At 42.5% G+C, this 121,896-nt stretch overlaps 2 protein-coding genes across 5 annotated transcripts; one reads left to right on the top strand and one right to left on the bottom strand.

The window, feature by feature from the left end:
* The first annotated feature begins 239 nt into the window (after nucleotides 1–239).
* DENND3 (DENN domain containing 3) lies at nucleotides 240–40,242 on the top strand. 2 transcript variants are annotated; one of them, XM_082045248.1, is made up of 23 exons: nucleotides 240–388; nucleotides 5,249–5,525; nucleotides 6,142–6,257; nucleotides 6,752–6,891; nucleotides 13,085–13,196; nucleotides 15,474–15,593; nucleotides 17,566–17,784; nucleotides 19,220–19,341; nucleotides 19,787–19,942; nucleotides 21,840–21,936; nucleotides 24,786–24,889; nucleotides 25,201–25,382; nucleotides 26,559–27,080; nucleotides 27,995–28,257; nucleotides 28,746–28,916; nucleotides 29,375–29,504; nucleotides 29,747–29,854; nucleotides 30,984–31,123; nucleotides 32,700–32,860; nucleotides 34,303–34,436; nucleotides 36,344–36,459; nucleotides 36,587–36,724; nucleotides 38,831–40,242. In XM_082045248.1, exons 1-23 carry the CDS (start codon nucleotides 305–307, stop codon nucleotides 39,029–39,031), a joined length of 3,813 nt encoding a protein of 1,270 aa, XP_081901374.1. In that variant the 5' UTR covers nucleotides 240–304; the 3' UTR covers nucleotides 39,032–40,242. The 2 variants fall into 2 exon arrangements, with proteins under 2 accessions (XP_081901374.1, XP_081901375.1); XM_082045249.1 differs by lacking the exons at nucleotides 240–388; nucleotides 5,249–5,525 and having other exon boundaries at nucleotides 6,173–6,257; nucleotides 6,741–6,891.
* Nucleotides 40,243–43,924: 3,682 nt separating this feature from the next.
* SLC45A4 (solute carrier family 45 member 4) lies at nucleotides 43,925–111,679 on the bottom strand. Of its 3 annotated transcripts, none has more exons than XM_082047126.1 (8): nucleotides 111,608–111,679; nucleotides 84,731–85,356; nucleotides 56,881–57,069; nucleotides 51,734–51,913; nucleotides 50,548–51,623; nucleotides 50,348–50,447; nucleotides 49,650–49,861; nucleotides 43,925–48,690 (listed from the first exon to the last, which is right to left on the bottom strand). In XM_082047126.1, exons 2-8 carry the CDS (start codon nucleotides 84,972–84,974, stop codon nucleotides 48,346–48,348), a joined length of 2,346 nt encoding a protein of 781 aa, XP_081903252.1. In that variant the 5' UTR covers nucleotides 84,975–85,356; nucleotides 111,608–111,679; the 3' UTR covers nucleotides 43,925–48,345. The 3 variants fall into 3 exon arrangements, with proteins under 3 accessions (XP_081903252.1, XP_081903251.1, XP_081903253.1); XM_082047125.1 differs by having other exon boundaries at nucleotides 111,498–111,666; XM_082047127.1 differs by lacking the exon at nucleotides 111,608–111,679 and adding an exon at nucleotides 92,002–92,012.
* Nucleotides 111,680–121,896: the final 10,217 nt, after the last annotated feature.

Genomic DNA, 121,896 nt, shown 5'->3' with positions numbered 1-121,896 from the left:
CCAGTAAAAGTAAGAGACGATGTGACGAGGGAGGAGAGAGAGGAGAGAAGGACAACGGGGCAGACGGTACCTCAGCCTCCGCGTCCCGCCCACCAACGTCCTGCCGCTCTGATTGGTCATTTTCCTCAGAGCGACAGCAGAAGCAGCCAATCAAGACACGCGTTACCTTGAGGGCGGGAGGGCCACTGTGTGAGGGCACAGCCCCGCCCCAGCCCGGGCCGGCCCGCGGGGCGGGAGCGAGCGGCCCAGCGGGAAGGAGGCGCCGCAGCCCGCGGTGCCGGCGGCCCCTGTGTACCACCGTACCATGGAGGACGTGCTGCCCCCGGGCCTGCTGGAGATCTGCCTGCTGGTCGGAGTGCCCAGGGAGCGGGTGAGAGCGCTGCTGCAGGTGAGGGGGGGTTCGGTGAGGTGGGGGTCTGTCAGCGCGGGGCTGGGAGTCCCAGCCGGGTCAGCTCCTCCCTGGCCGGGCCTCTCTCCCTCACAGGAATTTGACTAAAACCGAGGGGTTGCCTCGTTGCTGTTACCATCGGAGAGAGCAGAAACACTTGAAAGAAAACTTGTTTTGACGGAAGATCAAAGTAGGGATAATTTTGTAGCAGCGTTAAGTAATTACACTTTTCAAAGGTCTGAGCTTAGATGAAGGATGCAATGTAGCTTTGTATAAGCAGGAACAGCAAAACTCTTGAACAATGCATATCCTTTATTGGATGACATCCCATTTCCCATCTTCCGTTGGAGATAAAAGCCAAAGATAGAAAAATAAAGCCTGGTAACTTGTATCCTTAGGACAACATGAGGTTTGAATCCCTGTGAGATTAATGCTCTGAATTCGGCACAACCCGGCCAAATCAGACAGAGCAGAAGCTGATCAGTTGGTTTCTGCTTTGAATATGTGGTTTATAATTTGTTTATGACGGTAGCCATGTCCCATGTGAGTTAATAATTAAAGTCCTCCTCTTGATTTTACTTTGTTAAAATATTCCGATGGTTTTGTTAGATACCAACGAGTGGGAGAAGCTGCGGTGCCAGCACGTGCCGAACGGCCAAGCTGCTCCCAGTTTTTTTTGGTGTTTTGCTTGAAATTAAATTTGATTGTGTGCTCTAATAGCATTAGATAAAGAAGTCTTTGTTAAATTGGTTGCTGCTTACTCACTCGGGAGACGGCTTTTGCTGATGTCAGCTTCTTAGGTGATATCAGCCAAGTTCAAATTCCACGATCTCATTCACGTATACATGCAAACTGGGGAAGTAATTGTGCCGTGTTGCCACCAGACTGTTGAAATTGTTGTGTATGTGTTGTTTCGGCATCTACATGAGAAAACCCAAAAGAAGGGGAATTTATCTTTTCCTTCAATCTGCTCAGTTTGGTCTCATTGCTTCCAAAAAATCTGTAGAATAGCAAATAAATTGGCTACAAATAGTAGCAGCCATTCTGATATTCCAATTGCATGGCAGTTTTGAATTATTTCTTTGCTCAAGGTATAAAATGGAGTGTCAGATGCTTGTCAATATTAACTATAGTGGTGTCCCTGGAAGCTGTTACACCCCAGGGATTTCAGTCACTGTCTTAGGACAAGTTAATAGATTTACTCTTCTTCCTGTTCCTTTTGTAGTACTATTTACAGGAGGAAATGGTGGAATATGTTTTGTGTCTAGCTTCAGAGAGGGTAGAAAAAAGAGATCTTATTCACAGGAAAAAATAACATTTCAATGGAAAGTAGTGGACCTCTGATATTTACAGATGAAACAGCTCAGTAAACATCTTGAGAGTGCTTCAAATCTTGGTCTTGAAAGTGTGTTTGTGCACTCTTTATTGCAATACAGGGTAATAAAGTCAATGAAGTCAGTTGGAGCATGATATAAACCACTCCCAAAGTAAAAAACTCTTATATGACTGACCTGTTGTCCATGGGGATTCCAGGAAGAAAGATACAGTTTTGCACTGAAGATCATGAAACTGAAGTTTTTGGGCTGTCATCCATCAGTTGTCCTTATTGCCAAGATAATTGTCACCCTAAGATTTGAATTTGAAGAGATCAAAGGCTGCTGTTTGCAGCTAAAGGTGTTGGAAGCATGTATTTTGTAAGAATGAGATGTACAATAGTGAAGATTATACAGCGTCTTTAACAAGACTTCTTTCCCCCAAGCTATCTTCAGCTATAAAGCTGGATTTTGATATGGCAAGCGTGATGTACGAGCTGCCTGCGAGATGCCACAGATCTTCCTATCATCCCAGCACTGGGTTTCGCATCTACCCACCACAGTCAGTGGTGCAGATCTTGTCTCTTCGAGTGTTTGCATCGTGCTTTCTGGCCCTGCTAATGCAGACATAACTACCAAACGACTTTCTGTTGTCTTGTGATGCCCTCCTGGGTGTCAAGTTGTGGAAAAGAAATCAGGTGTGATCAAGTCGAGCATTAGTCAACAGCATGAGGTTCTGGCAGCGAAAAGTAACAGTATAAAGGCTGCATCATGATCCTGAGGGTCTCTTCCAACTGAAATGATTCCATGATTCTATGACCGAAGCTCTCAGGTGAAGGGAAGGGATTATTGCTATTATTGTTATTACTCAACGCTCTTGAGGTCACATCTCACTGACATTTGGGTACTGTGATACCAGGGAACTGCTGACCAGGGGCTGTAAGAGGCCTGGAGGACAAGGGGGAAAGAATCTCCTTCTGATGGGATTTCTGAAACTTGACTGGGTGACCCAGAGCAAGGTGGTCTAACTTCAAAGTTACCATTGCTTTGAGCAAAGTGTTGCACTAGAACCTCCAGGGGCCACTTCCAACCTCATTTTTCTACAGCTTCATACTTTTCCCTGCCCAATTATTCCCTAAAGAACCTAGTTCTTTCATGACATTCAAAATGAAATTAACTTCTTTAGTGATGGGAAGAGGAGAATGAGATCAAGGAAACACTGAATAGTTGAGATCACACTACAAGCTGTGGTTTCAATACACTGCTTCTTGTTTTTGTCTAAAATAGTGTGGTCATTGTAAAAAGTCTGTCTCTTACCTGTGTCTGATATGGCACAGTTGTTACAGGAACACAATCAGTAAATGGGGATGCAATAAAATCCCTGACTTCTGGAATCTTGCAGGAAAGAAAAGGCATTAATGTTTATAAGAAGCTGTGTATGATGCAAGGACATTTGATAGTAAAAGAGAAGCACTTCACAAATGAAGAAGTAAGAGTAGAAGCGGAGAATATAAAATGTTCGAAGAATAGTAGAAACAAGTTAGTACTGTTCTGTTGCTGCCTATTCATTCTCGTTGAACTGAAAGGGTAAGAAAATATGACTTTGGCCATAGATGTTAATAGGAGCTGACTTGAATGCTGACGACTGAGTCACTGAGTCAGCGACAGTGCTGTTCTGTGGGAAAAAAAAGTGGTGTTTAATTCCTATGTTGTAGTTCAAGACATCAAGGACCTGCCATTTCAGAAGCTGTTAGACTGTGAGGCTCTTAAATCACTGGCTGTCATCCAGCGCTTGGTAGCCCTGAGATGCCTTCAATGTAAGTCAGGAGTTGCCCTGTCAAAGCAACTTTGTATGAAAACCTCTGCAGGGCAAATCTGCCAAGTTAAGATTGCTGGTGTTTGAGTAGGTCTGTGCTTTATTTTTTGCAGAACAGCCTCAGGGCTGAGTCTTAATTTCCTTCTGAAATGTTTAGCTGCATGTTATTTTGTGCATGATCATGTTGGATTTATCTGCATTTCCAGTTTCTTCGCTTGAAATGGATCTCAGCTGCCAACTAAGGAAAAGGACACTTGAAGATTTTAGCATGGCAGGATATAGCACCCAGTACCCAATTTATAACATGCTTTTCAAAGTCATTGCTATCTTTTGAATATGCCAGTGAATACTTACCTGAACTTTTATCTTTTCTACTCTAATTTCTTTCTAGTTCAGACTCTGTGTGTTCATTAGAAGACTGTTTTTTCACTTCTTATTTTTATTGAAGTACTTGCAAGCATCTTAGTATAGAATATAGAGCTTAAGATGCAATAACTAATATATCATGAAGGTAAGTATTCTTTCTTATTTTTCCTATGATGCTCAAATGAGAAGAAAACTACTGGTGGACTCATCTACTAGGACAAATTAGCTAAGGCTTTCTGCTCCAAAACTTGGATGGTGGAGGATTTGCTTTAGTGAAGCAATAGAGTTTTGTATGTTGTAGCTATTTTAAAAATTAGGGAAATTGTGAGAGAGGCCTTGGTTCTCAAGGAATATCTTAAATACAATAATACCAATGCATCATGTCTGAAGGTAAAAGCAACATATATGCTTCATTGATCTTTGAATCAGCACAAAGTTGAAAACGAAACAGCTTTTCAGCCGCAGTGAGGTTTGCCTTTCCTGTTTCCAAATATCCGTTGACCAAACAAAGCTTTTACTTGCTGTTTCAACCTTACAGGAAGAACTATAATTGCAGTGAAGTAATTGAAAATGCAGCTGCTTGTCATTACTATGTGGTCAAGAATACAAAGAGTGCTCCGAAGTACAAGGAAATCTCCTTTTCTGTTGACTTCCTCCACAAGTTTTTCATAGCGGGGCACTGAGGGCTTTCAGTGCAGTAGTACTTTTACAAAGCTGCCTACTAAAAAATGTTGTAATTTCGTACATGCTCTTGGGATGCCTGTTCCACTTTGTCATCAGTATGTGGAGAAATTTCTATGGCTTCATGTGGTACAATGTCTTAAAATTGTGTTTATTGTAACAGTGTACTTTCTTGATTGCCTTATAAACTTAAAAGTTGTCTTGTGAAAGTTTGTGTGTGTATCTTTAGTTTTCTTTTCTGTAGCACTGAGTTAAAATATAGCTTTTCCTCAAGTTAATCAAAGACTTATCTAGAGAGTTCAGCTGTCTTTCTTTGTTTTTGTGTATTTGTTGCCTGGTTTCTCTTACTGCCAGTGTATATTTTAAGTATGGCTTATGCTTGATCCTGACACTTTGAAGTAGGATATATCGCATTTGATATGTTAGTTTTCTTGTGCCAAAGGCATAATATTGATATGGTACATTTTGAATGATGAAGAATGATTCTTTGCCTACTGAAAATGCTGAGAGTATTCCCCTTGCATTAACATAGGTAAAGCAAGAAATTAGAAGGAACTATTTAGGAAGAGGGAAAAATGTATTCTAAACCCACAGTTTTAGGAGTAGAGGGAAAACAGGGCTAAAAATGGTTTGAAATAAATTATCAGGATGAGCGTCAATTTAGATTTTGTTTTGTTTTTATAGGGTACTCAAAGAAAACCCAAAAATCTTCCTCCTCTTGATCCAGAAGTTCTTTCTGTGTTTGTGCCTCCATTTATCAGCCGAGATGACTTTCAGGTGACTAACACAAGTGGTAATCACTTGAATAAAAGCAAACGCCGGTCTTTCCGAAAGAAGAAAGAGAGACCAAAGATTGAAAATCTCAAGAGTCTCAATGGGGAGCAGAAAGCACCTGACACCGAAGATATTACAGTTCCGAAGGACATTGATCTTATTGGTTTGCCACAGCTTTGCTTCCCAGGTACAGGAGAACTGTTTTAATATCTATCTGTTGATCCATAGTACAGCCATTTTTTTAAATGATCATCTTCTCTATCTCTTTATATTCCACAATCTAAAAAATTGAGCAGGTCAGTGATGAAAGCAGCTGTTACCTGAATGAGGTGCTCTTACTCTATGGCTATGTTGTGTGTAATGCACCTAAGAACAATAGTAGCTGTTAATTTCTTATTTTTCCTTCCAAAATGATTGAGTACTCTTTCACTTTTCATTTGGTATTAAGATATACCCAAAGTAGTTACTGTTTGCTCCAGGTTTAATTGCAGAAGTTTTAATATGCATGTTGCTGTTGCAGACCTTATAAATACCTTGAAAGAAAAAAGTGAACAAGCCCCATCTATTTTATTTTGCCACTTAAAATACTCAATAGTTCATATAATATTTTTCTTTCTTTTCTAGTGTGCAGCTTACAGCCTTTGTAACAACCCTAAGATCAAATGGATGTGTATTTTAATCTCTTAAAATGAGAAATTTCTCTTGAAATTAAGTGGAAATGTGCAGTATTTGTCATGAATTACTTTTCAAGCAGCTGTAATTAAATATGTAGTTAATAAAAGGGGTTTCTGTCTTCACTGCAGGAGGACTTTCTGTAACTTCTGAATCAAAAGAGGACCACATTCATTTCCTGGTCTTCACAGATGTCTGTGGTAACAGAACATATGGTGTTGTTGCACAGTACTACCAGCCTATGCAAGTATGTTATGCTTTTATTAAAATATATTAAAAGATATAAAATCAAACAAAACACTCTGAGAATAATGTCAGGTTTGATTTATGAAGTGAGTTAACAGATTTTTTTTTTTTAATGTTTGTAGGAATACAGAACAAATCCTACTTTATATTGCCATTGTAAATTAAGTACATTGGAGCTTTATTGTATTAGGAAAAACTGTTACGGATTTCAATTAGGAGTTTTGAATATTTAGGAGCAGACTTTGTCCCTTGGACATGTTTTTGGTGAAGATTGTATCCTGTGTTCTTTCTAAATGTCTTTTGCGCTGAAATTGTTTTTAATACATATGCTTGTCTTGTGAGCTGATGTTTTTCTGAAGGGCTTAAGGGATATAAGTATCCAAATTCCCTTGAAATTTAGAGGGAATTTGGTATCGTATCTCTAGAGTTCTCAAGAAATTATCAGCTATATATTCATGATTAACATAAACACATTAATCTGTAGTTTTCTTGCAGGATGGCTGTATTTCCCGGAATGGACAGGCCCATTGGGAATCTGTGCAGACTGGGAAGATGCCTGTCTGTTTTGTACCATTCGCTATTTGTGTTATATCCAGATATCCATATTTCAATGCCCTCAAGGATTGTCTCTCCTGGTAAGATTTGCTTTCCTGTCTGTTTCTCCTGGAAATAGCTGTGCAGGTTTTAATACATGAATTTACATGATGTGGTTGGGATAGCTGCTTAATGCAAAAACAGGCGTTAGCTTTAAATTATGGTAGTGTGAGACTGTGGGAGAGGAAAAGAATGAATGTGATGTGAATGTTACCCAGACAGTAAGTGCAAGTTCTGAATATCAAACAAATTAGTTATGATGTTGTCTTTGTTTTTTTCAAGGTTTTTGGTGAGTCTAGAAAATACTAATTTGCAGGGAACAGATTTCTGAAAGATTTTGGTATTTTTTGGAAGAGGGTTCACTATAATTTTGCCACACTGGTGAAAATCACTTTGAAATCACAAAAACCTTTTCATAATGCACCAAATAAATGTCATAAGAACATGAATGTATGTATTGATAAGCTGTTAATGACACTTCAGCTAAATAATGCAAGTTACTTGAGGTGAGTACAATGGTTACTTGACTGTTGTAGAACTAGGAGAAAAAGTCTTAAGATACCGAGTACTTCAGGGGTTAGAAACACTCAAATACTCTGCAGTGTAGATGAGTGAAAAGATAATTGAACATGGGTCTCTCCTGTTATTTAGTAATTTAACTTATTTTAGGTTGTGTATTGTTTTATGGTTAAATTGTTAAAATTTATGCACTTCTATTTTGAAGTGGATTAAAAACTCCTTGCATTAGGGAGCCTCTCTGCTGGACATTCCTGGGTAATCTTCACTTGCAGACCTGTAGTCCAAAGGTAGAAGACTCATTTTTTCACTGAATCCCAGTCAAGCTTTCTAGAGTCAAATCTGAAGCGAGGTGTTTTGCTTTTGCAGGTATTTGCTTCTTACCCGTAAGCTGAAAGATGTTAAGAGTTTTAGGCTGGTACTTGGATCTTCCAGTTTGTCCTGCCAGCGGTAGGCTGAGCAGATGAGTAAGCGAGGGTGTGTGTCCTGAGTACAAGCTGAGGTGCATCACTAGTCCCTGACCTGACTCTGTACCAGGAGAAGACATGAGCTTTCATTTCCATGCCCTGTGCAGCTCTTCTTCCCCATGAACCTTCTGCTTGAGGTTCAACAAGGCCAAGCATAAGATCCTTCAACTGGGCGGCCCCTGGTATCAACCCAAACTGGGGATGAAGGGCTGGAGAGCAGCCCTGCAGAGAAGAACTTGGGTACACTGGTGGGTGGAAGGTTAGACGTGAGCCAGAGATGTGAACTTGCAGCCCAGAAGCCAATTGTGTCCTGGGCTGCATCACAAGGAGCGTGGACAGCAGGTCAGGGAGGTGATTCTGCCCCTCTGCTCTGCTCTGGTGAGACCCCCCTGCAGTGCTGGTCCAGCTCTGGGTCCTCAGCACAGGACAGACATGGACCTGTTGGAGAGGGGCTAGAGGAGCCACAGAAATGATCAGCGGCTGGAACAGCTCTGCTGGGAGATCAGGCTGAGAGGGTTGGGGTGTTCAGCCTGGAGGAGAGAAGGCTCTGGGGAGACCTTATTGTGGCCTTTCAGTGCTTAAAAGGGGCCTGTAAGAAATGTGGGGACAGACTTTTTAGCAGGGCCTGTTGTGACAGGACAAGGGGTGATGGTTTTAAACTAAAGGAGGGAGATTCAGACTGGACATGAGGAAGAAATTTTTGACACTGAAAGTGGTGAAACACTGGCCCAGGTTTCGCAGAGAGGTGGTGGATGCCCCATCCCTGGAGACATCCCAGGCCAGGCTGGACAGGGCTCTGAGCAACCTGATCTGGTGAAGATGTCCCTGCTCATGGCAGAGATGACACTGGATGAGCTTTGAAGGTCCCTTCCAACACAAACTATTCTATGATTCTGTGGTGTGTGCTTGGATCTGATTGGAGCACCAACAGCCTTGCCCTGGTTTAGATGAAGAGGGAGCCCTGGAGGAGCAAAGCAGTGCCTTCTTCTTGGCCAATTCAGATGTTGCCTCAAAAAAAGCTGTGATATCAAAAATGAGACACTCTGGCAGCCCTTAAGTATGAGCAAACACCACTGACGCTGTTCATGCTACCTCTGCTCAGTCATTTTAAAATTGGTTTAATGCGCACAAGGGACATGATGGAAACTAGGTATTCCCAGGTTAGTATGAAATCAAGATGATCTGTAAAATATTAATAAAAAGGGAATGTTTGTTTCCCTTTCTCCTTTCCTGCCTAGGTCACTTTTTCCACTCCTTATGTTTAAGCCAATTACCTCAGCTGTTGGTATTGCAGGAACTGATTCATTGCTGCCTTTTTATAGTCTCAAATCCAAAGTAAACTCTAATCTAACTCTTAGAGCTGAATACCTGAGCTGTGGTGCTCTACTGTTTATATCCAGTCTTGAAAATAGCATTCATTCTTTTTTTTTATACTGTGAACACACTAGTGTTCCACTGGGTGGAAAAGAATATAGGCTCAGCTTTGCGGTTATGGTGTTCATCAGTGGTTTATACACTATATTCATCAGTGAGTAATCTGTTTTCTCAAGTGAGATGTTTCTAAGCTGGAAGAAGCAGTCAGTTTGCAAACGGATTTTTTTAAATAGCCCACTAAGGGAGAGGTGGGGAAGTGTTCAGGAAAACCAAGGAAAATTCCAGAGATTACAAAAATGTCGCTTCTATTTGTTTAGAGCAGACAGGAACCAGGTGGAGTTAATTCTCTAGAGATAAAAGCTTACACCTCTGTGTGTGTTTTTTAAACATTATAATTAAATGTTTCTGCCTTGATCATGTGTAGTAGGTTTTTGCACCTATTTAAAGCATTAATGTCCAAGCTAACTACTATGAATGGCTTTTCCCTGTAAGTTGAGGCTGTACTGGTTTCTAAGGGGAGTTCAGATTTATCACTAACCTACTATCTAAGCTTTAAGCCATTTATAAATATATAAATAAATTAAATTAAAATGGAGTTATCAACAGCTCAATAGCCTTCCATGTGAGTAGCATGTGTTGTCCTGGCCATTTAGCAGGGGAATTTCAGGCAGTAGCACAGCTCTTCTCACTCATTTTTGCTGCTGCATCTGCATGTAACATGCAAATGTGTGTAACTGGCAGGCGAGGGGTAAGCAAGTGACAAACCTGCATTCCCCACTGTACTGGGAACTCACTGATTAAGTTTCCATGGTATTTTCTGCTGCATTTTGTTTATTTATTTAAAGCTCATTATCACCACGTATTTTCCTTGATACTATTTGATAGATATTTGCAGAATGTCTGCCCTACTTTATGTTTTTTTTTTTTTAAGTATTTTACTGTGCCAGAGTATACTTGAGTGGGAGGAAAGGAAGGGGTGGAGAGGTACCATTTTTCCTTATCTTGGTTGGGTTACTGAAATTTTTCCATATGGCATGAAACAACTGCTGGGATGTGTGGCTGTTCTGAATGGAATACAAGCAATTACACTGAAGACCTCAGTGATATATTTTGAGCAGCTGTACAGATGGAGATGTTGCAGCTTTTTGTAGCTCTACAAAACATTGACATAGTTTTCCTGTAAACCAGAAAGGGAGTTATTTTCAGTTTGGGTGCCTTAGGCTGTAATCAGGTGGCTGATGGGTTACAAATCTAATTAAATGTTTTAGTTGACCGAGTGCACTCAGGTAGTAGTGCCTCCTATACTTAACAAATAATAACTTGTTCAGCAGTGCACTTGTATCCTTGGAATGCGTCACTGGTATTTTGCAGGATGTTTCAGCTGCTGAATCATTCTGCAAGTCTGGAGATTTCAGAACACTTGCTGGTGGACCTCAAACCACCTATTTCTATTGCATAGCCTTTCCCTTGTGAGAACTAGTGAAAACCCACTATTTGTAATTGCTAATAAGGGCCTGATGTTGAAGTAGCATCTAAAGAGGTTCTGCTTCTATTCAGGAGCTTTTTGCAGCAAGATATTTCATTTTCCTCCAGAATTCTGCTCTCCAGGACCTGCAGTGCACAGGGTTGTTCATAGGTGGGGTGGTACTTGTTTTCATTCAGAAGAGTCCTCAAAAGTCTGTTATTTTTATAAGCCTTCCCAGATAAAATCCAGGTTCTTAAACTTTTTCAAATGTCATAGAAGAAATCACAGCTAAAAACTGAGACTAAACTGAGATACAAAGGCAACGTCTAAATATAAATCCATGTAGGTGCTTTGAACTGCCGGGGGAACTTGCAAACTTTCATCATAGTAACGTAGGTCTTTCTATTCTCTGTAATTAATTTTATAACTAATTCACATTACTAGTGTACAGTGCTTCCAAATCCAGAACAATCTGAATGGAATGTGTCTGCCTCTCTCCAAAGCAAGCAGATGTGCATCTAGACTGTTTCACAACTGTTGGATTATCTTACAACATTATTTGAAGAGGTTCAGTTTGAAATTGAGAGGTTTGGGCACTTTGCACAGGTAGTTTTACCTCAATCTATTAAGCTACATGAAAAGTGAAATATTCCTGGCAGTAATCTCTTTCTGGATGAACTCCCACCTTGGATGGATGAATAGACTCCATTCAAACAGTAAATCTTCCAACCTGTGTGTTCATCCTTTCAGCTGCCTTGAAAAACGGTGGAAGTTTGCAAATAGCTCACAGCACTGAGGCAGTACAAAGGATCTTTCTGAAAAAAATCTGTCTGTGGACAGTTAATAGAGTTAATGGAAGGTTTATAAACTCCTTAGCTCTCTGCTTTAATGTTTCAGAGATTACTTCATTTATTTCAGCAGGCGTTTGTAGTGCGGAGCTGTCAGCTGCTGCTATGTTGCATTTTGGGCACAGTGATCAGAGAGCTCTTACTGTCCTTTCTGTACATCTGCTGCTTTTTCAGCATGGGGGTGAGGTGGTTTCTGTTGAAACATTTACTGGATGTGTTGATATGTGCTTTTTTGTCCCAAAACAAAACAAAAAACCAGCAGGTCTGCCTATGCTCTTAGGTCACATCCAAGGCATTACTAAGTGTGACAGCATAGTTGTTTAAATTGATGACTCTACTGTCTGGTTTTCTTCGATAATTCTTAAATTCTGCCCCCCTCACACATTTTGCACTCTTAAATAGCTGATGGACTTTTTGAGAATATTTTAACAGCATAGTACACAGTCCAAATGTGGCTTTAGCAAACTGAATTGTCTCATTAATCCAGTTAAAAGCTCAGTAATATATGACAATATTTTTGTTTGGGAATCTAAATGCCACACACACATATGATGTCCTGGATTCTAATAAATCTCCTGACCCCTTCAGTTGCTTTCTAATCCACTTTCTGAAGAACAAGTATTTTTCAGCAGGAAACCAATAAAACTGCAAACTGAAATAAAACCTTAAGGGGGGATATAACCATATTAAGTTCCTAGTTTCTGTATATATAGATTTTCAGGCTTAAATTTCTGATTTTGTGAAGGCTTGGGGTCTGTTGTTTTTCTATAAACATATGCATGTGAATCTTATATTGAACTAAATCCACTTTCTGACTACAAATATTTAACTTAATTTACATTTCAGAAATGCTGTTGGACTTAATGGTTTGCAGTCTTAATATCGTGTATGTTTAAATGTTCATGAATTGATCTGGCGTATAATATAAACCATGTGGCCTTTGTGGCTTTGCCACAGCTAGGGTAATAGAGGTCTAAAATGGAAATATTTGACAGGTTTGCACAACTGTATTTGTTCTTTGTAAGGGTAGGAACAATAGCAAAGAGCAAAGTTCATGTGGGCCGAGGCCTTACACTAAATACGGCTCTTGCTTCACATTCCTCTACAGTTAAGCCCATGTCTAAACCCTCCCTTTTCCTTTGATGTTGTTTTTTATCCCGGAGCTGATGTCTGATGCTTGAGGTGGGAGAAACACCGTGGCGCTATGTTACAACTTGTGGGTGTTTTGTTCCTCAAGCAATATCTAGAAGACGCTTTCTTTAGGTGCGTCTCACCTCTAGGTTTTCTTTGCCATCATGACACCCAGTGTGCTGTCCGAATCCTCTGATTTATATGACGGAGCACTATTTATGCATGGAAATAATAAAAAAAATGCTTCTGACACAGCAGCATCATTAAAATTAAATGGAGCTGCTAAAGTATCTAATAAATTAGAATCTAATTAGCTGGAATAATAGCTTCATTGCTCCTAATAATTTTTTGTAGCTTGAGGTTATCAGCAAAAAGGCTTTTTTTCTGTTTGCATGTTACTATTTATGACTAATTTTCTATAATTTAATTTCAGCTTACTAGTGCAACTGCGGCCTTTCAAGGATTTAGATGTTGAGGAGCACATAAAAGAATTTGCAGCAAAGTTATTTTTAATACCCAGCCCGCCACCAGGACCACTCCACTTGGTAATTACTGATGTTGAATTTCATAATTACTGTAACGTTATGTCTTACAAAGCATGAAGATGTTGTTTTCTATAAATTTGGGGACATTCTTCAGTGTCAGGTCAGATATATTGCTGATAGAAAACTAATGTCAGTACCTGTGCTTTGAAAATAAGGCTATGCATTATTTGTACATAAAATAACAGTGTGACCAGGGTGCAGGTGTGAGCACTGGCATACCAGTTAGTCATGCTGTTTAATTTTCAACACACTCCTGGGAAGGATTTAGCACATCCCAACTATTTACTGTCTTGAGATGATACCTGAGTAGGTCTGGGGACAGCATTGTCTAGTTTTTGGTTTCTAGAGGGGCACCCCCACATATCATCTGCTAGAACTGGTTGGAACTAGTCTGCAACTGCTCTATAAGAATGAAAGCTTCATTTTCACCTGAAATGGCATTGCCTTCTCATTGAATAAATCTGTATAAACTCCAGTAAGTATCACTCAGCCAAAGTGTGGGAGTTACATGTCTTATGTCTGCTACAGGCTCGGGGAAGAGTGGCTGGAAAGCTGCTTGGAGGAGAAGGACCTGGGGTTGTTGGTGACGGTGGCTGGACATGGGCCAGCAGTATGCCCAGGTGGCCAAAGAGGCCACCAGCATCCTGGCTTGTATCAGCACTGGTGTGGCCAGCAGGACCAGGGCAGTGACCGTCCCCCTGTCCTGGACACTGGGGAGGCCAAACCTTGAATCCTGGGTTCAGTTTTGGGCCCCTGATTATGAGAAAGCCCTTGAGGTGCTGGAGCAAGTTGAGAGAAGGGAACGGAGCTGGGGAAGGGGCTGGAGCACAAGTGTGATGGGAGCGGCTGAGGGACCTGGGGGCTTCAGCTGGAGAACAGGAGCTGAGGGGAGACCTTCTGATCTCTGAACTGCCTGAAAGGAGCTGCCCAGGGCAGTGGTGGAGTCACCATCCCTGGAGGCGTATAAAAGGTGTTTAGACGAGGTTCTCAGGGACATGGTTTAGTGCCAGAGTCAGGTTATGGTTGGACTTGATGATCCTGAGGGTCCCTTCTAACTGAAATGATTCTAAGATTTCTATGATTGCAACTCTGATACTCTTCATTGTGTACAGCTGTAGAAAGTTTGTGAGGAGAGTCAGTGGAGCTCAGTGTATTTCAGATTTTCCTACAGCAAACCTTGTGTAACTGTGATGAATCACAGCTTGTGGATGCTTGTGCCTGTCATCTTGATTACGTGATGGGTGGACCTGCAGTGGTGTGACTGAGAAGCAGCGCAGTCCCTGTGAGAGGAAAGAGGCCAAAGAAGTAATTTGCTGGAACAACACGTAAAGCTCTGGACTTGTTATTTTCTTGTATCTGAATGACTGGGGAAGCAGAACAGCGTGAAGTGGATCAAATATTCCGGGTTGGCTGCTGCCTGGATAAAACCTTTTTGAGAAGAGAAACTCACATAAATATTTGTATTCAGTGTAGAAGCTGAGGTGTGTGGGCTGTATTTTCGTCTTCATAACCTTCCCAAGTCAAACTGTATGTTAGCTGAGTCAGTGATTGCAGCAGACTCTCCCTTTTATCTACAGAAATGGATTTTAGGGAAGGAATGCTTGAGCCACGGACTTTTCCTTAGCTGCTTTCCTTGACCCTGGGATGATGGGGTAGGAAAAAATAGCACAGCTGGAAAATTGTCTGAATGATTGGCTGACCCAGCTGCTGAGTGCTGAAATGTGGAGCACGTGCAGGATCTGGCTGGATTATTTGAAAAACTGGATGAGCTCCCTCCTTTTGGCTTGTTCTATCTTCTAACATGAGCACGCATGCTTAGTTCTTCTGTTCGTATTTTTTCTGTTTCTTGTCTGAATTTTATCAGTACTTCTGATTTCCCAGATGTATCTACAAATATTAATATACATTCTATTATTTTGTTATGCCTATATGGTTGGACTCAGTGATCCTGAGGGTCTCTTTGAAGCAAAACGCTTCTTTGATTCTATGACTCTAAAACAAGTTTAATTCTGTTAAAAAATATATATATATATATATATATAAAATTTTATTGGCTAAATAACCTATGAGAATGAAAAGAGGCAAAGTCCATGTTAATCTTTCAAGCTGATTATTATGTCTTTTAATATTTCCCTCTGTATTTCAGTTTTCTGCAGTACATGAATATCTTTTTTGCTTTCAATCTTAGTATTTTGTAGTTGGAACTAAAATCCTGAATTGTATGTGTTGTGGGAACATTTTCTTTAAGAAGTAAATGGAAAACATCTGCTATTACAGGTATTTAATATGAAACCTCTTCAAATAATTATTCCTTCACGAGAGGATCCGGACAGTCCAATTATTGACTTGGATCTTCACCTTCCATTGCTGTGTTTCAAGCCAGAGCAAGTGCTGCAGGTAAAGCTAACTGATACTTTAAAATGTATTAGAGATTGACAGTAATGCTTATTTGTGATTTAGAAAAAATCAAGATGTTTAGTTATAAACATTAGTTATAGTGTTATTTCTGCATATTAGAGCTATGGGACAATAAAATATACTTCTCCCTAAGATACTTTATTTATAGATGGGATTAGATTAAAGCATGTTGGAATTCTTTCTCCTGTGGCTTAGCAGTAGGTGCTGAATTTCTTAAGAGTGTATTTTAAGATATAAACACCCAAGCTGATTGACAGATTTTATTTTGAATTCTCGTTACGTGCAAATCTACAAGATTCATAAGAACTTTTTTCGTATATAAGAAAGGGACCTGTAGGCTGGATTGGTAGCAGTTGACACTCTCATATAAATAAAGTGTAAATGCTGTAGAAAGACAAAAAAATACAAAAAGCTATTTGCAAAGAATTTTTTCAATGCTTCATAGAATCTCACAATAATTTTCGTGTGGAGTGTCCTTTGTAGGTTTCCTGGTCTGATTTCCTGTGAAAGGCCACCTGTGAAGTTAAATTAGGTTGCTCAAGGTCATCAGTATTCTTGGTGCTTCTAAAAAGAGCAGGTTGGAGGCCTCTTTCAAGGGATGCTTGCAAACCTCCTCAGTCCTGAGAGCAGGCAGCCCTGGCTTAGTTTTTTTTGGTTTTTAATTCTGCCATATGTGCATGTTATGAATAAAACTATATCAAGTCCTAAATGGTCCTCTGCAACTGCCATTCAGTGAGACCTGGACAGGCTGGACTAGGCAGAGAAGAACCTGATGAAGTTCAACAAGGGCAAGTGTAGGGTTCTGTAACTGGGGAGGAACAACCCCAGGCACCAGTACAGGTTGGGGTGGACCTGCTGGAAAGCAGCTCTGCAGAGAAGGACCTGGGAGTTCTGGTGGACAACAGGTTGACCATGAGCCAGCAATGAGCAATGTGCCCTTGTGGCCAAGAGGCCAATGGTACCTGGGGTGCATTAGGAGGAGTGTGAGCAGCAGGTTGAGGGAAGTTGTTCCTCCGACTCTGCTCTGCTCTGGTGAGGCCACATCTGAAGTTCTGGGTCCAGTTCTGGGCTCCCCAGTTTAAGAAAGTCAGGGAATTATTGGAGAGTGTCCAGTGGAGAGCTACGAACTTGCTGAGGGATTTGGAGCATCTTTGTATGAGGAGAGACTGAGGGAGCTGAGGCTGTTCAGCCTGGAGAAGAGAAGCTGAGAGGGGATCTCATCAATGTTTATAATTATCTCCAGGGTGGGTGTCAAGAGGATGGACCAAACTCTGTTCAATGGTGCCCACTGACAGGATGAGGGGCAACGGGCACAAACTGAAGCACAGGAGGTTCCATCTGAATATGAGGGGAAACTTCTTTCCTTTGAGATGCCAGAGCCCTGGAACAGGCTGCCCAGAGAGGTTGTGGAGTCTCCTTCTCTGGAGACATTCAAACCCACTTGGACACATTCCTGTGTGATCTGCTCTGGTGAACCTGCTTTAGCAGATGGGTTGGACTGGGTGATCTCCAGAGGTCCCTTCCAACCCCAACCATTCTGTGATTCTTTGATCTAGTGCATATTGAGCATGGAGTTTTATCTGTTAGCACCTCTGTGAGATGTCCCGTGTGTCTTCAAGGCTTCTTGGCTTGAATTCATCCCACCTAACTTGCAGCCTCTGAGTTTGGTGTTTAGATGGGGCCCCTTCTCTCAGTGGAAGAGGGTGGGCATCTCCTGGTACCTTCCCAAACTGCTCTGTGGAAACACTGCTCTCCAGTGGCACCATGAGGAATGTGACCATTTAGTCTTGAATAAATGTTTGGCTGAGATGGCTAAAACCTCGGTAGTCTTTGTGTTCACCACCAAAGGTTGGTTTGTTTATATTCTTCATCTGGGTGCTTTTTACAGGTGTTTTACAGTCTAATACAACTCAGTAAACATTTAACATTTTGGGTGGTTTTTTTTTTCCAGATTATGACCTGTATTTTAACTGAGCGGAGAATAGTTTTCTTCTCTTCGGATTGGGCTCTGTTGACGCTCGTTGCTGAATGCTTTATGTTGTACCTCCACCCTCTTCAGTGGCAACACACGTTTGTGCCTATTCTGTCCCGTCAAATGCTGGATTTTGTCATGGCCCCAACATCTTTTCTTATGGGATGTCATACTGATCATTTTGAAGTAGTTAGCACGGTATGTTTTAGACAATTACCACTCTCGCTATTCACTTTCAGTGCATTTGTCCCCTCACTTCTTTCAGATGCATTTCAAAACTTGCTTTTTTTCTCTAGATCTGTGAGACAAGAAGAAATTAAAAGTAATGGAACATAGTGATGTGACCACTGATTTACTGGAAAAAAAAACCTTATTATTGTATCCCTTACCTTTCTTTTCTTTGCAGGATAATGATTTTTGTGAGTTCAAGTTTCATTTGGGGAAATATTCTACCAACGTGTCATTTGTATAGTATAAAGAGTTTCCCTTCAGATTGGTGAGGTTATTTTTTGCTTGGAGTTGTGTGGGATCAATTAGGTACCTTTTCCAAGCATCTGGGTTAAGTACTGAGCATGCACTTGGAAATACTCTGATAATGCTGCTGTTCCCCATAGTGATGTTAAGTATTTAATACTATTAAAAAGGAAAAAGCAATGTAAAGAATAGAATTTCACAATTTTTATGGAGGCCTTTTGTCTTCTTTTTTCAGAATCTTAGTTAACTAAGCCTTTCTCAGTGGGTAACGTTAATCCTGGTCACCTAAAAAGGTTTAAGAAAAGCTCAGTTTCATAGTGGAGGGCTAATGTGAATATACTTTTTTGAGGGTGTTACGTAGAGTTTCTGTGAGTTTGAGCAATTGAACAGAGAAAAATTATATGAATTTATATTAGATGAATCCATCTGATTATAAGCCAAAGTGAAACTGGTCCATTCAGGCAAGTCCAAAATGAACAAAGAATTAAGTTAAAATGAAGCAGATAAATACTTATTTTAGTTAGTGGTAAGATGATGTCACTACCAGAAATAAGTAGAGATTAGAGATCACGTTTTTCTTTGACATAATTTGAAAGATTTCCTGCTTGCTTGTATATACACTGTGTTGCAGACTGATCTTTAAGGTTATTAAAATTGTGAACGGAGAGATCAGCGTGGGCTTTACCTCTGTGTGACTTTTTGTGCATTTGCACATCTTTCTGTGTTTGAGACTAATATATAAACCCTCCCTCTCCCTGTCATCCCATGGCAAAAGTGCAGCAGTAAATACTCAATAGAGAATTCTTTCTGGGAGCTTCTTGGTGTATATATGTATAGTTTTGTACATCATATCCTTATAATTTATAGCTTTTCAAGGATGTACTTAGAGATCCAGTATTAATTTAATTCTCCATGGAGAGCTTATTAGGTTAATAAATGTTTATGTACTGAGATTAATCTCAATTTAATGACATTTCTTTTTCTTGAAAGTGATCGTTTAGTTATCCACACAGTCTTCTACTTGGGGAAAACAAGTCAATTGTTTTCTAGTTTACCTCTTTGGTGAAATAATTCACTGTTTGAGGAGTACACAAAGGAAGAGTAAGTGTTTTAACAGTATACGTATATTTACAGTCATTCTATTTTCTTTTGTTAAAAGGAAACTGAAGATTTAATTCTAATTAATATAGATAATGGAGATATTACACATTCAAAAATGGTTGAAGAGGAACCTGAAATTCCAGATGTTCCAGCACAAGCAGCGGAAACTTTCATAAAAAGGTGAAAAGATGTCGAAGTTGTGTTTATCTTAGTGTATAAATCATGCTCTTTTTAAATTGTACATTTGTATTATTTATTATTATATTAATTTATTCATATAAACTCCATTTGGTAAGGGCAAATTGAAAATTTCAATTAATTAATATGCAGATATCTTTAAGCAGTTATAACCATATTATTTTACTTGGAGTTCTTGCTTCTTTTTTATTACTGATAGGAATTATTCTCTGAACTTTACTGTTCTTTACACAGCAGACTGAGCACGCTGTGATTTACACGTACTGGTAGGACTTCCAGGAACCTTCTTAGCTTGTCAACACTTGCAAATCAATCTTGCACTTTCTCTAGCTGGAAGATGCACGAGGCCTAAATGACTTTTTCTTTAAAAGGCATGAAAAAATGCTTGGTGTTACAACGTAACTTGGTAATTCTCTTCCCTGTGTAGAGTGGAGAGTCTTCAGCTGCATTATGACCTAGAGCTTTGCCATCTCCGGGCCAGCGTGGATCTTGGTGAGCTCCAAATGCGCAGAAGGGCTTGGCAGCAGAAGCTGAATACAGAAGTTCAGCAAACAGCTTTGCAGTTAATTGTTAATATCTTCAGGTGGGCAGATATTATTACTTTTTTTTTTATTATAAGAGCGTATAGTACTGGTTAAGACACTTCCACTGTCACTGAAAATATTCTTATTTTGTCTTACTGGATAGATATTTAGTGAATATCTTATGTTTTGTGAGGGAATATGAAAAGGAGGTCCCGCTAGCCTGCTGGAATAGCAATAATTAATGTATTTGGGTACATATGCATTGCTAGGACATCTTAGATAAAATTGTCCTTATTTGGACTTGTATGTCTTCTGTATGACGATTCCAGGAAGAGAAGTGCAGTCTTCATATTTTGTGATTAGGAAAAGCCTAAGGCCCAGTATGGATATTAATTTATTACTGGAAAACAGTCACTCCTGTTAGAGGAAAATGAATTTGAACTGGGACAGGGTAGAAGAGCTGAAAGCAGGATCGGGAGTTCACAACACCTTGGTGTGTTTTGGTTAACCGAACAAATGCTGAGAATGGGGGAGCTACCTGGAGAGCGCAACCACATGAGGATGAAGGAGCGAGAGGAGCTCAGGGAGAGAGTGTTGGCACAAGAAAGATGCGTCTTGGGTGTGGTTGGGACTGACATTTTAATAACGATGTGAAGTAGTTTGTTTTTGTTGTGTTTTTCTTTTTCTCTAGAAAAAGGTCAAGCTATGCTAGTTTTCCTTGTTCTTAATCTAATGTAATGTGTTGATACCCACAGTTGCTTTATCATATCAGTCTGGGTACTGGTTGTAAATCCTGCTATTATATTATTTGCTTGTATTTGGAGAGGGAAGTGTGGTAGGTGATTTGTACAAAAAATGCAGCAAATGGATGGCTGGTTTGCACATGCTTCATTTATTTGCATGTAGATTCTAACGTAGTAGACCATGAAAATGAACAGACTTTACAGCCAACACAGCTAGATAAGGAAAATGAAATCCATTTACAACCTGGTGTGCTACCACTGTGGGATTTGGTGGATTTCGGTGTTTGGCAACAATGAATTCCAAATAAAGACGAGGAGAAAGGCATTTTGCTGCTAACAGCTTGAACTCTTTAACGCACTGAACGCTCGGCTACAGAAATGAACAGATGCTTTGGTCTCTAAGAGAGACTATGTTTTGCAAAGGGGGTGGATCTTTTCTTGCTTTCTTTCTCTTTTCCTTCAAACTTGCTTTCTTTGTTCTTTTTTTCAGCCTTGTTTCTTCTGTCTCCTAATGCTCTGTCTACCAGTGGCCACGAGTCGAAGGAAAGTAAATCTCTGATGCAATTGTGCTGCCAGTTGCTACCGTCCTCAGTGAAGCACTGTAGTATTTTTGTGTGTGTGGAGGTTCTGTGTTTAAAGCAAACAATGCTAAATTATGTAGAATTATTGAACTCTGTACTTTCACTAATCTTCTTCTCTGAACTCCTATAGCTTGGTAAACTGGTAATGGGTTTTTATCGCTGATTTATGGAAGATAAACGATCTATAGGCCTTCATCTTCCAAATTGCTGATGTGGATGGGCACACTTGTCTTTTTAGTGCTCCAGATGGGTTGTATGTGGTTCAAGAACTGCATATATAAATGTAAAACCAGGATTGAAGCCCAAGTCATGACTTAAATATATAGATTCTTCTCTGTGGGTCAGTAAAATTGATCTTGCAGACTCTAAGTGAATTTGCTGATTTGAAATGCCTGTGGAAGCAGGCGGCCTTGTCTTCCTTATAGAAAAAGAATGCAAACTCTTATGATTCAGTAACTTAGACTTGTTCATTAAAACTGAGTTTGCCTTCTGATACTGCAGCGTATTTCTGTTTTGCCTTCTCATGCTGCAGCTTATTTCTAGTTGTACCAGTGGGCTGCTGCTACTGCAAAAGTGTAACCTACTTACAAATCTCCAAGCGTATTTATCTATTTGCTTATTTTTGTCTCCAGGGAGGTAAAAGACCATCTAAATTATGAACACAGAGTGTTTAACAGTGAAGAATTTCTGAAAACAAGGGCAGTCGGAGACCAGCCATTTTACAAAAAGGTAAATTCAGTGTTAAATATGTTGTGATTCTTTGTTGTTAATCTGTATTTTAGGATTAATGCCAAAAATTAACAGAATGGTCACAGTGTGGTGGTGTTGAACCATGAACTTTCACAGAATGCTTTACCAAATTTAATTTATTTACTGTAAACAGATATTAGGAAACATTTTGGAGAGCAAGGTACTATGTAATTCCAGAGCAAATTAAACGTAATTCCTCGGGGGTGAGATTAACCTACAGCAGATGGTCAGTAAAGCTACGTCTAAACTGTATTTTAAGCACAGGCATCTGTCCAAACTGTTTGGAGCAAAGCCTGTATGTAGACGGGAGTTTTCAGCGAGCCTGTGAGCACAGTAGAAAGGAGCTCAGATGACACAAATGGAGGTATTAAAACCTGCTTTATCCGCAATAGCGCGTGGGGCCTCTGCTGTCGGGTGGCCCCAGGCCATGTGCCTGTTTCCCACAATGTGTGACACTGGTGTCCTCAGGGCTTGCAGAGTGACAGGGCACACGGGACATACATTGATTTAGCTGACGTGCTTTACCAGGTAGTATAACCATAGCTTACTTTGATGTACTGGAGAAAACTATAAAGTGATATTCAAACAGCGTGGAGCCTCAGGCCAGGCCCAACAGTGCTGGAGGCTAAAGGACAACCTGGAATACCCGCTTGCTTTTTCTTAAACCTTCTGCTAATTCAGCTTATTAGATACTTCTCTGATTCAGCCTGGAGAACAGGAGCTGAGGGGAGACCTTCTGATCTCTGAACTGCCTGAAAGGAGCTTGGAGCATGGAGGGGGTTGGTCTCTTCTCCCAGGTAACAAGTGACAGGATGAGAGGAAATGGCCTCAAGTTGTACCAGGGGATGTTTAAATTGGATATTAGGAAAAACTTCTTCATGGAAAGGGTTGTCAGGCACTGGAACAGGCTGCCCAGGGCAGTGGTGGAGTCACCACCCCTGGAGGAGTTTAAAAGACATGTAGATGAGGTTCTTAGGGACATGATTTAATGCCAGAATTAGCTTTTGGTTGGACTTGATGATCTTAAGGGTCTTTGCCCACTAAATGATTCTGTGGTTCTGTGGTCACTACCTGAGTTCTGAAGGGATGCAAGATGTCTTTCTTGGCTTCTTGCACCCTTTGGTGCAATTTACATTATAGTTTTTAACAGGTACTTTATTAAGTAGTTTCTTATTATACCCTACTGTAAAACGTGCTGCCATTTAAGCTTCTCAAAAGTAAAATATTATTGCACTTTTTTTGGTGATACTGTAGCTTGTTTAACCATCTTGTGGGTCAAAGCAAATGTTTAACAAGGAATGTAAGGAAGTGCATCTCCTTTTAATTATGCTCCATACGAAAGTTACAGAGGTTTCCTTTGCCACTGGAACTTGGCGGTTTGCTCTCTGGAGTAACTGGTTTACACCTGGTGAAAAGATCTCTTCATTAACATCAACATACCACAGTTGATAACTCTTTTGTTTCCTACTTCAAACATATGATAAGAAAAAATTCCGAACATCTGTTTAAAGAAGATGTTGGTATGTGAAGGAAATTATCAGAAAAATATCTGATTTTACCTAAGTGGTAGTGACCACGCTTGGCAGAATATCTGGCAATTTGAAGATAACAAACTGATGAATCCTACATAGGAAATAATGTTTGTTGGCTCAAACTTGCACTGCTAAGAAACATACTTAAAAACAAGCAAAAAGGAAAAATTAAAAAGAACCTATTAATATGTCATCAGGAGAGAAATTAATTAGAAATGTTCTGACCAGAACTCCAAAAATCATTAGAAAGGACTCATGCAGTTCCTGCAGTTTGTCATCCCCTGTACGTACAATTGCCAACAACAGATGCCATCTACTGGAGAAACACCTGAAAGCAGAAATCTTAATTCTTTTGTAGATGCCATTTTACAGATTACGTTGCAAATGCATTGATAAGAGGCATCTTGAATTGGAACGACCTATTTGTTGGTGAAATATTTCCATTAATTACTTTTGAATCTTGCTTATTTGTTTTTTAAAATACGTCATAGGAATACACTGACGTCTGATCAGTGTCATGTTGTTTATTTTTTCCTGTGTTTAATTCCAAGACTAAGAAAGGTACCTTAGGCAAACTGCTGAAATACATAATTAATCAAAGTGTTTTCATAGTTACAATCAAAGACACAACTGTCTTTTTGTTAGTAAGTTTATAAAAGCTGGAGGTTGTATGAACATAAAGACAGTATTCCTGGTTATAACAATATTGTCTCCTGATGCAGTTTGCATTGGATTTTCTGAACAGATTACTTTTCATCTTGTATTAATTTCCAGTGGTGGGAGATTTAAATTCACACTTGGCATTTTTGATGATGCCCTCTCTCCTAAAAGTAGCAATTTGACTTTTCAGAAATTATTTCTGGATGACTCCATGGTAATTACCTTGAGCAGGGAACAATTTTGGGGGTTACCAGAGAGAAGATGGCTCACTCCTCTTTTCAATTTGATAACAGAATCTCGAGTGTCACAAACTTCATATTCCAAACCACAGACAGTGTTGTCAGCACTTAGCAGAAAATATACTGTTAAACTTGAGTAGCTAAAACTCTGTTTTGATCAGTGTTCCTTGATTTTGTTTGGTTTCATCTTTTGGAAGGTGGTCTGAGATTCTTGGTTGCCACTAATACAGTGAAGGTAAAGAATGTGAATGGAGACAGAGTCAGTTTCTTGTTGTTGAAGCTTTCAATTGTTTTGCTTTTTTGATCGCTAAATTGGAAGTTCTCAGCTCTGCATATGTACCAGTGATAAAAATGGAGCTTGGAAATGATCCACACTTAACCGGTTTGTGTCTCACAGGTTTTAGAGACCTACATGTTTCACTCTTTTCTCAAAGCTCGTCTGAACAGAAAAATGGACGCGTTTGCTCGGCTCGAGTTGAGTACCCAGTCTGAAGAGGACAGGTGAAGTTTTCTCATTCTTTATGCTGATTTTGAATCTTTTGTTGATATCACTGCTAAAAGTCCATTTGAATCTATTGGTATGAGATCAGGCTGTCTATGAATAAGATTATGACTAATTGATAGGCATTTTATTAAGATTATTGCAAAAGAGTGACACGAACATATCCAGCTGTGGCTGTTGCACTGTAAATTGGTACTATAATTGTAATTTAGTAGTATTATACAGAAAAAAATAAAATCAGGTAGTGATTTAGTGTGTCTATATATACTGAATTTTAAAACTAGTTATATATTTTTAACATTTTTCTTAGGTTCAACTTGATGTTTCATACCCCGAGAAGAATGACTATGGAGAAAATGGCTTCAAAACTGTTTAATTCACAATACAAGATTAGCAGGCGCATGGTAATCAGTATGCCTAATCTGCAAGATATCAAACTGCCAGAGGGCCCGACCAGAAATTCCTCGCTTCGAAGAATAGAAACAGGTGTCGGTAAGGGAAGAACGTGTTGAACAAATACAGCATCTTTTTTCTTGTCTTTATGGGTGACATTGCTGAATAATTTTCACCGAAATAGTGTTACATGCTGGAAAGAAATGGTGAGCAGGGTCGTTTTGAGCTGAGCCTGCTGTAAGTTTTGCTCTACCACAAAAGACTGGTCACAACAGGACTGATAATGTAGATTTGCTTCCTGCATTGGTAACCACGTTCAATCCTCACCCACCTTATGTCCGCCTTATGTCCTTGTGGCCAGGAAGGCCAATGGCATCCTGAGGTGTATTAGAAGGGGGGTGGTCAGTAGGTCGAGAGAGGTTCTCCTGCCCCTCTACTCTGCCCTGGTGAGACCACACCTGCAATATTGTGTCCAGTTGTGGCCCCTCAGTTCCAGCAGGACAGGGAACTGCTGGAGAGAGTCCAGCGCAGGGCAACAAAGATGCCGAAGGGAGTGGAGCATCTCCCGTGTGAGGAAAGGCTGAGGGAGCTGGGGCTCTGGAGCTGGACAAGAGGAGACTCAGGGGTGACCTCATTCATGGTTACAGATATGTAAAGGGTGAGTGTCAGGAGGATGGAGCCAGGCTCTTCTCGGTGACAACCGATGACAGAACAAGGGGTAATGGTTGTAAACTGGAACACAGGAGGTTCCACTTAAATTTGAGAAGAAACTTGTTCCTGGTGAGGGTGGCAGAGCCTGGCCCAGGCTGCCCAGGGAGGTTGTGGAGTCTCCTTCTCTGCAGACATTCCAACCCGCCTGGACACCTTCCTGTGTAACCTCATCTGGGTGTTCCTGCTCCATGGGGGGATTGCACTGGATGAGCTTTCCAGGTCCCTTCCAATCCCTGGCATTCTGTGATTCTGTGAGTTCCCGACTACATTTAAATATAGGCTTAGGCTTATCCTTGTTTAACAAAGCAAATCCTATAGAAACTGCATGTTTGGGGTCCCTTTTTTTCTTTTGTTCTTTCCCAGAATTAGTATTATCAGCTTGGGGAACATTCTGATAATAAGAAGTGTGGACATAAAAATATATTTATATCCCTAGCACAGCTGTAATCTTACTTGAATTTCATGCGATGTAATTGCTTGTTGCTGTCTTTTTTGTAGTTGTGAAAATACTCCCACTTTTACTGCTTAATACTACTAATCACTACGCTTTTGTTTTGTTTTTAGCTGTTAAAGCGCCCTCCAAATCAGTGAGCACATTCAAAATCCCAGAAATTCACTTTCCTCTGATGTTCCAGTGTGTTCATTCCTACTACACAGACTTCTTCAACCACCTCAGCAAAGCTATAAATACCTCACCACCTGATAACTCAGCATTGCTGGCAAGGTACTTCTACCTCCGGGGCCTTATTTGCTTGATGCAAGGGAAACTACTAAATGCACTTTCTGACTTTCAGAACCTAGATAAAACAGATTTAAGAATTTTCCCCACTGATCTCGTAAGGAAAATAGTGGAAACCATGCCTCCTTCAGAGCGTTCTCAAGCAGATCGCAAACCCGAGCTGAAGAAGCTGATAAGTAGAGTGATGGAAAAACAAAGAGAAGTTCTCAAAGTCGATGACCACGTGAAAAATTTTGAATTGCCAAAAACACACATGCAACTGGATGATTTTGTGAAGAGGATCCAGGAATCTGGGATTGTCAAAGATATAGACACTATACATCGGTTATTTGATGCCCTAACAGTAGGTGAGTGTGAGATGCATTTTTTAGTGACCATCAACAATGGTGCAATGACAATTTCAAACTGTTTTTTTTAATGGACCAAAATAAAATTTGTCTGCAGTTGTTTTTCTTTTTAATTATTATTCAATATATCTGGGCCTCTAAAAACTCCCAATATGTGAACTTTATGGACAATTTTATTTAAATAGGTTAATTAGGGAGAACAGATTTAATGCATACATCAATGTCTGTAATTGCATCCACAATAAAAACAAGGAATCTGCTTATATTTGGGCACACAATTTACAGTTTTCCAGGTTGTGTAGGTGAGGCAGTTTTGTGATCTGATAGTGTGCAGTTCTGCTTTGGGCTTAGATTGTGAGAAACGTGAATAAAGACTGTCCTAATTGCTAATGGAAAATACCTCTGTTTTTATAAAACCATCGTAGCAAAAGGAGAGGTTACGTTTATATTTGAGAGAACGTCTCTCCTGAATGAGATCTGAATCTTGTGATTGATTTCAAAAGCATAGTTTGAGGGTGCTTTTGTAAAATATTTTGTGGCCACAAAATTAAACATTGCTCAAAATAGCAAAACTGGAGCAAGATTTTCTGAAGCCAGAGGTAACACACATCTCGCAAGAATTTGCGTTTGTTTAGGACTCCCCTGTCCGAACACTCGAATTAGGATAATTAATTACTTAGAATACCTATTGCTGAAGTCTTTAACTGTTATAACTTCAGCTTTTCTCCCAGGTTGGTAAATATGTGATATAGTAGCATTCGGTAGAATAGGCCTATTTCATGTAGTTTTTGCACCTTGCTTACCCATTTTGCTGTTACGGGCGCAATTTGAACTTTAGTGTCTTTTAAAACTGTCTTTCTGTGCAAATCTGTGTAAATGTTTCTCATAGTAAACAAGCTTTAAAATTTTTTTAGGACATCAGAAACAAATCGATCCTGAAACATTCAGAGATTTCTACAACTACTGGAAAGAAACTGAAGCTGAAGCTCAAGAGGTGAATTTGCCGCCAACAGTAATAGAACATCTAGATAAAAACGAATGCGTCTACAAGTTATCCTGCTCGGTTAAAACTAACTGCGGTGTAGGGAAAATAGCTCTGACCCAAAAGCGTTTGTTCCTTTTAACTGAAGGAGGACGTCCTGGCTACGTCCAGATCGCTGCTTTCAGGGATATCGAGGTGAGCATCAAATAACTAATATTTCTGTTGTGTGCATCTGGATGTTCCGTTCTGCAGAGAGATCTATCTCTCAACTTAAAGTTGCAGGAAGGAGTGTAGGCAACACCTCTGAAGTCAGTGAATTACGGGTGATTAGATAAAATTCTGGGTCTTTGAACCAAGAATTTTGGGGATGATGTAGTTTGCTGGGTACTAGGATGACGTAGAATACGTTTTAGAGATTGTGACATTTAGATGTGCAAAGGCGTAAAGCGCAGCACATGGGGTTTAGAACTAGAGAAGTTTAGTAACATGAACATTAAATGTGCTTATTTGTGGTGCCAGCCAGTCTGTATGATGTTGCTTGAAACCTATATTTTCATAAAACATTTTGTGTGGACAATTGAAATAGTTTGCTGTAGTTATATATAAAGTTGCCCTGTAGGATGAGCACTGCACCTTACCTGTGGTTGCCTGGTGTATCTTCCTTGTTTTCCCTACATTTCCAGGATGTTAAGAGCACGACTGTAGCTTTCCTTCTTTTGAGAATACCTACTCTGAGGATTAAAACGTTATCTAAAAAAGAAGTCTTTGAGGCAAACCTTAAGACCGAGTGTGATCTCTGGTACCTGATAGTGAAGGAAATGTGGGCTGGAAAGAAAATGGCCGATGATCACAAGGTATAAATATGGGAATTTCTAACCAAATAAGTGTGAAGTATGTGCTTTCTGTCTCTGTTCTTAATTCATGCATCAGTCTTAGTTTCCTGAAGCATAGAAATTCTATATGTAATAAACCTTTTATGTTGTAGTTATTTTTAAATATACTACTTGTGGAACAATACAAAAAAGAGCACTAATATTTAAAAATGTACGTTATTTTTTCTCACCTGTTGGCGTGGAACTTTTAATTTATTCCCTAGTTCTGTGAAATAGTTTCTTAAGTTCACAACATACCAGAATAGTGATCCTAACAGAGTATTCTCCACCTTACTTCAAAATATGATGCACACAAGGAGTTTTGCTGAGCTGGAACCTTGGATCCTTTCAGTGAATAGAGCAAGATGTATTTTTCTGCTGCAGAAACCTTGAGAAAAATGAGCAATGGATAACCTACAGCAAAGCTGTTTTGTCTTTAGGATCCTCAGTATATCCAGCAAGCGCTGACGAATGTTCTCCTGATGGACGCTGTGGTGGGTGCCCTGCAGTCCCCCAAAGCCATCTACGCAGCCTCCAAACTGTCGTATTTTGACAGGATGAAGAATGAAGGTCAGTCACAGAGCGATGCTGTTGTTGCATCTCTATTTTGGCTGCTGTGTTTTTGTTTTGGTGGTTTTGAGTACTCGGGTGTTACCAGAATTCATACAAATGGTGTTTGGGCTCCCCAGTCAGCTAAAGCTACAGGGGAGAAAAAGCAAGACGTGAATAAATGGTGCAGATTTCTTATAAGAAATATAGATCTATTTCAGGCTTAAGCATGCACTTAATAATCTTTTACAAATCTATTTCAGTGCCTATGATGGTCCCCAAAACAACTTCAGAGACATTAAAGCACAAGATCAACCCCTCAGCTGGTGAGACATTTCCACAGGCAATAGATGTCTTACTTTACACGCCAGGTAAGGTGATGTATTGCTTTCTTTACATTAGCCCAAATTTAATTAGCCTATAAAGCATGTTATCTCATAACACCTGCCTGATTTTGTTCACATTCTGACGTGTCTTGGTTGTGCGTTGAATACTAAAAGAGAAAATCATTAAAAAAGAAGAGGAATATTGCATATTAAGATACAAGGCACAGCTTCCACAATCTTAATTTGTCTCCCTGTGTGTATATGCGTTATAATAGACTTCAATGATGTGTTAATGTGCCAATTTCTCATTAAGACTTCTGCCTCATTTATTGAGTGGGGTGGATGAATGATGCTCTGCCATTGATCAATATTCATTGTTTTTTTTTTATTGTTTCAGTTAAGTCATATGGGGGTGTTTGGTTGAACCACAGCTCTTGAAATCCCAGCCAGACCTATATGCCTTTAACTCCCACTGTATATTACGTGATTTAATGTACTCTTCATTGCATGTAATTTAAGCCTAAAGAAAGCATTATCAATTTCCATGTGGGCTTTTATCTGATACTTTGACATTTATACCTAATTCAAAAAGCATTGGAGGGGAAAATAAAGTTTAGGACTGTGTGCAACCGGCATGAATTTAGGTAGCAAATATGTTAAATCTGGAAGTTCCGAACTCTTAACTTTATAACCTTACTAGTCTTCTGATCTAAGTTAATTTGTATCTCCCAGTATTTGCACAATTTGAGACAAAACAGGAAAGTCAGTGAAATTCCAAGGTTAAGAAAGTGGGCAGGAGCAGCTGCATTTGGGTGGGTGGTGGTGGGTTCAGTGGTGCTTTTCTTTCTTTGTAGTATGAGGCTTCCAAGTGGAGATCTAATGGAGCAGACAGAATGAGTGGATTTCTAGTTGTACTAATGTATCATAGGGCTTAAAAGCCTTCCTGCAGTCCCAGTTAGCTTGGAAAAGATTCTCTCTGCTCTGAATAACTTTGGAGCATAAGGTTAAACCATCAGTTGAGCTTAAGGAATAGATGAGAACGAGCACAAATTCATTGTGAAAACTGTGTTGTTCATTAACTGGTGGTCTAAGTTCCAGAGCACAGGTGTGTTTCATTAGAAAGCTGCTCTGCCTAATAATGGTTTCTCTCTCATCTTCTCTGCTTCATTTCTAGGACATCTTGACCCTTCAGAAAGACCTGGCAACGCTCATCCGAAACTATGGTGTGCTTTAAATGAGGGGAAAGTGGTGGTTTTTGATGCATCTACCTGGTCTATTCAACAGCACTGTTTCAAAATGGGCCGCTCTAAACTGGTAAGACTGACGCATGTATCACTAATGCTCCTTTAGCTTGGTGTTTTTTTGCTATAGCAAAATATATATGACCCCAGACCGCCGGATCCGTTTAAGGAACGCTGTACTGTTGTTCCTTAACAGAATAGAAATTCTATTTCTATATCCTTAACAGAATAGAAGTTCCTAATAGAAAGGCACTTGAGTTGTTTGGCCTGCAGTTAACTTGGAGAACTGGAGATTTTTTTGAGGACAAAAAGAGAGAAAATGGATTCATAATGAAACAAGTCAACTGGTGGGGCATGAAGGATTGGCTCTCAGGAGAGCCTGCTGGCCTAATGGCACAGCTCCTTGGAGCAGGAGGGTGGGTTTGAAACAGTTGAGGAGAAAGAATATAGAGAGAATCAATCTAAAGAGGAGATAGAATCATAGAGTCGTTTTGGTTGGAAAAGACCTTTAAGGTCATTCAGTCCAACCATTAACCCAACGCTGTCAAGTCCACCTCTAAACCATGTCCCTAAATGCCACATCTACATGTTTTTTAAACCCCTCCAGGGATGGTGACTCCACCACTGCCCTGGGCAGCCTGTTCCAATGCCTGACAACCCTTTCCATGAAAACATTTTTCCTAATATCCAATCTGAACCTTCCGTGGCGCAACTTGAGGCCATTTCCTCTTGTCTTATTGCTTGTTCCTTGGGAGAAGAGACCAACCCCCTCCATGCTCCAACCTCCTTTTATGTAGTTATAGAGGTCAGAAGGTCTCCCTTCAGCCTCCTGTTCTCCAGGCTGAGATGGGACGAACTCCAAGAATGGATGAAAAGTCACCTGTGCTGAAGAACTGGAAATTTAGGAAAGGTGTAAGGAAACCAGGTGGATGATATTGAAAGAGCTAGAGTGCTCTAAAACGTGATTCAACCAGCAGGTTAAAGAGAGTTGCTTGTGAAAGACCAGTTGAAAAGAATAATTCTCTCCATGAAAGGGGAAGGTGACCCAGAGCTACAGACTGTGGGAAAGCCAGAAACGTCAGTGGGGATGAGAGTCAAAAAGGGAGAGGTAAAACTGATGGTGAAGGGCTGGGTGGAGAGAAGATGGAAATCCAGAAGAGCCTGATACCGACCTATTCTAAAGAAGAGAAAGAAAAGAGGAGGAAAGTTGGAACTGATGGGACTCAGCAGGGAGAGAAATGAAGAGCTTCTGAAAGGGGGCAGGACGTTCCAGAGACAGCAGATGAAAGTATTTTCTTAGACACCACTTCTAACTGAATTAGTATAATTATGGCAGGTGGTTAGGATGGCTTCCAATCCAGAAGAGAGAAGTGCACAAACGCCTGTGGTTTCCCCTGATGCTCTTTGTAACTTTACCTTTGTTTGGGCCAGGAAACAGCTTTGAGTTGGTTACCAAGACATTATTAATCCTATTTACTGAAAGATAAACTCAGCAAAGTGATCTCTGCTTTCATTATTTACAGAGAATAGAACACTGGTGCACTGATTCTTGATCTCTTACTGCTGTAGCATCTTAATGTAAGCCTTTTTCCATCGTACATGAGTGTTTTTTCTTCTACTTTTTATTTAATCCTGCTTTTTCTCCCCAGACATGTATGATAATGGTAGAACAGAGTCAAGTGTGGATCGGTTCTCAAGACTCCATAATTTATATAATCAACACCCACAGTATGTCTTGTAATAAGCAACTAAATGATCATCGTTCTGATGTTACAGACATCATTGTGGAGAAGAAGAACGGAATACCCAGGTATATTTAATGACATTTTCTCCTTAAAATTCATATAAAAGCAGATGTGTAGAACGTCTGTACCACCAGAAGAGTCCTGGACGTGTGCAGAATCCTCCTGTCATTAAATAAAAAGCCATTTTTTATAGCTAGAACAGTATTTATTAGCCTAGAGAATTTGACCAGCAGTGAGCAGAAGACTAGTTTAAGATCCAAATGATATATTATTGTGCTTTAGTTATTTGACTGAAACAAAGGCAAAAAGTGAACTTGAGCTCAAGGAAGAAGAGCCCATATAGGAAACCAGTGACTGATTTTCCAAAATGTTGGAAAGAATTTATTGTTTTAAACAGAGGGGCTTATGCTGCTAACATAAGCTTTCATTTAGCCCATTTTTGTAGCTCCCGTAGTGTATATAGTAAACGAAGAATTTCCTTTTTAAAGAAAGAGCATTATGTACTTCAAAACAAAGAGGATGAAAACGCTTTTTTGGACAAGGATGAGAGCAGCCAGGAACTGGCAGCACCCGGCGATGAATCAACGCAGATGTAATTTAAAGACCACTTCATTTTTGCTTTATGCACATCATCGACTAGATGTTTACAGCCTGCTTCTGGACTTTTCCTGCCTGTTCGTAAAACAAAGAATACGTTTATTGTTTTGTGCCTTTTTGATCTTTTGGTAGCACAGGGAAGAGTGTTGGCTGGAGGCCTCAACCTTCTGTCTTCCCTGAATTCCATCACGAATTTCTTGTGACTCTATTTCCTTTTTCCATGTACGACAATTTACATTTACCAATATTCATGAACAAAAATCAACATTTATTCAAATACAGTCACGTCATCGTCTTCTGGAACATCATCATAACTCTCTAAACCATATCTGTCCTGCTGCATTCTATTGGAAATTAATTTTACTTTTTTACATATATAGCTGCCTGGACACTATTTAAATTGACTTTTAAAATGAACTGTAACTAGGGCTTATTTTTGGAGTAGAGCTTATATTTCAAGCATCCTGAAAAATCATGCTAGGGCTTATTTTCAGGGTAGGTCTTATTTTTGGGGAAATATGTTTTTTTTGTCCTAACTTGAGAGAAAAAGAGAGAAAATCCAACAGGCAACAGTGTTCAGGAGAATTATAGAGAAAGTTTTTGTTGCACTTAACTCCTTGTGTGTGATGTAACGTGTGCTCTAGTTCTCTTAGAGCCCTGAATTAGCCTGAATTAGCCTTTCTAATGATACAGAGTGTTTAAAGGATAATCTTAAGACGAAAAAAATATCTGTACTAGAGTACTGTTGTTCCAATAGGAGACATAAGCAGTTTGAAAGGCAGATGTCTCTGAAATGAAGAACATTAGTGTAAAATTGGTTATTTTGCGAGTCTCTCCTGCAGATGCACTGTATTCTGAGCATGAATGTAGACTATATTGTTTTTATTTCTATTTTAATCTGTACCAACAGTGAAGCGTACTCAAGCAGTTTAGACGGCACAGTGATTGCTTGGAACATCAGCACTCTGAAAGTTAACCGTGTCTTTCAGCTGCCCTGCCAAAATCTCACTTCCATCCAGCTTCATAATGACCAACTGTGGTGCTGTAAGTTCATTCCTCAAATTAAAAAAAACGAACTACATCTTCACTTAATATGCTGTTTTATTAGACAGAACAATATGTTAATCTCAAACCCAGATGTATGTGTACATGATGTTCTTTTCTCATTCTCCACGTAGCTTGTTTAACCAGACTTCTATAGATATCTATAGATAAGGCCTCCAAAACATGACATGAGGAAGAAATTTTTTACACTGAGGGTGATGAGAGCCTGGCCCAGGTTGGCCAGAGAGGTGGTGGCTGAACCATCCCTGGAGACATCCCAGGCCAGGCTGGACGGGGCTCTGAGCAACCTGAGCTGCTGAAGATGTCCCTGCTCATGGCAGGGGTGGCACTGGATGAGCGTTGAAGGTCCTTTCCAACCCAAACTGCTCTACGATGCCAACTCCCTGTAGTGAGTGTTGTTTAAACACAGAAAATCTATCTTAACCAACGTCACTGATCTTTACTGCAGCTGTCACCGACATCCAAAATCATTTGATGTCATATCACTGCCAGGGAACACAAGTTTCTCTTCTGAATGATGTTGTGACTTGTGAATTATGAGCTGGGACATCTCGATCGAGCTCCTCCATCAGTGAACACTTGAGAGATGTTGGGAAGGTTTTGTAGTAAATCACCAAGTTGCTTTAAACAAACACAAGGGCTGAATGCTGGCGAGAGCTCCGGTAGTAGCATTACAAGCATCATCCTATTTTATATGAATAAACAGCCTTAAATAGATAGATGTAAACAAAATGGATCCAATTAAGTGACCTGATTTTAATATTCCAACACACACTGAGACAAAAAAACAGGTTTTTTTTATGCTTTATAGCCACAGTTAACCAACTGTCATAGAAATATCCTAAGATTATTAAAAAAACAGTGATTTTTACAGCCAGCATTACTTGACTTCAGTACTTTGAAGGTCAACTTTGTAATAACTCCAAAACAGATTAAGTCCTGCATTCAGGTTTGTAAAAGAAAGGAGAAAAGGGTTTTTCCCCAACCTACAATTAGGGAGGCTTATCCTTCCATGTGTCAAAGGACAGAGACTGGCTTTATTTTCCCTCATGGCAGGGTTGGGACTGGATGAGCTTTGAAGGTCCCTTCAAGCCAAATTATTCTGTGATTTTTATGAAAACACTTCCATAGGTGGTTGGCTTGGATCACTCCTGAAGGTCTTGCCCCTGCTGCCGGGTGTGACTTCTGGCTACGCTCTATTTGTCTGACCTCCCCTGCCAATGCCTGTAAATCGGAATGGAAAACTCTGAGAAAATAAAGTCTAGAGTGGCAACAGTGGTTGCAAATTGCGTTTGGTATTTCAGCCAGGCTTTATGGTACCGGCCTGACTTGGTAATCCCCAGACCTTCTAGAAATTTGTCATCTCCTCTGTAAGACTTGAGAGGAATAAAGTAAAGGTCATCTTGAGATTGTTTCACAGCTGGTGACCGATTCAAGAATTTTGCACTGATTCTCAGTACGGCCACACACAAGAGCCTTGGTCCGAATGGACACACAACAGCAGTTAAACCTTGTGAAATCCCTGGTCCTGCTGTGGGGGGTGAGGATTCAGCCCTGTTCACTTTGTAGCAACCTTGGTCTCAGTTCTAGATGAATCTAAGTATGAGACGTCCTAATTTTAACGAGTTTGTTTCTTCTCCTCTCATCATTTTTGGTTTGTAAACTAACAGGTGTATGTGCTGCAGAATAGCAACTAGTGCTTGGGGAAACAACAGATCTGAAGAAACAGATGCCGTCAAAACTGGCAAAGATTTCACTGTTGATTGAGAAACGCGACAGTTGTTAGATGCATCCATTTTATTTTGCCTTTTTTTTTACCTCCATAGTTTATAGAGGTGGAAGAAGTTAGTGCTTCTGTTACTAACTCTTTATCTTGAATATTGAAGGTACTGGAAGTTGCATACTTGTAGTGTCGACTCACGAATTTCGACTACAGATGAAAATTGAGCATCACCTGAAGGACGTGTGTTCCTACTTTCTCTGCTTCCAGCTTTTTCCCGAGGTATTCCATTTAACCTAAAGAGATTTTAAAGGAAGTGTGACTATGTGGCATTACAAGCCATACTTACTTATTGCAATATAATTCCTGTCAGCAGTGCTCACATTAAATGTATTTTTCTGTGCTTTAGAGACATGAAGTGTGGGCGTCTTATTCAGGGAGTAGCGACCTGTATATTTGGAACACCAAAGACTTTACGAGTGCACCTCAAAAGATTCATCTACAAGATTGCTCTGAGATTACTTGTATGATAAGAGTGAAAAATCAGGTGAGACACATTTGGTCTGTTTCGACCTCTTGTGGAATTTTTTACTGTAAAGTTGTGTTTGTTTGCAGCTCTCACGGGCTGGCATTGGCTTCCTCGCTGGATGTTTGCTGGTTTGAAACTTTGATTCCTCTTTGGAATCAGAATAGCTAATGACTGCCCAACACAAGTGGCTGTTACAGGTGTGCCCCAAAACACACATCAAGCCAAAAGCCTCATCAGTAATTAAAAGCGTGATGACTTTCATTAGCCATTGACATTTTCAGGGAACCGTAGAAACGGAAAGTTTAGGTCCCTTGATATTTAATCTCAAGGCTCCTAAGAGTAAGCCTTGGGAAAGGTTAATAGACAAACAACAAATGCCAATTAGATGCCTATTTTTATAGATGACCTTTTTCTTGTTTAGTTACCACATTCCTAACTCAGCAGAGACCAAAGGAGCCAACAGCTCCTTAACATCTCGTGTCCGTGTCATTATTGGCCTCGGGCTGTGAACCTGCTCTTTCTGCATGGTGCTGTGCAAATGGTTGTTGTTGTGATACCACATGGACCAGTTTAGGGCTAATTTGCAAATAAATAGCTAATTTGTATCTGTTGGGAAAGCAATTTTGGGGATCTTTTGCTCAGATTTTCCTTCCTTCGTCAAAAATGATTTTTTTTGTGAAATATGGAAGTGTTCTGTGTGTTCAGTTAGATTTGTAAACCGAGATGGAAAAAATCTGTTGAGATACCCTTCCCCAAGGCAGAGATGATGTATTTAACCCCTGTTCTAAGGGAATTAGGGGATTGTTTGGAAACCCCAAGGCATTAAGCTCTCTTCTCTTCTACTTAAGAACTTTGTTCCTTTGCTTTTCCACTTATTCCTCACTTAGCTCCACCTTAGCTAACATTGTAGTCCAACTCATTGACACAAAAGGAACAACTGGAAAATATCCCTGTGCGATCGCTCTCCTAAACCTGAGTGTTCAGCCTCCCAGTGACTCAGTGGTCCGAGGGGGAGTCTGGAGCCCGTTGTAATAGCTGGAGCATCCCTACTCCTAATCTTCTACACAGCGTTGCAGTTACCGAGCATGAACTTGCACCCTGGTGAAGGCTTAACAACAACATCGGTAGGGGTGTGTGCCATGGGCTTGCTTTTAAAGTGCTTTAATTAAAATCAAACCGTTGTCTTTGAGAAACCTGAGGCAAAACCGATCGCACGATGTGTCTGACCGAAATAGGATGTGTTCTGGCTGCCAAGCATTATGAATATATAATAGTGAGTGCAAAACCTTGCACAAGAAGACCACAGCTGTTTTCTGCCGCTTGGACCAGATGTAGGTGAACCCTGTATTCTGCCTCAAACGGTGACAGTAGAGCGTGTGAGCCGGGCCTGTGTCTGCAGCCCGTTCCTCTGGAGCTCCCTCCCTGTCCTTGGTTCTTGTGCAGGGGTACCAGAGGGTACACCTCTGTTTCAGTCTTTTATTATCTATTTTTGGACCAAATCTCTGTGGATCTGATTTCATTTTGAATTTACCGGTGCTGCTGTTTTCTGTAGCAGCAGCTCACTGCCAGCTGTGAACAGAGAAATACTTTCTTAGAAGGGAAACCGAACTCTTACTCCTTCCCACGCGCTTCTCTTACTTCTCTAATTGTGGGATGTTTGGAACGCTGATTCTACATCCTTCTTATCTGCACTTGTGTGATTTTTATAAACCTGAATGTGATCCCTCCTTAGCTGCTTTCTCTCCAGCCTAAGGAGTCCTCCATTTTTCCATCTTTGCTCATATAACAGCATCTCCTTTTAGTTTCTCTTCCCTGGATCTTCTCTCGCAGTGCAAAGAGCAGAACTTCTTCTTGGTGACAGAATTTCAGGAGGAGGTGAGAAGGGGTGAGGAGTATCAGGGAGTCTTGAGAGGGAGATAGACATGAATTCCCAACAGACATATATATATATATATATGTATATATACACACACACATAGGAAATTTTCAGTGTTTCCCTTTTCCACCCATAGAGAACCCTAATTGTATCGATGTGACACCTAAAACCCCCTCGACTGTGTCCTAGGCTGAAACGTAAAGTATTGAAAATGATCGTGGGTTTGATTTGTTTTGTTTTTCCTTCAGCTGTGGGTCGGCAGCAATGGAAAATCGCAAGGCAAAAGCAAAGGGAAGATCTACGTGGTCAGTGCTGAGAAGAAGACGGTGGAGAAGGAGCTGGTTGGTCACGCCGATACGGTCAAGGCCTTGTGCTCGGCTGAGGACAGATACGTCCTCAGCGGCTCCGGGAAGGACGAAGGGAAGATCGCTATTTGGAAAGCTGAATAGTTCAGCTGCTCAAACTACATCTAAAAAAGTGAAGACCTCGGGCTGCATTCACTCCAGCGTTTTGCATGTATTTCAACCACCCGTCAGTGTTATTGTTTTGTATTTATTATTTTAGTCCCTACATTGTTGTGGAAAATCAAAGTAGAAGGGACTAGAAGTCACTGAAAGTTTCGTCACAGAAGGAGTCGTCGGGCTTTGGAACAGGCTGCACAGAGCAGTGGTGGAGTCGCCATCCCTGGAGGGTTTAAAAGACACGGAGATGAGGTTCTCAGGGACATGGGTTAGCGCTGGATTAATGGTTGGACTCAATCTTGAGCGTCTCTTCCAACCAAAATCATTCTGTGATCCTATGAAAAGGAAGGAGCCAAGCGCATTTATTGGATTTGCAGAACTACCGTAAATGCTGAGTATGGTTCTGAACTAGCAGCTGGATTTAGCTGGGAAGACTGTCCGTTACCCCGTATGGATATTTATGGTGATGTATTAATTAAAATCTAGACACAGGCTCTCCCTGACAACACTGAGAGCTCCCTGCTGGTGAAACAAGACACTTGGATGTTCTTAATGACTGGTTTTAAGCTTGTTTTTTCCTTTAATATAACACACAGCACTTGGCGTTTGTAACAGTTCATGAATCCCATTTTTGTTTTTCATCAGAAGCACTTAATTTATTTCACTTCCATATATTTGTTACTGTGCAAACAAACCTGTGCCGCTCCTCCCTTCAGTCATCATGTCCCTAATCAGAGAAACTGCTGTTATTTTGTCTAGAACCTGCTTAATTTTTAAGCTATGTTCTGCAAAGTCATCCAATTACTCCTTAATTACTGAAGCGAGCACCATCGGATTGCAGTCTAGAAGATTCTCTAATCACTACCTGATGTACTTTGTTTTTTCCATTGATGACAGTTCTCTACAAGTAAAACAATCTATGCAGAAGAGTTTTACGTGTGTCAGTGCTGAATAAAGTGGAATATGATATTTAAAATATTGTAAATAGATGAAAAAAGGGGCTGCTACTTTTGTTAACAAATATATGAGTGTAGGACTAATAGAAGTGTCAACTACTGGAAATATACTCCATGTAGTATTTCTAACTCTTTCAATGTGCCGATGAAAGGTTTTATCATATGTTGATAACTGAAATTTTACCTTTTTTAGTTGTTTTTTAAATCAGTTTAAGAATATTAAACACTGTATTGATACTCTGACCTCTCTTTGTACCTTGTTCTTTTTCCTGTGTAACTCAATACAAGAATGATGGTTTTTAGCGCTGATTTGCATCCTGCCTGTGTACTATGGAGAGTCATTCCCTGGGGTTTTCCCTGCCAGTAACGTGTCCTCCTTTGAGCCCCTCAGCTGCAACTTCCAGCTGGTGCTGGTAAGTGATATGAATTATTTACTGAATTACAATATTTCTCTGTACAGAGACATGGAAGTGCCATTAATGAACTTCCACTTGCTGCAGAGATGAACCCAATGGCACCAACCTGCCACCGTAGCGATTTTAATTCCTGATTTTGTCTTAAATGCTTCGTACCCAGCTTGTGAAAATGTCAGATGGCAAAACTAGGAAATGGACATTTTCATGCTTGTAAATTATTTTATTGATAAGTGACTCCAAAGTAATTGATTGAATAGGAATGTGATTTACTGAGTAGATATCTCCTTCTTAAATACTTTGCTTTCTTTAATACCAGGCTGACCACCAGTATATAGGAGAAGAGTTAAACCACATCAGACCAAACCATGAGGTGTAAAGATCCTTGAACAAAACAAACCCATCGCCAAGAGCAGGAGCGCCAGTGATACCAACTCAACTGACCTGAGGAGCACAAGGTCGTATTGGGACACTGCCCGTGGGGACAATGGTGACAAGTTCCTGCCCAGTGCGGTGGGGGCTTCTCTTCTGTGACCACCCACCTTCGCAGGTGGCCTCGATTAACAGGTACGAGGCTCTGCAAGAGGAACCAAACAGCGATGGGGACGATGGTTCCTTTGGGTGGGAGGTGCCACCAGGGTTGAGTCACTCTACGCTCGGTGTCAAAACAAGAGATGGGTCATTGTCACAGGAGACTCTTCTATAGGGGAACAAAGGGCCGAGTATGGTGACTGGACCCACTTCTGAGGACAGTCTGAGTTAAAGATGTGATGAGAAAACATCCTACCCTGGTGTGGCCCTTGGATTTTTGTCCTTTATTGATTTTTTTCATTTAGGCAGCGATGAAGCTGTAATAAGATGACTGAGGAGTGACCTCATTAATGGTTATCAATATGTAAAGGGTGAGTGTCAGGAGGATGGAGCCAGGCTCTTCTCGGTGACAACCAATGATAGGACAAGGGGTAACGGGTACAACCTGGAACACAGGAGGTTCCACTTAAATATGAGAAGAAACTTCTTCCTGGTGAGAGTGGCAGAGCCTGGCCCAGGCTGCCCAGGGAGGTTGTGGAGTCTCCTTCTGTGCAGACATTCCAACCCGCCTGGACACCTTCCTGTGTAACCTCATCTGGGTGTTCCTGCTCCATGGGGGGATTGCACTGGATGAACTTTCCAGGTCCCTTCCAACCCCTGCCACTCTGTGATCAGAAGTGGTTGGTCACTGGAACAGGCTCCCCAGGGATGTGGTTGGGGCACCAGCGCTGTCAAGTTCAAGAAGCATCTGGATGATGCTTTCAGTTTTATGGCGAGGAGCAGGGAGTTGGACTCGCTAATCCTTATGGATCCCTTCCAACTTGAGATTGTCTGTCATTTTACCATTCAAACCAAGGGATGGCAGTGTTTGCTTTGAGAAAAAAACCCAGCAGCGCAGGCAGGAGCTGCTTGGAAATTCAGGTTTGCTGTGATCTCAGCGGGGCCACGTGGTGAGGTACGAGACATCCCTGTCCTCTGCCTTCCCATCGGCGCCAGTTTGGAGGAAGAGGCTCATTTCTCCAGGAATCGAGCTGTGTGAGCTGCAGGATCCTCCCCAATGTCTGGCTACCCCACAGGTCCCCTGCTCTCAGCAGGGGTGGGTGGCTTTAGTGCCACCCCTGGTGTCAGGACATGGAGGATGATGCACAAATGCCACTTGGCACTGGACCAGAAAACGCTGCCCGCTGAGGGCTGGGAGCTTGAGCCCAGGATTTTGGCCACCGTCCTGCTGCAACTCCCCTCTCATCGCTGTGCCCCTCCAGGGCTGGTTGCCCATGACGTCGCTGTCCCCCTGCCCCTTTTTTTGGGTGTAAAGAGAGAAGTGAGAAGTAAGGAAAATCATAATCAACAAGTTTGGGTTTTCCCTGGCCGTATCACTCTCATGTTTCTGACCTGAGTGTGTAACTGATTAGTTCTCAGGGGCTTAAAGTTCGCTCCTGAAATTCCTAAACAGCCCAGCAAAGACCAATGTTCACTGGTCACCCATCCAAGGGCTCTGCAGACCCTGCAAATCCTACAGCTCTCGTGAGAGGGACAGATGCAAGAGGAGCAAAGCACCTTTCTCAACTGCAAATGGATAAAAGAGTAGAGCAATGAATGAAAACAGTTTCAAACTTTTGTGTGTGAATTTTAGAAATAGCTAGAAATTATATTACTTTGAAGCGCTTTTTCGCTGGAGATCACCCTGCAGGAACAGCAGCACCAGCGAGGTTTCTGCATCCTGCCTGCGAAGGAAGAAGGAGGTTTCTGCTGGCAGAAAGGTTTCAACATTCCTTTCCACCTGGAGAGTTGGGGAGGGGAAAGTTTAATGAAATATAACAAGGGCAAATGTAGAGTCTTGTATCTGAGCAGAACAACCCCAGGTTCCAGTATAAGTTGGGGAACGAGCTGTTGGAGAGCAGTGTAGGGGAAAGGGACCTGGGGGTCCTGGGGACAGCAGGATGAGCATGAGCCAGCACTGGGCCCTTGTGGCCAGGAAGGCCAATGGTACCTGGGGTGGATGAGAAGGGGGTGGTCAGTAGGTCAGAGAGGTTCTCCTGCCCCTCTGCTCTGCCCTGGGGAGACCACACCTGGAATATTGTGTCCAGTTGTGGCCCCTCAGTTCCAGCAGGACAGGGAACTGCTGGAGAGAGTCCAGCGCAGGGCAACCAAGATGCTGAAGGGAGTGGAGCATCTCCCGTGTGAGGAAAGGCTGAGGGAGCTGGGGCTCTGGAGCTGGACAAGAGGAGACTGAGGGGTGACCTCATTCATGGTTACAGATATATAAAGGGTGAGTGTCAGGAGGATGCAGCCAGGCTCTTCTTGGTGACAACCAATGGTAGGACAAGGGGCAATGGGTTCAAACTGCAACACAGGAGGTTCCACTTAAATTTGAGAAGAAACTTCTTCCTGGTGAGGGTGCCAGAGCCTGGCCCAGGCTGCCCAGGGAGGTTGTGGAGTCTCCTTCTGTGCAGACATTCCAACCCGCCTGGACACCTTCCTGTGTAACCTCATCTGGGTGTTCCTGCTCCATGGGGGGATTGCACTGGATGAGCTTTCCAGGTCCCTTCCAACCCCTGACACTCTGTGATTCCACCTGGCAGGGCGTTAGGGCTGGTGTATGGATCCTCGTGAGGAGATACATGGACAGTCACGCCTTGCAAGACCCAGCCCAGGGAGGTTCTGGTTTATATCTTTCCTGCTTTCACATCCCTTTGGTCTCTGACAGGGATGTAGTACAGTCCCCGTTCACTCAACCCCCACTTCACTTTGGGCTCTGAAAAAGCAACTTCTTAGCCCAGGCCTAAAGTTTTTACTTCTTCCTTAACCTCAGGTCCAATGAGAAAAAAAGCTCAGCTGAGCTGTGTTTAGCTAAAAATGAACCAAACACTGTGTGGGCATCGACCCCTCTGAGCTGCTGATCCCGATTCTGAAGAAGGAGGAGTCACAAATCAAATCCCTCGAGTAAACTGCTGGAAATCAAAGGACCATGAGCCACCAGCTCTTACTGAAACGTTTATTAAGATCGAACTTGAGAACAACGGATCGAAACACAACGTCTTGTGGAGTCGAGTATTTCTAAATTGATTTTTCTATGCGTAAATGAACCAAAAAAAAGTCAAGATTATACAAAAAGAACAGAAAGTGCAGAACACAATAAAACAGTTCTCATGCAACAAACCTCTTTTTAACCTTTGAACAGAAAATAAGCTCGACAGTGTAGAAATAAAAACCCATACATACATTATGCCGTCTACGCACTCAAACATTCATCTGTGACATTTCTTTATCCCTTTTTCCTCATAAAACTTAACATTATGTGTTTAACACATGCTTATAAACATTGCTAAACTCAGCAAGAGCTATTATAGTGCCCCAACTTAATAAGTTGATAAAAAAGTAGTTGTCATATGGCCAGTTCACAAAGGAACTAAATATTCTCTCTTTTTTTTTTAATCTTTTTTTATTTTCTTTTATTTTTCCCCCACTATGAGATACCTATATGCCGCTTTCTATTCATACGAGGCGTTTAAAATAAGCTGGTCATTTGGCTACCAAAAGGGCTTAGTGTTCATGTTACATCAGGAAAATAATAATGAATACTGGGAACTGCCAATTTGTTGAGAGAAAAGTGGTTTTTTGGAGGGGGCCGCTCTCCTACAATTTGGCTGTTGCTGAGGTCTGGATACATCAGAGGGTTCTTGGTTTGGTTAAATGCTCCTTGAGCTTCACCCTCAGCTTCAAAATGTAAGAAAAAATAGGTTGGAGCTCGTCAAATTGAACCGTGTCCTGGGTTTTTCAGGACGTGATCTTAGTTCATAATGAATAGAAAAGCAGGAACGTCTTCCTGAGATGTTAACACGACATTCCAAAAAGGTAATTGAGCCTTTTTGTGATGATTTAACCCAATTTCCTACCTGCCCGGGCCTTGAAAACACAAGGTTGGTTGATATTTGTGCCGACGGCTCCTTCTGGATGCAACATGAGAACCAGAAAACTTTGGGTAGCTCTGCTTGTTAAAAAATGACCATTTTGGACGCACTTTACAAACGTTCAGCTTTGTCGTTTAAGGAAAGAAGAACAGCAAGAGGACTCTCTGTAACCATAAAGTTTCTGCAAAGAAAAATAAAATTTGGTATATTTCTTCTACACAGTCATTAATAACATTTCTGTGCAACATTTGGTGTTCGGTACATTTATTTGGCCTATTGCAAAGGAAACGAGGACAAAACAGCTGCAAAGAAAACCAGCTTCTCTTTCACAATAGATACTTCAGATGCCGAAGCTGCTACATGTGCTTGGAATATCATGCAGGAGTTTGCTTATTTATTTAAATAAAATACATATTTATAGCTGAGCTCATCTCGCATGGGACTACGAGGAGGGAAACCTGGAAGAACTCAGTTGAAAATATCGAGTACAGCGACGACGAGCACAACATTTTGGCCCGAGCAGCGTGTGTATCAACGTATATACACACAGACACATATAGACACACGCGCGCCTCAAATAAACCTGAACCCGGACGCGTTTGTGATGATGAGACTGAGGTTTTTAACGAGGTACACGGCGATAATCGCTGTTGTCACCGCTGTCGTTCCAAGTGCCGGAGGGACTTGAATGAGAAAGACTCAACCCCGGATTTCAAAGAGAAACTCACACATTGTGGGGTTGTCCTGTTATTTCGGAGACTGGAAAGAAGCTCCAAGCCAAAGGGGAAAAGGACACGGCGCGTTTCGGGATTCTGGATTTACTGCCTTCCTCCCTTCCGATGACGAACAACCCGCGTCTTTCCGTGAGCGCTCACCGCCAGATTCCTATTATTAAAAGGCTATTTAAGGTAATAAATCTCTATGAAAGTCTAACCAGCAGGAAGAGAAACATTCCGAAGAAATTATTGCTTCTGGAGTCTCAAATTGCCATCCGGGATCTGAGCGGACTCTTGCAATAACCCAATGGTACAAAACCCAACGCTTCAAGCTTGAGCTTCTCTGCTCGCACGTGAAATATTTCCAGATGCGCGGCGCTTGAGAATCTGAGCGCTGATGGTTTTTCATGGTCACCAGGAGGACCGTGGAATTGTCAAATTGTTTACAGTATAGAGCAAAATGGGATAAACCCACTAAACCTTCCGCCGGCTGCAGGAAAGGTCCAAAGAGCTGGAGCGCGTGGGATGAATTTGACTCTACAGTAATACCGACAAACAGAAGATTCTTGTTGCAAGGGATAAAATAAACCCCCTTCAACTCTTCCCACAACACAAAAACGCGTAAAATCAGCACAAAAAAAAATAATCATTCCCGTATCAAAAAATAAGGGGCATGTGAAGAAATAAATCGTTGCCTGCTCTACCCTGAGAAGTGCCGGGAATTGAATGGAAACTCCAAGTGAAGAAAAAGCAGCGGCCGCGCGGTGGTTTCGCTTCGCCAGGGGCTTCCCCGACTTAATTCTTCTGGCAAGACTACAAATAGCTCAGCGCGTTTACAATGGGTAATTATTTCCTTTGGCTTTACAGGGGAGTGAAATGGAGCTTCCTGCTGCAAGGCAGCGTGCGTGTTCACGTGTTACGGAGAATAATTAAACAGCGTCATTAACAGCCCCGTAAAACGCCCTAAATGTGGATTTTAACAGTTCTCTTCCCTCTTCGCTGCCAGATCTTGGTCGGCTCAATGATGCTGTGAGAAAGAAATTCTGCCTTGCAAAGGTGCTATGTGGAGTCACATTGATTTGAACCCACGTTGATCCGCAAAGATCGTGGGGAAAAGGGTTTTAAACTGTGAAAGAACCTTCCCAGAAATAGAGATTAAAATAAGGAGCGCTTGCCAGCGTTTGTTTAACCAAAAGCAGGATGTTCAAGGAGCTTCAAAATTCAAATATTAAAATGTCTAACTCAGTGTGTATGATATTTTACATGAATGCCAGTTATAGGGTGAAATGCAACTCATCTCCGCTATATATGAACGTCAGCAGAATATATAAAATGTCATTGAGATGATAAAGTTCACGGCAGAAGTTCAAAGTATTTCTCACGACTGATTTCTTCCATAAAGTCTCGTGTTCTTCAGTAGTATCATTCCCCTGTCTGAACACAGTTCACAGTATGTGTTCTAAACTAAAAAAATATTCACCTTAAAGGAAAAGAAAAGACTTTCTCAGACACTTGAAAAGAAAAATAACAACCAACCTAAGTCCTGTGCGAAGTTTTGAGGCAGCAAAACTCTCCCAACGAGCTGTGATGTGTCTGGTTTTGCCCCGAGGTCCGTGTGAAAGGAGCGAATAGCGTCGCAAACGCTTCTTTACGAGACGACAAATGGAAGTTTGGTTTCTAAAGTAGCTTGAAAAGGGATCTCTGAGCTTTGGCCGCCGGTAGATCCAAACGCTGTTTGAAATCGGGTTCATATGACTCTTCACATTAAATAAATGTCTTTGCGCTGCAGCTACGTCCTGAATCAAGGGGAGGGGGATACGGAGGTTGCGCCGATGACATCGGTACAGCAGCTCCCAAGAGCTCCAGCCCCAAATTCCTCCAACGTAGGGACTGGAATGGCAACGTACGCCCAGCGGATTGGAATTTCAGGCCTACAAAACTGTTTCAGACGCAGATTTTTATGCACCCATAAAGTGACGGAGGTTTTACCTTGTTGTACGGACGCTGCGTCTTTCCCTCGGCTGCCGCATTCCCAGCCGGGAGGTGAAAGGATGCTGAAAAGTGCAATTAATGAACTAATTCCTTTCCCTACCAAAGAGAATCCTCACGCCCCCTCCCACCGAGCCGACCCCATGGCAGCTTCATCCAGAGATGATGTTTATAACACCAAGAAAATGAATTACAAATCGAACTATATCCTGTAGCAATTTCGCTAACGAGAACGTGAGGTCTAAAACGAACGGTAAAGAGCTGTCAGACCGGTAATATCGCGCTTACGAGAAACAAAACGGATCCATGTCTTGGCGTTTGATTCGGCTGTTACACTAGTGACACCTGAAATGTTTAGACAAAAATAATAGCAAGAGACTATAAGATAACTTCCATTTTCAGTTAGGTTAAAAACAGCCCCAAACTTCATTTTTCTAACTGCTAATTGTATACACTGTGAGTCTCATGCAGATTAATAAAACTTACTCGAAACCTAAATGTATTCTTAATAAAAAAAGTGTTCAGAAATGACATGTCTAAGTTGTAGAGAAAGCGATTAGCATCAGACTACCTGTTCAAACCTATTTGAAGGACTAAGAGAATTTCATTTACATTTTTGCACGAAACTGCCTTTTCTTCTGTCATTTTAGCTACAAAGTAGTGAAGATCCTAATTTGTTTTCCTGGAAAAAAAAAATAATAATAATATAATAATTAAAAAGAAAAAAGAAGCTCTCGATGGTGCACCTGCACTCGCTGGAATGTGGGTGAAGAAGAATCGATGGCCTCACACGGCGGATTCGCTCTCGGGCCCCGAGGCGGCAGCTCCTTTCCGCGTGAGCTTCAGCACCGTGGGCTTCTCGGCCGGCTCGGGAGGACCTAAACCTTTCTGTTGTTCTTCCTTTGGCTCGTCGTTGACTTCGGGGTAAATCACCAAGAAGGTGGCCGTCAAAAAACCCAGGAAAGATCCCACCGAAGCCACCACGGGGATGACTCGGACGGTGCCGACTACGTCCACCACGCCGCCCAGCGCCGAGGCCACGAGGATCTGCGAGATGTAAACCTGGCAGGACAGGATGGCGCAGTCGATGCCGAATCCGCGCTTGGAGTTGCCGGGGCTGTGGTGAATGTACTGGGATAAAAAAGATGAGGAACGCGTTAAGAGGGAAAACAATTAAACACTAATATTCCTTCTACATGGTCAACTTAACGCCATCCTCGTGCATTAGAGACAATACATGGCCAAAGCCTCTTCTATTTATCAACAGCCTCCTCTTATCAACAACCTCCTCTTATCAACAGCCTCCTCATCTACTTATCAACATCCTCCTCATTTACTTATCAACATCCTCCTCATCTTACACCAAAAGGCAGATATTTAATTAGCTCCAAGATTAAGTTTTGTATAGAAAAAAAAATTACATGATTTTTGTGATTATAAAAAGGGAATCCCCTTCCCAATCCCAGTGCAGAAATGTGTTGATAGAAATTATCATCCTGTGATTTGTATCTGAATTCTACGGTGCTAAAAAGTGGAAAGTAAATCGGTCCTTGTTTCCAGAACCAGTTTGCTTTACGTCTCCCCAAACTTCTACCTGTATTTCTAGACTCACCTCAATATCCAAGAACCTGAGTAATGCTAATGTAACATGACAGAAACATAGAATCATGTCGGTTGGAAAAGACCTTCAGGATCATCGAGTCCAACAATAACCTAACCCATGTCCCTAAGAACCTCGTCTAAATGCCTTTTCAACCCCTCCAGGGATGGTGACTCCACAGTAGCAACAACCAGGTGTATAATAAATACTCCAATAATTATTTCATCTCTCTCCATCTACCATATGCAGCCAAATCCTTTTACACCTCAGCACAGGGCAAAGCGATCGTGACCCCACTGAGCCAATTGATGCTAATACCATCTGATTTAAGTGGCAGCTCTTGCTATTTACGATCAAGGACAAATCTGTGCTTTGGCGCACGGCCCAACAAAGCAGGTATCTCAAATCACAGGATTTAATAAATCCATTTTGCCACTGTGATCTTCAGAGAAATGGGAATACTAGGCCTCGATTCAAATATTCCACCTACCTGCTTAATATCATGGTATTGGCCCAAAAGCGCGTAGGGGCAGTAGGAGATACTCATGGAGACGATTCCCATCGTGCTGATCATGATCATGGTGACGTACACGTTGGGGAACATGGCCATGACCGCGGTGCCCAGAGAAAAACCCAGCGTGCCCAGGATGTAGATCACTTTGATACTAAGGTCGTAGTTGTCCAAGTATTTCTGCAACAAGGCTGCGGAGATCGAGAATAAAACATCGATATCAGTTTAGCTGGTGAAGCTTTTGACGTGGTCATGACAATTTCAGAGTGTATTCCAAGCCAAAATTGTCTGGTTTATCTGTTAGCAGAGGACACAAAAGACTTTTGGAAATACATATTTTTGATTTTAAAAACATCCTTTGCAAAAACCCTCTTATATACGCTTGAATCTTCTAACAAGCGTAATTTTAATTTCCTAATGAGCGGCTAAGTGCCAGTCAATATCCTTTGACAGCATTTTGTGCTTTATGCCACTTACCAATCTGCTCACATTCCCACCTCTACATTTGGAGGAATTTTTTAATATTGATTCTTAAATCCCCCCCTTACGGCCACGTGAAACACTTTTCCAAAATACCCTTCACCCCAAACAAGGAGGTGGATGCTAACTGAATAAAACCTATTTTTACCTCGCAAATACACGTCCGAAGTGCGTTCCGATTGTGCAGAGACTCTTACCTGAGCAAACAGCAGCAGTAGCAGCATAAATCACCAGTCCCCAGCATCCCATCTGAACTCCAGCGTTATAGGCCTGTAATTCGGTGGAGTTAAAAGGGGCCTGCAACAAAAGAACACACACAAAGCTGTTTTCTTGTAACGAGCGCACCTCAGAAACGAGTCATTATAAGCGTGTCTGCCAACGGTGATGGTTCCCTTACTTTTGGATCGCCCTGGAAGATGACCTGTCCCATGAAATCCGTATAGAACACGGCTTCAGCAATGATGGAAAACCACGTCAGGAGGTGACAGACGCAGAGTCTCAGCAGCTCCTTCGGCATCTTCAGCATCGACAACCACAGGAGCCTGACCGTGGTCTCGGTTTCCCCCTCTTCGCTCTCCGTGTCGCCGCTGGAATTCGTGGTGCCGCTCTGGTTCCTGTGCCTGTACCTCTGCCGCTGCCGCTTCTGCATGTCGTAGATGTCGTTCATGCTGCGCGAGGACTTGATCAAGACGACGGCGTTGGCCCGACGAAAGCGGTAGCGGTGCGAGCCTATTTTGCCGTAGTAGGAGAAGGTGTAAGATGGTTGACGGTAGAACATGTGCCGCCGTCTTCGCATGGAGTTGGAAGTGCTAGATTGCTTCATGCCTATCCTAGCGTGCCCGTTGAGGAACTCTTTTGGTAGGGAGCCGTTCTCGTTTGGGCCTTTGTCCTCGTTGAGGCGATTATCAAGCAACATTTCCTCCTCCTTCTCGTTGTCCCTGAGGAAAACAGACAAGTGGTTGAGTTTGGACTTCATGGTTTCTTGGCTTGTGTTGTGGGGAGTGTTCGGATACGAAGCGTCCTGAAAAATGGAGGGTTCGATGTCGTGGAGAAAAAGCAGCTCCGATTCGATTTCCAACGTAGCGTCGGGCATGTGCAGAACCGAGTCGCTCTTACTTCTTACAATGTTCACGTCGAGGAACTCCATATTGAGATCGTGCTCTGACTGAACCTCGTCGTGGAACATCGAGGCCCCGTAGGGCTCCTCCTCATTAATTACATTCAGCCGATTTAAAGGGGGGAGGCTACTGCTGAATTTGACACTGGAAAGCGTGTCTCCTTCATCATCAATCCTGTCCTGCTGAGGGTTATATTGCTCTTCTTCAATGCTAAAAAGGTGGAGAGCGACGGAGACAGAGAAAATAATGGCTGCAAAGAAGAAAAGGACTTGCTCTTGAGATTTAAAAATACTACCCAAGAAGGTCTGTGTCCAGTCCAGCCCTCCTAACATATAACCGATTGCTCCTCCAAGACCTGTGGAAGAGAAAACATGAGAAGTGAGGCCAGGAAGAATCGATTCGGTCACAAGTTGGCTCATCAGGAAGACTTAACAGCCGCTAAAATCATCTGGACTAATTCCATACCGGCTGAAAACGCGTGGATGTTAAGGGCCATGTCTTGTTCTTCGCTGTCCACCACATCCAACAGGTAGGCCCGGATCGGCCCTTCTGTTGCATCAGCGCAAAAGTCCAGCACCACGACACCGAGCACCGTGAGGACGATACCGATGGGCTGCTTGTCCGGCACGTCGCCGATAGCCAGACCTGGGGGAAAAGGGACGAGGAATCTGAGCACGTCATCCAAAGGGAAAACCGCTACGAGCAGAAGAGAAAGGCGGTCAACACGCTCACTGGAAACATTTCTTTACAGACTAAAATGACAATTTTGACTCTTTGACACAGTGGGACAAAGATGATGTTTTTTATATTTCTAAGGCTGACGTTTATTTTTCAAAATGTTCTTTTTCAGGTATCCCTTAAACCTTTGACAGCCTTGGGTGTTATTTCATGTTCCTCACATGCATTTTACTTCAAATGGGGCCTGTTTTATTCAATATATTCATCAATGATTTGGACGAGGGAATAGAGTGACTGTCAGCAAGTTTGCTGATGACACCAAGCTGGGAGGAGTGGCTGACACGGCAGAGGCTGTGCTGCCATCAGAGACCTGGACAGGCTGGAGAGCTGGGCGGGGAAAAATTGAATGAAATAGAACAAGGGCAAGTGTAGAGTCTTGTATCTGGGCAGAACAACCCCAGGTTCCAGTATAAGTTGGGGAACGACCTGTTGGAGAGCAGTGTAGGGGAAAGGGACCTGGGGGTCCTGGGGACAGCAGGATGAGCATGAGCCAGCACTGGGCCCTTGTGGCCAGGAAGCCAATGGTACCTGGCGTGGATGAGAAGGGGGTGGTCAGTAGGTCAGAGAGGTTCTCCTGCCCCTCTACTCTGCCCTGGGGAGACCACACCTGGAATATTGTGTCCAGTTGTGGCCCCTCAGTTCCAGCAGGACAGGGAACTGCTGGAGAGAGTCCAGCGCAGGGCAACAAAGATGCTGAAGGGAGTGGAGCATCTCCCGTGTGAGGAAAGGCTGAGGGAGCTGGGGCTCTGGAGCTGGTGGAGAGGAGACTCAGGGGTGACCTCATTCATGGTTACAGATATGTAAAGGGTGAGTGTCAGGAGGATGGAGCCAGGCTCTTCTCGGTGACAACCAATGATAGCACAAGGGGCAATGGGTACAAACTGGGACACAGGAGGTTCCACTTAAATATGAGAAGAAAGTTCTTCCCGATGAGGGTGGCAGAGCCTGGCCCAGGCTGCCCAGGGAGGTTGTGGAGTCTCCTTCTGTGCAGACATTCCAACCCGCCTGGACACCTTCCTGTGTAACCTCATCTGGGTGTTCCTGCTCCATGGGGGGATTGACCTGGATGAGCTTTCCAGGTCCCTTCCAACCCCTGACATTCTCTGATTCTCTGAAATGCTGAAGACTATTTTTCTAAGAGATGAGAACACCCAAACCCAAACCTTTAAAGGTCCCTTCCAACCCAAACTATCCTACGATACCTCATCTATCTGTTACAAACACAGGTAAATACATTTCTGACACAGAGATTAACATGTAACGGTTGCTGCACAACACAATAAAGCATAATATAACCCCCGACCTCTCTCTTTGCATTTCTTAAACATTCGTGTTTTCTAGATAAATTTTAGAAGCAAAACTTTTGAAGATGCAGCAACACAAAGGTATTTGGCATTGCAAAAAACATCAGTCAGCTTCTGTTGATAGCAAGGGCTGAAATGCTCTTTGTCTACAGAGGAAAAAGGCATCATTAATGTATATATAGCAGCTGGAGAATTCTTCAAGCAATAAAACATGACATAAGCGTGAATTACTTGAATTGCAGAGATTTAAACATTACGTGTGCAGGACTCTGATAAAACCGTTAGCGTAACTGATGAAAATGCCCGTGGAAAGAGATGAACTGGCTAAGCCACCAAAAAGTCATCTAAATCTCAAGTGCTACGATTCCTGCATATTCCATCCTCATTTCTACCAAGTCCTCTGAATGCTAAAGAAGTTTCTATGTGTTCCACGCTCGGCTGAATCTTATAGGAGGAAAAAATGGTGTCAGAGCTTTAGATTTCTTGGAAACCTGAAGAGAAAAGGAGTTGAATAAGATGGATACGCAGCTGTTCTCCCGGGATGCGGTTGTACCACTATGAGGATTATAAATCTCTTTTTTAGCATGTTCTTGTGCTTCTTGTTCCCCTCCTGATGACTCCGAGTGCCAGGTTATGAAAAAGGGTGAGATATAATGAGCACCTTGTGTTTTTGCAGCATCTCCTGCTAATTGAAGTGAGGATTGCAAGGAACTGGAGACGAAATGTGAACATAAAATGGGAAGACAGACAATGAAAGTGTACAGGGTCCATCTAGAAGAAAATCTGGTTACAAATGAGGCCTTTTCCTGCAAACTGCCAGACACCCCCTTTTGCAAGAGCCTGGTAAGCAACGTCTTTCCTCTCTAAAAAGTGACACAAGTCACCATTTCCAAAAGTTCCATTAAAAAGAGACTAAATTACTGCATCATATTGCACATCTGCTCTAAATAGTAGATCAAGTGCTGCCTTACGCTGAGGAAAATTGAATGTTAGTGGCAAATCTCTGCCTTCTAGTCCAGAATGGGTTTAGAGGAGACCATGGAATGAGGTATAGTGGTGGTTATAGCTTTCAGAAGAGGGTATTTGTTCAAAATCTACCACGAGAACGTCCCAGGAATGGCTGCATCAAGCACACGGCTCACTTTGCACTGTGGTGCAATAACCTCTGTGTTTCAATGAAGTTTCATTGGCCTGGAGTAGCTGGAAAGTAGCACCGGAGTATCTGGAAAGCGCAGGTTTTCTAGAAAACGATATTATACTGTGTATCAAAGAATTAGAGAAAATCAGTGTTTTCTGCTGATTTATTACAAATAAACCTATAAAGCGCGTGTGAGCTTTGCTTGGCAGCATCAATCCCCACTGACCTAAACCATTCTGTGGAAATAAGAGCTTCCCATCAATGAAAATCTGGTGCGAGGGCTGCAATTAACATCTCGCACACATCTGGATGAGGAGGAGCGAGCCTTGGAAACACAAAGTACAATTGATACCGTATGTCAGCAATTCGAATAATCAACATTTATTGCTTGGGTGAATTAAGAAAAAAAACAGAAGCTAAATATCATTCATCTGAACAGTCTGGACGTTGTGGTTTGTAGAAGATTAGAAAGCATCATATGGCAGCCCAATCTGGCTTTAAAAATGCTGAGTTAAGGTGACGTTCCACGCATTTCCCTCAATAGGAAAACTTTTTCACAATAGAGCTGCGTCTGACCCCCCCACCAAGAAAATAAGAGGGGCAAGAGGATATTAATAGGTGCTAAGTTCCTTTCGTTTCCATTGGTACAAGGGCCACGTGAACACTTCCCCACATGTACTTGCTGTCACCTCTCACACTAAATTCACAAAGAGATTGGAGATTGTAGATTAAGTTCAGTAGTAAACTATGTTCAAGGGAAACTATTTTTACCAGCTTGATGGGGGCTCGGGAAAAATTATTTTCCCACATAATTTTGGGTAAACAAATATTAACTGTGTTCTGGGCTTTTTCAATACCAGGGCTAAGAAAAGCACGAGAAAAAGTGAAAAGATAATTTTTGAAATAATGCTGGAAACAGGATGTGTTGCCAGATACGCATTAAAGGGAGAATGGATCACAACAGGAAACATTTCCCTGTGAACAGGTTGCTACGATTTTCCCATGTCAAAGATCGACCCGATTCGTCTCGGCCACTGCAAACATTATTCTGGCAGCCACTGTATCGATAACGTTGTGTTCATAGTTAGAGCTGTGGTTGTACAATAATTAGCAGCGCAACTTTTGAATAAGAATAATGGATAATGGATAGTTCAAATGAGATTTTAACATAAGTTAAACCAGTTGCGTATCTTTACTTCTTACCTAAAAATCTTAAAGCAGGTAAGTTAGCAGGAGATACACACAGGTGATTTCCTCATTACTTAATATCTTATTTATCATTATCTCTGCTTCCTACATAAAAATCTTAAAGCAGGTAAGTCAGAAGGATATACACATGGGTGATTTCCTTATTATTTATTATCTCATTTGTCACTATCTTTGCTTCCTACATAAAATTCTTAAAGCAGATATGTCAGCAGTATGTACATACGGCTGATTTCCTCATTATTTATCATCTTATTTATCATTACCTTTGCTTCCTACATAAAAATCAAAGAGCAGGTAAGTTAGCAGGAGATACAGATGATTTCCTTATTATTTATTCTTATTTATCATTATCTTTGCTTCCTACATAAAAATCTTAAAGCAAGTAAGTCAGAAGGATATACACAGGGGTGACTTCCTTAATATTTATTTTCTTATTTATCCCCTTATTTATCACTGTCTTTGCTTTCTACAAAACAATCTTAAAGCAGATATTCAGCAGGAAATAGACATGGGTGATTTCCTTGTTATTTATTATCTTATTTATCACCATCTTTGCTTCCTACATAAAATCCTTAGAGCAGATATGTCAGCAGTATATACACATGGCTGATTCCCTCATTATTTATTATCTTATTTATGATTATTTTGGCTTCCTATGTAAAAATCTTAAAGCAGGTATGTTAGCAGGAGATATACATGGGTGATTTCCTTTTTATTGTCTTATTTGAACACAAGCCCTATGGGGAGAGGCTGAGGGAGCTGGGCTTGTTTAGTCTGGAGAAGAGGAGGCTTAGAGCTGAGCTCAGCACTCTCTAGAACTACCTGAAGGGCAGTTCTAGCCAGGTGGGGATTGGTCTCTTCTCCCAGGCATCAGCAATAGGACAAGGGGCCATGGGCTTCAACTCTGCCAGGGAAATTGAGGCTGGAGATTAGAAAGCAATTCTGTGCAGAGAGAGTGGTCAGGCATTGGAATGGCTGCCCAGGGAGGTGCTGGACTCACGGGCCCTGGAGGTTTTTAAGCTGAGATTGGCCATGGCACTTAGTGCCATGATCTAGTCAACGGACTGGAGTTGGACCAAGGGTTGGACTGGATGATCTCTGAGGTCTTTTCCAACCCAGTCGATTCTGTGATTCTGTGATTTATCATCTTTGCTTCCTACATAAAAACCCTAAAGCAGGTATGTCAGCAGGAGATACACGTGGCTGATTTCCTCCTTATTTACCTATAGCGGAGCCGTTGAGGAAAAGCGCAACCCCGAAGAGGACACCGATGCTGAGAGCGAGAATGAACGGCCGCCGGCGGCCCCAGCTCAGCGTGCAGCGGTCACTGGCCGAACCGATGAGCGGAGTGAAGATCAAGCCCAGGATGGGGCTGAGGAACCAGGTGAGGCTGTAGTATTGCTCGGGAAGACCTGAAAGAAAAACAGAAATCACTGAAAGGTCGCATGGTACACACAAAACATTTCGTTCCATACATTGCGCTCATGTCGTAGCTTTACATTGAAGTTTACCAGGAGTAAATTCCCTCTCCAACAACTCAGTTAAGATTTATCATTGGTTAAAAAACCCTAAGGACGGTATAGATCACAAATCTTTCAAATACCTAAAGGTAATAAAGGGTCCCTGGACGTTTTTAAAATGAGATTGGCCATGGCACTTAGTGCCATGATCTAGTAAACGGACTAAAGTTGGACCAAGGGTTGGACTCGATGATCTCTGAGGTCTTTTCCAACCCAGTCGATTCTGTGATTCTGTATAGTTAAAGTACTGAAATAAAAGTGAAAAAAATAACATATATATACATATATATATACACACACACCCCTAACAATGGAATCACCAGTCTAGATGAGTTACTACTGTCCAAAAAATCACACTTTTGCCATGTGTGCTGATTATTTTTTGCCAGCCTTTATGTATAAGCATCCCCCAGGTCTCCAGTGTAGAAGCCCCATAACTTTGCTGCATCCACTGGCCATTTGTGGACCATAAAATCCAAGATTTTTGGGATGCTCGGAAAGTTACTTGGTTGTCACGGACACAAATCCCCTTCTCAGCGAAACTTTTAACGTTAAATGTGAGATGAACATAATAGCTACGCTGTTCATCTAGGACCAGCACCTTAAAGAGGTTTAACAGACTGACAGCGATGTAAAGAACGTGGCTGTTGTATGAAATGCCCCATTTCTAAGCACAACAATGTTAATTTATAAACTTGAACAATGGACAAGAAAACAAAAAGCAATTATTCATTATGCTTATCTCTGCCTTTTGTTTTTCAGAGCTGAGGTGACTATTCATAGGATCGGACGGACACAAATTTGATTTATTTGCTAATATTTACCTAGAAAAAACCCTTGTTACAAATAATAATTCCTGGGGTCCCCAGGTTCCAGTATAAGTTGGGGAACGAGCTGTTGGATAGCAGTGTAGGGGAAAGGGACCTGGGGGTCCTGGGGACAGCAGGGTGACCATGAGCCAGCACTGGGCCCTTGTGGCCAGGAAGCCAATGGTACCTGGGGTGGATGAGAAGGGGGTGGTCAGTAGGTCAGAGAGGTTCTCCTGCCCCTCTGCTCTGCCCTGGGGAGACCACAGCTGGAATATTGTGTCCAGTTGTGGCCCCTCAGTTCCAGCAGGACAGGGAACTGCTGGAGAGAGTCCAGCGCAGGGCAACCAAGATGCTGGAGGGAGTGGAGCATCTCCCGTGTGAGGAAAGGCTGAGGGAGCTGGGGCTCTGGAGCTGGACAAGAGGAGACTCAGGGGTGACCTCATTCATGGAGATCAATATGGAAAGGGGGAGTGTCAGGAGGATGGAGCCAGGCTCTTCTCGGTGACAACCAATGATAGGACAAGGGGCAATGGGTACAAACTGGAACACAGGAGGTTCCACTTAAATTTGAGAAGAAACTTCTTCCTGGTGAGGGTGGCAGAGCCTGGCCCAGGCTGCCCAGGGAGGTTGTGGAGTCTCCTTCTGTGCAGACATTCCAACCCGCCTGGACACCTTCCTGTGTAACCTCATCTGGGTGTTCCTGCTCCATGGGGGGATTGCACTGGATGAGCTTTCCAGGTCCCTTCCAACCCCTGACATTCTGGGATTCTGTGAAAAGCAATGACCTGCAGATGGCAGAATGACCCAGAGCTCCTTCAAGATCCATCTCCCTTTATCAGGTATCTGCTTTACCGCGTTTCTTAGCAAAACATTCAAAACAAACCAAATTTCTCACAGTGCCAAGACTGAAAAAACTCAGTTTCTTTACCCTGGAAGGAAAACCATTTATTATGCAAAACCACATATTGTGAATTTGAGTTGTATTTGACCTTCGCTGGCGAGATCAACCTGTACCTCGTGCTGCCTTTTTCAGGCATCCGGTACCGAGCAGGATTATACCAATCCCTGCCCAAAATAGTCCACGCTGCGAATTTGGAAATCTAATCTGGTGTTTAAAGTACCATCAAATAAATCTTGACAAACAATGCTGGCTTCTTCCACCAGATAAATCAGATTTTCTTTGCGGCGACGCGGAGTTCACGATATAGGAAAATATGCTATTTTTTTAAATAAATAACCAATTTCATCATCAGGATTCAAAACACCAGGGGCCTAGGTCTATTTGATTGGACTCTGGCTAAGGAACAAGCTGATGGCGACAGCCGCCTAAACGAGTAAAGAGTTATTAGAAGAAATTTGCCTCTTTCAACCTGCACTTTTGGACCAAATGTGCCCATGGGGAATGGGGAAAGTATCCTGGTGTGTTTAACCGGCACCTCACCTGCTCCGGGATGCAAACGCAGATCAGTGCCTGGGCTGGCATATAGACAGGGAATCTGCTTCCAAAGAACTTAACGATGGGAAAGAGGAAACATTTAGTTCAAGGCAAGCTAAACCAAACGGTAGGCAGGTTATGATTCATTGGGGTGAGTGATTTTTCTGCAGGATACGGAAGAAATGGCAATGTGTAAATACTCATCCCATTTTGCCTCCAGAGCCATCCCACTGAGCGGCAGTTACGCAGCGGAGGTTGCTGTGAGGTGTCTGGGGAGACCTTATTGTGGCCTTTCTGTACTTAAAAGGGGCCTGTAAAAAAGATGGGGACAGACTTTTGAGCAGGGCCTGTTGTGATAGGACAAGGGTGATGGTTTTAAACTAAAGGAGGGAGATTGAGGCTGGACATGAAGGAATTTTAGATACTGAGGGTGGTGAAACACTGGCCCAGGTTGGCCAGAGAGGTGGTGGATGAACCATCCCTGGAGACATCCCAGGCCAGGCTGGACGGGGCTCTGAGCAACCTGAGCTGGTGAAGATGTCCCTGCTCATGGCAGGGGTGGCACTGGATGAGCTTTGAATGCCCCTTCCAACACAAACTGTTCTATAATCCTATATGATTCTATGAAGACAGCTTCCTCAGCAGAATGTTCCTCTAGTTATTTAACCCTTGATCCTTATTTCCAGTGGGAACATTTCTGTCCCGAGCAAATGGCTCTTGCAGTGCTTTGCCTAATAGATCAGACAACCTGCTCCAACCTGGCACCTTTTCCTGCCACGTGTTTCTGGGCATTCAGCAAATCTATTTTAATCTTCCCTCCTGAAAGGAGCTTCACCACCCTCTGCTTTCCAAACCTTTCCATCCATCAACCATCCTCCTCAGTTTCTTTGCACCATGAGGTTTTATAGCAGAACACCTTTACTTTTTCTCAGAGACTATTTTAAATAGCAATTTGACTGGAAATCTCTGGCTTGAATGAAATATAGGGTCTCGTCACTAAAGACAGCCCATTCTCGGTAAACATGAGACTTTTGATTTAAATATGGTGCTTAAGTTAAAAACAAAATAACAAATTGCTGTTACCCAAACAAGTTTTGCATCAGCTCCTGCCTGTGGCCATGCAGATATGGGTCATTCTGCACACGGACCTGCAGCAGATTAAATAGCTGATATTTTTGCTTAACCGTGAATTATCACTGAAATAAGGGCAGCACATCTCTACTGTCACCGACATCCGAAATCATTTGATGTCATATCACTGCCAGGGAACACAAGTTTTTCTTCTGAATGATGTTGTGACTTGTGAATTATGAGCTGGGACATCTCGATCGAGCTCCTCCATCAGTGAACACTTGAGATGTGGTGGGAAGGTTTTGTAGTAAATCATCCAGTTGCTTTACATAAACACAAGGGCTGAATGCTGGCGAGAGCTCCGGTAGTAGCATTACAAGCATTATCCTATTTTATATGAATAAACAGCCTTAAATAGATAGATGTAAATAAAATGGATCCAATTAAACGACCTTATTTTAATATTCCAACATACGCTGAGACAACCGAACATGCTTTGTAGCCACAGGTAACCAACTCTCATAGAAATGTCCTAAGATTGTTAAAAAACACAGTGTTTTTTACAGGCAGCATTACTTGACTTCAGTGCTTTAAAGGTCAACTTGGTAATAACTCCAAATCAGATTAAGTCCCTCATTTGGGTTTGTAAAAGAAAGGAAGAAAGGGGAGTCAGGGGACAGAGACTGGCTTTAATTTCCCTGATCGAAAAGGGTGATCTTCCTAACATCTAAGGATCATAAATTAAAGCTTAAATCCAGATATTTACATTAAAAACATCTTCCTGTGCAAAAGACATGAAAAAAGACCTTAGAAAAAGAGGCCACGCTAAAAATCTATATGAGAATAAATAGTTTCATGTTAAGAAAAAGGGAAGAATTTCTAAAAAAGCTTTCAGTGCTCCTCCACGTAAACAGGAAAGGATACATTTCAAGTGAAGCAATTCCCACAGATTGTATAATGGTATGTATAATAAATGTAATCAATGTATAATAAATGTATAATCAACGCGAACACAACCTGCTTTTTCTCTTGCTGGAGCAGTCATGCCATGGGACAACTTCTATAACCAAAGTGGCAGGGCTTTTATAAATTGAATTCCAAGCGTAAACCAGCAGTTCATAACATCATCACATGTGTTTTATACACCGTTACGCAGAATTCAAAACAGTTATAATTTATTAAGTGAAGCGTATGACTTTATCGTAAGTCCGTAACCGGTGATATCGTCACATTAGAATTTAGTTGGTTGCTCAAGAGAGGTATTAGAGAAGATTCCTGGTGGGAAGCTGGGGCTGGAAAAATTAATAGGAGGTTCAGCCTGGAGAACAGGAGGTTGAGGGGAGACCTTTACCATCCCTGGAGGGGTTTAAAAGACACATAGATGAGGTTTTCTGGGACATGATTTAACGCCAGTGTTTGGTTAAATGGTTGGACTTGATCTTGAGGGTCTTTTCCAACCCAAATGATTCCATCAGGACTGTTGCTGGAAAGTCAGACTTTGTAAAGCTCACAGCCATGTCCTACCACGGGTCTTCCAGGAAAGAGCTTCCCGAGGCAATGAGCACCACCTCCGCTGTCCCAAGACATCAGACCATTCCTTGTAGATGATGTTCTTCAAATTCATGCTTCATACAGCAGCACCTTCAGCATTTCAATAGTAGGTTTGCTGCAGCACTAGACATTTTATAGAATCATAGAATTGTTTTGGTTGGAAGAGAACCTCAGGATCATCGAGTCCAACCTTAACCTGACTCTGGCACTAAACCATGTCCCTAAGAACCTCGTCTATACGTCTTTTAAACCCCCCCAGGGATGGTGACTCCACCACTGCCCTGGGCAGCCTGTTCCAATGCCCAACAACCCTTTCCTTGAAGATTTTTTTCCTAATATTTAATCTGAACCTCCTCTGGCACAACTTGAGGGATATTCTATATTTTCATATCAATAAGAAAGTTCCAGACAGAAGAGGAGAATTTAAACCCCCAAACACTTTTTTTCCCTTAAAAGAGGCTATTTTGGTTTTAGTCTCTTGAATGTCTGCATACACGATACGTATATTTAGGTTGGCGTGCACGACTTGGCAGCAGAAGGAAAATAAATAAGGGAACTGAAAACTGAAATACTTAAAGAGATTGTATGAGTATATATATATATGTGTGTGTGTGTATGTATGAACAACGCAAAACCCCCCAAGTCTTCCAGAGCTTTGCTGCCTCCCAAGAATAAGCGCCAACAATGAAATTTTATAGAAATTAATGTCTGCAAGGGGAACTTTGAAGTTAAAGAAGGTAAGAAGGTTAGGACAGGGAACTGCTGGAGAGAGTCCAGCGCAGGGCAACCAAGATGCTGGAGGGAGTGGAGCATCTCCCGTGTGAGGAAAGGCTGAGGGAGCTGGGGCTCTGGAGCTGGACAAGAGGAGACTGAGGGGTGACCTCATTCATGGTTACAGATATATAAAGGGTGAGTGTCAGGAGGATGGAGCCAGGCTCTTCTCGGTGACAACCAATGATAGGACAAGGGGTAATGGGTTCAAACTGGAACACAAAAGGTTCTACTTAAATTTGAGAAGAAACTTCTTCCTGGTGAGGGTGGCAGAGCCTGGCCCAGGCTGCCCAGGGAGGTTGTGGAGTCTCCTTCTGTGCAGACATTCCAACCCGCCTGGACACCTTCCTGTGTAACCTCATCTGGGTGTTCCTGCTCCATGGGGGGATTGCACTGGATGAGCTTTCCAGGTCCCTTCCAACCCCTGACATTCTGGGATTCTGTGATTACATATCCTAACAGTTCCTTTCTCTGAATATATATGCTGTTATACCTATAGAACTTCACCACTTTATAAGATATTTTAAAAGGAGAAGACAGCTAAGAAGACATCCAAGGCAGGATAAGATGATGACGAGCAGAAACAGAGAAAGGGAATAATCTGACACCAGGAAGCTCCTTCCGATACCTCCACCTAGTGGCAAGGACTGATGCAGAATGTATTTTAAATCAATTGGCTGTGGCGATATGTGTGGCCAGGAGCTCCGCAGCATCCCGTGCACAACAGACATACAGATCTTTGACTACATTGTCATCCATACAACCACCTCACCACAACTTCTTACAGCCAAATATAAGCCGTTCCAAGCGCTGAGAGCTGCTATACCCACCTGGAACGGGCTGTCACTTGGATTTTGTGTGACCAAGAGAAGTATAGGGCAGGAAATGCTTTACCAGAGGCTGCGGAGACTCGCGTGTGGACTCGAAGGCCAAAGCAGCTGCATCCCATTACTGGTTTAACGCTGTTCTCTTATTTTGTCTGTAACTTTCCATCGCCGCGCTTGCCTTGCCAGGTAGCAGCTCTAACCGTGAATCCGCCAACTTGGAAAAGCAACCTGGTGGCCTTTTGGGGGAGGAATAATAACTGGAGGATTATTATTTAGGCTTCTGCTGACAGCTAATCTGAGGAAATACCGAGGAGGGAAAAAAACCCCAACATATTGGATAAACAAGGTTAGTATTTGTGCCGTGAACTGAATCTGGAGCGGGTCACAAGGCAGACTGAGAAGTCTCATACAAATCAGTGAGGAAAAGAAAAGAGCAAAACACAACAACAGCTTCTATTAAGCAGCGCCGAGCGCCACTGAGACCCTGGTAATATGGCATTTCCCAGCCAGCTACAAACAAACAGGACACTGGCTTCTAGTAAATAAGGGTTTGTTTTTTTCCCAGACCAAAAAAAAAGAGCCCAACAATAGTGGGACCAGCGGCGCTCAGGGTTCACAGGAAATGCTCAGTGTGTCACCGTCAGCACAGGGGCTGCGTCAGGTCACGGCTTACAGGGGAGATTGAATCACGTGCGGCGCTTTCTATTCAAAACCTCTTTTTGATAAGTTCTATTGGGGGAAAAATAGTTCTTTATAAGCTTAACAATACGATCTGATATGGGAATAGGATGCTAAGCTCCTGTTTTCACGTGTCAGAAATCATCACCTAGAGACGTGTTTGCACTCTTAAAGCAAACACCACACGGGTTTCTGAACCACAAGCTCTCATGCCCTGCAAATACTTTATATTCCACAAATACTGTGTGTTGCTGAAGATATTTCACATTGATCTGTTTAAAAACACGGTGCTTATCCAAGCTGCTTTGTTTTGAATATATTTTTTAGGAGTGCAGCAATGAAAACCAACGCTTGTCAAAAAGCTGTGAAGAATTAAGAACCTCAGTATCTGCTCTTCATCTTGTTAAAAGACAACCATCGAAACCACTACAAACTCAAGTATTTTAGCTTTGGAGTGTCTATGTGAGGAACAGAATGCAGCTGCAATCAGTGAATAAATGTGCTTTGATACCCACTCCCTTGTATTTATAATAAATACACACAGTTTGCCACACATCCAGGTGCCCTGGGGAAACTGCAAACAATCTTCGTGCCTATTTTGACAACTGTATCACCATCAAACTTCAACCACAAACCCTTTTGCTTCTTGCTGCCTCCCCTCAGATTTTAGACCTTCCAATGGTTTAGAGCTCACGGGGGACCCTGAGCTGCCAAAAAACCCCAAACCTGAGCCAATATATGTTGAATTGATGCACTGGAATAGGCTGGACTGGTGATCTGAGCACTATATTGCGGTACGGTCAGCACTCAGATATTGAGTTTATTGCACCCACCTTCTCACTCCTGCATGGAAATAACAACTCTGACTGACAGGGGAGGGATATGAAAACTCACACTAATTCCTCCTGGTGCCCATTACCATGATTTGAGCAGCTTCCAAATGTGCGAGTACAAGCTTTTAAGAAGGAAATAATTTGAAGTGCTACTTGAAATCACAGTCTGAGATTATCTAAGAGGCAGACTCTAGTTCGTACCTCTAAACGCTCAGTATCTTAGAGCTGCTGGTGTGAAAAGAAACAAAACCCAACCTCAGACTTCATTTTTATGTGAAAATCTTGCTCTTTATCAAATTACACCTGCCCAGCCTGTATGATAAGACAACATTGCTCAAGCCCAGTGCTTGTGCAGAAGCTGCTCTTAACTAATTGCACAATGATAATGGAGGGAGATTATACTGACCGGTACGTATGATCATTTTGCTTGCAAGGAAGAACAAAATCAGCACCATGAGGTTTTTAATAGCTGCTAGCTTTCTACATAAAACCAACAGCCTTTCGAGTTGTCAGGCATCTTTATTCGGTCAGCGACCTGTTGCGATAAACACCACATAAAATATTAATAGAAGCAACATCAAAACCGTGGCTTAAATCTTGCCGCTGGCAAAATTAACATCCTGAAATTCTTCTTGTGCCTGTCAAATAAGAGCTTAGCCTGCAACATTCGCAACCCATCAGCACGTTCTATACATCTCACAGGCAGCAGGACGTGCGCCCTGCAATCTGAATGTACTTTTCTGGAATGCAAAATGTCCATCCTCTCCTTCCCCCTCCTGTTTGGCTCTTGTCAGGAGGGACAATTCTCTGGTGCACTCCATGAATTCATTCTCTCGGCTTCGCTCAGCTGGGCTGTTATTGCTCCAGAAGATATAAAGCAAGGATAGGGCTGCTAGGGATGCAAGAGTGGAGGGATGAAGCACAATTTCAGCCCTTTGGATGGGGTTATTGGCACTGAGGGGAGTGGCAATCAAGAGAACGAATAATTAACAGATATCACAAGGATATAAAAAGCATGGTGCTTCAGGGCACTGACAGTCAAGGGTAAAACGCAGAATATTTTTGCAAAGCTACCAGGAAAAGTCAGGGGGAAAAATCCACGGGGACATTTTGTAGGGGAGAGGGCTGGAAATCTGTCTGTCTGCTTCTATCTCCTATCTTGATTTCAGTAAAGCATTTGACACAGTCTCCCGCAGCATCCTCACAGCTAAACTGAGGGAGTGTGATCTGGACGATCGGGTGGTGAGGTGACTGTGAACTGGCTGAAGGGAAGAAGCCAGAGAGTCGTGGTCAATGGGGCAGAGTCCAGTTGAGGCCTGTATCCAGTGCAGTGCCTCAGGGGGCAGTGCTGGGCCTGTACTATTCAATATATTCATCAATGATTTGGACGAGGGAATAGAGTGACTGTCAGCAAGTTTGCTGATGACACCAAGCTGGGAGGAGTGGCTGACACGGCAGAGGCTGTGCTGCCATCAGAGACCTGGACAGGATGGAGAGCTGGGCGGGGAAAAATGGAATGAAATAGAACAAGGGCAAGTGTAGAGTCTTGAATCTGGGCAGAACAACCCCAGGTTCCAGTACAAGTTGGGGAACGAGCTGTTGGAGAGCAGGGTAGGGGAAAGGGACCTGGGGGTCCTGGGGACAGCAGGATGACCATGAGCCAGCACTGGGCCCTTGTGGCCAGGAAGCCAATGGTACCTGGGGTGGATGAGAAGGGGGTGGTCAGTAGGTCAGAGAGGTTCTCCTGCCCCTCTGCTCTGCCCTGGGGAGACCACACCTGGAATATTGTGTCCAGTTGTGGCCCCTCAGTTCCAGCAGGACAGGGAACTGCTGGAGAGAGTCCAGCGCAGGGCAACCAAGATGCTGCAGGGAGTGGAGCATCTCCCGTGTGAGGAAAGGCTGAGGGAGCTGGGGCTCTGGAGCTGGAGAAGCGGAGACTGAGGGGTGACTCATTCATGGAGATCAATATGGAAAGGGTGAGTGTCAGGAGGATGGAGCCAGGCTCTTCTCAGTGACAACCAATGATAGGACAAGGGGCAATGGGTACAAACTGGAACACAGAAGGTTCCACTTAAATATGAGAAGAAACTTCCTCCTGGTGAGGGTGGCAGAGCCTGGCCCAGGCTGCCCAGGGAGGTTGTGGAGTCTCCTTCTGTGCAGACATTCCAACCCGCCTGGACACCTTCCTGTGTAACCTCATCTGGGTGTTCCTGCTCCATGGGGGGATTGCACTGGATGAGCTTTCCAGGTCCCTTCCAACCCCTGACTTCCTGGGATTCTGGGACAGGGACACCAGCGTCACCGTGACATCCAAACCTTTTACAGCAGATTCTCACCTTTAAAACGCAGCTACATTTCTGCTTTAGTCACAAGGACATAATGACAGAAGAAAACTGGATCTAGATTTAAGATATCTGAACAAAACAATTAATAGGAATATCGAAAGGACGAAATTAGGTTAGAGATGCTGGAAAAAACATCCAGCATTTCCTTAAAACTTGTATTTTAAATTTTAAGTTTCCTCAGTAGCTGGATGTAAACAAGTCACAGTTTTGCAGCAACATCAAATTCCAAGGCTTTGGAAGCTATTACAACTGTCACAGGCCATTCCTACAACTAGACTAGAGCCACCACAACTGAACTGGTAATAAACCAGCGTTCTAGCTCTCCAACAGCTTCACGACAGAAATATTAGCGTGGTGTTTCTCGTACAGAGCCCTGGAGGTGTTTTTAAGGTGTGGAAGAGTAATTCTGGCAAAGCTATTCTGCCTTTGGGTCTAGCAATCGCTTTGGAAATCACCCACGCAAGCGGCGACCGCGCGGGGTTAAATAACCCTTCTGAAAAATGGAATTAAGGGAAGCAGTGACAGGCTCCTTAAAGGATTGCATCAGCCAGTTCTCCCCGTTTTCTGGCTCCATTATTGCTTCTCAACCTCCTTCAACCGTCCTCCCCTTCTCGTATTTGGCAACCGGGGGAGGCAGGAGCGTTTCATTAAGCTCCGCCGCTGTTCCGCCAAAGCTGTCGAAAGGTTTATGCGGCTTCCCCGATGGTTTCTGGTTCATAACCCGGTTTTATGGTGCTGTGTCAGGAAAGAGAAGCATATGGGAAGAGAAAGGAGCCAAAGGTCCGTATGGGAGGGGAAAGGGGGAGCAAAAGCCTCCGAACAGCTGAGGTCTGAGGCATCGGAGAAAGAACAAATGCACAGATCCACAGCAGGCAAATAGGGTTTTCCTCCTAGCGTGTCAAGTAAAGCTTTTAAAGCTTTAATTATTTATGTTAAAGTCCCTAACCCTCCTACTAACCTACAGTAGCAACCTACTAACCTGTAGTAATTCAGGTAGATCATTTCTAGCTTACTGCCATTGTAATAACCCACTTTCCTACTTCCTTATCCAATATATCAAGCAATTGCTAACAGACAGATATGCTGATATTGACTATTTATGAAAGGCCACACATACAACATATGCCCTGCTCAGGGAAAGAGTGAGGACATTTTGCATTATTTTGTTGTAATTATTTATTATTATTATAGTAAAAATGCTTAGCAATTCCTATAGCTTGCACAGAATGATATCCTTACCCAAACAATGGTGTTTATTTTTGCCAAGGGACATTCAGACCACTGAAAAGTGCCAGGTTTACCTAAGCAGCAGCAAAACCTTTTATAATCTTTATAATGAGCTTTCTCCAGGTGGCAGCAGGTAATTAAGCTCCAGAAAGGGCAAAGAAATGCACCATTGCCAAGAATTCCTATCAACTGCTCAGCCTGATTCACTGCAGTCGTCTAGATTATCTGTGCCATCCTTTTTTGGCTCCGGGAAACTTGTTTTTAACGTTTCTTCCTCCCTCGCTTCTTAACCGATATTTAGAAATATAGCACTTTGACACTAATGATAAATTTCCATCACGGAGCTTAACGAGCTGAAACTGAATGGAGATTAAATCTGATGCAACTTCCAGTGTGCTGAGCCAGCAGTAATTAAAGAAAAAGTCTTTTAACCTCCACCAAAAAGCAGATTTAGAGATAGAAGAAAGGTGTTTATATCAAATAAAAAGCTGAGAGCTTCCTTCGCGGTCCTAGAAAAGCGCAGGTTGTATTAAACTATATATATATATGTATCAGTATGGCCACTCAAGGCTTAACTTCACAACGTCAGGGTATTTATTCCCAGTCTCAAACGCCCTATTGGTGGCCAGTTAAACAAGCTGCAGATACAGAAGGACTCAAAGGTCACACGCAGCTCCAACATCCATTTCCCATCACTCCCAAGCGTCTAAACGTATACGGAACGCGGCAATCGATAAATTCTTTCGCCACGCTAATCCTTCCCTTGCCTTTACGGGCTGTAATTAAAGCGCGATGCCCCATTTGGGCTCCCTGTGCGTTATTACACAACCGACATCGATCGCCGTGACAGGCGTCGCCTGAAGATACGCGGCATCCCAGTTTCTCCGAAGCTCGATATGGGTTTTCGTCACCGCTTCTCCAATATTGGCAAATTTATCAGCAGAGGCACTTGGACGCTTTGGAATTCTCCAACTCAAGAGACTCTTATAAATACAATAGAAAAATCTTTCAGCACTGACTCACAGGGCTGGTCTGTTAATCAACAGCGCAGCTTTTGTTGCAGCAATTAACACATTAATACCTTGGAATATGACCCTCTACTTACACATCTGAAGCAAATCCTAACCAAAACCTGGCATTAACATGTATTTTTGCCTCTAAGTAGAGTCAAACCTGAACCGTTAGCTCTGAAATCCATGTTCAATGAGACTGAACTAACCCTTTCCCACAGTCTGTTAAAAAAGTCTGGTTGATGAACAACTTCTCAATTAGAATTATTGAATGGTTTGGGTTGGAAAGGACATTCAAAGCTCCCCCAGTGCCACCCCTGCCATGAGCAGGGACATCTTCACCAGCTCAGGTTGCTCAGAGCCCCGTCCAGCCTGGCCTGGGATGTCTCCAGGGATGGTTCATCCACCACCTCTCTGGGCAAACTGGGCCAGGCTCTCACCACCCTCAGTGTCTATAATTTCTTCCTCATGTCCAACCTGAATCTCCCCTCTTTGAGCTTAAAACCATCACCCCTTGTCCTATCGCAACAGGCCCTGCTCAAAAGTCTGTCCCCATCTTTCTTTTTATTTTAAATTAATTTTCAATTAAAATCAGACTGCTGTGGGTGCAGCCGGAGCCCTTGTTTGGGTGACCCAGTCCTGCACTGCGGTGCGAGGATTTAGTGTCCAAGGGAAGCTCTGACCACCCTTCTGCACAGACCTCAAGGGGAGGTGGAACCATAATTAGATATTAGGAACAATTTCTTCATGGAAAGGGTTGTCAGGCATTGCAACCGGCTGCCCAGGGCAGTGGTGGAGTCACCATCCCTGGAGGGGTTTAAAAGACGCGTAGATGAGGTTCTTAGGGACATAGTTTAGTGCCAGAGTCAGGTTATGGTTGGACTCAATGATCTTAAGAGTCTCTTCCAACCGAAATGATTCTATAATTAACAAAACTAAGTAAGGGCAAGATGAAGAATGTGGCTAGGACATCCCAAATTTTATGAGTCGCTCAAGCCTTTCAAAATACTAGATACTAAACTCCCATTCACTGCAGCAGAATTACTCCTGATGTGTCCTGTTCTACCCCACCAAACCCCAAGGAATGATCAAGTTCATGCTGCCAAACAACTGACTGGCATCTACTTAGCCCAGCATGCCATCTGGTCAGTGTATCCAGGAACAGAAGTGGGAAAAGGAAGGCAAACAGACTCGAAGGTAGCCAAGAAAAGCATTTTTTGGTTGAGCAGGCAGCCAGGCAGGGTACGGTCAGCACGGCATTCGCAGCCTTGAATTGCAAGTAGCCTCAAGTTGCGTGTATTAGGAAATAAATGCGCAGCAGAGTAAAATGCAAGGAGCTCATCTCTGCACGTTGATAAAGATCATCCTCTTCTTCCCCAGTTTCTAAGCTTGAGCACACGCTTGGCAGCCATGTGAAAACAGTGGCTCAAGAAGGTGGGTTTTGACCTGTGTCCCCATGTAGATACCACCCGAGAACCTTCATCTTCTCTCCATTTCAGCCAGGATAACATTAGCATCGTCCCTTTAAGGGTCAGCTCCTTCTATAATTACCGTAGCTGACCTAACACAAAAAAAATATAATAGCTAATAAACATTATAGGTACATCATGTAAAGCTCATATTCTAAAAGCCATTATTTTCCCAGCTAAAAATGCCCCCAAACTGGTCACAGGGGGAAAAAAGCTGAATTGATTCCACCTATGTTCCCAGGTCACAAAGTGCTTTACTCCCCTTCTTTTCAATCCTCAAAGCCTCCCAAAAAGCCACCATTCCCACAACAGGCTTACAAAAGGTGTATTGTTAATTGTTACTACACTGCAAAAATCGACCTCCTGGCCTTTCTAAAGTCTTTGGGACTATAGGTTTGTTTATGATAAGAATAAACACTCTGCCTGGGATCATTTTTGTTACAAGTGGGAAGCCCTACCAGCTAAGAACAGGAACGCTGCATTTCAATGATTTGCTATTTTAAAAGCGTCGCTGAATTCTACGTCAATAAACACACAGATTCTTATAACTCATTATTCATTGTATACTTAAAAAAAAAGGAGGTATTTTGAAAATAACCCACACTAAGCTCCTAAAGAGAAATTGCATTCCTCTACGCATTCGCCTTTATTGAGGTAATTCCTCACGCGGCTCTATCAATCCTATTAGTGCTTTTCCTATTTGCTCCACCAAATGAACTGCGGGTTGCAGTTTGCAGGGACGGTTTTCTGCGCAGACCATTGATTCAGGCAAAACGCTGCAGTCGAGCAGTGGTTTTAACAATTTCTAGACCTACAAATGCTAGTAAAAGGAGGATTTTAATTAATTGAGGGTGTCCCCCACATAAGTGACTTTCCTCTACCAATGAAATTATGGGGCTGATTAAAAAGACAGTGTTGGTGTTTACATACCCTGCCTCAAACTCCACATTTTCCTACATGTTTTCTTACAGAAACTGGTATGTTTTGGCTTGAACATTAACTTACATGAGACACGCTCTCCATGTGCGCTGCAGAGATTTAACAGCAGAGCTGCTCTCACATTGAACTCTACCCATATAATAATCACCATCTTGGTATTCTGAGCTCGCAGGGTCACACTACAAAGTTGCACATGTGGGCAATTTTGGTAATTAGAGCAGAACTTAACCCCCAAGTCCCAGGCAGAACTCCAACTAAAACACTTACTGCATCCCCCGCCCTTAACGAGCTGTTTAAAAATTAGTCGCCTTGCATTTCATCACGGAGGATAATGAGATCCACGGAGTCGCTCTGCACCAAATAACTGGAACCGATAGCTTGGAATAAAACGTGATCACACAAGATGAAAAAGAATTCTTACTGCAGAGCCTTTACTCGCATGTGTTGTTTCCCAATCCGTGAGGCTACGCATGGAAGAATAAATTTGCCAGCAATATCTGAAGTTAAACAAGCAGAGCGCACCAGCAACTAAGACAGCAAACATTTCATTCCCAAGTGGGCGAATTAAGAGAATTAGGCCCTAATGGGAACAAAATCACAGCATCATAGAATTGACTGGGTTGGAAAAGACCTCAGAGATCATCCAGTCCAACCCTTGGTCCAACTCCAGTCCATTGACTAGATCATGGCACTAAGTGCCATGGCCAATCTCAGCTTAAAAACCTCCAGGGCCGGTGAGTCCAGCACCTCCCTGGGCAGCCATTCCAATGCCTGACCACTCTCTCTGCACAGAATTGCTTTCTAATCTCCAGCCTCAATTTCCCCTGGCAGAGTTGAAGCCCATGGCCCCTTGTCCTATTGCTGACTGCCTGGGAGAAGAGCCCAATCCCCACCTGGCTAGAACTGCCCTTCAGGTAGTTCTAGAGAGTGCTGAGCTCAGCTCTAAGCCTCCTCTTCTCCAGACTAAACAAGCCCAGCTCCCTCAGCCTCTCCCCACAGGGCTTGTGTTCAAGTCCCTTCCCCAGTCTTGTTGCAAGAGAACTCTTGCTCAAACAACCAGACAAGTACTTTTATCATATTGCAAAAAGTAGTTTTGCTTTACATAACTCTACTTGTAACTTTTTTCTTGTCATTTAAATAACAGAATGAGTTATATATATCTATATGTTACTGGTGTAGTGTGCAACACAGCATTACTCAGCCATCTAACAAAAGAAACCTAAATAACTTTCAAGACTGACTTTGTCAATCCTACGTAACAGAAAGTTGAAGGTTACAGCTTAGAATAGTTTAAAACTTATTTCAAACACATTTGCCACATCGACGGGGTAGGAATCCATAGTGCAGAAAAATAACCTTCCCCTTCATTCATCTCTGTCACCTCTCGCCCATCTGACTCCAAAGCAATTGAGTCCCTTGCGATTTATGACCCTGATGTCAGAGGAGGGAACGCTTGGTACGACTACTCCTTAATTAAATGACCGAAAAAGAGCCACCCTCAGCTTTTTAACTCATTATATCATCTTATTTTCTCATTCTCTCCCTAAATATCCTGAAAGTTTCCTTCTACCTTCGTTTAAAGTCAGTATAAAGCATCATTCAATTTATATAAGGAATATATATATCCCCTAGTGAAAAAACCCCAACCCTTTGAATAAGCAGTTTTCTAAAAATATGACAGAACCACCATAGAGGTGACAAACAGCAAAGTCCAGCCACCAGAAACCTATTTTTGTAAGGTTTTCTAGACTAAATTGGGCAAAGAAAACACAGCGAATGCTGCAACCGTATCCACTGCAACTCATCTGCTCCACGATATAATCATTTAATCTTTTATCTGAATATTCAAGACGTTTGGTCAGCTTTAGATTTGTGGAGATTTTCTGCTAGAGTGTCATAGTTTAATATTAATTTCAGAGTATCTAATTTAATACTAATTTTCCCGCCACCTACATGAACTTGATCTCCGTTCTCCAAAGAAATGCTTTAATTTCCAGAAGTGTCCAGATATAACATTTGTACGTAATATTGAACACCTCCAGACCAAGAGCTCGTTTAAAGCCAGGAGGATATGATTGCAATTTGCAAATTATCCTGCCCCTCAACTCCGATAGACTGAACTATTGAAAGACCATTGTTTATGAGCAGCACGAGTGATAAAAGGAGGAAACTTGTGTTTGTAAACAGTCTGTACATGAGAACACATAGAAAACGATCCGGCTCCGTTTATCCCTTGAGCCAGAGAATGGAAAACAGGATCCAGACGAGGACAAACTCAAAGTTAAGACGATCTGAACAGAAGCAGTGGCCTATGTCTGTGTAAAACTCAGCTCTGTCCTCACCTGAACGCTCCTCAGAGCCACCCAACCTTGCTGTGCACCAGCAGGCACCGTTCCCTATAGAGAATAGAAATTCAGGCTCAAATCCTTCTGTTTCCCCAATCCCAAGGTCTTTGCATCCAGCCCTTTAACTTTCAGAAGGTCGCATGGACACCGAGCATTTCAAGGTTGAAACAACTTCATAAAACACATACTCCACATAGGGACTCAATATAACTATGGACAGCTGAGAGAGATGCTACACTGACAGCACAGTTATTTAGAAAGCCTGTTTCCGTGAACTTTTATGCTATTTTATACAAAGAAGAACAGTTTCCTAAAACCTCTGGAAGGGGGGAAAACCTCGTTTGCTGAACATCCTCCGCAGTGGTGCGAATTGACACCTTTTACCCCAAATGAGGTGCGACAATAAATAAAGGACTTGAATCTCCAAGTGGAATCACCTACCAGGTGCAGCAGCACTTGCCAAGTTCCACCTGCAAATCACAATCCCCAACTCCCCTTCTTTACAGATTTTTAGGCTTTGAGGTCATTCAGACTGTGAGCAACTTATGCTTTGCTTGTCTGATGAAATCCCTTCAAATCCAATTTATTTCTGTAGAAAAAGTGTCATATTCAGTTCACATGCTCTGCAAAAACTTCACCATGAGGCTCCAAGTGAAGATCACCAGATATTAATATAGAATATTGCTGGGTTGATTCATGGGAAAACCTGCGACTCTGCTGCTTTGTACCCACTGTTAGTCAAAACTTCAGAGAGAGGAATGACATGAGCTATTGGGGATTTATCCAAACCAATGTAAATCAAATCTATGACCTGTTTTTTTTCCCCCCCATTTAGTTAAATGGACTCGTACTAGATTTTATTGTCAAACTGAATGAGCAGCTCAAAACTTTTCCAATAATTCCCAATAATTCCAACGCAGGATGCGTATCTGAAACCTTCTCAACGGGTGTTTGGTTAAAAGAGGATGATTAAAAGGGAATCCCAGAGGGTGCATCACAACAAAAATACTATTGCAATGAGGAGACCTGGAGGAGAATAGAGCTGAAGAGGCTGCAGCTTTGACAATCCTCTTGAAACAAGCTTTATTAACTGATTTGGCAATGGCCTTTTGACATTCGTTTCTTTTCAAAAGCCAGATTTTTATTCCCTTGAAAATCAAGACTCCTGTTCATTAAGGAGTTTGCAGCAATTCCCTTTTTATAACCTGTTTCACAATCCATATTCAACAGAAAAGCATCTATTTGAGTCTCTATTTTACAGCAAAGAACAAGCAAATCCCTGCTGGAAAATCACCCCGGTGACAATTACTTTGTAATAAAAAGCATAGAAGAACTATCGTGTTTCATCTGTTAGCACTATGGTAAAATTACATCTTGGTTAGAGGTGAGGGGCAAACTCAAATTCTGACCAGAAAACTGACACTCAGGTGGTTGTTTTTCCTGCATGTACATTCACAGGTTCACCTGATGTACCAGAGGGTGTTCAGATCAAAGTATAAAGACGTGGGCTTTGCAAATTTGGCTGAGAGCGTATGTGGGTGGAAAGCAGATTAAGAGGAAGGATTTAGGCGAGGAAAGAGGTTGCGTAAAGGCACGTGCTTAAAACCACTCAATTTTAGCACATTTTCAGGAGGCCAAAGTCTTCCTCTACTTCACCCTTTCCACATCATCCCCAGGAAATCTTAGCGTAGCACTAAAAATATAGGGATGCTGCAGTTCCTTGAGTCCTATACATGCCCTTTTCTACTATAGATCTGCCCCTGAAAGCAGAAAAAAACGCTCTAAGCTTGTCTGGGTTACAGCAACAAGGTGGGTCCAATATGCGTGGGAGGGAAGAATCGCAAGACAATTCAGTAAAAGAGAAGTAAAAAGCTCATTTACACTCAACTGAAAGAAAATTTCAAAGCACACTTAAGCCATTGCAAGAAGTTGAAGCTCAAACCTTGGCTACGAAAGATAAAAAGGAGGCAGAATGTTGGACGGGGAAGATTTACTGTTGGAAAGAATCATCGATGTAAGGGTAGAGATGCCCATTGCCTTCTTAGGGAGGGATTATTTTTGGAGGCCTCAAGCTCTTCTCACAAATCACAGCCTAAAATTGCCCCCCCAAAAAATAAAAAGCGGATCTGAAGAACACAAGGACAACATTAAAAATGGCTTTTAAGCCTCCATCTGTATATAAGAACTGACGCTCTTCATTTTTATACCGCGTGGTTTGTCTTGTAGAGTCCTCTTTCTATCAGTCGACAGTTCTCAGAGCCGTCAGCGTTTCTTGTGTGTCACATACGGTCGCTTGGACTAACCTCAGGTCACACAAGCTCTCAGAAGCAAAACCGAGGGTTCAACGAGGTGTTTCTCATACACAAGGTTTGCTGTGAACACTTTAAGCTAGGAGAAATGAAAGTATTAACATTCCTACAGCGCACGATTAAAAGATCAAGGAATTAAAATTTGCAACGGGAGAAAGCAGCAGAGCAAGGATGAGATTCATTTTAGAAGCAGCTTCACCTGCAGATCTTAAGCCAAAAAGATTAAAAAGGGACCAAAACGTTACCTGCTGCTCTAATAGGAAATGACTTCCACGCTATGGGAGACATTTCTGAATTCCTAGTAAAACTATTCATCTAAATTCACACAGCCTGCATGAATCCTCATGATACACCAGCTGACAATGTGTTATCAGTTGTGCCTTAAAGAAACACAGAACAGCGATATAAAAAGCAGCTCTGGAAGTACCAGTTATTGCACAACTGCCAGAACACATGGAATTTGCCTTGATACGAAAAGCAAGCACGTGCTCCTAGTGCCCCCAGGATTAAAAATATCTTAATATTTGCATAGCACCCTTCTTTTAAAGAAATGTATCCTGTGGTCAGCAGGACAAGGGCAGTGATCCTTCCCCTGTGCTCTGCATTGGGGAGGCCATACCTGGAGTATTGTGTTCAGTTCTGGGCCCCTCAGCTCAGGAAAGAGATTGAAGTGCTGGAGCGGGTCCAGAGAAGAGCAACAAGACTGGGGAAGGGACTTGAACACAAGCCCTATGGGGAGAGGCTGAGGGAGCTGGGCTTGTTTAGTCTGGAGAAGAGGAGGCTTAGAGCTGAGCTCAGCACTCTCTAGAACTACCTGAAGGGCAGTTCTAGCCAGGTGGGGATTGGTCTCTTCTCCCAGGCAGTCAGCAATAGGACAAGGGGCCATGGGCTTCAACTCTGCCAGGGGAAATTGAGGCTGGAGATTAGAAAGCAATTCTGTGCAGAGAGAGTGGTCAGGCATTGGAATGGCTGCCCAGGGAGGTGCTGGACTCACCGGCCCTGGAGGTTTTTAAGCTGAGATTGGCCATGGCACTTAGTGCCATGATCTAGTCAATGGGCTGGAGTTGGACCAAGGGTTGGACTGGATGATCTCTGAGGTCTTTTCCAACCCAGTTGATTCTGTGATTAACCAAACATTCCACTAAGGGCTACACGTGTTCAAGAACCGTGCTGCTGTTGATTTGAGGTCAGAAGATATTTCGTGTAAGAGAACAGCGGTACATGATATGAAAGCCATACTGACTTGCTTGTTAGTTAAAAAAAAAAAAGAAGTACAGTAAAATTAGTCTTACACAACCCCTTAGTGGGCGTAAAATTAGTCAATAAGTAAAAAATGATGGGTGGGGAGGTTTTATGGAGTGATTAACACATGCCTCAGGCACAATATTTGCAGTTCTATACATTCCACTGCTTGAGATCTGAATGCAAACTGCATGATTTTAACTTCAAAGCCAACAAGGCTGAAAAATGTATTTCATTAAGTGTTTATTATTCTGGATCCACTGTAAATTTGATTCTTAGGTGATGTGTGTTACAATCCCTTCTTGGTACAGGTCAGCTCTCAAGCCGTTAATTCTTCCCAGGAGGAATTCAGATCCTGGAATTCACTCCGAATCTATTGCAGCTACGCCTGGGAGCCCAAAACGAGCGGGATCGTCCAGGAATTAAACTTGGAGAGTCAAAGAGCAGGTTATGGCAACTCCAACAGCTTATTCCAGTTAAGACAAGGTCAGGTAAGATGCAGCTTTGTAGAAAGTTGTAAATACACATAATGTGAACATAGATGTCACCTCTGGCAGAGATGCAGAATAAACTCAATTACTTGAGCTGAAATAGTGCTGCTTTATTTCAGCTCCATCTACACGAGTTTGTGCAGTCAGTCCTTTCTCACTTGAATTACAGGCAGCCTCTAAAAGCTCATCCGGTGCCTTTGTTCCCTTCTCCCACACCAGATCTTTAAGGTTTTTAGATCTCCTTTCATCTCAGGTTTGGCCATAGGAACTATCCCCCTTCCACCCTGCACTGAGTCAGCAATTGGTACCTTAATTCCTTTGAAGAAACATACCTAAAAGCTAATTTATCTGTAACATTTCATGCTTGGCTTCTAAACACGTCTCCATAATCTCCTTTTTACCTACATGCATTCTTCTCAGACGGGTATCAACACTAAATTTCAATGGGCAGATTCACTACTTCATACTAAAAATTCACTCCGTAATATTAAATCCCTTCTCAGCTGCCGCTTTGGAGATTTCTCAGAATCAGCAGTTTAAGTTATTGCTTAATAGACTTTTTTCCACCCAGTTCAGCTTCCCATGAACTAAATTTCAAGATGTTTTAAGCACGGCCTGTCAAGCTTAAGGCTGGAAGGATTTTGAATGGGAGATAAGTTTCTCTTTCTGATATAATCTGTCTAAATGCTTTAACTGAGAAATGACAGCCCAAAACCCTGAACTGCTTTTCTACATGTATAACACATGCAGGAAATGTGTCTCAAGAGCAACTATATTTTGCTGATTCAAAAGCACGCAATGAAATAATCTGTATTCCAAACAAAAATAACCTAAGGTGTTCTGCCCTGCTTAGCTCAGCCTTTCTTTATTAAAACTGTTAATTAGCACTGAAATACAGAGTTTGCAGAAATGCTGTTCCTTAGTGTTACCGCCTAAAAAGAGCATCATGCTCAGGGTTAAGCTTAAAACAACCTACTTTAATATTTAATGCTACACTAGCTAATGTTTCCTACCAGGGCCCATTATCTCTCGCAGCAAAACAAAATAACACTGTTAATATCACAGATGGGCACTCAGATATGAAATATATAAAAATAAAGGCTGCTCCTGTAGGGTACCACCCCTACATTTAAGTGACATTATAAAGGTAAGCAGCACATGTCAACTGTTGGCGTCTTATGTAAATGTATATAGTTTCTTTTTAAAAGCACCAGTGTAAGTTATTTAATTTAAGCAGGGGAATGAGGAGCAGTTCTGGTTCTGACAGTCACTTCTGTGCCTATTAACTATTCATAAAACACTCAACAGCGATGGAAAGAGCCTTTGATGCAGCAGTAAAGGCTCGGCAAAGCTTTTATCATATTAAATATAAAACCTGAAGCTTCATGTTTACAGCTGCTCATTAGACAGCAAGTTTCTCAGGCTGAAAGCAGCAGCCACCCCAAGACACAGAATATTAATCCTAATGAAAGAGCCACATGGATTCCAACTTTCAGAAGAACTAAAATAGATCTACTGGTTGCACTACAACCCAAATTGAGCTTCAATTACCACTAGAATAACCTGAAATTACCAAATTGTGTTATTAATGGTTTAAAGCGTTAACAGAAGCCACATATTGTCATTTCATAGAAAAAGTTGCTTCAAAAAGGTAAGAGTTTCTCCAAGTTTACACCACACCAGTCGTCAGTTTCTCCTCACCTTTATGCACCCCAAATACCTTGCAAAGTCATTTTTAAAATACATCCAAATTTTCCACAAACTGCATGTAGTTTGAGTGATTGAATCCTTAGGAGGCAAGTTTAATGACAGATGAAAATACACTGTAATTAATAAACAATAGCAGGGATTTTAATTCCCTCTGACCAATAAGCAGCATTAAGAACCAGATGTTTAAGACCAAGGCCTCATCCTGCTCCTATAGAATTTATAAGACATGGCTGAAATGTGACAGGGGAAGCAAACAGTAGTAGTAATACACAGAACATACTCAAGACTAACACAAATCACTTGGTTTCTCAAACACCTTGGACTGATGAACACGTGAAGGCACTGTCAGTTTATTTTCTAGTAAAGTTGGGAGGAACTTCCCATTGAACGGGTCTCTAAAAAAGATTAATGAAGATTTCCAGACATCAAAACTTGTGAAAATGCCCAACTAATATAATTCCATCTGGAGCCAGTCCGCCGCTTCTCATAACTGGCGTATTTTTATACCCTCCGAATTCTTCTAAAACAAGTTAGCTGCTTCATTTTGAATTCTTAGGCTGCGGATAGTGAGAAAGAGAGCAAGTTACAATAAAAAAGTTGTCATATATTTGGCTGGTTCTTGTTGCTAAGCTAATAAAGCCCAGATGTGACACAGTCTCCCACAGCATCCTCACAGCTAAACTGAGGGAGTGTGATCTGGACGATCGGGTGGTGAGGTGACTGTGAACTGGCTGAAGGGAAGAAGCCAGAGAGTCGTGGTCAATGGGGCAGAGTCCAGTTGAGGCCTGTATCCAGTGCAGTGCCTCAGGGGCAGTGCTGGGGCCTGTACTATTCAATATATTCATCAATGATTTGGACGAGGGAATAGAGTGACTGTCAGCAAGTTTGCTGATGACACCAAGCTGGGAGGAGTGGCTGACACAGCAGAGGCTGTGCTGCCATCAGAGACCTGGACAGGATGGAGAGCTGGGCGGGGAAAAATTGAATGAAATAGAACAAGGGCAAGTGTAGAGTCTTGTATCTGGGCAGAACAACCCCAGGTTCCAGTATAAGTTGGGGAACGAGCTGTTGGAGAGCAGTGTAGGGGAAAGGGACCTGGGGGTCCTGGGGACAGCAGGGTGACCATGAGCCAGCACTGGGCCCTTGTGGCCAGGAAGCCAATGGTACCTGGGGTGGATGAGAAGGGGGTGGTCAGTAGGTCAGAGAGGTTCTCCTGCCCCTCTGCTCTGCCCTGGGGAGACCACACCTGGAATATTGTGTCCAGTTGTGGCCCCTCAGTTCCAGCAGGACAGGGAACTGCTGGAGAGAGTCCAGCGCAGGGCAACAAAGATGCTGAAGGGAGTGGAGCATCTCCCGTGTGAGGAAAGGCTGAGGGAGCTGGGGCTCTGGAGCTGGACAAGAGGAGACTCAGGGGTGACCTCATTCATGGTTACAGATATATAAAGGGGGAGTGTCAGGAGGATGGAGCCAGGCTCTTCTCGGTGACAACCAATGATAGGACAAGGAGTAATAGGTTCAAACTGGAACACAAGAGGCTCCACTTAAATTTGAGAAGAAACTTGTTCCTGGTGAGGGTGTCAGAGCCTGGCCCAGGCTGCCCAGGGAGGTTGTGGAGTCTCCTTCTGTGCAGACATTCCAACCCGCCTGGACACCTTCCTGTGTAACCTCATCTGGGTGTTCCTGCTCCATGGGGGGATTGCACTGGATGAGCTTTCCAGGTCCCTTCCGATCCCTGACATTCTGTGATTCTGTGATTCTATGACTACAAGGCTGTTGCAGATTTGTAGCTGCATTTCTGACATGGCAACGTAACATCAATCTAAGCCCAGCAATAAAGATGAATAAAGTCACAAATCAGCCCTTATTTTGGGAAGGGGTACAGCAGACCTTTCCACTTCACAGTATCTATTGATCCAGCTCTCACCGCTGCATTTTATTAAAAATTCCAAACTTCAGGAAAATTTTGAAACCCTGAGAATTCAACTGCTGTTGAACTGGGAAGGGACTATACAAAGAACCATCTCCTTCAGTTGCTGAAATCTCATGGCTTCCAGAACAAGTAGGACAGGTCATTCATCTACCAAATCATAAATACGCCTCTGATCCAGGGTAAACTGCGAGGAAAATCAAACACCTGTGAGCAGAAAGCGTGTAACATCACAATAATGTGCCTAAGGTTTTAATCTCAATTATCAGACACCACCATTATTTTAATGACCAAAGTTTTCTCCACGATATAAAACACAAGCACACACCATAAAGCTCAATTGTCAATATTCAACATACACCTGTAAGGAAGAATCTTTTTTGCCCACCTAAAACTTCTGGTTCTTCAATGTATTAAAAGCAAAGTTAGTTGCTTGAATCACTACATTTCTCAAAAATAGTTTGGAGCCAATTGAATCAGACAGAAAACAACTGAATGTTGCTTTTACCCAAAGCAAAGGGAATTTTACAGCAGTTCGACAGCAATAAGCAACCCCCTGCAGTGAGGAATAAATATAGCTTATGTTGAGGCAGACAGATGTTGAAGGTGATAAAGGTAAACAGAACCATGGAAGAGGCAATTACCAAACAGGCTTGATAAGTCACCCGTGAATAACTTAACCCTGCACTGAATCCAACATTATTTGTTCCTCTGCTGAGGGAACGGGAGCAGGAGCACGAACAATTTCAATTAGTTCCCGAAGTGTGAACATTTGTAACCAGCCGCCTCCGTCTCTTATCTCCAAGGCATGGAGCATCGTCATTGCATCCCCACAGCCTTTTCTGCATCGCTTGGTGGTTTGCTGGTTTTTCTAGAAGCAAGAGCTCTTTTCTTCCCTTCCCCCCAAATCCCAATGTTATTGGGATCACTGGGCTTAGGGGAGGAAGGGAAAAGACATTTCTCAATTATCTGGAGGAAACAGATCTGCTTGAAGAGCTCACGAGAGCAACATAAACTAGTGGACTGGTCAGTAATTAAGAGGATGGTTTATTTATTCTGTCTGACCTAAAGTCAGTTTTGCCTTTTTAAACATCCAAGTGCCAGCACAAACAAAAAAGCCAACAAAAAGCACAGGTCACTTGTAAATCTGGGGGTCTTCTCCATGTAAAGCAGGATGCAAGTTTTTGTATTCCCGGTAAACCAAAGCTGCTCATGCAAAGGAATTAAGTCTCTAAATCTCAACTTACCCAAAAGACAAGTGATGGACATTATAAGCATTCCCAGATGAAGATGCGTGTGTTTTATTCAGCAGGTCAGCTCCTATTTGGGAAACGCTTATAATCTATTTTAACTAAGCCACCAGTAGATCCAAGAAGAACATTTGATGGGCTGTGAACATGAAAACTCTCAGGAAAACCTAAAGGCATAACCCATCAGCACATCTCATGGCAACTAACCACACTGATTAGCGAACCCCGTTGATTCCAAATAAACCGACTACTAATTTCACATGAAAACACATTTTGAACTATACAAAGACGAGATAAAACCATTCATACACTGCACCAGTTGAATCTCATGCCCTTTTGTCACGTCAAATATAAAAATACAGATGTGTCATTTGAGATGCTAACCTTGAAACTTTAAAAATGCTGTAAATAGTATTCAACAAACACTATTTTTGAGAGTTGGTGCAGTAGTTTTGTTTGGCCACAACTGAGCATGCTCTAAGGCACAACTGCATGTATAAGCCAAAGCAAACATTAGCAAACATCTAATATGCATATATTATAGATACACTTATCCGGTGTACACACATCCTTGATTTATTCACTCAAAGCATGCTCAGTCTGGCACTTCCATTCAGTTCCATGTCATATTTTCTGATACCTGATAGAGAACAAGATTTTCTGGATTTGATAAAGGTAATACCAGATACTCTTAATACTTTAAGCAGTTTATTGGAAACTTTGTTACAGTACTCACCACAAAATTTAACAGTCTACTCCTATTCTAATCCCCATTATTATCTAAAGCCATTGGTGTCATGGTTTATTCATATGTATTTACCTATTATAACAAACTAGGCAGATTAACCACATAGAACAAGACTCACCAGTGGTTTGAAACAAATGCAACATTTCACTAGTAGTTCAAAAAGACCATTTAGCTACTTATTCTAAAGTATTGTAAGCTGATGTATTTCTCCATAAATGAAAATAAGCTTCCTTGCAATTCTTTAGAGTCTAATGTTGTTTCTGATTTCTAGGATACTTAACTGTTAATAAAGAATTTTAGAAGCTTTTGGGGTTATGGGAACTCAAAACAAATTGGGTTAATGTTTTAACAGACAGAAGCAATATTAGACCTAAGATGCCTGTAGGTAGAAATCATCCTCAATTAAACGTGGTCACAATTGAATCTGTTGCACAGCCAAGAACAAAAGCACAAAGTCCATTTTACCTGGTGTACCTTCAGTTGGTAGAACCCCACTTCTCTCTTCCTCTGACTCGAATTAATGCAAAAAGATATCGTTTCAAACAACAGAAATGAGGATGACTTACCAATCTGCAACAACACGGGCGTTACCAAAGCTGTCTCCATGGCGTAACAGAATTCCCTGCCGAACATGACGGCCCCGTGCATCACCCACAGGCGGATCGGTATACGGTCGATGGATCCTTCGCTAATGGTCTCCTCGCCGCTTTCGTTTTCCTTGGTTTCTGGTTTCTGAAGCTGTGCCACAGGTAGATCTTGAACTTGCATAGATTCCGAGTCAGCATTCTGGGGAGCCATTTTCATTACCATAAAAATATATATATATATATATTTGTTATATCTACATAAATAACACTACCATAACTCCACAAACAAGTTAAGGTGTCTTCTCTTTCAGCTTCTGTTCCTCAGGCAAATAATGCTGATATTCCTCTTGTACAAACAGGTATCTTGCAACTTCTTGTATAGATACGAGACACCAAGAACGAAAAGCTATTTGGTAGGAATTTCCACATATGGCTTGCTGGTTTACTGTGAGTTAGAGTTAAAAATCCATAATTGCCATTCAGTTAATACCAGTTTCATAATTATTATTGAAGAAGTGCTGAAGTTGTTATTCTTGCTACAGAGAGGTGGAAAGGCGACACAAAGAGGTGCTCCACTGTTAATCCCCATCGAGCGGCTGATTAATCTGCAACAAAAAGCAAGCATTTAAAAATTTCAATAGCGTTTTTCAGGATATTGTAGCCCCCCCCTTTAACCATATACCCTATTTCCTGCTTAATGCTTTCCATTGTCCTTGCCTGGTGTAGGGTCTTTTATTCCACATTCCCTCCTACCCCTGGAGTTCCCATTGAAATGGAGTTACTCATATTTAAATGACTGTACTCATAAGTTCCTCCAGTTTGTGGTCCTACACGAAGCCACAGAAAAACACATCAGTGAGATCCTCGGAACATCGAGCACAAAACAAGTTCTGGGAAATTTAATGCAGGTTCCATTTCAGCAACAGCGGAGGATATTCCAGAACTATGCCAGGAAGATGATTCATTAATTACCATTTACTCCCAGGCCACACAGACATCTCCATTTAGACTTTTGGAAGTCGTCAGTTACTTTGCAGTAACCATCCCACCATTCCTCAAGCAAACATGAGCAAAAAGAAGCCATTAGGAATATAACTTTGAGGGTTGATATATAAACATTTAAGTTTCTGATGAAGATATATAGATAGATATAGATATAGATATATATGTACAGCATATGCTTTCATCTTCACTTTCTGCACACAAGACCAGAGCATCTTAGTCCCACGTCCTCTAAGGTTTCTGAAGACAATGAGAGTAGAATGGTACAATATCTTCCATCACACGCCAAAGCTATTAAATTACATGTATTCCAACCAAGTCAGACAAGCTTCTCTTGTATTTCCCCATCCTTTGTGCCACAAAGTCTAAGCAGACACACATAACTGTAACACATCAATCAAAATGTGTTTAAGCACTTAGGAGAAAAAAAGTAAAGCATTTTATAAAATGTCAGATTGCAAAATATTTGTACTAGACAGACGCGGATTTACATCTATGCACAGAGTAAGACTAAACTGCTATCCCAGGACAAAACCCCCCAAGGGTATCGTTCCACAAGACGTTGGCTTTGGCAGCAAAACTGGCCTAAGACATCCCCACGCCACAGTTTGCTGCCCCTTCAGTTGTGGCAAGAAAAACCTCCTTGTGGGCTACAGCATAAACCAGATCATTAAAGCGGTGAACCTAAAAATGAGCCTTCGGGAAAGAAAAATGACATGTTTGGGGTTTAAAGCACATCATAACAGCAACTCGGCTGCAGCACGACCCGACTCGCTGCTCGACTAAAACTGAGATCATCTTGAGAACTCCCTCCTCCTGGTACCCTCAGTGGGTTTATTGCATCTGTTTTGTCCTTCCATTCAGAAACGTGTTTTTCTGATCTGGGCTTTTCCTCCTCCCCAGGTTCCCCAAGATGACCAGAGTTCTCAGATTTGATCACATCAATAACAACATAATACCATAATTTGCTTTGGAGCCAGTCAAACCTTTAAATCACATGAGAGAAGTGAAAAGAACTTACTGAACACAACTGCTGTAAGCCAAGTTTTAAGTTCCAAGTTTTAATCTACAAGCATTTTTCAGTTCCAAGTTTTAATCCATAAGCACTTTAAGCTCCAAGTTTTAATCTATACGCATTAAATCGCTCAGAACAAAATTGACTCAAAATAGCATTTCTACAACCACTCCATTAACAGGAGGAGCTGGGATGCAGTGCCTACGGTTACTGAATTATGGCACACACAGGTATTTATTCAAGTTCTTCATAAATACCTTGTTTTTATAAAGGTTTTTCCACCAGTCAAGGTTTGCATTTACTGAGCTTATTGTCCTCCTTCCAGTAGTTAGAACAGCACTGAACTTGCATCAGGATGGGAAGGGATGTGATTATCTTTCCTTGTCTTAGTTTTCAAATCACTCCTTGAAGGGCTATTGGTTTATCATAAATATGAAATTAAGCACTGTGTGTATTAAAAAAAAGACACATCCACTTGTTATAACACAAGTTCTGGGTAAGTAAAACCTACAAAATACACGTTACAGAGTAGGAGCAATTATTTTAATTGCAGACTAGTAATAAAATGTTTAATTGTTGGCAGCATCAGGCAAAATTGCACTCTGTAGAATATAAAAGCTTATGTATCAGGTCTTATCATCCAGAAATCACTCAGAATGTGTGTGTTGTGTCAATGACTATGGGTCATGGATAACGCTCGTGTACAAGACAGCTTTAAAGTCTGTAGTGGGTTTTTTTTAATGCTTAAAATCTATAAAGCATTTAACTTAATTTCCCTAAGCACTTCATTTATTATACTACGCAGTTTGAGGGCAGCAAAATTAGACACAAAGACACTTCATCCCACCAGAACTTCACAATGCACTGGGACAGTTGGTTACGCCAGTGGGACGACACCAGGCTTGGAACATTTGTCACTGGAAAGGATCAAGAGACAATATCTGAGATTTACCCCATTCGAGCGAGACTCTTAAGGGATGACTGAAAAAGTTATTATTGAAGTGGAAGATGATGGGGAGTAATCAGATAATTCAGGAGACAATAACGGATGATAGATGGAGGCAGGCTTTGAAGCTGTAATTGAGATAAGAAGAACAGTATATTTTAAACATGCCAGAAAAAGCAGTTAGAGTATTCAAGTGCAACAGCAGAGGCACAATGGGCAGGTTTTATCTAAAGGAACAGAGAATTACTGTTCCATTACGCCAATTTTGTGGGAAGCATAACGCTCGTCTTCCTGCAGCACTTTTATCTGCCTCCAAGTGCATATTTAATACCAGAGAATAACAACAACCTCTCAGAAAAGTCTTCCAGCTCGTTCCCAAGTCCTGCCCCGTTGTGTTCAGACTCATTTTACACTGATCCAGATTCCACCGCTGCTTTTTCCAAATTTCATTTTGAATTTGGCGAGTTTGAATAGCGCCATTCTTCCTTATCGAAAAGGGAGACAAATTCATTTACCTGCTGGAAGCATTACAGACATTTTTATGCAGCGAAGAACTCCGAAGTAAAAGGAGTAAAATACCAAAGAAGGCATCTAGTGTTATTTTTTTCATGTTTGTTGGCTAGTAAACCAATTGACAATTTTTTATTGTAGTATTGAGCATCCGCAGTGATTTCCAATACAGTCCCTTTACCTTTAGTCATGCAGTTCAGAGGTGTTGGAGCATCTCCCGTGTGAGGAAAGGCTGAGGGAGCTGGGGCTCTGGAGCTGGACAAGAGGAGACTGAGGGGTGACCTCATTCATGGTTACAGATATATAAAGGGGGAGTGTCAGGAGGATGGAGCCAGGCTCTTCTCGGTGACAACCAATGATAGGACAAGGGATAATGGGTTCAAACTGGAACACAAGAGGGTCCACTTAAATTTCAGAAGAAACTTCTTCCTGGTGAGGGTGGCAGAGCCTGGCCCAGGCTGCCCAGGGAGGTTGTGGAGTCTCCTTCTGTGCAGACATTCCAACCCGCCTGGACACCTTCCTGTGTAACCTCATCTGGGTGTTCCTGCTCCATGGGGGGATTGCACTGGATGAGCTTTCCAGGTCCCTTCCAACCCCTGACATTCTGGGATTCTGTCTGCATGGAGTCCACCTAATAATAACACCAGTCTATTTCTTATTTTTGAAGAAGGGATGAATTAGGCTTATTTTACTTGTCATCGAAGCAGACTGGGTATTAATACTAAGAGAGCTAGCATCGCTTCCTCAAACACGTCGGGAGGTGTGGTGCCAAAATACTTCAGAAAGAGAATTTCCTTTTCAACTGTACCTTTCTGACCATCCAGCCGTGCAGCAGCTAAAGAAAATAACTCAAAAATGTAAGTAAACTGGCACAAGACATCAGTTCTCATGAAGTTCTCACGTCCCACGTTCTGCCACAGACTCTCATAATTCCCATCAAGTTTTCAAAGGCATTTTAATGACTAACGAAGAATAAGGAAGTAGAATGAAGAATTTCAGTCGTGCGATGGGTTAATATTGGGTGTTGTGCATCGGGTGGGTACAAAGAGAAGTTTATCTAAAGAAATACTCCTGGTCTTGTAAAGTGGATATAGGAGGAGGGGACTGATTACACAGGCTCTTTTTCAGTCTAATTGCATGTTCTATGCCTTGACCTTTGGCCACATTGTGACAACAACAAAACCTACAAAGCAGCAGTTAATATGAATATTTCAATAATGCAGGCAAGTGATATATTCTGAAAACTAATCTGGAAGCAATTTTCTAAAAGCTCCTCAAGTCACTTGTAATTTTAGCTGTTCTACTTTTCCTATCTAGTTTCCATCTAGGCATAAGTCATAACACGACTACGTGAAGCACAAAACAACATCACAGGCTTGACGAGGCCGTATCACAATAATCCTGCGCCTAAAACAGGCAGCGCTCAAGACAAAGCACGTGAGCTAAAGGACCAGAGGGAAATTACCACCTTTCTTTAGGGTTTCCAAACACGACAACTTATACAGGTAATATTTGTGACCCCCAAAATCAGTGCTTTTCTTTTCCCTGACTTTTATCACACTTTTCAATGTGGTTTGTAGCTTAGATAGAGGTTGACAAGCGGTATTTTTGCATATGTGACACCGTCATACAGAAAAGATTGGCGGTACACCCATAAGTCCCCAATAAATGGGGTTAACGGTGATACTGCCCGAAGCTTTGAAGACTGAACTATTTTTAATTCATGTTCCCATCTATCTCTTGCTATCAAGGAATAGGAACGTACTGTTCGACAAGCAACTAGATTTTCTGCACCAGTGCCAAGGCACATGACTTTAATTAAGCTATGAAGTAGGCAGCAAGTTTCAGGTAATCACACACATATTTTATGATAAAAGTAATAAAGCCTGGCAAGTAGATAAAGTTCAATGGGCCCAACTGGATACCATGAGGAAATTTAAGCTCAGCTCTTTCTTCCTCTGAAGCCATTAGACAATCCTTAAGGCATTTATTGGTGTATGAAATTTATTTTGACAGGGTAGGTGTGCACTAGCTACAAAATCTGAAAGGAAAAATAAACACAGCCTAAGAAAAAGTGGAAGGAACTTCTCTCATCCTGATCTTCAAAGTTCATTGCATTACCTTCCAATCACTGACCCAGCCATGTCTTGTCTCCAATCTCTCTTCCATTATTTCAATGTATCTCTAATTTATTTGACATGCAAGTATACAAATTGCTCAAAGTCTCCTTAAATCGTAGTAAAGAGCTGCATTCAATTTTGTTCTGCAGGAACTGTTTTCTAGCAAATCAGGAAATACTCCAGTTCAATCATTCTCCAGTTTAAAGCAATTCTACCCTCTTGACACTGAAAAGAAGGATGACGAGATACCATGAGCCATCATTAATACAAACATCTTTTCATGGTTTACCACAAAAAATAAATAGCTGAGCACCAATTCTTTCAGAATTTAACTTGGCTTCAATAATTCTGGTCACAGTTGTCACTGAGTCACTAACAGATCCTAACATGATATTCTGCGTAACACATTGAAAGGTACATGTACTTCTACTTCATGAAATACTCAACTGTTTGACTGGAAAAAGAGTCCACGAGCTAACAGGACAAGATTTGACTTCCAGAGTCTTACACCATACCCTCCTTTAATTCTTCAATGAGCACATTCCACATATACACATTATTAACCATACTATTTCACCTGTGAATCACATTAGCCTGGCAAGCCTATAATTGCCCAGTCATTCTATTGGATTTACTTTTCTGCCAGCTTGGTTTATGCTAAGGTTTTCAAGTAACCTCTTGAAAAGTTACCTAGACTGATTTAAGTCTAGTTTTAATATTAGTATTGGAAAGAAAGGAATTTTGAGTTTATCTGGCTTTTCCTCAGACTAAATAAATGTTTGGCTGAACGCTTCTAACCCTGTGTTCCAGACAAACACCACTTATTATTCTTTCTATCATTCAATGGAAAAATGGACACTGGGTTCTGCTTCAGCATCTGACTGGCTTGCAAAATGATCCATCACTCAGCCTTGTGCCTTTTCAAGAGTAAAATGGCATTTGTCCAAGGATAATTCCTGATGTTTTGAGTTCAAATCCACCACGCCAGAGCAATAGCACGTTGCTGTGCAAGAGCAGCTCTTAAAGACAAGGTTGATCTTCATCCCTCTCATGGCTCCAGCACAAAAATTTATCTGTTTTCAAAATACATTAAAAATGACTCTAAGGTGCCCATCCAACAGATTTTGTACAGGTGACTCCCCTGGGATTAAGTTTGTTCCATAGAGACAGCAGCTTGCACTGCAGAGGTAGGAGCAGCTGAAAACGGACGGATACTCGGTGCAGTACAAAGCTCATTGCAGCTTCAAATTATAACAGCAAACTACATTTGCCTGTTTTGCTAGCAAGGCTAGTTTTGGTTTAAGGCGAGCTGCTTGCACAGGACTATCACATAAAATACGTTACCAGCTTATTATACTATAGGTTTCTCAATCACAAATACTTCCTCCAACAGCAGCAGCCTGTTCTTCCTTTTCTCTGCCCCAGGTTTCTCACTCCCACCCCTTCCTGCACAGTCTGAGTAGCAAACCAGACGGTGGAACCGATCTAGGTTGAAAACTAAGCTGAGAAAACCACAAAAAAAAGCCTTTATAAAGTCAGTTGGGCTTGATCTGATTGCATGGCTGCATGGATCCATACCAAGACAACAGGGGAAGGGAGGGATAGGGGCAGCCAGAAGTATTCAGGTAGCAACACCCGATGTGAAACTGCAGCTTACGTAGTAAAACCATTGTCGGTGGATCGCTGTGGCTACAGGGCAAAGAGCAGACTCACCTGCCCAGCTCAAGATGCCTTCTCAAGGCAGAAGAAGCTCTCACAGCATGACTGGCAATCCCGATGTGTATTCTGCCTCCTAGGACTCAGACGCACAGCAGAATCCACGTGCAAAGCCAACAGGCAGCTATTTTCTCCCCGGTTGTTTTGCGGCTCTGTTACTAATTATTAGCAGCTGTTTATAGTAACAGAACTGGCCACAGGGGAAGTTTCTTTGGCCCATATCGAGACTCAAAATGTTCAGCCACTGCAGAGGGATGAAAAGCATCTAGAAAACGTACCTGGAGCTTTTGGCCCAGCTGGACAAATCTGTGCAACTACTTTACTTGAAATTCAGCAAAGGGGCTTTATCCTTCCGTAGTCAGATTATGTTGATCCTTCATAAAAGCGTAGACTAAAAAACATCCTGTGAGTTTCTAGAAACACCATCATATGAGTCACGAGGCCTTTGGTTCAAAAAGGCAGCAATTACAGGCAAGAAGTTGTTTAAATTTCCATGAAGACTTTTTCTTACATGCAAACACCAAGATTTTCAGCTACTGCTTTCTCTGTATTAACCCTACCAGAGGGGGAAACTATACTCATTCAGGAATAATTTTTAAAAAAAGGCTATTATACCACATATTACTTAACAACAGCCCCATGTGTGAGCAACATTGCTCCAGATCCGGAGAGAAAAGTTAACCTCTGATTTTAAAACACTCTTACATTAAACCGGACTAACCTGTTTTGAACCACTAAAAGCCTGCCAAAGGAAGAAAAGGTTAAGGCTGACCGGGTGCAATCAAGAACCACGTTTGACATGTCCTAACGTTTAATTCATCGTTCCGGTGATCAAAGGCATTGAAACACACCAGCTTGCTCTACAAGAATGTCTAAGCAACCCTACAAACGATACAAAATATATATTTTAAGAAGTTCTTCTTGAAACCCCTGGACCCAGCACAACGCTTTTGCATCATGACCTACTTTTGAGGATACCGCACCATTTAAGCCACTGAAGGAAGGTCTGGGAGGGTGGAAATGATACGGCATGTTGGCAATTAAGATGATATGGAGCAATGCACCTCACACGGAGAAGCAGCATTTTTTCCATTCCTTGCAACGTAAACTTTGCCTGCCCTCGGGACTCTTCACACACTGTAATCCACGTGATACATTTACAACCTCCCTTGTTTAAGCCAGGGCATAACTCTTGAAAAATATACTAGTTTAAGACAAGCAAATGATTCCAGCAGTTCTGCTATCAATGCTGAACATTGGACATACTCAACTCCCCCCCAAAAATCCATAAAAATATATAGATATCAACCCCCCCCAGAAATACAAGAGCAACAGTGTGAGCAGCTTCACTTTGAAAGGGTTGCTGAAGACTTGTTGCACCCTTTCCTCGGTATGTATACAAAATTCCAGAAATGATTCAAACCTGACATAAAGAGGATTCCAACTCCAGCCTTGCCAGGATTAAATCTGCTATAGGGTGTCCTGCCTTCGTCTTTCTGTAACGTGTGGCCTTGACTAGAAGCCCCCTTGCTTAATTGTGATCCTCTTGCTACCCAATTCCAGCTTACTTGGAAAATTATCAAGAAGATTTTAGTTAATGTGACTATGTGGTCACAGATGGCAACCTGTGCATAACAAACTCCCCGATGGGCTTTGTTTTCTGCCCAGACGAGCAGGGAGGAATAAAAAGCTTAAGATATCAGGTGGAAAGATGAAGGTCCTCATGATATCAGGGAGAACATCATTAGACAGCACTTAGTTATTCTCTATATTTTGGGGGCCAATGTGATTTCCCCGGCCTGATCATATTACTGGGAAAAAAAGATGCAGGAAACCATGAGTCTTCATGAAATTACTGAAACAATTCTAGGAAGCCATCTTTCTAAAAGGGATCCAGAATTTAATGTGAAACAGACTTTATTCAGTGGATTGGATATTATACTGTTCCCCGAAGACAAGGGCTGCTGCTAATATTAGATCAGGTTACATTGTTAAATCACTGCTGCTGGTGTTTTCAGTAGGAAATACTTCATTTTCTTAAACTGAGGAGGTAGCATTATCTGATTCAACTTATTGTTTGGTTTGCTGCTAGGTAGAAAACTTCACATATGCTCCTGCTACCCTCATGTCCATTCATATAGATACATTAAAAGGGTAAACAGTGAAGGTGGTGTGGGCATAAATAGCAAAAGGAGCCTTCCCAGAAAACGTAACAGCTGGTAAAACAGGCACTAAAAAGCAGTTCCACACTACAGCAAAGACACATACATGCCTTATTTACAACAGCGCCAAGTAGCAGTTTGTACCCCTAAAATTAGATAAAGGTTATGGACAAAGTAGCAAAAAAATAACAACCTAGTCACCACATAAAGAACTCAAACTCATGGGGATGGTGTGAAAATACGCTGTCATGGTCTGGTACTGCTGCAAATGACAACTTGGGCTTAGAAAATGCACTCAATTGGTTCAATAGGCACAGGAAAACTTCGGCACGAACGTGGCCAGAATAAGATGCACGAGTTTTTAAACCATGAACATGGGAGTTCTCTCCTATCAGAAGTCAACGGATCCATTCCCTCTGTCTCAACGAGGTAGGGCAGAGGAACACAAAATTAAAGCTATTGTCACCTTAACACGTTACCAAGTGGATTAACTGGAACCATCTTCCCTTCCTGCAGAAGGACAATGAACCCAGTGGGGCTGGTGGTGCAAGAATCATTTTCAATATCAGTACATCATTGCCACTAGCATTTTCTTTTCTTTGCAAGTTCTTTCAACAAGGCTGTTCTCTTGATTGCACAGGGTGGGAAATGAAGTTTACCAGCGCAACCATTTGCAAATTACTCTCCAGAATGAGCAATGCTTTCTATAATAGGTTGAGACTAGTGTTTTGAATGAATATTCATCTCAAAAAAACAGTCAATCCCGGATTGATTACTTAATATACGCAAAATTAGATATTCCTTGCAGATGTTACTGTACCTACTCTAAAAGTGCGATACTTCGTTTTCACGTACTGGCATTTGAACTAATTATATTCACTGCTCTGAAAATTTTCAGGCTGGTTTCTTCAGGCTGTAAATGCTTAAGAAACCCAAATACTGCCAGAATATGTATTAGACAATTACAGAAGCAATTCAACAGCTCAAGACAAAAAAAAAAAGAGCACAGCATAGATAATGAGCAGACTTCCTTTAGCATATCATTAAAGTCTGCAAAGTCTAATTCGTTGGAATTATCTCCAATTACCAGTCCCTAAACGCATTAAGATCATTTGGTCTCAGGAAAACACTGTTAAATTAAGATTTTCACAGAATGTCAGGGATTGGAAGGGACCTGGAAAGCTCATCCAGTGCAATCCCCCCATGGAGCAGGAACACCCAGATGAGGTTACACAGGAAGGTGTCCAGGCGGGTTGGAATGTCTGCACAGAAGGAGACTCCACAACCTCCCTGGGCAGCCTGGGCCAGGCTCTGCCACCCTCACCAGGAAGAAGTTTCTTCTCAAATTTAAGTGGAACCTCCTGCATTCCAGTTTGTACCCATTACTCCTTGTCCGATCACTGGTTGTCACCGAGAAGAGCCTGGCTCCATCCTCCTGACACTCACCCTTTATATATCTGTAACCATGAATGAGGTCACCCCTCAGTCTCCTCTTCTCCAGCTCCAGAGCCCCAGCTCCCTCAGCCTTTCCTCACACGGGAGATGCTCCACTCCCTTCAGCATCTTTGTTGCCCTGCGCTGGACTCTCTCCAGCAGTTCCCTGTCCTGCTGGAACTGAGGGGCCACAACTGGACACAATATTCCAGGTGTGGTCTCCCCAGGGCATAGTAAAGGGGCAGGAGAACCTCTCTGAACCACTGACCACCCCCCTTCTAATCCACCCCAGGATGCCATTGGCCTTCCTGGCCAAATGAAAAGCATCCACAGAATTTTATTCACTCTCCAAAGGCTGAGAAGTTGGGGTTTGGCTGGATTTTACTAGTTCTGAAGAAATCATTACTCCTTTGGAGAAAAACAAAAAGAGGGTTTCTCACATTTCAGCTTCTCTAAAGGGTTTGTAAACAGTTATACATAACAGCTTATATCACCTTACACTAAATATTCTCATTTTCCCTTCTTTGAGTGAACTGACCGATCAAACCAGCACATCATCACTGTGACAGCTTGGTAAATAAGTCTGAGCCCGCACTGATTCACTATGAATGTTGGAAACTCTCGTCAATGAGAAAGATCTTTTCCCTTCCACTAATAACGTGCTATAGGTTAGCGCAGCAGATTTATGGTAAACATCTTCGGTGTCTCCCTTTTGAAGCACAAGTGATTAGAAACAAGCATTATAGCTCAAGCACTTCAGGTTTTCAGGACTGTCCCAAGCATGACAGACACGTTCATGTTCATGAAATACCACTATTTGATTTACTTTCTCTGTTATTTAAATAGACATTTGAACTGACCTAGCTGTGATGCACATCCTATATATTTTAAGAAAGTTATAAGACAACCAAAAGTTAGGAATCCCCTTGTAACACCAGTAATTAACAAAATTAATAAATATTAAATAATACCAGAAGAATACTGTTTGGCCAGTAATACGGATAAATCAGTGCTCACAAGGGTGGCATCACCACACTGATTTCAGATTTACAGCATCCACAAACAATACAGTAAGAGCTTCCACAAATGGTACTTTAAGCAAAGTAGGTGAAACATACCCTTTAAAATTTACACTAAGAGAAAGAAATGCAGGTAACAAACAGACAAACCATCCATTTTAGACAATTTTACTGCAAGTAGTATGATATAGACAGCTGGTTTATGAGAAAGCTGGTGGCCACGTTTAAGAGCAGCATGATGAATACATATTTTGATCCTGGACTAGGAACTAATGCTATTTTAGTAATGTGTTTTGCCAAGCTGCAACCCTGTCAGAACTGGCAGGATAAGATATTTACTGACACACACGCTGAAATAATAAGAGGCTGTAAGTGCTTGGCAGTTGGACTTGATACAGAAAGACAGGGAAATATTTAAAGGACACAGACCTCTCCCATTTGTGACTTTGTCGAACTACGAAACACTTGGCAAAGTCTTGTCAGAATTCGGCATTTTTATCTAAGTTGGGAATGACTGTCAGACACTATTCTCTTGCACAAGCTCCAGCATCCATGCTATTTCACCACTGTTTTGCCTTCTGAACCATTATCCTCCCCCAAAAAAGGTTTGAAAAGCATCTAGTCTCCCACAAGCATATTCTGTTGGAGGTTTCCAGCAGATATGCAGCCTTACGTTACCTAAAACATCCTCAGTGAATCAATCCTACACACCTAATTTTTTCTTGAGTGTTCATAAGAAAATATTGTTGCAATAGTTTCTACAGGACTAGGCAAGGTTTTTCTAGTAGGAGGAGAGTTGCTTTGCTTATAAATGGTATTTAAGGTCAAGAAATCATAGCCAACATTTACTTAGTTGAAAGGTTCAAGCTGATTGCACTTGAGTCATATTCTAGACGCAGGATTGCTGGCATAAAGAATGTGGTATCGAGAAGTTCAACCTATACAAACACAATTGTTTAGAAAGCAAAGCTAATCTAGTGGTTGCTTCTTTATGTGCAGCTAATTGCATACCAGCAAGAGAACCTTTCGAGATTGTTCGCCGAGGCAGAAGGAATTTGTGGTCAGATAGTATCACAGGTATTTCTGTAGGTAGGCAGAACTGCTTTAACACTTGAAGGCACTGAACGCTGCATGAGAAGAGGAGGACAATAAAATAAACGCCAGAATTTCAGTACACAGAGTCGCATGGTACTCAAGTGCAGCAGCTGATTTAGCAGGTTATGCTATTAAGCATCTAATATCCTCAGAAAGGCATTAGATCCTCTTCTCAGCAATGCATTCACTGGAGTCAGAGAACAAGCAACCATTTTTCTTCTTCTGTTATTGTGGATCGGTCCTGAGGTCTCAAGCCAAGTGGGAAATTCAGTTCAGAGACGGAGACAGAAGCAGCAACCCGAGCACCTGGCAAAACACATTGGGTTTTGTGCCTGTATTGTTTTAAGAGACACCAAAATACAAATGCAGTCAGTGCAAGCCATCTTGGAGGAAGGAAAAGGGACTCCGTAGTCTATATGAGCATACTTTCAATGTAAATAACAGCTACAAGCTAAATTCAGGACCCTAGAACTGGTCATGTGTATATAGTTGAAGACTTTTGAGTACCTCCTTGATATTTAAGATGCATGTGAAGTAGAACTTGGAGAGTGGCAAGTGAAGTTTGTTCAGAGTGTTCATTTGAAGGATCAACAGGAACAATGTCTTGCTTGATAAGTCTTTCTGACTAGTTTAATATACATCTAATAATAACATCATTAAGGGACCTCCTGTCTCAGAGGCAGTACAGCTATTCACAGAACATACCAGAGGAAGGACCGACCAAAATGAGAGCCGATCAATGAACCTTTCGACAGGTCATCAGGAGCCTTCTCTAACCTACTAGACCATTCTCGAGTAATATCACACAGCAAGAGCACGGGCTTCATGGAGATAGTTAAACAGATCTCCATTCATGTTCTGTCATCCACACACCATTATCCTTCTTAAAATTTGTGGTTGCACACTGTTCCTCATCTTCCTCCACTCACGTTCAGTCCAGCTTCATCTCTGGTAAAAGAAATACTGGTACAAGACCTTTAGCCTCTACTCTTTGCTCTGGTTTAGTCTTTGTGGTTCAGCAGAAGTTGCTGAGAACAGGCACATCACAAGTTTGGGCATTCAGCTCTTCGCTTGAAGCTTTCGTTGTTTTCTGTTATCTGATCCTATAAGGATAATGGATGCAGAGTCTCCTCACTGCTCCCCTGGAAAGCTGAGCCTGACCTTACACTATCCTAGATGTTACGCTTCCAGCTCCCTCATCTGTCACTCCTGATCAGCTCTTGGCAGCTTTTACTTGCTATAATATACCGCTAATTTCTCCGTTTTCAAAACTGACTTGATGTTCATCTTCCAGGACATGACGACAACTGCCCACAGCAGCGACCCAAGCAAGGAGCATTACAAACCACATGCAGAGGACAAAAAAGTATGATGTGAACACACATCTGATTGAAGCTGTTAGGTGATTATGACTGGACAAATCTCAGAAAGGGATTCTTTATTTCCATGGTGAAGAAATCACAGGCTTACACCTGCGTGGAAAAACAGGACAGTCATAATTCCTACAAAGGGATGAGTTCAAGTTGCAAAACCAAAGTACTTGAATGAGTGCTGCATAATACTACCTAAATTTTCAAAAGAGTTTTAGGTCTTCAACACTATCTCTTTAAATAACTGTTCTACTTTTAACAGAATACTTTCTCTTATCAGTTTATTCGGGTACAAGATAGCAGCTTGGCTTGCAAGCCAGTTCCCATGAAGATAGTTAACACTTGCAGGATTCCTTTCTCCAACATCAGAACCAGCTAAATCCATTTATCCCACATGGACTTGATAAGTGACAGCACATCTGCCCCTAAATTATTTCGCTGCTTTGGGCTGGTTCCCTCACCACTTGCAAGATATTTATAGACAACCGTTCATTGGTATTAATTTGCCATTCAGCTTAAGGAACAACTTTACCCTGTACCTGTTTAAGTCCTTGCTTTGGTACTTGATGAGCAGAAAAAACATTGTTACCTTGATACAGGAGTATATATTAGTCCTAAATATATGAAGAGTTATATATATGGCTATTAAGAGCAGGGAAACAAAAAATATCAAGTGCCACGCATCCCTATAGTGAGGATCTGAGAACCTTTGATGAAGCCACCACAGAAGTGGGTAGAACACTCAGATGCACTTGGAGAACATTACACCATTTTCCACATCTTTTGCAACAAACTCCAAACCAGTATTTTTAAGTAGCTTTTTGGGAGTTTTCTCACGTCGGTTTGGAAGCATCACCAGTTGGTTGAGCAGGTTTATTGAACAGAGGGCTACAAAGATGGCAAAGGACAGTGAAATTAAACTATAATAAACTGGAAATACTTATTCATTGCTCCTGGTAGCAGGGTTAACTGGAGAAGGGAGTAGACATTTTTCAGGAAGACCTATAGATTGCAGCAGAGAATCAAAACCCAGGTCAGGCTCCTGTTGAAAGTTGATATTCTTCATTTTGTTCTAGTGTTATAATAAGGGTGAGGATCACCTCACATGACTCTTCTTAAAGTAAAGCTTGACAGTAGGTTTCAAACGTAAAAGCTGTTTAAGGATCACAAAGTGATCTCTCCAGAGCCCTTAAGGTGAAACATTTCATTGTTGTTGAAGCTTATTTGAATGAAAAGCATCACTTGCCCTTCTGGGCTGTTTTATTTCGGCAGCTGTGCTTAGTCATTCTACTTTTCAACTTAAAGTACCACCTTATGCAATAAACTAATGTGTTTACTGTTTGAACAGTCACCTGCCAGATTTTTGAAGTAGTACGATTTGAAGAAATAGAATCTCCTGAGTTAGAAGGGACCTATGATTCAAGAATGCAGAGTTAAGCATAATATATCCTTAAACATTTTAGGTTTTAAGAGCCTAAATGGATTTAAGTTTCTTAATGTTGCTTTGTGTAGTGGCCAAAATTTAACAGACAAAACAGGGGCACCACATCTGTTAATCTCATTTGAGTGAACTGCATTTATTATCCAGTAGCAGTTTAAAGTTTGTTCTTCCAGTAGAAAATTCCTAAGTCAGACATATTTCCCCTATAAAAATATTTCTAATAGCCCGACCTTTGACCCATTTACTTATCTGGAGACATACAGATCACCATATAGCAAAACATAGTCCAAAAGGTCACTTCCATTGTTTTAAACCTTTATTTTAAACCCCAAAGGTACTTCTATTTCTAAGTTGCAATTCCACATTTAAACAGCCTTAGCTTACACCCTCATTTTCAGTCAAGCAGCAGAGTTTAAGATAATTTTATTTGGTTAAAGGGTAAAAAAATTATTGGTTTACTAGGAAAAAAATGCCACAGGAAAAGAATTCATGCGATATCTGCAAAGTTCTTCCTACTTACACACACTCAAGTTGGACTGTGCAGATAAAAACAAACTGTTGGCTTAGAAAGCTTTCTAAGCTCACCTTCCAGCACTCATTATACATGAAGTCTAGAGAAACAGGATGAATATAAAATGTGCAACTACATCCTGTATTCTCCTCGATGAAAGAATATTTGTCCTGTAACCATCAGCTTCAACCAGGCTTAAACCTTCGCTGGCATGGAGCGCAAAACTCTGAAAATATACAAGCCTTCAAAACATGGAACTGAAACGAGCATATACACAAGTCTCCCAGGTTCGGTATGAAATGTTAATTCCTACCGAAGGATAGTACAAAACAGACTCCAGTTTACTTTAGGACAGGCATGGGGAAACTCACCCAGCCATCTGGGTAGGATCAGGAGTGACTTGATCCCAGATTTCTTTGCTGTATGGAAAATAAACACACACACACACCTTCTCATGTGCTTTTTATTAAACACTTCCTACCATTTGCTGCAATTAAGTCAACTTCGGAAGTGTTGGCAGTCATACACTGAAATCCATCCTCCAAATCCCAGGAGATGGTGAACAGTGACACTTGTCTGTCACTTTGGATACATCTGCCATACACCGTAAATTAAACTGCGCACTTGATGAGAAAAGCCAGCCAGACTTCTAGGCTTTACCTGGTTAATCTGAAGTTTAAGTCTGTGTCTAACCTTCTACTTAGCAGTCTGGGGAGTGTAGATCTGACATTAAACTACAAGCCCAGATAAAAACAATTTGTGATGTATTCAGTCATGTAAGCCTCCTATATTTTCAGTCTCTTATAAGGGTGACAGCATTATTACAAATCAAAACCCTTTCAGATGCAAAAAGACACATTAGCTTAGCTTTAGTCTTACCTGCTCTCACCAAACAACTTATAGAGACACAGTTTGCTAATAAAGGAAAGTTCTGGGCTCTTGCTTTGTCAGACACAACAGAGCTGAGAAGTTTCCAGACTGGGCTTCCTGGTTTGCTCTCCAGTATTTAATAAGTTTCTTCAGTGAAAGCCAAGAATTGGCCAGCACTCTTATTATTTGAAAAGATATCACTATTACCCAGACAATTAAAAAGGAAGTTATTTAATCCCTACAACAACAGTGAGCAAGAAAATGAAGCATAACAGCAGTAGCATAACGACACCAGATAAGAATTAGAAAGGATGCTGGGCTGTCATTGAAGCAAAAAGAAGGAACTCATTTTTATTTAGTATTTGCCACTGGCAGGTTTCCACTCATTTTCCAAGTTACAGGTAGACGCAATGTTGGTGAACTGAACGCTCTTACTGGAGATAACATGTTGCTTTCATGATGCAGGATGGACAGTATATTGCACAGTAAAGATGTTATAAACACATGGAAAAGTATTTACATGCATCAGCATTAGACTTTGCTCTTATTAGACAATATACCTTTGGTATTAAACATTCAGGAATTATTACCAACACTGCTCCTAGAACATCTCTCTAGTTCAGATTTTGGTTTCAAATTCAAAGCAATTTTACCAAGAATGCTTGAGGCAAGAAGCTGCACCTGCTTGTCCCATTTCCTAGAGGCAAGATCTCCAAATCATTTGGAATGCAGCAATTTTAAAGTCTTATTCCCTACTTAAAATTTGTCTTTTGTAAGCTACGGTGTATATATTCAGTCTTAATACAGTAATTGCTATGGAGGGATTTAAAGCTTTCTCTAGTAGGGATGTTTGCCCATGAGCCACTTACCAGCCTGTGGCTTTATCTGTTGAAAGCTTCTAAAACTTCAAATATCAGTGAAGATCATCAGGGGCATAACAACTACTAAATTCCCAGTAGGCAGACTGAGGTTGTGATCCACAATCAAGGAAGCGTTAAGTTCATTGAAAGATCCTGTAATGAAGATATTTAGAAATACCTACACACACTCCTTACAGAGCCACCCAGACAGTGAGTCTGTTGACCAAAAGCTTCTGAAAGAGGCTGAAGTTGAGGGAACAGTGTAGCTATTATTGTCCCCATGATAAATTCCAGCATTCATTACAACCAGTTATTCAGTAACCAGCTTTAACACAGAACTGGAACTGATCTCCTGGAAAGAGCATTAATTTATGAGCGTGGTTAATGAGGAAAAGAAAGCTGTTAAGTACAGCTCGGGAAATACTGTGCCATGTTGGGCTGCTGGATGAGTTGAAGTCTGTAGCCTGATGAACATGTACATTTAGCAGTTTACAGTTATGGAGTACTTTAATTGTCTAAGTATCTTTCCATGCTTGTGCAGATATAGGAAGATGCAAAGAAATCTGGTCAAGGAGCACAGAGTCAAATTTATACCAATGATCCCTGAGACTCATCAGGTTTTACATACAGTGATATTAATTAGATTCAGCCATGAATGGGCTAAGAATACCCTGAGACACAGTAAGGATCTATCTTAAGTCATCACACCAAAGACCTTGACTTGCCCACAAGTATATCCTGCTGTTCCAAACTAGTAAAAGAATTATTAACAATTAAATATCAAGCTTACTAGATGAATTGGTATCAATGGAAAATGCTAGCACAAGATTCACTGGATGGGAACCCAAACCCTTTTAGGTACAGCTACTGCACAGTGGAAAGGCCACTTTTATCTAGCACTCCAGTCCAGTTCATAGGATACAAAGAAGATTAGAGATCACAGTAGTACTATAAGGTCAAAAGGTTTATTATTTTCCAAGAGCATCCTGAGTTGTCATGCAAGCTATCCAGAGTGACAGTCTGGAAGAGGACACATCTTACCCAGTTCAATGCCATTTTGGCGGTGGACAGAGATCTACTAACCATGCATCTGCGTATTAAAGAGTTTTGAACAGATCACACAGAAGGCAACAAATTGGAACAGTGATTTGAAAGCAAAGCAGCAGAAAAAGCTCCAACCCCAAAGCCAGTGATGGCTGTAGAAACATGAAGGGTACAGATAATTGTCAAGTCACTCCCCTTTTCAGCCCATCGAAGGAGCAAAATTTTCTGATGTTTAAGCTGTGACGACCAATGTGAATGGCAGCTGGAACTACAGAAGTGCTATGGTGCTGGAAACAATCAGGATAACTCCTGCACTGAGACATGTAAGTCTTTTCCCTCTCTCCACCAAAGTTAGAAGCAGAACCAGAGCCAAGAAAAAGAACAAACCTACATCACGAGCTGATTCCCCCAGATCCACTTCAGACAGCAAACAGGACATGTGCACTAGATGTGTTAGTGTTAAAGCAAGTTGTGCATTTGTTTTGGGTTATTTTTTCTGAACTCTTGGGATTTAGCTGGCCAACCACACTACTCCAAGGAGCAATAGTTCAGATGTCAAATCGCTCCTCTGGGAGTACCCAGAGCCAGACTGCACAGGCCAGTTTGCTTGCTTAGATATTCCCCTTGTAAAATGGAAGCAGTATTTTTACCCTGCACCTTTTCCCTCCCCACAAAAGAAAAAATCCTGAAGCTCTTGTTACCGAGAAGCAAAAAAATCCAGCACCAATGCTACTTTAATAGTTGATTCTGTTCTTCCTATTTGTAGTCCCACAATTGATAAGCAAGTTGTAGGTTAAACAGCACTCAGAATAAGTATATTCTGGAAGACCACTTGCTGCATGTAAGTGATGATAGAAAATTAAGTGGCAAAGAAATCTGACTGTTCTGTAGTCATCGCTTGTTGTGTTAAGCCACTGGTTTCTGGATGTGGTCCAGGAAGACAGATCATATATTCAAGGACAAAATAAAGATGGTAAGAGTGACATGCAGTTGTGCTTTTGTAAAAGAACACTTTGGGTTCAGCCTCCAGTTAGATCATTTATTTATCTGGCACCAAAGGGTGATAATGGCTTGTTTTCAAGTCTCCAAAATAAATGAACTATGCTGCATGCAGAAGTAGTCCAGGCCAGCCAGCAGAGGATAGAAAATATGCAGGGTCAGCATAACACTGGTTTCAATTTCAGTTACGAAAACATTAGAGCTCTCATTTAAAACAAGATGAGGAAACTAAGTTCTCTCTCCATTCTACTAAAAGCGACAGCCTTGCTCTCCCCAGAACATCAATAAAATCCACCTCAGATATAGTTTAGCAAAACAATTTGAGGGTGTGCTTTCCTGCTGCTATTTACACACCAAGATTTTTAAAAGCATCTTCAGTCTATTCCTTAAGGCTCTTTGTTTACCTTCTACCCTTCTATACCATCATAAATGCATAGCAGCTATTGACTGACAATTTCAGTCTTGTAAGGAAAGCAGGTCTTGGTCCACTCCTGGAGCACCTCATGTCCCCACATTAGTCAGTCTTCATATAACACTGCAAAATAGATGGCAAGTCAAACCTAAAGTATCAAGCTGGGCAGGTGTTCTAAAACTAAAGAGACCAGTTTAATAGCCTATACCCTTCATAGATGGGAGTCCTGGAAAGCAAGTCTTAAAACCCACTTAGAGGTGAGGAAGAGTTTTATTAGTTGTCCACGTTGTGGAGACCAACACCCCATCATCTATATATTGAGATTCATGTTCAAGTGGACTATGAGCCAAACTAAGGTCAGAAGCAGCTCCTAAGCCAAACCAAATTGTTACCCAACAAAAGCCTTATGTCCTGATGCTTGCCAGAGTCACTTGCCAAGAGCAAGTTTGATGAGAAAGCTGGCTACTTCTCCCAAGTTGTTTTAATGCAATATGCCAGCTGCAGTCTAAATGGCTTTACAGCACTTGTTGGAAATACCAGCACTAAGGGGCTTTAGTTAAGCTACCGTGTGCCAGGTTCCCTAAGATGGCAGTTCACAGCACACAAACCACCTTAATTCAGCCGCTGCGGAGCTCCAAATCCACTGCTGAGGTGACAAAAACTCAGCTTAAACTTGAGGCAAATTCAGTCTCCAGCAACTCTATCAGGTCTAGATTTAATAGTATGAACTCAGCTCTTTTTCATGCAGAGTATCTTATTCCACTCTGAAAGGAGTGAACTGTGATACACAAGCATAACAGAATAACCAGTTTATTCAAGACAGCAATGACTACTCAGCACGAGGATTCAAAAGACCCTTTAGTCCCAGCCGGAGGATACAAGATCCTTTACCAGCATAAATTTTGGGCGGTTACCCTGAGTAGGGCTGTGACCCAAATGCAAGATGTGTGGGTTACTGATAAGCTGCTGACCTTAAAACAGTCACCTGACGAGCAGCAGCTTACTGAAAGCATGTAAAGTCTTCAGTCCACAGCACAGAGCTCCACAGTTTAAGTGTCCGCTCCCAGGCTTGGTTTTTGGACTGTCCAGGATCTCCTGTCTGGAAGGAGACTCTCAAACAAACACCAGCTGCATCAAACTACACAGTGTCACTCATCCCAACAGCCAGCGTTCTGCTTCAACTCTCTGGCAACTGGATTTGCCCAAATAATTTGTATTTTGTGCTTCTGTATGGTGACTTCAACACACAGCTCTGCTAGAAAGTGTTAAAGCAGTTACTGGGCAGAATAATGCTCTGCTTAGGAAAAGTGTTCCGGTGTTTCAGACACAACAGTTTAGCACTGGTGTATGAACTGAGTGACAAGCATTGCGCTCTGTATTCCCCAAGTTAACCACCCTGCTGAAGGGAAGCTGTTTAGTAGGGCTGCAAGCTGAAGGACCAGGAGCTCTAAGAGAATAGTTAGCAAATCAGTTAAGCCTTCTTTAATGTAAACAACTGCACATAGGGTTATGCCACTTGTCAGCGCAGTTTTGATGAATCTTATGCCTACAGCTGGAATAGGTCACAGCCTGGGACCTTGCAAGTATTGCAAGTAAAGGGGAGTGACTCTTGCAAAACCCAAACGCAGCACAAAACAGTTCATATTACCAGTTATTCTGCAAGCTGCCAAAGCCTCCCCCTCCACTACGTGACAGCCTCATCACTTCCATAGCAGCTCTCCTGGCAGATCAACTGGAAAGCCCCACTTCAACTCCAGTAGCTTTGCTTTTACACTGACCCCCACATTAAAGCCAGTCTGAAGTGACGCCTGTTTTTATGTCAAGCATGACACCACTGCACATGCACTGTTGCTCAATCACTTGGTGCAAGTATTTCAGCGCAGCTTCTGCTGTCAGGGGTAACAGCAGAGGTACAGACTGCTAGTTCAGCTCAAAGAGAACTGCCAGCTGCAGCTTTTGTGGTCAGTGAGAAAGGATTTCACTGTTTTTGCCTAACATGCAAATAGAGGTGCTCACGTACAGTGTGTGAAATGGGGTGCCTGCTCAACAAATTGAAGCTTGAAGCTATGAACAGTAGAATATCATGGGCAGAGTTTACAAATTACACTAGACAAGATCAAATGCTACAGGGTAAGGGAACTATTTATTGCTTAAATCAGTGTCTGCTCAAAGTATAGAAGTGTTACATGCAACTGTATTCACAACTGCAGGCATTATCCAGCAGCTTGTGGGTCATTTCTGCCATCAGCTTCCCACCTGGGCATTTATAAGATGCCCCTCGAACCTTAAGCATCTTTTCTAATTTGGCAAAACATTTTGACTTCAATAAGGTTTTTTTTTTCCAGACATTAAATGCAGTTTCACTGGTGAAATACTCTGCAGATACCATCCAATGTTAGTATTCTCAAAGCTTTTAGAAACGACCCATTTAAAACAAGTTTATATAGGGACAGAGGCAGAGTCCACACGTTCCAGCCTTGGTACACAAGCAGAGCAATATTAACTTATCAAGAGCTAACTTTCCAGCTGTCAGTGAATCCAGGACTGGAGAGAGTTTAAAGGTAATTAATTAACCTCTGAGGTCACAGCCTTGTGAGATGGCTCCAAATTCAGCCTGCTTCCTCCAAGCTGCTCAGAGCCTGTATTTCCCCATGGCAGAACAAAGGCAGTTGCTTCAGAAAGCCCCTCAATTAGGCTACACATTTGCTTCAGTGTGAAAAATTAAGGTGACATGTACTTAGACCTACATATATTGTTTCAGTCGGAGTTACACTGTGCATTGTTGGAAGCCATGTAAATACTCCCCTTGTGTTGCCACACTGAAAAGGCACATGAAGAACATTGTATTTCAGTCATGGCATGACAAAGAAGGAGCAGCAAGTTCACCAGCTATTTCAGTCTTCTAACCACCTTCTCACCACTAATAAAGGACACCTCCAGCAGAAGACATTCTCCCTTAGCTTAAGGCAGTACAACCCAAGTGTATTTAAACCAGACAGAACTGCTGAGATACATTTTAGCTTTGAGGGAGAGGATTACTTTCTATTGCAAGCAGCCCTCACAGCATCCAAACAAGATCATGTCAGCAGATACTGCTCATTCCTTTCGCAAACTCCCAGGGAGCAGCAGGTTCCCGCAGGAATTAACACACATTACGCAAGAGGGTTATCTATAGAACCATACGTTTTCAGTTTTACTGAAGATGCCTCAGTCATACATAATTAAGTGCAAGAACTGCTATAATTTACTTGTTCAGAGGCATGAGCCAACACATGTAAACTGGCCTCTGATATTACAAATCCCCAACCAAAATAGAAGCTGTTTCACTGATCCCATCCATTACATCATGGAAATTGCTATTTTGTCATGAAAACTCCCTTAAATACCCCATTTAATCTCATTAGTACAGGAATGAAGCTCTCACTTCCAAGATAGCAGCTGCCACTACCTTTGACAGACACAAGAATTCATTGATGTTTTCAGATGCCTCGGAGACCGCAGGATGCAGATTTAAGAGCTTAAGGTAGTGTCAGCTTTTCAAACTTACAGTTAAAGGTATTCTGGAAGCATTTATAGCGTATTTATATTATAGATGATATAGATAATCTATATAATATATAGATTATAGATATTTATATTATAGACTAAATATATATATATTATATATAAATGCCTTAATCTTTTGTCTGAAACCCCTTTCCTTTTTTAGGAAAGGAAAAATGAGGCCCGCTGAATATTTCATCAATCCAGTATAATCATCAAAACAAGTGAGGAAGATCTTATCCTTTGCAATATGGTGTGAGGGATGAAGACATGCACAAATTATGTCACTGCAATCACATCAGCAACCACTTCTGCTAGATAGGTACAAAAAAACCCTGGGAGGGAGGCAGAAAGTATACACCAGCTTGCCTTCTTGGAGTTTGAGCACCTCCTCAAGCATATTTCATTAAATATTTTATAGTAGGGTCTGATTGAGGCAGTGGAACGTGACACAGATCATACTGGAGCAGTTTTTACAGAGCGGTAGGGATACACGCTCTAACAGCACACTTTCTTCTCAGGAAACTGCAGTGTTGTGAGGATATCTGTGCTCCGCACTTCCAGTGCTGCCAATCCCTGTGGGTCCACGCCTTGCATGATCTCTCCTTTCCTGAAGGAGAAATCACCTCCTCTGTCCAACATTCAACATCCTGCAATATCTTTCCCATCCTTTCCCATTCGTAATTCACTGCATTAGTCAAGCTCTAACAACATTGATTCACTCACTGCACCCAGAGCCTTTGGCCAGAGCTTTCCCTCCCCTCCTTTTTTCCTCTATACACACCAGAGACCAGTCACTACAACAGAAAAGTGCCCCATGGGGAGAGTATTTTTCAAGGTCAAACAGCTTCAACACCTGCTAAAGGTACTAAAAAAGGGGCACCTTAGGGCTGCACAGCACTGATAATGTTATCTTAAGGAAAACTGCAGCTTTCACAGGAGGTTTAAGAATTAAGTGCTAAGAAATTTCTTCCCTCAGTCCACTCCCACCATCATAGGTGAGGCCAGACTCAACTGTTTTATGGTAAAGCACTGAGATCAGGTTACAGATTAAGTGTGGTATTATTCAAATGGCAGACTAGTGAAGTTTAATAGTCTGAAAAGCAACAGGCATTTTCATCTTTGTCCCTTTGTCAAGTCCCCTTCCAGCAGACTTACCACCCATTATAATCCCAAAGGTGCACTTGGCCACCTTCTCATCCCATCTTCAGCTCATTAGGACTATCGCAGACATTCTAATTGAGCCTCTCCAACCTCACCTTACTCATCCTACCATTCATTCCTCACCCCTTCCCAGCCTCTGCAGCTCCACATCTCCTTTAGCCCAAGCCCTCACCATGGAGCTCAACCCTTTCCAGTTTCCATCACTGCAGCCCCATGTCTCCTCACCTCAGTCTCCTAATTTCTGATCCCTCTCTCCCCTCTGCAGCCTCACATGTCCCTCACCCCCTCCCCATCTTTACAGCTCTGCACACCCCTTAACCCAAAGCTCCTCCTCCCTTTTTCTCACCTCTCCAGTCCCATAATTCCTTCACCCAAAAGCATCTCAGCCCTTCCTCACCTTCAGTCCCACCCACGTCTCCCCAACCCTTCCTCACCTCCACCAGCCCCTCAATCCAAACCCTTCCTCACCTTCACCCCAAACCCTTCCCATCTTTATCAGCCTTTCCACCCCCGACCCCAAACCCCTCCCCACCTTCACCCTAAACCCTCATTTCCCTCACTGCAAATCTTTCCTCACCTTCACCATCTTCACCAACCCCTTCCTCACCTTCACCCCAAACTCTTCCTTACCTTCACCAGTCCCTCATCACCCTCACCCCAAACCCTTCCTCACCTTCACCAGCCCCTCAACCCAAACCCTTCCTCACTTCCACCCCAAACTCTTCCCATCTTCACCAACTCCTCCTCCCCTTCACCAGCCCCTCATCCCAAACCCTTCCTCTCCTTCACCAGCCCCTCATCCCAAACCCTTCCTCTCCTTCACCAGCCCCTCATCCCAAACCCTTCCTCTCCTTCACCAGCCCCTCATCCCAAACCCTTCCTCTCCTTCACCAGCCCCTCATCCCAAACCCTTCCTCTCCTTCACCAGCCCCTCATCCCAAACCCTTCCTCTCCTTCACCAGCCCCTCATCCCAAACCCTTCCTCTCCTTCACCAGCCCCTCATCCCCCTCACACAAAATCCTTCTTCACCTTCATCAACCCCTCATCTCCCTCACCCCAAACCCTTTGCCATCTTCACCAGCCCCTCATCTCCCCTATGCAAGCTGTTCCTCACTCTTCCCCTAAAACTTTTCTCACCCCAAGCCCTTCCTCACCTTCCCCAGCCCCTCACCCCAAACCCTTCCTCACCTTCCCCAGCCCCTCACCCCAAACCCTTCCTCACCTTCCCCAGCCCCTCACCCCAAACCCTTCCTCACCTTCCCCAGCCCCTCACCCCAAACCCTTCCTCACCTTCCCCAGCCCCTCACCCCAAACCCTTCCTCACCTTCCCCAGCCCCTCACCCCAAACCCTTCCTCACCTTCCCCAGCCCCTCATCTCCCTCACCTCAAACCCTCGCCCCAGAGCTCCCCAACCGCTCGTTACCTCCCCACCCCCCTCCTCACTCCACACAGCCCAACCGCCCCCCGAGGCCCAACCGCCCCCCGAAGCCCCTCACCCGCTGCTCCCCTTACCTGCCCCCGGGTCTCCCCCTGCACCCGGGACCTGCTCCGTGCGGCGGGGGTGGGGGGAGGCGGCGGTGCCGACGGGGAGGGTGGGGGGGGGAAGGAGCGAGGTCACTCACGGCGGCACGAGCGCGGCGGGGACACCGGCACCAGCGGCCGCTTTATACCGGGCTCCTCGGAAACCGTCTCCCGCTTCCGCTTCCGCCCCCTCCCCGCGCCGGGGGTCATGAATATGCAGTGAGGGGGCGTGGCTTTGAGGTGGTGGGGGGAGGTGGCGGGCAGGGGGCGTTGCCAGGGCGACGGGCGGACGGGCTACGGGGCTGCCCGGGGCTCGGCCCAGGGGCGGGGGCGATCGCACCTGAGGGGAGCGGGGGGGCGGGGTGTGGGGGGACAGGTGTAGCAGCCGCTCCCGCTGCTCGGGGGGATGACGAGCCCTTCGGCACCTTCCCAAGGCGGTTCCTGTGTGTAAAGGGAGATCAGTATAAGTCCAGTATAAGTTGGGGAGCGACCTGTTGGAGAGCAGTGTAGGGGAAAGGGAGCTGGGGACAGCAGGGTGACCATGAGCCAGCACTGGGCCCTTGTGGCCAGGAAGCCAATGGTACCTGGGGTGGATGAGAAGGGGGTGGTCAGTAGGTCAGAGAGGTTCTCCTGCCCCTCTGCTCTGCCCTGGGGAGACCACACCTGGAATATTGTGTCCAGTTGTGGCCCCTCAGTTCCAGCAGGACAGGGAACTGCTGGAGAGAGTCCAGCGCAGGGCAACCAAGATGCTGAAGGGAGTGGAGCATCTCCCGTGTGAGGAAAGGCTGAGGGAGCTGGGGCTCTGGAGCTGGACAAGAGGAGACTGAGGGGTGACCTCATTCATGGTTACAGATATATAAAGGGTGAGTGTCAGGAGGATGGAGCCAGGCTCTTCTCAGTGACAACCAATGATAGGACAAGGGGTAATGGGTTCAAACTGGAACACAAAAGGTTCCACTTAAATTTCAGAAGAAACTTCTTCCTGGTGAGGGTGGCAGAGCCTGGCCCAGGCTGCCCAGGGAGGTTGTGGAGTCTCCTTCTGTGCAGACATTCCAACCCGCCTGGACACCTTCCTGTGTAACCTCATCTGGGTGTTCCTGCTCCGGCGGGGGATTGGACTCGATGAGCTTTCCAGGTCCCTTCTGATCCCTGACATTCTGTGATTCTGTGATCGCTGAGTGGCCGAGTGGTGACCTGAGGGTGACTGGAGGCCGCCACCTTGTCTGCCCCCTCAGAGGTAAAAGTGTATTTTCCACAGAAACATGGCACAGAGCCCCTCTGCCCTGTCAGAAAAAGTTCCGCGAAGCACAGCTCCAAACAAATTGGAAAGTGCAGGTGCCTACCTGAGATACTGCAAACACGCCAGCCTGAAATCGTCAAAATTTTTCCTTCATCGTGAGGAAAAATCTTTTCCACAGGTTTGGCCATGCATGAGGTATCATCCCACTTCTCCACACATCCTGTGCTTTAACAGCATCTCACACACCAGACCAAGGGTGCAATTAAGCGTTTGTCACGTTTACAACGTACAACACTCAATATACAACACGCAGCGACCACTGGGAAATCTAAACGCTTGGCTCCTGCTGTGTCGGGAGCACCCCCTGCAAATTCACCATCAAACACCGTATTGTGTATGCTTTTTTTATTCCCAATTACATTTCGTAGCCTTAATTGCGCTGACTGCGTTGGGCAGGGCAGCGTAATATTTAATTTTCATTACTTACATAAACCGGGGATGCATAAAGTAGCGTGTGAGCGGCATGTAAAAATGCACGTTACTTGCATAAGTGTAACTGCCTTTTGTTTCTAGGCACGCCGTTAAGTATATATATTCCAAAACAATTGTTTTTTATTGTGAACTTCTTTCTCTGCAGCTCATGAATAAATAAACCACGAAGCATACCAGGCTTCAGAAAAAGGAAAACCACAGAAGGCAAAGTGGAATAACTGCGCACGTCTATGTGCTGTTAAAAAGCTTGAGACTACCAAAAATGCCATGATTGCAGGCCCTAAAGAAACAGAAAAACTAAAATCTTTTATTTTAGAATGCTGTTATCAATAGATATTTATTTTTAGGCTAATTCAGACCAAGGACTGAAAAGCATGCGTGACCATGGTTATGCACAGCTCACTAAATTAACAACCCTCTGGTGAGAATTCCCAAATTCTCTTCGAATAATGATGGAGTTTTTGATGTTTAAAAATACTGTAACAACATTGCTTGCTTTTTGAAAAAAAAAAAAAGTCACAAAATAATTATCTTAATTAGCCAAAAGATAAAGATAAAGTTACAGTACTGACAACAACCCAGTGTAACACCTACTCTTGGCAGCAAAACAACATCCATTATATCACTACTGAATGTATGCATTATAATTTAATAAAACATTCAAGTTTATTCCATAGAAGAAACAAAATATACCGATGTTTATAGTAGTAGAAAAGTCAGAGAAAAAGCTTCAGTGGAAATTATATGAGACCCTAACACAACTGAGATCACTAAGCAGGAGTCTCAAAGTGCAGGTATAGTTACAACCTCTAAATTATGCTTCTTGTTACCCATAAATTTGTGTCAGCCTGACATTTTGGCACTTGGTTTTAAAATAACTGGAAGAAATCCCACTTTTTTGGATCCTTTTGTTGCCTGCTGTTGCGGCAAAGTGTGGTCTTTACCTCACCCTGACATTTCAGGCCTGTTCAGGCAACGTCCAGACGTGTCTCGATGTGTTGGGATATTTCTCCATTTTATTTCCTCAAGTGATTTTCGCTTGAGGGTTGTTGACTGTCAGGCTTCAGCGGAGCCGAGAGTCAGAAAGGGTAATTTTCCATAAAACATTTTAATGTTAAAAATCCAATTTTTTATAACGAGATTGAGGGGGTGGAAAAAAAAAACAAAACTACCCAAAGAAGCAGAGCCGTCTTTTTCCTCTGAGGTTCTTAGTCAACTCTAAATATTTAACCCATAATAAATAAACGCATCCTCAGGTCTTGGCAGGGGAGTCACGAGCATCAGTCAAGCGACTGATGTGCTGTCCAGACGTGTGCTGGTGTTTGTGGGGCTGGGAGAAAAGCCCCTGAATGGTGGTGGAGAGCGAGGCTGGAGACACCTTCTCCTTCCCAGCGTTTGTGAGGCTCAACCTTTATCATAGAATGGTTTGGGTTGGAAGGGACCTTCAAAGCTCACCCAGTGCCACCCCTGCCATGAGCAGGGACATCTTCACCAGCTCAGGTTGCTCAGAGCCCCGTCCAGCCTGGCCTGGGATGTCTCCAGGGATGGGGCATCCACCACCTCTCTGGGCAACCTGGGCCAGTGTTTCACCACCCTCAGTGGTTTTGAGTCCCTAGGCTGAGGTGCTTCAGTGAGAGCTTTCCCTGAAGAAAACATCCAGAAGTCACCTTAAAAATGTCTCCATGACTCTTGTTCTGCTCATTTCCCTTTTGTGAGTCACACAGATGGAGAAACCCCCATGGTGCCGATCCCTCACTTGTCCTTGCTTCCACTGGTTGGTTTTGTGTGCAGTAACGAAGGATTTTTAAAAAAATAATATCTACAGGACCCCTGAACACTGGAGAGCAATATCCTGCTCTAAAAGCCTTACCTTCTGTCTTGGCGTAGAAATCAGAGCCGGGGGTCTTCCCAATTTTAATGAAACACGTTAATTAACCAGGCGGCAGGATCATCAACAAGCTGCCGTGAGTTCTCTCTACTCCATTTCACAGGTACTTGGCTTACAAAATGGTTATGAAAATTCACCAGCCAGCCAAGCCAAACAAACAACACCCCCACTATTATTTTACATGCGTGTCAAAAGAAATAACTTGCCGCAGGCAAAGCGGGTGAAGGAATTTTACGAGGCTGCGTCTGATCCTCCCTCTCCCCTCCCTCAGACAGTTAAAGAAATGTTTGGATGATGAAAGGGGTAAGGGAGCAGAGGACAGCTGGTTCAGAATTAATGAAATGTTTGAGCATTATCATGCGATAATGGATTTAACTGACGCTTTGCCAGTGCTCGCATCGACTGTGATTTTTGCTTTACATGAAACGCAGGGTTTCCTAGATTATCCAAATCTCATGAGACTGTTGCTTCTCCTAAACCATTGAAAATTGCGACTTAAAAAAAGGCAATTCTTCATCTGGATGGACAAAACCTCACAGGATTGTTTTGATTTACTTTCAGACTTAATGACATTTGACACAGCCGACTCATAGAGGTGTCTCTTCCTTCAGGTGGCTTTGGGAAGCCTGAGGCTGCACTTAAAGCAAACCAGAGCACCCAGAAGCCCAGGTGAGGTCTCCCAGCCAGGACACTTGTGAACAGGAGTTGAAAAATGAGTCTTAACTTTTACATATTCGGCCTGTAACTTATCCCCAGGATGTCTCTCACAAAAGGTGAGATATCTGATGGGAAATCCGTGCTCTGGGCTTGAAACTGCTGTTTATCCTTCTGCACACCCTCCCCCAACACATGCTGTCATTAAGCTGGAACTACTGTGTAAAATAGCCCATGTCCCTTGATGCCTTTTCCTAAAAGCATTGGGATGCTTCTTATTTCTGCCTGTCACATAGACTTTCCATGAGCAGACAAGTCACGGACAGCAGGATAACGCCTGTGACTTTGTGACTGAGACCCAGACAGGCGGATTTGCTGTTCGGTTTTAGGTTGCCAGCGGTAGCCAAACTCGATTTTGAAATTCGGAGAGGCAAATGGCTTCAGACAGGACCTGCGGGTACAGACCTTTGTCTGGTCTTGTGCCCAAAGTTCACTTGGAGCAATGTCAACCACCTGAAGCAAACAGAGTGGTGCGGGTGTAGGGTCTCTTTGCCTTTCTCCTGGGCTGAAACCTGGACTAAAAGCAGCAGCTATACCTTCCCATACCATCCCCATATAGAAAATAAACAGTTTGTGGTGGAGACTCGAGCTGGTAGCGGTTACATTGGCAAGATCCAGGCTGTAAGATGCGTTCGCCACTGCTGCCACTTGTGAGGTCTCGTCATGAGTTCATGCCTTGAAGAACGAGAGAGTTCCCTATCATTATTTCCTGGTTTGCACAGCTAAAAATGTCGGATTAATGGCTGCAAACATTATCCTGCCTCTTGAATGTATGTGGTCTATAATTATCTCCATGATAAAACTGTGAGGAATTAAGCTCCGATGCAGTTTATAGCTGACAAGGGATGACTTGACAGGCCTTCAAGAATGCTGGCTCTAGTCCTCACTTAAGCACCGAGAACTGCAGAGCTTATTCAGTTCAGTCACTTCTTCCCTTGCAATGGACATTCAAGAACCTCTTTGTTTTTTTAAATGCTATTTACTCTTTCTGTTTCTCTCCGCTTGGGCAATGAGCTGAGATTAGTCAGCTTGCCTTCCGAGCTGCCTGATATTAAACCATGACTATGATGTTGATGAGGTTTCCATTGCTGCACAGGGATATTTGTATTTTGGTCTCTTTATTTTTACTGAAAGCCAAATTGAAAAATAGAGACTTTTCATCGTATTGGGTTTGCAAAGAATCAAAACCTTAACTAAAGCCTGAAGTACAGGAGGCTGCTTAAGTCTGAGATTATTTTCATGTGGCTTCATTCCCATTAGCTTTACCCAGGTTAAAGCTGACCAGTTTACACTGGTGAACACAGAAAAAATGACCAGTTCATATTCTGGCTGCACAGGCTCCTGCTGGAAAGCTGACTTGATTGAAGTTTCACCTGAGAGATCTTGGTTCCTTGATGCTTTCTCATAACAACATGACATTTCACGGATTAATTTACAGATGATAGCCACTTGGGGTAGTCCAGTGCAGAATGAAATATCATATTTTATCTGGTCACAACAGAATCACGGAATGGTTGGGGTTGGAAGGGACCTCTGGAGATCATCCAGTCCAACCCACCTGCTAAAGCAGGTTCACCAGAGCAGATCACACAGGAAGGTGTCCAGGTGGGTTTGAATGTCTCCAGAGAAGGAGACTCCACAACCTCTCCGGGCAGCCTGTTCCAGGCTCTGGCACCTCAAAGGAAAGAAGTTTCTCCTCATATTCAGATGGAACCTCCTGTGCTTCAGTCTGTGCCCATTGCCCCTCATCCTATCATTGGGCACCACTGAACAGAGTCTGGTCCATCCTCTTGACACCCACCATGGAGATATTTATGAACATTGATGAGATCCTCTCTCAGCTTCTCTTCTCCAGCTGAACAGCCCCAGCTCTCTGTCTCTCCTCGTAAGAAAGATCCTCCAGACCCCTCATCTTTGTAGCCACTGGTCTCTCTCCAGTAATTCCTTGTCCTTCTTAAACTGGGGAGCCCAGAACTGGACCCAGAAGTCTAGATGTGGCCTCACCAGGGCAGAGCAGAGGAGGAGGAACAACCTCCCTTGACCTGCTGCTCACACTCCTCCTAATGCACCCCAGGTACCATTGGTCTCTCAGCCACAAGGGCACATTGTTGACTCATGGTCAGCCTGTTGTCCACCAGAACTCCCAGGTCCTTCTCTGCAGAGCTGCTTTCCAGCAGCTCCACCCCAACCTGTACTGGTGCCTGGGGTTGTTCCACTTGCCCTTGTCGAACTTCATCAGGTTCTTCCCTGCCCAGTCCAGCCTGTCCAGGTCTCGCTGAATGGTAGCACAAAATTCTGGTGTCTTACTCTATAGCTCTAGACTCTAAAACATGACCTCAAGTTAACTGAGCATTTATTCATGCCACCTTGTTTTGCAGCGTTTTCGCTACAGCTGGATTTAAATCACACAGGTGTTTTTGGGCACGTCTGTTTTGATCGCCCACATGGGACCTGGAGACTCTGTAGCCTTCCTGGAGGACTCGCTTTTCTCTTTGCTCTGCTAAGGCCTGTTACAACCACGTGCTGTGATTTATCTCATCTCTCCCCTTGCTTAATCGGTCACATACCTAATCAGCGTTTGCAATATTCTGCATCCCAGCATAGACATGATTTCAAATTGTTCAGCCCTGTGTCATGAAAACTTCATCTACAAAAAAACAGCGGTGTTGTCTGTATTTTTGGAGAAGTCCTAGGAAACAACACAGAAGGAGCTACACCTGAGCTGGTGACTTCTGCAGCTGTGACTCAGTGTTAGCAGAAGTCCATGAGCAAAAATAGACACTGTTGTGCTGACAATATTCAGGGTTTTTTTACCTTCCCCTGAAAACATGAGTAACACTCACCTGGGTGATGGAAAAGTGAGTTGGATTGGCACTGGTTGGCAACGGGATGGAAAATTAGTATGTAAAGAAACTAGTGATTAAGATAATAAAAACAATGTTAGGAGTCTTAGGTGAAGCCAAGTTTTATAACCCTCGAGCTTTTAATTGTGAAATTGTTGGCTCTCGTTTTGTTTCTGAAATAGAAATCTATTTAAATGACTTAAGCAACCCAAGTCTCAAGAATAACCCCGAGCAGACTCGTGTTGTACTTGTGACCGGCAAACTGAAATGAATTGGGTGAATAATTTTTATTCTAGCTGCTTGAATTTCCAAACACGACCAAACAACTGCAGACCCCAAAGCATTTCATATTAAAGTAATTTTAAACTTTGAGGAATAAATAAAACACATTTACAAAGTTCAAAGTATATTGGAGTGGAAATTAAAATCCCAAGCAAAATACAGGGTTTTTTTTTAGGGTTCTTTTAATTGTTCCCCCCCAAGAAAAGTTGGGTGAAAACTGACAAATTCACAGTTTGTGGAATTAACTCAAAACAGTTTTTGCTTTTTCCTAGAACTGAGTAACAGCCCAGTCCTGAATTTTCATGAAATGTTTGATTTGGGCAAGTCCCTCTACCTCAAGCGGTGTGGATATTGCACACTGCTGGTCTTGTGGTCTAGTTTCACTTTACAGCTAAAATGATTTCAAAGCTCGTTGCTCCCCAAAGGAGCAACTTTTCATCTGTTCATTGTATATGCTCAGGATGAGTCAGTTCATCTAGCTGATTTGGTGGGAAGTCCTACATATAGAAGGAATAGTTTTCTGCTGGATAAACCACACACATTGACTCAAGCAACAATCCTAAACCCCGTTTCAGCTCATGGAGATCAGTAGATCATGGTCAGACCTTTTCACATAATATTGTCTCTCCTAGGGTAGGTCACTGTCCAGTTCTCACTATAAAAATTCCAGTTCCTTCTCAAGCAATTTCATCATCTTCCTCAAACTCTTCCCAAGGCGATGACCACAACCTGCTGAAGGGGGACCTGGAGGTGCCACTGCTTTTCTTAGACATGCCTGTGAACATTGTGCCAACAGCAAGGAAACCAGGAAGGTGACAGAGATGTCCTTCCATAGAATCATAGAACAGTTTGGATTAAAGGGACCTTCAAAGCTCATCCAGTGCCACCCCTGCCATGAGCAGGGACATCTTCACCAGCTCAGGTTGCTCAGAGCCCCGTCCAGCCTGGCCTGGGATGTCTCCAGGGATGGAGCATCCACCGCTTTTCTGGGTAACCCAATAATTCTCCTGCTCTTCCTACTTGGACAATCTTATCAGTTCAGCAGCATCTTTATTTTAAGGGGAGCCTGGTGACTAAGCTCCCAACTCAAGTACCTCAAAGACCCAGGGCTGTTTCGGTACGACCAAAAATGTTGTATTCCTGTTTATTTTTTCTTCTGTTATTACTGAATAAAACACAACCTGGAACATTTTCTGAATATGTCACAACAAGAATAAAGAACCTTTCTGCTTGAATGGGTCTCAGCCCTTTTTTTGCGAACAGGCAGTGAATTAATTCAGGGTGCAGACAGATGCTCTTCATGAGGACATCTTAGCACTCACCTGGGCCAGAGCACAGAAAGATGACAGGAGCTCAGGAGGGGACTATTTGACTGGAGATTATGTACAACCTTGAGAGTAGACTTGAGAGCTTATAGCTTCTTCCTTAATAAAGAAATTAATAAAACCAAGAGGAGAGAAAGTTCCTAGCAATGAGGTTATGTGGGAGGTTTAACAAGCTCCCCGGGGAAACACTGTTGCTGCGGAGAACTTTAAGAAGAGACCAGGAGAAATGTTTTTGAGGATTTTGGATTTTTCAAGTAATCAGTTGTGTTTCTGCAAAAAAAAGGGCCTTTTCCAGTCCCAATGATACAAGAAATGGCCTGAATGGGATTTGGATTGCTCCAAATTTGAACAAAATATATTTGTTTTTCCTGCTGGCGAGTTTCATGTATTTTCCTCACTCCTCTTTTTTTCCCTCTTAGTGGTTTTGGTCAGACCAGAAGCATACGTTGTAGAATCTGCCAGAAACAATGTTTTCACAATTGATGTTTTCTTAAATGCTTTTCCAAAGTTGCCAGTCAGTGCCCTTGGAGACGGAAATCCGCTCTTCAATTATACAACAAGTACAGAACAGACACCGGCCGCCTCTTGTTTTTCCTTATCATCTATCAGATCCAAACTGGAGACCTGCTGGTGCTGGCTCCATAGTTCATTTGCTCTTCCACCTCCCTTCTGAGATGCCCAAGATAATAGATAGTCCTCAAAATGACCTGTCATATGGCCTGGTCCTTTCGTATTGATCTTCAGTCACTCTGCTGCACAAACTCCTCCTTTTCTGAGAAGGGTGAGTGTGTTTTGTAGGGATGTCAGCTTTATGTCATCCCTTCTGGCTTATTTTGAGCTTCTCAGAAATGAAAGATGCTGCTGTGCATCTGCTCTTTCATTCCCTTCCCCACTCCCTGCTCTGCTGACCGCTCACCAAATACTCCCCACACGATTTATTCCTGCAGGTTCGTGCCTTGCTGTGGACTGTAAACTTCAACCAGAAGTTTTCCTGTGGTTTAAGCAGATACGAGATGTGCATTTAGTCACGCTAGGAACAATTCTTTTTTACAATAAGGGTGTGAAACACTGGCCCGGGTTGCCCAGAGAGGTGGTGGATGAACCACCCCTGGAGACATCCCAGGCCAGGCTGGACGGGGCTCTGAGCAACCTGAGCTGGTGAAGATGTCCCTGCTCATGGCAGGGGTGGCACTGGATGAGCTTTGAAGGTCCCTTCCAACCCAAACTATTCCATGATTCTATATGATATCAAATACCACCAAATCCATATTCCATGTGAGCCACTTGCAAATCTCCGATATTTCCAATAACGCTGTTGCTTTGCCCAATCCCTCGGAGCTCCATCTGAATCCTGTGCTTCAAGCCAGTGCTTAGAAACCTTTGAGCTGTGCAGAGCTTTGCTTTCGATCTATACAGGACCAAAATTTCAGAGCTGGTTGTGGCAGATCTCTGGCAACCGTGCTGTTAATGACAGGAAGAAACTGAAGCTGTTCAGCCGATCCATGACCATTTCCAACTCAGCCCGCAGTTTATTATTTGAACCGCGAAAAACTTCAAAAAGATTTAATGCATTGTAGGGACAAACAACCCACCTCCTTGTCTCCCT

Source organism: Streptopelia decaocto (genome assembly GCF_964273445.1).
Source record: "Streptopelia decaocto genome assembly, chromosome: 2".
In the NCBI taxonomy this organism is placed as follows: Eukaryota; Metazoa; Chordata; class Aves; order Columbiformes; family Columbidae; genus Streptopelia; species Streptopelia decaocto.
Note: the sequence above shows the minus strand (reverse complement) of the source record. Positions and strands in the feature narration are given on the sequence as shown.

Bases quoted from the DNA above. Each gene is read 5' to 3' on its own strand.
- DENND3 (XM_082045248.1), top strand. From the start codon at position 305: ATGGAGGACGTGCTGCCCCCGGGCCTGCTGGAGATCTGCCTGCTGGTC. The intron at 6,892-13,084 runs GTAAGATTTGCT...ATTTAATTTCAG, and splicing joins CTCAAGGATTGTCTCTCCTG to CTTACTAGTGCAACTGCGGC. The intron at 13,197-15,473 runs GTAATTACTGAT...CTGCTATTACAG, and splicing joins CACCAGGACCACTCCACTTG to GTATTTAATATGAAACCTCT.
- SLC45A4 (XM_082047126.1), bottom strand. From the start codon at position 84,974: ATGGTAATGAAAATGGCTCCCCAGAATGCTGACTCGGAATCTATGCAA. The intron at 57,070-84,730 runs GTAAGTCATCCT...TTTTTCTTTCAG, and splicing joins GCCCGTGTTGTTGCAGATTG to GTCTTCCCGAGCAATACTAC. The intron at 49,862-50,347 runs GTAAGAGTCTCT...CGATCTCCGCAG, and splicing joins TACTGCTGCTGTTTGCTCAG to CCTTGTTGCAGAAATACTTG.